Genomic DNA, 144,179 nt, shown 5'->3' with positions numbered 1-144,179 from the left:
AGATCCAGGCTTACAATCGACGTCGGTAGCATGAGCGACTATAAATTTCAGTCAAATCATAGCGGGGTTTGTATTGTGGTTTTGTTGGTCTAATAAACTAACAAATTTAGGTTGACCAAAACCTATTTTGTCACGTGTACTTTGTTCTTGTAATTTCAGGGTCCAAGAATCATTGTAAGGAGGAAGGGAACTGAAACCTTTACATATCCTAACAGTCTACCCTCGATCATTCGCAAATGATGGAAAGGGTCATGAACAGTGCTATCAAGTGGCACTTGCTCAGCAAGAACCTTCTCACTGATGCTCAATTTGGGTTCTGCCACAGCCACTCAGCTCCAGACCTCAGTATAGCTGTGGTCCAAACATGGACAAAAGAGCTGAACTCCAGAGGTGAAGTGAGAGTGGCTGTCCTTGACATCAAGGCAGCATTTGACCGAGAATGGCATCAAGGAGCCCTAGCAAAACTGAAGTCAATGGGAATCAGGGGGAAAACTCTCCAATGGTTGGAGTCATATCCAGCACAAAGGAAGATGGCTGCGGTTGTTGGAGGTCAATCATCTCAGTCCCAGGACATCACTGCAGGAGTTCCTCAGGGTAGTGGTCCTAGGTCTAACCATCTTCAGCTGCTTCATCAATGACCTTCCCTCCGTCCTAAGGTCAGAAGTGGGGATGTTCGATGATGATTGCACAATGTTCAGCACCATTCGCAACTCCTCGCAATACTGAAGCAGTTCATGTGCAGATGCAGCAAGACCTGGACAATATTCAGGCTTGGGCTGATAAGTGGCAAGTAATATTCATGTCACACAAGTACCAGGCGATGACCATCTCAAACAAGAGAGAATCTAACCATCTCTCCTTGATGTTCAATGGCATTACCGTCACTGGATCTCCCACTATCAACATCCTGGGAGTTACCATTGACCAGACACTGAAATGGACCAGCCACATGAATACTGTGGCTGCAAGAACAGGTCAGAGGCTAGGAATTCTGTGTTAAGTCACCTCCTGTCTCCCCAGTAACTGTCCACCATCTACAAGGCACAAGTCAGGAGTCTGATGGAATATTCTCCACTTGCCTGAATGAGTGCAGCTCCAACAACAATCAAGAAGCTCGACTCCATCCAGGACAAAGCAGCCCGCTTGATTGGCACCCCATCCTTCACCTTCAATATTCACTTCCTTCACCACCGACACACAGTGACAGCAGTGTGTACCATCTACAAAATGCACTTCAGCAACTCACCAAAACTCCTTCGACAGCACCTTCCAAACCCACAACCTCTACCAGCTAGAAGGACAAGGGCAGCAGATGCATGGGAACACCACCACCTGCAAGTTCCACTCCAAGCCACACACCATCCTGACTTGGAACTATATCGCCATTCCTTCACTGTCATTGGGTCAAAATCCTGTAACTCCTTTCCGAACAGCACTGTGGGTGTAGCTACACCCCAAGGATTGTAGCAGTTCAAGAAGGCCGCTCGCCACTCCCTTCTCAAGGGCAATAAGGGATGGGCAATAATAGACAGCAACTTAACAAAAAATTGAACCTCCAACTAAATTTACAAGTGTAAACATAATGATTGGACATTCCTGATGTGGCATCTCACCTACCAGAAGTATGCATCAGTTTGATCATCAAACTATTGCTTACACTGTCAGCTACTGATACTCTACCTGGATAATTAGTAGCTAGTTCTTTTGTTTTCTGTTTTGGAGGTTTTTTAAGATGAGTTGAGTGAGGGGAGTGACAACCACTCGCTTGAGCTTCAGGCTCAGCTATATTGCACTGACAGAAAGCTAATATACTACAGCTAGATGCTGAGCTCAAACCACTGCGAGGAGCCTCACACACCCGCCACACAGATTAGGAAATCACAAGCAATCAGCTTCCATCCATCAACATGAGTGGGCAAAATGTCAATGTCCGTATACCTGCGATATCCCAATCGATGTGTCCTGTGGTCAAGATACCTGGTGAAATCTGCTCCAATAACCCTACAGCATTTTTTAAATTTTTAGTTGTTGCAGTTAACATATTTACTTATTAAATTGTGCTTGTAAGGCACTGGCAGTTCCGTACCCTCAGGATAGGTGTGCACTCAGTATTGGAGGGAATATTCCCTCACCTAGTTTTTCTTTCACCTTCCCTCATACCCTCCCTGAGATCATCTCATCACTGACACCCATCTCTCTTGACCCCCTTCCCATTAAAATACTGAACACCCAAACTTCTTTCAGGAATATGGCATCAGATGATCAGCCATGATCTAGAATGGTGGATCAGCCTCAAAGGGCTGAATGGCCTACTCCTGCTCCTATGTTCCTATGTCCTATGTGCTTTCCTGGTCCGCATGCTAGCTGGCATTGTAAATGGTTCCCCTCTTTCAAAACCACTCTCATCACTTCCTGTTTAGTATATATTAATTGTGTTTAATTGTATGCAGTTGGTGGGCATTCAATTGAGCCCCCTCTATATAGACACAGACTGAAACTGTGGTTGTTGTGGTAGGAGGTGTACGCTTGTAATGTGTAACTCTGTAAATAAATATAAAAGTGTATAAAGATTGGCTCCAGTTTTATCCAATTTTCTGGATTAGAAAACTCCCCTCCTCAAAAAAAACACCCTTGACCTCTGTGTCTTGCAAACTACCACCTCATCTGTAATCTCCCTTTCCTCTCAAGTCTTTGAATATGCTGTCACCTCCTAAATCCAAGTCCATCTTTCCCACAATTCCCTATTTGAATCTCTCAAATCAGTTTTCCACCCTTGTCATAGAACTGAAACAGCCCTAATTAAAGGCACAAATGACATTCTCTGTGACTGTATGTCTGGTGGATTATCCCTCCTTGCCCTACCTGGCCTCTAAAATCTTCCCTCAATTGTCCAGCTCAAATGGACTATCTGTACTTGCTTCCACCCTTACCTGTCCATCTGTAGTCAGAGATCTCCAGCAATAGTTTCTCTTCCTGCCCCCACACAATTACCTCCAGAGCTGTGTAAGGATCTTTCTTTGGGTCCTCCTCATCCATATCTACTTGATGCCTTTTGGCAACATCATCCATGCACATGGGGTCAGCTTCCAGATGCAAATTGCTAACAACATATGTCCCCACCACCTCACTCAAGCGCTTCATTACCTCAATATTGTCAGACTACTTAACCGATGTCCAATGTTGGATAAGCCGCAATTGCCTCCAGTTGAACATTGGTAAAACTGAAGCCATTGTCTTTGGACCTGCCACAAACCCTGTACGCTTACCATTGATTGCATCCTCTTCTCTGGCTACTGTCTCAGGTTAAATCAGACTGCAACCTCGTCATATTGTTTGGCCCCAATCTGAGTTTGCAACCCCACTTCCTCTCTATCAAAAAGACTGCCTGCTTCCACCTCCATGAAATTGTCTGACCACCCCCTGCCTCAGCCCATCTGCTGCTGAAACCCTCATCCATGCCTTTGTCACTTCCAGACTTGCCAATTTCAATGCTCTCCTGGGATCTCTAACCTTCCACCATCCATAAACTTCAGCTCATGCAAAACCTTTCAGCATGTAACCTATCACACGCCCATGTCCTGTTGCTCCATCACCCCTGTCCTTGCTAACCTACATTGGCTCCAAGTGCCAATGCCTCAGATTTGACATTTTTTATCCTTGTGTTTAAATCCCTTCATGGCCTTCCCTCTCCCTGTCTCTGTTACCTTCTCCAGAACTATATCCCACTGAGCATTCGTTTCCTCTGACTGTGCTCATTCAACTCCCTTTACCCAACCTTTGGTGGCTGTGCCTTCAGCTGACTGGGCACCATGATCCGAAATTACCTCTCTAAATCCTTCCACCTCTCCACCTCCCTCTCAGCTTTTACCCTCTATAAAACCCATCTCTTTGACCAAGCATTTGATCACCTCCTAATATTCCTCTCCTTTGCTCGACATTCATTTATTCGCGATATCTCCATGAAGAATCTTAGGACATTTTATTTCTACATTCAAGCCATTATGTAATTGTAAGCTGCTTTTGTTGAAGCATATTCCATAGACTTGCACACAAACACAAGCAAATATATTACAGGAGCAGTGACAAAGAATTCAGAGCAGGAGTTCCATGGCATGAGGAGACTCAGAAGGGGGGACATACAGAAGAATAGAACAAAACAAGGATACACAGCTATGTAATTAATATTAGGCAGTAAGGAAGTTATTCTCTTGCGCTCTAAGATAGTTTGAGACTTCCAGCTAGGTACCATTAGTACCCATTAATGGGACATTTTCAGTAACACTTAGCTTGGTCCAAAACAGCTCCAAAAGCATTTCTGGGATACTCATAAAGGAGGAGGTACGAATTGTATGAAGAGATTTGACTGTCCTGAGACTTGTCTGTAAACCCAGAGCTGAAGTTACTCTGAGTTCTTCACAGGAACACATTTCCAGAACTGAGCTAATTCAATGACAACTGAAGTATCCGTCTCTAAAAGTTAATACAAGCATTAATTACTTAACATTATCCACAGCAGTTTTAACATTGTATAAACCATTTCCTGTACTTTTGACACAGTAGTAGAACTTATCTATTGGGGAGAAAGTTTTATACAGCCTTGGAGAGGACTAAAGAGCAGTCAACAATATCTAAACGATAATTGCTCATTTCAATGGCAGTTTTTAAAAAATTGTCCTGTTGTACTGCATATAGACTTTAAAATATTTTTCATGGCATTGTCACATGTGACATTTTGAGGAGGAAAATGCAAGTTCTGCTTCATGATATTCTTTCATCTGAGATTATTATTTCCTACCAATTGCTAAATTTGTACTCAGACCTTCAGAGACCATTTTCATACAGCACCAGATCTTACTGTTCACATCCGAGTGTCTGCACACATTGTGAGAAAAGACACAGCAGCTGCATCCAGCAGAAGCATCTCTAACAAAAAGAAAATGAGACTGGACAGACTCCTAACACCTTCATTAATGACAATGGATGGCCAGTTCAGCAATCTGAAGATACAATTCCCCTTTAAGAATGAATTAGTTTAGCTACAGCCCATGAACTGCATTCACTTCAGTGAGCTCTGTCCCTTCAGAGTACATTATTCAACAATACAATAGAAGAAGCTGAACCAAACGCTTTACCTGCTTATTCCTACGCACACAACACAGCATGGTTTAATAACCTGCTGTCGACTAGGCAACTCCTCCCTGGTGTTTGATTCCGCCAAACATACATACACGCCAAGGCACTCAGTGAGTCTGCCCTCTGACGCCCCAAGCAAAATTAAACTCTGATCATTTACACTAGCCACCTCCCCCACTCTCCCAAGGAACTCTGACGGGGAAGTCTCTCATGGTGGTGGGATTTTGTTTTTATATATGTATATAAACCCCTCCTGAACTTGACAGAATAAATTCAATTTAAACTGATTTATTCCTCCTTATTGGAAACAGTTGCTCATTTCAATGCATTATTCATCATTCTTCTGTTGCACTTTTCAGATCACAAATGGATGTGTTTTTCATTTCTGTCTGTATCTAGCAATGAGCAGGGCAATAGAGCATTAAAGGAAAAGGACAAGCATTAATTGAAACCTGAACCTGTATTGTTTTAGCTTGTTTTAGTCAGTAATTTCTTGTCTTTGTTTGAGTTCAATTTTTGAAGTCTTTGTTGTGATTATTGAGCGTTTGTGAATTCAGTTCAAGTAGGGCACTAATTGGCTGTAGATAAAAGGATCAGCCTTGCTGCACTGACAGCCTGTACTGTGCTGTCACTTTACCTAATGAATACAGCAGTGATTCTATCAGACTTCCATCACTCGAGATCCCGTCACTTTAAGAGAAAGTGCCCTACGCAGCATCCAGCTGTTGTGTTTGGGTGTATTTAATTGGCAGAATGAAAGTTTGAAAACTAGAAATATCAATACAGGAGGTTTTCTAAAGCAAAATCTCCTATTAACAAGTGAGAGGTCATGATTATAAGTCAGGACACCAACAGGGCTGAAAAAGGAGAGAAGGTGAGGTAAATCATGATGTAGTGATTAGCTTTGTAAAGTTTGGATAGTAACCTGATGAGGAGCAATTTTAACGTAACTCACCGGGCAAGAAATCCATGGGTTAGCTGGAACGCTGCCTAATATTACTTTGTATTGGACTTCAGAAAAAGCAAGAGACTTGATTACTTTTAGTCCGATTATGCCTAAAGACTAAGAAGTTTTGAGCCTGTGATGGCAAAGAAAGAGGAAATAGCAACTTTTACATCTTCGTGATGTTCCAAAGCCAATGAATTATTTGTGAAATGTACAACACTGTTGTTTCGTAGGCAAACATGGCAGTCAATTTTCCGACAGCAAGATGCTACAAACCGCAAATTATATAAATGACCAGTGGTACTGCTTAAGAAATGGACATTGGGAAAATGACCCTGCTCCTCAAATTGTACCATGAGACCTTTAGCACAGCCGGAAGGCTCCTTGATTTACCCTCTCCTCCAAAAGACGAAAGGGTTGATTTTAAGTTGGGGCAGGATGCATACAGGGAGACATGTTGAGCGACAAACTCACATTCCTCAGCCCAGAGAGTTTTTGACTCCCAGGCCTTATTTAAATATTCAGGCTTGGAATCCCACCCACATCAGGCAGGAGTGTCTGCCTGGCCAGTGGGTGTAGCGGAACTTTGAGCTGCAGGAGACCGCTTCCAGAGACTTGTGGGGATAAGTCCCTGACGGTGGTGGAGAGGGGAGTCTAGAGGTGATCATGATTAGGGGAGTAAAGGTGGCCCACGTTTCCCTTGGGGCTACAATGAATGCTCCTGCACCTTCTAGCCAACAAAGGAAATGAAAACACTTTTCTAAATGGAACCTTACTGAGCCTCTCCTGGCACTCGATCCATCGCTGGCAGGTGTGGCCTGGTGCGGAAGGCCCCTGCTTGGACCTTAAATTGAAATCAATATAAAAATTATAATCAGTTAGATTAGCTCAGAAAAGGAATGGATAAAGCCCCCATTCCATTTTAACTGTTCTCACTCCCACCCAACACCTGGTTTTCGCTTGGCAGTGCGAGTTAACATTAAGGCCCCAAGGTGCTGCACAAAAAAGTGTCAGTCTAAATTGTGTGGAAGTCCTGGATTGGGACTTGAACCCACCACTTACGGAAATCAGAGGCAAAATACTTCCAAGTGAGCTTCTTCTTCTTTGGCCTCCTTATCTCGAGAGACAATGGGTAAGCGCTTGGAGGTGGTCAGTGGTTTGTGGAGCAGCGCCTGGAGTGGCTATAAAGGCCAATTCTAGAGTGATAGGCTCTTCCACAGGTGCTGCAGAAAAATTTGTTTGTCGGGGCTGTTACACAGTTGGCTCTCCCCTTGCGCTTGTCTTTTTTCCTGCCAACTGCTAAGTCTCTTCGACTTGCCACACTTTAGCCCCGCCTTTATGGCTGCCCGCCAGCTCTGGCGATCACTGGCAACTGACTCCCACGACTTGTGATCAATGTCACAGGACCTCATGTCACGTTTGCAGACATCTTTAAAGCAGAGACATGGACGGCCGGTGGGTCTGATATAGTGGCGAGCTCGCTGTACAATGTGTCTTTGGGGATCCTGCCATCTTCCATGCGGCTCACATGGCCAAGCCATCTCAAGCGCCGCTGACTCAGTAGTGTGTATAAGCTGGGAATGTTGGCCGCTTCGAGGACTTCTGTGTTGGAGATACGGTCCTGCCACCTAATGCCAAGTATTCTCCAGAGGCAGCGAAGATGGAATGAATTGAGACGTTGCTCTCGGCTGACATACGTTGTCCAGGCCTCGCTGCCATAAAGCAAGGTACTGAGGACACAGGCTTGATACACTCGGACTTTTGTGTTCCGTGTCAGTGCGCCATTTTCCCACACTCTCTTAGCCAGTCTGGACATAGCAGTGGAAGCCTTTCCCATGCACTTGTTGATTTCTGCATCTAGAGACAGGTTACTGATGATAGTTGAGCCTAGGTAGGTGAACTCTTGAACCACTTCCAGAGCATGGTCGCCAATATTGATGGATGGAGCATTTCTGACGTCCTGTCCCATGATGTTCGTTTTCTTGAGGCTGATGGTTAGGTCAAATTCGTTGCAGGCAGCCGCAAACCTGTCGATGAGACGCTGCAGACACTCTTCTGTGTGAGATATTAAAGCAGCATCGTCGGCAAAGAGGAGTTCCCTGATGAGGACTTTCCATACTTTGGACTTCACTCTTAGACGGGCAAGGTTGAACAACCTGCCCCCTGATCTTGTGTGGAGGAAAATTCCTTCTTTTGAACACTTGAAAGCATGTGAGAGCAGCAGGGCGAAAAAAATCCCAAAGAGTGTGGGTACGAGAACACAGCCCTGTTTCACGCCACTCAGGATAGGAAAGGGGTCTGATGAGGTGCCGCTATGTTGAATTGTGCCTTTCATATTGTCATGGAATGAGGTGATGATACTTAGCAGCTTTGGTGGACATCCGATCTTTTCTAGTAGTCTGAAGAGACCACGTCTGCTGAGGAGGTCAAAGGCTTTGGTGAGATCAATGAAAGCAATGTAGAGGGGCATCTGTTGTTCACGGCATTTCTCCTGTATCTGACGAAGGGAGAACAGCATGTCAATGGTCGATCTTTCTCAAGTGAGCAAGCTAGTAGAAAGCCAGCAAGTGCTGCAAAATGGGAGGTATGTCATTACAGGGAAAGAAAATGTGACTTTCTTAGTTTGCTAACCATAAATCTAACTATGTAGCAAAATATAATTTCAACCAGTTGCTGGGGAAATGTCCAGCACCTTCTCAACCTACACTCATACAACAGTAAAGCCTTTAATGTGAACTTCTTAAGTGTAAACAGTACTTTGTGTACCATCATCCAGCAGGTTCCAAGAACAGTGCAAGTTTCTCAAAATCTTCTTTATCCAAGCTCTGTACTGCAAACTAAGTAATTGGAAAGAAGCTTAGAAAATTTTAGCTTGTCAGCCTCTCATCTTATTTGAAACTATTTTGTTTTTTGATTGAAACATTTTTTCAATGATTGTTTTTGCAGAAAATTTTCCAGACATAGGAAAGTGAATTACTCTGCTTTGAAGTAATGATATGACTGATTAGTTGCCCCACATTTACTCCTGCATCTTTCTTACTTCCTCTCACACTACATATCAGTTCCCTGACTAAATGTACAGGCACATATGTTTACATATTATTTTTCTCAGCGGTGCTGCTTAATGTCAATACATTCCAAATAAGATGTGGCTGTTGTGTGGTATGGACCTGCTCCAAAGCTACTGCCAATACTGCTCTGAAGCTGGATGCTCAAAGGTACATAGCTCTCAACTCACAACACATTGAAAGGGTGGTATTCAGCTCAGGGCTTGACGTAAGCAAATGGCTTTCTATAACTGAAAAATTAAGCCGATTTCATCAGTTTGGGAGTCTTATGCATTTCTAGGTTGGATGCTTGGAGATACTTCTTTATTCTGCAATAAATTCCCAGAAAGGGCAGCGAGCACAGATTAGCTGCAAGCATTCAAAAGGCAGTGGGTAGATCACAGGGGATTGTGTCAGCCAGTCACTGGGGGAGGTTGCTTGATAACTTTCAGAAATCAGAGAGGAATTTCCCAGACTTGATGCCTAAATTGACCAAAGACTATTTTCTCTGTTGTTTTGCCTGTTTTAAGTCAATGCATGGCTGCTTGGGGGCCAATGGTCAGGGTTTGCAACCCTCTAGGATTGTCCTGGAGTCTCCTGGAATTAAAGATGAATCTTCTGGACATTGCAACCTGGAAGGAAAATCATGGCATCATTAAAACAAATGTACATTTTTACTCATTTTCTGTGAACGCTTCCATATATTACTTATTAGAGATAGGAAAAAGGACTACTTGACTAACATAACATGTTGTCATGCCCGGAAGGAGCTGTGATGAAATAAAAATGAACTTGAGGATTTATGACAATAAAAAGTCACCTGTTAAACTAAAACACAAGAAAATGGACACATTTGGACCACAGCCAAAATGGAGTAGAGGTCAAGTGACCCCTCCTGTACTGTCAATAGGCAAGCTATCAGCAAAGACAGCACTCATTAACTGTGTCTAAATTAGCTGTGGGGAAAACCCAATGAAATTGAAAGGAGTCCATTAATTATTGATGACTGCTATCTACAAGAATGAAGTAACAAATGTTCTGTAAGACAGACTGACTCCACAGCCCTAACCAAGATGAATAGGTATGAAGTAGCACCATTGTAACAGAATGCTCCCCCTTCAAACACCAATAGATAGTAATTGTTTTCATATCCTGGATCATTGTGTGGTCACACCAGGGGAGAGGGCCCTGTGTCACCTGACAGAGACTCAAATATGATGGATTTTTACCTTAAAAGGTACCCCTCTGGAGAGAGAGGGGAGATCAAGCAAAGACCACAGAAAGCCAGTTCCTGCCAAAGGTTGTGAGATCGGTCCAGCTAAGGAAGAAGCCCTGTTGATGATCCTATACTTCAGCTTGCTGCAGCAGAGAACTTAGAAGGTGACCACCGCCTCCGAAATGAAGTTTTAACCACCAGAAATTGACAACACCTCAGCAAGTTCACGACTGCAAACATCCAGGCCTGCATCTTTGAAAAGACTTTCCTCCTGAGAAGATTCAATAGGTTTCTGTGAACCACAAACTCTTAAATCACTTTGGATTTTAATTGCATCTTACTCTTTCCCTTCCAGCTATCTGTTTTTATGTGTGCATGTGTGTGTGAATGCATGAGTGGGTGAAGATTGCGGCCAATTCAAGTTTTCCTGTTTAACTAAAAATTTAACTTTCCTTTTTTTAAAACCTATGAGAAAACCTGTTGTTTGTCTGTTTATTTGACCCTAAAAAACACTCAGGGACAAACACACCGGGCTGAAATTTACCAGCCCTGACGTTGGGCGTCATGGTGGGGGAGGCCAGAAAATGCCTCTCGGAGAGTTCCACCACGGGCCTCAATGCTGGGAAGGCCCCACTCCATATTATCAGCGGTGGCAGCGAGGCCTCACGGCAGCACCCACCCCCCCCGCCACTCGGCGACAGGAGCAGGATCTAAATAGTTAAATTAATGTAAATTAATGAGTTACTAACCTACCTGCTCCAGTCGGCCATCCCACTGCAATATTCAGTTCGGTTGCCAGGACTCCCGCACCTTCGGATCTCTGGAGATTTGAGGCGATACACTGGTTGGGAGGGGGGAGCAGATAGGTTTTCAGGGTGGGGAGCAGGGAATACAATTGCGGTTGGTGGAGGGGATTGTGGGAAGGGGTCAAAGGTAAAAGTTCAGAAATTTGGGGGGTGGGGGAAGGTTGGGATCGCAAGGTAAGTTTTTGGGAGGTGGGGGAAGAGGGTAATTAATAAATTGTTTAGTCATGGAGGGCTGGAAGAGGGGCTTGAATCTTCTATTAAATTTTTTACTTTAATTTTATCACATGTTACGACCAGGTGAGAATGAGGTCTAGGTTTCCCTTTCAGCCTTCACCTGGTCTTGCTGTAACAGGGCTTAATTTTTAAACACACTGTTTTTTTAGCCCCCCCTTGGTGAATCCTTGTTCACTGCTGTCCAATTATAAGGCAAAGAAACCAGCACAAACAGGCTTTCTCAGGTTTAAAGAAAAGATAAAATTTATTAAACTTAAACTCATTCGGTTAATGCCTACGAATACACAATGCAACCATGTGAGCGTGCATACGCGATGCACGCATGCAAATAGAGACAGAAAAGAGCAGCAGAAAAATAAAATGGAAAAGTTTGAGGCAATATCTGAAGAGTTGTTGTTACGGTTCTTTGAACTCACCGTAGAGTCCTTGATTGTAGGTAGATCTTGCTTTTCGTTGGGGCTCAGTATTCTTCTTAAACCTTATTCGCTGTAGGAGACTTTTCTCTCTTGGGGTTCATGTTTATTCAGTGGATTCAGAGGCTTGTGAGAAAGAGATGGCAGCAGACAGGAGAGAGATCTTCTCAGTCCAGGAGCAAACGGTTTTCTGCCCAAAAACTGTTTGTACAAATTCAAAAATCTCAAGTTGCCCAGCAGGTTAGTCATGTGACTCGCTGGTTTGACCGTGGCCGTTTGTGTATTCAGCCATCTTAGCAGTCAACCTGGAATGCGAGCTCCCCCACCTTCAATGTCTGGTGATCAAAAGTCCATTGTGGGTTGAATGTCAGGGAATGGCTGCTTTGTCCTTCCAAACACTGTGTTAAGATGCAAATGTCATTTCCAGACACGGCTGATCTGTTTAACAAGTCTTCTTCATTCCAGTAACAGTTTAAAAATCAATGTTCATGACAAAATTAATGTGCCTCATTCTTGGCAGGTGGGTGCCTAGCATGACACATGCATATAACCTTAAAACTTCAAATGCAATGAAAGGGCTTGAAGCTTATTAAAAATGATACTGGCACCTGCGCAGTGGCGCCGGATGCCGTTGCTGCGAAAGTAGCGCCCGCCCCCTCCACCTCATCGGTGGGGGGTGGGGGGGCCGTCTGCCCCAGCCACATGAATGAGCTGCCGCGTTTAACATCACGGCAACGCCGCGTACTAAATCCCGCACGTGCGCGCCGCCATCTTTTATGGCCGCCGCCAATTACAGTGGTGGCAACATAAAATGCAGCCCACCGTTTTTAACAAAATGCTATCTGCAGTTAGTTGAAAGGTGAAAAGTGGAAGCCACCCACATCACTTACCAGATGATGTTCAGAGGTTGCCGCATGCCAGGATGGTGGGACGACACCTGCTCAGTGCGCCAGCTGGTGTTTATCTGTCCTTCTTCATATGCTCTATGTTACTTTTCTCAGCGGTGCTGCTTAATGTCGAGACATTCCAAATAAGATGGGGCAGTTATGTGGTATGTATCTGCTCCTAAGCTACTGCCAATACTGCCCTGACACTGGATACCCAAAGGGGAAGGGAGTAGTCGGGTATAATAACTACACTTTTATTTTCCTTTTTATTTCCCTGCCCTTTCAAGTTTTTTGATATGAGCTAAGGTCAAACTCGTAGATTATCGTGAGTTCGCAACAAAGTTTCTAATTATTCTGAAGTAGACATTTACCAGATGGCACCCAGATGCCTTGAAGCTGTGCTGAACAACAGAAACATGTCCAAGCAAATTTGCTGTCAAGTTTAGAAATCATGCAGCCAGAGACATTTGCAGCATAAGCAAATTTTATGACCAAAAGCTTGGTGAAAGAGATAAGTTTTAAGGTGCTCTTAAAAGAGGAGAAAGATAGAGGGGCGGAGAGGTTTAGGGAGGGAATTCCAGAGATTAGGGCCTTGGCAGCTAAAGATATAGTCACCAATGATGGACCGGTTAGAATCAGGGATGCACAAGAGACCAGAATTGGAGGAGCACAGCTATCTCGGAAGGTTTTAGAGCTGAAGGAGTTTACAGCAAATAGCGGGGTGAAGCCAAGGAGGGATTTGAAAACTAAGTTGAGAATTTTAAAATTGAGGCGTTGCTCAACCAGGAGCCAATGTAGATCAGCGAGCACAGTGATGTTTGGTGAACAGAACTTGATACGAGTTAGGATACAGCAGCAGAATTTTGAATGAGATTAAGTTTTAAGAATGTATTCACACAACTCTAGGATTTATTTGTGTCCATCGAGGTGAGAGGTGCCAGTACTAGGCAATAAAATCATCCAGTGTCAATATTGAACCATTTATACCATAGGTTAAGATTCTGCTATGTTCCCTAATTCCAATTCCAGTGTGACATTTCCATTTTTCACATTAACCTATCCTTGTCACCTCTCTGAGTGAGTCTGACAATGGAATGCAAATTGGTGGCAAATAGTGAGTAGTTTTTACCTTGTGGCTACAATGAACTGGGATGAGACTGGTTAAACTATTTCACGTAAGAACCTTAATTCTAGATCAGGTCAACATTGTTGGTAATCTGTATGAAGTTTAGTACTCTCCTTAAACTTGGGAAGTCACTCAAATGTCAATGTGTGGTTTACAGTTTGCTCTTTTAGTAAAACAATGCTAAGGATTGAATTCTGCATTAGCCATTGCTGTAACTCTAAAATGGTTCTTTTGATTCAATGATTAGTTAGATTGACTGATCCTAATGAATGCAGCAAATGAGAAACACAAGTTTCACAGCAATTCATTACTCTGTAAGGGAAAAATAGTGAACAAAATGGGTTGAATTTTTACTTAACTAAGCCACCAGGAGCAGGTGAGTCAGAAAGACATGGTGAACCCGGAAATCGGGATTCCCATGTACCCGTGATGTCACTGATTGGTTCCCCGCCCAGAAGCCAAGTTGGTTGATATAGATAAAGGGCCGGGTTGGCAGCCTATCCACCTTTCAGTTAAAGCTGGAAATGGGTGGATCGGAGGTGGGTTTGGGTCAGGAAACAGATTTTTAGACTTTAACCCCACCCCAACCTGATTTTCAGCCACAGTTCCTTCCATAGTTGAATAATGCAGCCACACTGTCCATTAATATTCACTTGGATGAGATATATCCCCGCATGTCAGCATCTTCAGGAGTAAATTCAGGTAGAGGGGATCTGTCATTACAGCTCTTGAAATGTTTTGGACAGCGACAATTACATTAACTTCCATTGAAGTGCTTAGGATAAGCACTGAAAGCTTCCAAACCACTGTTTTGGCGTATGATTGTAAGACACCACTCATGCATCACCAACAGACATTTCATGTTTCAAACTTAGTAGAATGTCAAAATAGTGAAGCACCTGCAGAAACACTGCCCATGGCATTCCTCTGTGTGCTACTTTTATAGAGGTGGGGTGGGGGGGGTGTGGGGGGGGGGGGTGGGGGGGGTAATGGTGGGGTTGATTAGATCAGTTGGCTAGAGTGAAACAGAAAGACACCAACAGTGTGGGTCCAATCCCTGTACTGGCTGTGGGAGTTCATGGAGGCCTGCCTCCTCAACTTGTCCCATGCTTGCGGAGTGGTAATCCTCAAGCTATATGTTACCAACTGTCTCTCTAATGGGGAGAGATTCCTTTGGGACCACGGCTAGAATAATAACAACTTTTATAGAGGCATCAACCCGTGTTAAGGCCTGTATAAAAATTGTACTCAGGAATGTAGGAGAAGTGTATTAATTAATCCTTAAACTGTTAACACTCAGAATTTCTACCCTACTATGTCCATACTTTGTAGTACTTGTATTGCCATGCCAATTATAACAATGTTGCTTCTACAGTAACAACTTTTTATCTTTGGCCCAGAGCCAACAATTATATTTTTGACAAAGTTAAATGGAAATGCAATAACAAAAGGGATTTTAGAAAATATATCTGTAAGAATATTTTTCAGAGATAAGATATATGCTTACAATCAAATGTTCTGTTCATCCCAGCTTGCTCTTGTCCCTACTGACCTCTGAGAACAAAGAGTAACTTGAGATTTCACTTCAGAAAGCTCTTAATTAGCCATTGGAAATAAATTAGTTACTTCTCTGTCAAATGGTTTTACAGCATTTTTAATCAAATTAGGTTTGCATAGCAGCAGTGAATGCTTTCTCCATACTGGCCTATAAGAACATCAAGGACCTCTTCCATTTTTGAAAAAGGTGTTTGACATCTGCTTGTATCAGTAGATTGTTCTAGGTTCTAGGTTCAGAGAAATTCCAGTCTGGCTGGGCTTGTCATTTATTTAAAAAAAAAGTTTTCAGCTTCCATACCATGATACCAAAATAAACCCTAATATTACAGACATAAATCTATTCAAATATCAAGGATCGACATGCTCGATCGATCTCGTTCAGTCTCCTGAGGTAAGCAAACTAACATGGAGGAAAAACATCCAAGCAGTGAGGTTATGTGAAATTCCTTCAGTCCACAGATATCATCATTTGAAAATCCAGTCCACTACTCTGATTTTATACCTACATTAATCAAACTGACAACCATGTACAATGGAAGACTCATTCATCATCCCTGGAACCACAGTATTCCAAGACCATTTTAATGTCTATCTCATTTATATAACATTCAATCCAATTCCATTTTAAAGGAATTCATCAGTGCAACATTTGGCATTTTTGTTGGAAGGCAATCACACATATCCACAACGCAATTAGGCAAAAAATAATCCTGATCTTTATGACCATAATGTAGGCTAAATAACCTGGACATTTCCATATTATTCATAATTGAATAATTTTTAAAACCTGTATCATGTCCCCTCTTAATTATCTTCTGTGTCAGCTTGACGCAGTAGTAGCACACTCAACTCTTGAGTCAGGAGATTGTGGGTTCAAGCCCTTCTCTTGACTTTAAGTACATATTTTATTTGAGACACCAGTGCATTTTTGAAAAAGTGCTACATTGTTCAGAGGTGCCATCCTTCAGGTGAAACATTGGGCTAGATTTTAAAGCCTCACTGACGCTAGGAGGCGTGGCGGTGGGGCAATGAAGGTTGCAACGGAGGAGGCCTGTCACCGACCCCGACGTCGGCAGGCCCCATACCGATCTCAGCAGCAGCAGCGAGGCTCGTGGCCGCTGCCCCACCGCTTGGCGACAGGACCCGCATTAAAATATGTAAATGAATACTTACCATGCATTAATATGCAGGCCACAGCAATCTGCCAGCAGGCTGGTATCTTCATTCGGGCAGCCGGTAATAGGGTGCCTTCAAATCCCGGTTCAGGGAAATGAAGGGAGGAGGGACTTTTCTCAGTGCGGAGGGGGGGGGGCAGTGGGGTCAAACTCCTTGGATTGGTTGGGGGGTGATGGGAAGGGGTAAAGGACAAAGGGTCTAAACTTTTGTGGGGGGAAAAGGTCATTTAATGATGGTAGGTATTCAGGCGTGGAAAGGGCTGAAATGAAGTTTACTGCTACTGGGGGTCGGGGAGGTAGAGTGCATAGGAAGGCCTTTCCATTCATTTTTTAATCTTTACAATAACTGGCCCTTTAAAAATTTAAATGCTCAGTTAGGACTCTAAGCCCTTTAAGAATGGCGCCGATGCCTCTGCAGTAAACGCCGTTGCTGTCGAATGCTCACCCGTCCTCCCTCCATGTCATCGGGGGGGCGGGGGGTGGCGGCTGCCCAGGCCATACAAATAAGCCGGCGCGTTTGGAATTGCGACGGCTCCGCGATGTGGGCCCCGTGCGTGCAGGCCACAAATCTTTGCGCCCCAGGCCTATTTTGGCGTCGGGCTCTTAAAATGCAGCCCATTAAATCAATGTGTTTGTTCAGTTGGCATTATTCAAAGAAAAACAAGGAGGTTTTCCTCATGCCCTGACTGGGCAGCACAGTGGCACAGTGGTTAGCACCACAGCCTCATAACTCCAGGGACCCAGGTTCGATTCTGGGCACTGCCTGTGTGGAGTTTGTAAGTTCTCCCTGTGATGGTGTGGGTTTTCGCCGGGTGCTCCGGTTTCCTCCCAAAGGTTGATAGGTAAATTGGCCATTGCAAAGTACCCCTAATGTAGGTAGGTGGTAGGGAATATGGGATTACTGCAGAGTTGGTATAAATGGGTGGTTGTTGGTTGGCACAGACTCAGTGGGCCAAAGGGCCTGTTTCAGTACTGTATCTCTAAATGAAAATAAATAAACACTAACTACCATTCAACCACGGCTATCAAAACAGATTAATTGGTCATTCACCACATTGTTGTGGGACCTTGCTGTATGGAAATTGGCTGCTGTATTTGCTTACATAACAGTAGTAATTCATTGGCTATGAATCACTGTGAAAATCCTGAGGACCTGAAAGGCACTATCTCAATGCAAGTAAATATAAAAATGCATTTAGATCTGAGTCCTTATATCAACCAATTCCTGGACCATTCTTGCTGCCTTAGATTTAAACACTCTTTGATGCATCAATGTACTTTTAAATTCCAAATACCACGGGCTGGATTTTGTTCCCAGCCGGACATCAGGTTTCATGGCGGGATGCGGTGGGAGTGCAGAGAATCAGAGCAGTAGCAGCCACCATGGAACTCGATCTTCCTGGTATCAGCTATTAGACAAACTTCTAAGCCTGTTTGTGAAGAAGACACTGAGACTAGGATGCTTTGGTGGAGATTGTTTATTGCTTGCCACTGAGCTCACTACTGCTCTCCTAACAACACCCACAGCTCGTGCTGGCTGGCTCTTCTTTATATATACACACTTGAATATAATTAATTAATTGACACCCAACACCTGTTCACCCTATTATCTTGAACTACAAGGTATTTATCATCCATTAACAGAACTTCAGACCCAAACATCAGCGAGGCTCCGTGGCAGCACCTCCGCCACTCTGCGATGGGACCCGATTTTACATCTTCAAAATCTGAATAAATTTAAATTTAATTTCCTGCTATCTTACTTTGAGTTCCCAATCTTGAGCATGTCGTGTGGCACTCACGTGCCTTCACTTTCCCGCCCAGGAGAAGCTGGTACCAACGAGGTGGGGAAGAGATGAACTCTGCATGAGTTAGTGCATAACTGAACTCTGCATTATGTTGTATTGTGTGCTGGGCTGACAGCCTTTTAAAAATGGTGCCAGCACCTGTTCCTGCATGAGGTGACACTGTGAACGATGTCGCCAATGCCGCCCCTGCCACGTGATTGGGGGGGGGGGGGGCAGCCGCCATCAATATGTTAAGTGGCCGCCCGCCGCATCATCGCAGTGGCACGGCAGACCTGCTCCCATGGGGGATGGCCACCATGTTCCGTTCTCACCACTGCTCCTGGTGGTAGGACTACAAAATCCAGCCCACCCCATGTATGTAATATTCTATATACCTTAAGAAATGCACATAAAAATAAAAAGGGCCCCTTAGCCTATCCTGTTTCAGCGGAAGTTCCTTCCAGGTTTACTTATGATGAATAGTTGCTGAATGGCTACAGTTTCCACGATCTATAGTATGCTGGAGTGGACACTGTGAAATGGCAGTTTTATGAACATCTATAAATGTTAATCAGAAGTTCCTTGAGCTCAACGATATTTATGAACACATACCTATGAAGCAATCAGTCCATAAACATCTGCAAACCCATGAACAGAAATGTGATGCTAGTCATGTGTGCTAATTCCTGAATGCTCAAGTGAAACAGTTTATGATTCTCTGTCATTGATTTTCTCATAATCAGTGTGGTCACACAAGAGGAATAAAAATCAAATTAATGTAATAAATCTTCATGGGAAACTGTCAATCAGTGGCCTATGCAAGGACTGTTTCTTGTCAATTTTAATAGTTGGTCGATATCCATGTTTTATATTAAATAGTGAAATTCATCTGACTCACTTCAGTCGTGAAGCCTGTTCAGTCCAGTAATTGCAGATAATTCCTGGTTGGTTGTTAAATACTAATATTGGAGTGGAATTTTTGGGAGTCAAAATTAAGCTATGTGATATTGGTGACCAACACACATGACTAGCATCACATTTCATGGTCAGCAGATCATTTGCCATGCATGTCCAAATTTACAATAAGTGCTGCTGACAAGGTTGTATAAAGTTGGAAATTTACCTCTATGGAGCGCAAATCCATAGATGCCAGTACCTCACACAAGTGTTCATTCTATATGTGTGAGCCTTGATAGTGAGGATCAGCAGGCTAGTCCAGTGTGGATGTCCATCACATCTGAACCCAATCCTGTGGTCACCAATATTCTTACTCACATGCAGACACGTGTCCGCACACTTTCCAACACAGACCTTTGGACCGGGCACTGATCAGGAATGTGTCCATAATGAAGTAATGAATTATGCCCTGCCCTCCAATTTATAATTTTCTGTTTCTCATCACTTTTATAACTCTTACATGCCACTAAATTACCAGATATTAATTCTTCCATTCCTCCACTTGGAAAATCACCTAAATTCAGCTTGGCACCTCCCTCCCTCCCAGTGCCATGGTGAAATCTAGTAACTCCCTGGTGTAGCCCGCCAAGTTGACTGCTTTATTGAACTCACCCAAACTCACCCATTAAACTGAGGTAAACAGTACAGTGCTTATCTGCAGCTCATATAAAGATAACAGTATCACTGTGTTGCCCATGGAAATAAAGAACTGGTACTTTCCACAGTGACTATTTGGTCATTTAGCACAAGGTAAGATAGACTCAGCAAGATTATATTGGCTTTGTAGTGCAGAATGAGATGATTCATTGCATTATAGAGGGAATCTTAAAGGAATACAATTGGAATAAAGATGGAGGTAAATTCACATTCCAAATGTTTAGTGTTGGCATCGGTGTTGTTGCCAATTTCTACTTGGCAGCGAAACGAAACTTGAATTTTACCAGGGCAACTGAGGTCCTGCCACCGGGGCAGAAAGTGAGAGTCAACCCCGATTTAGCTGGCTGCGGGACCCAGAGATGCATCAACCTGGAGGTGGCCAATTAAATGGCCATGCACCCTTGACAAGTCAGTGGGGTCTGGGGATGCTGGGACCAGACAGGCAGACCCTTGTGATTGGGTGGGTGGCGGTGTGGGTCGCTGTGGCCAGGTGGCGTTGTTGCCACAGGGGCAGCCATTGCCACCGGGGGTGCACTCTGTGTGCCATGGAGTGCCCAAAAAGGAGGACCCCTCCCCGGAGCCCGCTGGGAGGCCCCCAGGTTTCATTGGATGGACTCCCCATACAATGCCACCACCGCCCCCCCACCCCCCCACCAACCACTAGCAAAATGCCCACAGTGACAGGAAGAAGCCATTAATTGTCCATTTAAATGGTTGCGGGAAGACGTCGGGCACGCCCACCCAACACCTTCCCGCGCCATTTTGCCAGCCTTCCTGCCTCCCAGGCTGTTGCTAATCTGCTGGTAAAGTTCTGGCCTTGAAGTGTAAGGACCAAATTGACCCTGCATGCCTCAGATATCAGATTCGGTCCTGACACTGGCTCATGGCTGCATTTAAAGTATAACTGCATCCCTGGTGCAAAGTTTAAACCAAGTTTGCACCAGCATCACAGGCATCATGTGTAAATGCAAAATCTTGCTACAAAGGGATTACAGCAATTAAACTCATCTAGTAGCACTGAGAGCAAGGACAGTGTTGTTACTGATGAAATAAGCAATGGATTGACAATTTGAAAAAGGATAAGGCATTCTTGCTGTGATTATCTCATATGCAAAAACTAGGGGACCCATTTGGTGTGTCAAGTGAAGAAAAATACTAGGAATCTATATGGTCCAATCTATTTCAAGGGCATTTTCCACCTGCATCCAATTAAGATGTGATATAGCGAAGTAAAAAAATTTAAATCTTAATCATAATACAGTCCCATGTGAATAAGCAGGGTCCTGTTTAATAACTGCTCTTCAATATTTTACCATTCAGTTCACTGTGTATATTGGAATATTACATTAAAACATGTTTTATCACTTGATAATCATTGCAATTTTACGAGCGGTGACGGAGGTGACAAACAGCCCGCCCGCCCCAGGCCACTTGAAGCCCTTAAGTGGTCAATTAATTGCCACCTAAGATCCTCCTCCCATTGCCGTGTGTAGGCCTTGACGTGTAAGGACCAAATTGACTCTGCAAGCCTCAGATATCAGATTCGGTCCTGACACCGGATCATGGCTGTATTTAAAGTATAACCGTATCCCTTTAAAACCTTTCCATCGATTAATTCCCAAACTCACTACAAAAACTATTATCATTGGGGTATTTTCCACAGGATTATCTTCAGCAGCATTTCATGAATGTCACAAATCACACTGCTTAACTTTGGAAGCCCCATGTTCTGGCTCCGGGCTCATAGGGATGTCTCGTAGGCTAAGAGCAAATTCAGAAGCAGAGATGCTGTGTCAGCCTTGAATCTCATTATTCCTCCAAGAGGTTCATGCTGCATGCAGAATTGTGTTGGTGATAGCTGTGAGGATCAGCACAGTTAACACCAGTGATTACTCACATCTGCAGGAAAGCGCAGGCAGAATTATACGCTCATTAGAAACTAATGTACCATTAACAAATATATGTAAATTGTAAGATGAGTCTTCATGTGTTTCTAAAAGAGCTCGAGTGAGTATCTGTTACTTGAACCTAGCTTCACTTCACATCCAGACCTCAAACTATGTCTTAGATTGCAAACCATCACATTGCCTTACTATGTACTGTATGAGGGCAGGGAGGAAGGTGTGGAGCACCCTAGTAATGGGTGAGGGTAGCAGAGACCACTAGTTTTTTGACATAATGATGCCCAGACACACACACACTTTATATGTACACTGCTGGCTGTAGCATCTTTCTTTGCCTTGACACCTCTTTCTAAATGGCTCATTTTGCAGCTTACTTGGCAAAGCAATTATCAGATTTATATAATATAAACACAAGAAATGCTGGAAATACTCAGCAGGTCTGGCAGCATCTGTGGAGAGAGAAGCAGAGTTAACGTTTCAGGTCAGTGACCCTTCTTCAGAACTGGCAAATATTAGAAATGTAAAAGGTTAGAAGCAAGTAAAGCGGGGGTGGGGCAAGAGATAACAAAGGAGAAGGTGTAGATCGGACAAGGTCACAGAATAGTTGACCAGAAGGTCATGGAGCAAAGGCAAACAATATGTTAATGGTGTGTCGAAAGACTAAGCATTGGTACAGTATCAGATTTATATATTTTGAAATATTCCATTTCATAAAATATTCCCAAAGGAGTACATTTTCCTCTCATTGTAAATAAATAGTTATCTCAGTTTGGTGTCAATCTTAATGGACCCAAATCAAAATGGTGGCAATACAATTTTGCTCTAGGCATCAGCAACACAAATTCACAGAATCACAGAATTACAGAACTTTTACAGTGCAGAAGGAGGCCATTCGGACCATTGTGTCCGCACTGGCTCTCTGAAAGAACAATTCCCTCAGTTCCATTCCGCTACCTTCTCCCCATAACCCTGCACATTCTTCCTTTTCATTTTACTGTCTAATTCCCTTTTGAATGCTTCAATTGAACCTGCCTCCACCACATTCTCAGGCAGCGCATTCTCGACCTTAACCACTCGCCGTGTGAAAATGTTTTTCCTCATGTCACTTTTGCTTCTCTTACCAAATACTTTAAATCTGTGCCCCCTCGGTCTCAATCCTTTCACGAGTGGGAACAGTTTCTCTCTATCTACTCTGTCCAGACCCCTCATGATTTTGAATACCCTATTAGCATAAAACTGACAAATCCTGATACACCTGTAATAATCCTCCTTTCGCACTACTAAGGTAACTAAATTAACAGTTACAATTTATGAATGTGTTAGAAGCCAGCTGTGAAGTGTGCAAAACCTGCCACATAATGTAGAAAATATTGATTTACCCAAAAGGCACAATCTTCCCAAAAGAGGAACCCCAGTTTTAAAAGAGATGTGGGTAGATTATTACCCCTATCACCTGGGTACCTCCTGGAGAGAACACAGTGAAAGGAATCAAGAGGATAGGATTGCCCTGCCCTTGACAGAGCCCATCTGATTTTAATTTCATTAACTTAAATGGCAGGAAAATCAGAAGGTCTTCCGTTATCGGGAGGATTGCATTGCAGTAATGGGCCATTTGAACTTCATTCTATTTAAGTAAATGAAAGAAACATCAGGTGGCTGTATTAAGGACCATTCTCACTCAGTCTTCTCTGTGCTCCATCCAGGACAGAGTTAACACCTGAGAAGTGCAGACAAAAATCTATCCAATGATGTTCTTTGGATTTAAAGAAATTATGCTCCTCACACAGCAAGATACACTGCATTTATCAGTAACAGAAAACTCCACAGACCCAGTGATATACTACATAGTTGTTTAATACCTTCAGATTAACAACGCTGGAGGTCATGAGTTTACTATAATATCATTAGGGGCACTGGACTCCTTGAGTTGATGTAGAAGAGTGGTGTTCTCAGTAGAGAGATTACAGCAGGAAGATTAAGTATAAAAATTCATATTTCAATTTCAAACTAAATCAGGATCATACCTTGACCTATTTAATAAATTGTATGAATTGTAAATACTATTTTTATTGTGCTCTAAAAATATTATTTTATAGTCAATACAAGTCTACAGGTTTGGATTAGGTGTCAGACTTGGTTCAGTGGTAGCATTCTTGCCTCTAAATCTGAAGTTTTATTGGTTCAAGTCTAACTCCAGAGAATTGAGCATATAATCTGAGCTGATGTCCCACTGTGATACTGATAGAGTGCTGTACTGTCAGAGGTGCTGCTGTTTGGTTGAGACCTTAAACCTGCTCTCTTGGTTGGATATAAAAGATCCCGTGGCACTATGTTGAAGAAGAGCAAAGGAGTTCTCCCTAATATCCTGGCCAATATTTATCCCTCAACCAACATCTCTAAAAAAAAAAGATAAAATCATTATCAGTTTGCTGTTTGAGGGGCCTTGCTGCTGTGATAGTGACTACACTTCAAAACTACTTCATCGGCTGTGAAATGCTTTGGGACATCCTGAAGGCATGAAAGGTGCTATTTAAATACAAGTCTTTCTTTCTTATTAATTGATAACATTGAAACACTGAAAGTACAAACTTGAGTAACAGAATCAACAGCTTACAGCATTCAGCAACTTTGAGAAATCACCTTATCTAGCATTCTGCAAAATACCATTCTTCCAGTCCTGAGTATAAATAGAAAACCATAAATTATATTATATTTAAGAATATTTCTGATATAGAAAGAAGTTACATGAATATATCACATTCTCAGTCCATCTCAATGTACCTCACATCCAATTAATTTATTTTAAAGTGCAGTCACTGCTGTTATGTAGGAAAATACAGCAGTCAATTAGGCACAACGGATCCCAGAATCAGCAAATAAGATGTTTCTGGTGGTAGTTTTGAGAAGAGAAATGTTGGCCAAAACATTAGAAGAACTCCCTGCTCTTCTTCAGAGAGTGTCATTGGCTTTTAACGTTACTTAAGATTCAAACAGTTTAACATGTTGAGAAAACGTTGGCGTCTCAGACATTGTAGTACTCATTCACCACTGCACTGAATTGTATTTGTCGGTTAAGGGATGACTGTCAGACAGGACCCTTGGAAAATTGTTCAAAAATGTGCCATGGTGTTGAAATTTTGGACTATGGCTGCTCCTCTTTTTCAACATCTGAAGAAAATGGTTTCTGGGCAGCACTGATCTTCATTTCTGTTTGCTCTGCTTTCTCCATTTTTAAAGGGGGCAGTTTTTATTTTGATGATGGATTTTACCCACCTCAATGGGGTCAGTGGCAGGCTGGAGATGGGGCAGGAAGACAATTGGTAAAAAGATATATCTATTTCAGAATAAGAATATCATATAAGTTTGAGTTCTCCATGATCACATGATAAAAGAGGAGCAGCCATAGCCAATCCCACAATGCCTCTGAAAAGGGTGCAAGTGCAGCAGGGCAGGACCTCCTGTCATCTCTTTGACCAGCCAGAAATACCAGCAATTGTATGGTTGGAACACTAGCTGAGGCTTTTATAAAACTTGGTATTTATTGATCGTCTGCTAACTTTTTTTTTCAACTAATGTCAACCGTTTGTTCTGGAGGTCTCACTCAGTGGGCTGAATCTTCTGTGCCCGCGGCGAGCGAAAAAAAACGGTGGCCCGCCCGGAGCCACCGCAATCTTCCGTGCAGCAGCTCATTTGAACGGCCGGGGTGGGCCGCCCTCCCGATCACGGGGAGGGGGCAACCTGTCTGTCCCCGGCAATGGCATCAGCTGTCTGTGCGCAGGTGCTGACGCCATTTTTAAAGGGCTTTGAGCCCTTCTGTTCAGTTTAAAAATTTAAAGGTAAGGTTATTTTAAAAAAATCAATTTTGCTCCTCCTCCACCCCCCCAATAACCCTCAAATTAATTACTTGCCCTCTCCCCGCCAAAACCTTGTCCATCTGACCATCCCCCCCACAAAGTGCATAAACTTTAACCTAAAACCCTTCCCACCATCCCCTGCATCAATGATGTAACTTTGACCCCATTCCCCTCCAACCCCAACACTGAAAACCTTACCTCCTCCCCCTCCCCATCAGTGTGACACCTCGTTCCCCGGACAGGAATTCGAAGGTGCGGGAGTGCCGGCCAGCAGCATAAAGATGGCACCGGCAGAGATTGAGGGAACGTAAGCATAATTAATTCAATAATTTTAATTTATTTAATTATTTAAATAGTGGTCCTGTCACCGAACGGCTGGGGGGGTGGGGGGGGTGGTGCCACCACGAGGCCTCGACACCGCCGGCAATTACGGGCCAAGCCTTCCCAGCGTCGGGGTGCATGGCGGCCCTCCCCCGGAGGCATTTTCAGGTCGCCCCCCCTCCCACCACGGACCCCGATGTCTGGGGGAGATTCCAGCCCTCCATCTTTGTTCTGTGTGTAAAAGAAATTAAAGCACTCTGTTCAAAAAGTACATGCAAGGCACTGTGTGTTTTTGTAAAAGTTAGAATAATAACTTACTACTATCGGATGCTCCACCATGTTAATTGTCTGTGAAGGGCTTTGGGGTGTCTGCAAAAGAAAGGCATGGAGACAGGTCCAGTGGCCATCACCACTCAGCTCCAGACCTCATTACAGCCTTTGTTCAAACATGGACAAAATAGCTGAACTCAAGAGGTGAGGTGAGAGTGACTGCCCTTGACATCAAGGCAGCATTTGGCCGAGTATGGCATCAAGGAGCCCCAGCAAAACTGACGTCAATAGGAATCAGGGGGAAAACACTCCGCTGGTTGGAGTCATACCTAGTGCAAAGGAAGATGGTTGTGGTTGTTGGAGGTCAATCATCTCAGCTCCAGGACATCACTGCAGGAGTTCCTCAGGGTACTGTACTAGGCCCAACCACCTTCAGCTGCTTCATCAATGACCTTCCTTCAATCATAAGGTCAGAAGTGGGGATGTTCGCTGATGTTTGCACCATGTTCAACACCATTTGCGACTTCTAAGATACTGAAGCCTTCAGTGTAGAAATGCAGCAAGACCTGGACAATATCCAGGCTTGGGCTGATAAGTGGCAAGTAACATTCGCGCCACACAAGTGCCAGGCAATGACTATCTCCAACGAGAGAGAATCTAACCATCTCCCCTTGGGCATTATGATCGCTGAATCCTCCACTATCAACATTCTAGGGGTTACCATTGACCGGAAACTGAACTGGAGTAGCCATATAAATACCGTGGCTACAAGAGCAGATCAGAGGCTAGGAATGCTGTGGCGAGTAACTCACCTCCTGATCCCCCAAGGCCTGTCCACCATCTACAAGGCACAAGTCAGGAGTGTGATGGAATACTCTCCGCTTGCCTGGATGGGTGCAGCTCCAACAACACTCAAGAAGCTCGACACCATCCAGGACAAATCATCCCACTTGATTGGCACCCCATCCTTCACAAACATTCACTCCCTCCACCACTGACGCACAGTGGCGGCAGTGTGTACCATCTACAAGATGCACTGCAGCAACGCACCAAGGCTCCTTAAACAGTACCTTCCAAACCCAAACCCTCTACCAACCATCTGCAAGTTCCCCTCCAAGTCACACACCATCCTGTCTTGGAACTATAACGCCATTCCATCACTGTCACCAGGTCAAAATCCTGGAACTCCCTTCCTAACAGCACGGTGGGTGTACCTATCTCACAAGGACTGCAGCAGTTCAAGAAGGCAGCTCACCACCACCCTCTCAAGGGCAATTAGGGATGGGCAATAAATGCTGGTCTAACCAGCGATGCCCACATCCCATGAATGAGTTAAAAAAAGGTCAATCCCAGGGGGAGACAAGGCACCAGTCGCTGTTGGAGGTGGCCTCGTGAAGAAATCAACCCAAACCGCTGTCAGAGAGCAGCTGGTGGCACAGCCAGTGAAAGACCCCACTTTTGTAGTGTTCCCCCCCACCACTACACCAAACCCAGCAAATCCATCTGCATGGAGAAGTCTCAAATATCTTATCCTTGACTGCTGACAGGCAAGATCATGAAAGGCAAATAGATTTTTTAAAAATTTTATAAAGAACAAAATGTCATTTACAGTCAGCAATCATCAATACATGATTCACTTATTCAGCACAAACTATTCCCAATCATCTCCAGCAATGCATTTCTCTTTCAAAAGCAGTTTCAGCAGTCGATCAAGACTCTCTTTGGTTTGACATATTTTAAGTTTTTTTAAAAATGGGGAACAAACAAAAAGTTCCAAATTAAGACAAAATTAACATAAAAACGTTTTAAATTATAACTTTGTTCCGTCTATCCACCATAGCCTCCAGTTCCCACTGGTTATGGAAATGCTCAAGAGTAGGAGCAGAAACCAGAATATTATGCCCCCCACAGGAGCGGCCTGCTGGTGGGGGGAGGGGTTGGTCGTAACATTGAGTGGGAGGCGGGGGATGCTGTCACAACGCCTTCCCGCCCCCGCTTCAATTTTACCAGGGGCGGTGGCAAGAAACTGCCCACCCGCCCCTGGCCAATCAACGCCCTTCAGTGGGCAATTAACTGCCACTTAAGGGCCTCCTCCTGCCTCCGCTGGTATTTTACCAGTGGCTGGTGGGCACCTTAGGCCCATCAGAAGCCTGGTGGCCACCTTGCAAATTGGGGGGCCCACCAAATCGGGCACCCTGTGCCCTACAGAGGGCCCCCTCCCCTGAAGCCCCCACTGAAATAAAGTCTTCCTACCCTCCCAACTGACAACCCTTTACTCGCTGGGGCCCAGCCAATTGTCCCTGGCGAGGACCCAAAACTTACCTCTCCTCTGGGGCCGATGTCCACGATCCTGCTGTTGGCTGGGTGCAGTCCCAGCAGTGGCCACTGCTCCTGGTGGCGCTGCTGGGACTGAGAGCTGTCTGCCCACTGATTGGCCGGCAGCTCTTGGAGGTGGGACTTTCTGCCTCAAAGAGGTGGAAGACCCGCCCAAGTCCAATTGAGGGCCTGGGGTATGTAAAATCCTGGTCTGGCAGAGGCGGGCTTGCCCCTGACTTTTTGGGCAGTGAGTGGAGCATCCTGCCCAACATAAAATTCCAGCCCATGTGCTTCCTCTCCAGGGACACCATATTCAGTTTCTACAGTTTCTCCAATCCCCGGCAAATGCTGGTTTGTGCAGCCACTCACTCCAGCTCTCAAGGCTGTTAATTACACTCGATTCTTCCATCACATCTGATCTGCCATGAACAGATGGTACAATAACATTATGAATTATTATGACGTGTTGGTTAACGGAAGGTGAGGGACTGAGTGGATCCACTTTCTCCCAATCCTCATATCATACACATTCCAGTGGTATATATCAAACAAGAGATCTGGAATTTCTTAATCACAAGACATTCCCCACCTAACAGTACTGTGGGAGCACCATCAGGTGGCCAATAAATGGGGCTCTGCCGGCCTCAACCACACTGTGAACAACTAAATAAATTAATCATAAAATACCTGATCTTCCCGCTCATCGATAAGGGGGAAGCAGTGGAATTAATATATTTGGATTTTCAGAAGGCATTCACATGCCTCACATAGGATTGGGGGTAATATATTAGCATGGATTGAGGATTCGTTAACGGACAGAAAACAGAAAGTAGGAATAAAAGGGTCATATTCAAGATGACAGGGTGTATCTAGTAGAATGCTGATATCGCTAAGACATTGTGGAAGTTACCATCGCTCATGGATGGGTTACACAGCTAAAGGGTAGTTGGTCCTGAATGTTCCTGAGGCTGGGATTAACACAGCCTTTAAAAGTAATCCCGAGAGAATAAACATAAGGATATATGGAATAGGAGAAGGACCATGCTGCCCTTTGAGCCTGCTCCACTATGCAAAAAGATAATGGCTGATCTACCTCAACTCTACTTTCCCACCCTATCTCCATATCCCTCAATTCCCTTTGCCTCCAAAAATCTAGCGATCATAGTCTTGAACATACTGAATGACTGAGATCCACAGCCCTCTGTGGTCTCACCAAAGCCCTGTACAATTGCAGCAAGACTTCCTTAGCCTTATATTCCAATCTCCTTGCAATAAATGTCAACATGCCATTTGCTTTTCTAATTGCATGCTATACCTGCATGTTAACTTTCTGTGTTTCATGTACAAGGACACCCAAAACCCTCTGAATGCCAACATTTAATAGTTTTGCACAATTTAAAAAATAATGTTTTTCTATTCCTACTAAAGTGAATAACCTCACATTTCCCCATATTCTACTCCATTTGCCACCTTCTTTCCCACTCATTTAACCTATCTATATCCCTTTGCAAGCTCGGTGTCCTCCTCAACGTTTACTATCCAACATAGCTTTGTATGATCAGCAAAGCTGTATACATTACACTTGGTCCATTCATCTAAGTCACTAATATAGATTCTAAATAGCAAGTCCCCAGTACCGATGCCATTAGTAATGGCCTGGCACACTGAAACTGACCCTTTTATTCCTATAATAAAAGGAAAATACTGCAGATGCTGGAAATCTTGAATAAAAACAAGAAATGCTGGAAATACTCAGCAGGTCTGGCAGTATCTATGCAGAGAGAAGCAGAGTTAACATTTCAGGTCAGAGACCCTTATTCCTACTTGATTTTCTGTCCAATCCTCTATCCATGCTATATTATCCTCAGCTCCACGAGCCCTTATCTTGTGCCAACAATGTTGGGGTGGCACCTTAGCAAATGCATTTTGAAGATCCAAATATACTACATCCACTGGTTCCCCTTTATCTACCCTATTAGTTACATTCTCAAATAACTCTAATAGATTTGTAAAACATGATTTCCCTTTCATAAAGCCATGTTGACTCTAACTAATCATAACAATAAAATAGCAATAGGACAGTTCTTCTAGTAAAGGAATGACACTTTCATTAGGAGCTTATCACTTCTGAGATTTTGCTGGTTAGAAGGGTTTGTGCAGAGTGGGAATTGACTGCTGAGTCCAATCTTGAGCTCATATTTCCACCGGGAATCACATGATAACCAAAATACTGGCCTGATTTTCCCCTCCCTGACCCAGGCACAGGTGCAGTGTGCGGCTCAGTTAGTTCTGGACAGCCATGTCCCCAAGAAGGTTTCTGTTCTCCAGGCACTCCATTGTCATGCTCAGGTGCTGTTGCACAAGGCCCTGTGCTTCAGTGAACAAGGCGCCTCTGTCATTAGATGCTTCATTTACATTGCTGGTGTGACCATTTTGAACGTTATTCTGAGGAGAGAAATATCAGCAGAGGGCATGTTACATTAAAAGAGTTCAACACTTTGGACAAGTGTGCAAAGGAGCTGTTCAAGAGAACAGACCGATTAAATTACACCCAACCTCCTGGGCACCATTGGCAGCTGGAAAAGGTGTCACAGGAGCTGCAGGATGTTGCAGTGCAGAGTATAGATAGGAGGCTTATAGGTGAGGCAATTGGCAAGAGCTGTACAGTCCACAGGACCTGTACAGTTTCAGGCACCAGACAAATAGAAAAATGACAACTCGTCCCAATATTAAAAGGTAAGAATTGGTGAGGACTGTGGTTAACACTGAGCTGAAGATAATGGGAATCAGATCAGACAGGAGGAGGTTGGAAATGTCCATATTCTTCAAGATCATTCTGAAAAAGAGAGGAGCCACAGATGGAGATAATATTCCTTGACGTGATCAAGCTAGATCCAGCAGTGGCAAAACTGGATAATGGAAGCAGAAATATTGTGATGGGGGAAGGCCAGAGGACATAGTTAGAAAGCCCGACAATAATTCCCTCCTCCCCGCTTGGTGGATAGGAGGGTAGAAAGATGTGTATGTTGAGGGAGCCAAGGAAATCCAAGATACACTCTCCACGATGGAATCGACTTACGGCCAGGTCAAGAGGTGGTTTGAAAAGTTTAAACACTCATGGAGATTGAGCATTTATGTAGTGCCTTTATCATCCCAAGATTCTTCTCAGGAACATTTTTCAACAAAAATGTGTGCACCAAGTCACATAAGGAGATATTGAGTCAGGTGACCAAAAGCTTGGTCAAAAAATAAAATTTTAAGGAATGTCTTGAAAAGAGGAAGGGTAGAGAAGTTTCAGGAGGGAATTCTAGAGTTTACGGTGGCTGAAGGCATGGTCATCAATGATGGAACGATTAAAATCATGGATTTACAAGAGACGAGAATTGGACGAACCCAGAGGTCTCAGGGTTGTAAGGCTGGAGACGGTTACACAGTTAGGGAGGGTTGTGGCCATGGAGGGATTTGAACATGAGGATGAATGAGGATGAATGCATGAGTGTCAGTGAGTACAGAGGTGATGGCTGAACGAGACTTGGCAAGAATTAGGATACTGGCAGCAGAGTTTTAGATGAGCTGAAGTTTACGGAAGATGCAAGGTGGGAGGTTGGCCAGGAGAGTGTTGGAATAGTCGAGTCTAGAGATAACAAAGATACGGATGACAGTTTCAGCAGCTGATAGGCTGAGGTAGGGAGGGTGGGGGGAAATTTCACAGAAGTGGAAGTAGGCAGTCTTAGTGATGGAAAAGATTTGTGATCGGCAGCTCAGCTGAGGCTCAAATCAGGCATCAAGGTTGTGAACAGTCTGGTTAAGCCTCAGATAGTGGCCAGAGTGTGGGATGGAGTCAGTGGCTGGGAACAGAGCAAGGATCAGTGGGTGGAGAAAAGTCATAGAGGACATAAGGGGATTTTAGGTGCAGGCTGGTAAGTTGTTTGATGCAGAGATTAGCTGAATGTGATAGAATAAGTGGCACATACCTGTTGCTCAGCAGCTAGAGGATGACAACAATCTGCAAGTGACTGGATAATGCTGCAGAAGCATCCCCCATAGCACAAAGTGTAGCTCTGCACACAACATTATCACAACACAAAATATAATAAAACTAGAGTCAACAATGGGAATTGGGCACATTCTAGAATTCACCATCTTTATCGCTATTAGATTACGAAAATCCCAATTACCGTAAGAAAAAGAAAAAGAATTGTGATTACCAATCCAACTACTGCTCCAGTTGGGTATCCAGGATCTAGAGAATGAATGAACAGACCAGGACACACGAACAAAATAACAGCAGAGACATTCAGTACCTAGTGTTTCAGAACCACCACGGCACAAAAAGATCCCTGGTCAATTCTAGTCCTGGAGGGATGGGGGAGGTTAGATATCAATACTCACACATACACCCAGCTATCCCACAGCTACACACACAGACACAGACACAGACACAGACACACACACACAGACACACACACAGACACACACGATTTCTAATAGGTAACTGGACACTGACCAGCAACAGCCTCTCTGCAATTAAATTACACCAAGAGTTTCCACACAGATTTCTAGAAACACTAGTGCTAGTGAGAAGTGAGAATCCTCAGTGTTCTGCCTCTGAGAGAAAGGAAGGTGAGTCTTAGAAGCCAAAATAACAGAAATAACAGTTCCAGCTAGTTTAAGGGGCAGCTCCAGGTAACATGCCATTTTCAACAATTTGTGCACATAGAACGCCAGATCCCTCTGCTCCTGCACCTCCTTTAGAATTGCACTCCTTTTTTTATATTGTATCTCTTCGTTCTTCCGAACAAAATTTACAATTTCACACTTCTCTGCATTAAATTTCATCTGCCATTTGTCTGCCCATTCCACCAGCCTGTCTGTCTTCTTGAAGTCTATTACTATCCTTAGAGTTCACAATACTTCCAAATTTTTTGTCATCTGCAACTTGTAAAATTGTGTCCTACACACCCAAGTCTAGGTAATTAATATATATCAAGAAAAGCAGTGGTCCTAGTACCAACCCCTGGGGAACCCCATCGTTATCTTCCATTAGTCCAAGAAACAACCATTCCACAACTACTCTCTGTTTCCTCTCACTCAGAATCTTCGTATCCATGCTGCCACTGTCCCTTTTATTCTATGGGCTTCAACATTGCTCACAAGTTTATTATGTGGCACTTTACCAAATGCCTTTTGAAAGTCCATATACAACACATCAATCATGTTACCCTAATCAACCATCTCTGTTAAATCATCAAAAAACTCAATCAAGTTAATTAAACACAATTTGCCTTTAAAAAATCTGAGCTTAATCCGCATTTGCACAAGTGAGTGTTAATTTTGTCCCAGATTATTGTTTCGAAAAGCTTTCCCATCACAGAGGTTAAACTGACTGGCCTGTAATTGCTGGGTTTATCCTTACACCCTTCTTGAACAAATGTGTAACATTTGCAATTATCCAGTCCTCTGGCACCACTCTGATATCAAAGGAGGATTGGAAGATTATGACCAGTGTTTCAACAATTTCCACCTTAACTTGCCTCAATATCCTCAGATGTAACCCATCTGGTCCTGGTGACTTATGAACTTTAAGTACAAGTAGCTTTTCTAATACCTCCTTTTTATCAATTTTTATCAAAATCTCAACTACCTCCATACAAGGCATACTGCACCTCGAGCCTGCACCACCATTCAATAAGATCATGGCTGATCTGCATCAACTCCACTTTCCCACCCTATCCCCTTATCCCTTGATTCACTTAATGTCCAAACATCTATCGATCTCAGTATTGAATTTATTCAATGACTGAGCACCCACAGGTTGAGCATCACAAATGTAATTGTTATGACCCGGTGAGAAATCGATCTAGGGTGAACCATGTTCATTCTGACAATTGGAATTTGTTTCTGCTTATTTAGATTAGAGATACAGCACTGAAACAGGCCCTTCGGCCCACCGAGTCTGTGCCGACCATCAACCACCCACTTATACTAATCCTACACTATTCCCATATTCCTACCAAACATCCCCACCTGTCCCTATATTTCCCTACCACCTACCTATACTAGTGACAATTTATAATGGCCAATTTACCTACCAACCTGCAAGTCTTTTGGCTTGTGGGAGGAAACCGGAGCACCCGGAGGAAACCCACGCAGACACAGGGAGAACTTGCAAACTCCACACAGGCAGTACCCGGAATCGAACCCGGGTCCCTGGAGCTGTGAGGCTGCGGTGCTAACCACTGCGCCACTGTGCCGCCCATTATTATGTTAATAACCTCAACTGGAATTTAATATTCTGGATAAATGTCAAATAAATCAGCTTTGTTTTAAACATATATTGTTGTACACATGCAAATAGAGACAGAAAAGAGCAGAAGAAATAAAAGTGGAAAAGTTTGAGGCAATATCTGAAGATGGTTTTTGTTACTGTTCTTTGAGCTCGCTGTAGAGTCCTTGATTGAAGGTAGATCTTGCTTCTCATTGGGGCCCAGTATTCTTCTTAAACCTTGTTCAATGTAGGAGACTTTTCTCTCTTGAGGTTCATGTCCTCAGTGGATTTGGAGCTCCATGAGAAAGAGATGGGTGCAGAATGGAGAGGTCTTCTCAGTCCAGGAGCAAACAGTCTCTCTGAGTTCAAAAACTGTCTGTGCACAATTCAAAAACTCCCAAGTTGGCCAGCAGGTTATTCACATGATCAACTGGTTTAACCACTTCTTTGTTTGTGGATTCTCGTGTCCTAGCAGATCCTGGAATGTCTCTTCTTACACACAATACCTGGTGATCATAGTCCATTTTAGGTTAAGTAGATAAGGGAAGTAACCTGTCTTGTCTCCATTGCTATACAAATGTCCTCCATCTAAGTGTCTGGCAGCCCTTGTAACAGCCCTTCTCTTCTTCCCAGCAACAATTTGAAATTTAATGTCCATATGGCAAAATTAATATGCCTCATTCTTGGCAGGTGGGAGCCCAGCATGAACACATTCACAAAATTACAGGTGAGTTCTTCACAATATTGCTGATGTACATGTGTTCAGAACATTGCATGTTTGAGAATAAAGTTAAGGGGATTTTATACAGTCATTTGGATCTGCTTATGAGACACATTAAATACTTTAGCTGTTATTGGGATGGCCCAGCCTAATGCTGTGGAGACATGATTTCAAATCCCACCACGGCAGCTGGGGGAATTTAAATTCAATTAATTTATAAAAATCTGGAATAAAATGTGAGTCTCATTAATAAAGATTATTGAACTACCAGATTGTCGTGAAAACCTACCTGGTTCACTCATATATCCTTTTGGGAAGGAAAGCTGTCATCCTTACCCAGTATGGCCTCAGTATGACTCCAGTTCCAGAGCAGTGTGGTTGACTCTTAATTGCCCTCTGAGTGTAACCTCATGGTCCAACATATCCCTCACTCTACCATTATTATCAAGCCAGGGGAGCAACCCAGTTCAATGAGGAGTGTAGGAGAGCATGCCAGGAGCAGCACCAGGCATACCTAAAAGTCAGATGTCAACCATTGAAGCTACAACACAGAATTACATGCATAGAAACTTGCCAAAGCTCCTTCGGCAGCACCTTCTGAACCTGTGACCTCTACCACCTAGAAGGTCACAGCAGCAGACGCATGGAAACGCCACCACCTGCAAGTTCCTCGCCAAATCACACACCATCCTGACTTGGAACAATATCGCCGTTCCTTCACTGTCGCTTAGTCAAAATCCTAGAACTCCCTTCCTGCCAGCATTGTAGGTGTAACTACATCATATGGACTGCAGCTCACCACCACATTCTCAAAGGCAATTAGGGATGGGCGATAAATGCTGTCTTGCCAGTGACACTCACGTCCCAAGAGCAAATTTTAAAAAGTGGAAGCAGCATGCGATAGGCAAAGTTAAACAATTCGACAACCAACGGATCAGATCAAAGCTCTGCAGTCCTGCTACATCCAGTGGTGAATAATTAAACAACTAAGTGGAGGAGAAGGCTCCACAAACATCCCCAACGTCAATGACGGGGGAGCCCAGCGCGCCAGTGCAAAAGACAAGTCTGAATCATTTGCAACCACCTTCAGCCAGAAATTTCGAGTAGATGGTCCATCTCAGCCTCATCCTGAGGTCCCCACTATTATAGATGCCAGTCTTCACTCAATTCGATTCATTCCACGTGATATAATGAAATGGCTAAAGACACTGGATACCGCAAAAGCTATGGGCTTTGACAACATACCAGCTGTAATACTGAAGACTTGTATACAAAATTATCAGGGGCATAGATAGGGTAGATAGGAAGAAACTTTTTCCCTTAGCAGAGGTGTCAATAACCAGGGGGCACAGATTTAATGTAAGGGGCAGGAGGTTTAGAGGGGATTTGAGAAAAAAAAAATTCACCCAGAGGGTTGTTGGAGTCTGGAACACACTACCTGAAGGGGTGGTAGAGGCAGGAACCCTCACAACATTTAAGAAGTGTTCAGATGAGCACTTGAAACGTCATAGCATACAAGGCTACGGGCCAAGTGGTGGAAAATGGGATTCGAATAGATAGGTGCTTGATGGCCAGCATGGACACGATGGGCCGAAGGGCCTGTTTCTGTGCTGTATAATTCTATGACTCTATGAGAACTAGCCGCAGCATTAGCCAAGCTGTTCTAGTACAGCTACAAAACTGGCATCTATCCAACAATGTGGAAAATGCCCAGCTATATCCTGTCCACAAAAAGCAGGACAAATCCAATCCAGTTAATTACCACCCCAACAGTCTACTGTCAATCATTAGCAAGGTGATGGAAGGTGTCATTGACGGTGCTATAAAGCGGCACCTACCTATCAATAACCTGCTCATCAATGCTCAGTTTGGGTTCCACCACAGCCACTCAGCTCCAGACCTTTTTACGACCTTGGTCCAAACATGGATAAAAGAGCTGAATTCCAGACGTGAGGTGAGAGTGACTTCCCTTGACATTAAGACAACATTTCATTGAGTGGCACCAAGGAGCCCTAGCAAAATTGAAATCGATGGGAATCAGAGGGAAAACTCTCCCCGGTTGGAGTCATACCTAGCACAAAGAGGTGGTTATGGTTATTGGAAGTCAATCATCTCAGACCCAGAATATTGTTGCAGGGTAGTGTTTTAGGCCCAACCATCTGCAGCTGCTTCATCAATGTCTTACCCTCCGTCATCAGGTCAGAAATGGGATGTTTGCTCATGACTGCACAATGTTCAGTACTACTGGCAACTCCTCAGATACTGAAGCAGTCCTTGCCTGCATGCAGCAAGACCTAGTCAACATTCAGGCTTGGGCTGATAATTGGCAAGTAACATTTGCACTACACAAATGCCAGGCAATAAGCATCTCCAGCAAGAAAGCATCTTCCTCTGACATTCAACAGCATTACAATCTCTGAATCTCCCACCATCAACACGTCGGGATTACATTGCCCAGAAACTTAACTGGTCCAGCCATATAAAGATTGTAGCTAGAACAGCAGATCAGAGGCTGGGAATTCTGCGGAGAGTAACTCACCTCCTGACTCTCCAAAGCCTGTCCATCATCTACAAGGCACAAACCAGGAGTGTGATAGAATACTCTCCACTTGCCTGGATGGGTGCAACTCCAGCAACGCGCTAAAAGCTCAACACCATTCAGGACAAAGCAGCCCACGTGATCGGCACCTCATCCACCGCCTTGAACAGTCACTCCCTCCACCCCAGGCACACAGTGGCAGCAGTGTGTACCATCTACAAGATGCACTGGAGCAAGAGCAACACACCAATGGCTCCTTTGACAGCAACTTCCAAACCCGCGACCTCTACAACCTAGAAGGAGAAGGGCAGCAGAACACCACTACCTGCAAGTTCGTCTCCAAGCCACACACCATCCTGACTTGGAACTATATCGTCGTTCCTTCACTGTTGCCGAATCAAACCCTGGATCTTCCTCCCGAACAGCACTGTGGGAGTACCGACACCACATGGACTCCAGTGGTTCAAGAAGGCAGCTCACCACCACAGTAATTAGGGATGGACAACAAATGCTGGTCTTGCCAGCGACGCCCATGTCCCATGTACAAATAATTGGAAAAATTTGCTCGTGTTGAACTTTCTTTTGGGGTCTTTCCTGACAGTAACAGAATATTGCTTTCCCAATCTTCTGGAAAATAGGTGATGGAGTGAGTCTGAAGAGTCCTGGACAAACCAAAATGGTGGTGGTTATTTGGCTGGTGGTGGTGATGGTGGTGATGATTAAGCTGGTGGTGGTGATGATGAAGTCACATTTACCATGTACACATGAGGAAACCCAGAACACCAACAGGTGAGTAAAAAGTAGAAATGTGTCTTGGATTTGGGGGTGATCTTGAAGAGGGGCAGGCTGAACAAGGTCTGTTATCTGACAGAGACTAACAATGGCTGACACATTTCTTGGTTACTGTCTGGGAACCATATTTTGAATGCATTCTCTACCTTTGTCACACTCCCATTTCTGGGGAAGCTCCTCTAAGCAGTCTCACACACTCCTGTACCTGCGGAGGTCCCTCTAATCCCTCACACATTCTCCTGTTTCTGGGGAGGCTCCTCTAACCCCTCTCGCAATCCTGCATCCAAGGAAACCCCTCTGGCCCCATCACACACACTGTCACACTGGTATCTGGGAAGGTCCCACTAACCCCTCTCTCACATTCCTGTATCTGGGACTCTTTTCTCTAGAAAAGAAAAGGATGAAGGGTGACCTGATAGAGATCTTAAAAATTATGAATCAGTTCAATATGGCCGACATAGAGAAGATGTTTTCACACTTTGACACCTTGCACATAACTGATATTAATTTTCTACCACTGACGGCTGTGTCTTCAGCTGCCCAGGCCCTAAGCTCTGGAATTGCTTCCCTAATTCTCACTGCCTCCCTCTCCTGTGTTAATACGCTCCTTGAAATCAACCTCTTTGACCAAGCATTTGGTCACTTGTCTTAACTTCTCCTTATGTGGCTCAGAGTCAAATTATGTCTGTTAACATTCCTATGACATGCCTTGGGGTCTCAGAAGGATTCTGTTCAATCTACCTGACACTACTGCAGCCCAAATAAAAGAAGAATATTAACAAGGCCTTCAAAGAAACTATCTGTGTTGATGTTAACCCAGCTCCTGCACACTGACTCAGTAACACCTCCCCTGAAGCATCCTGTATTACTGACTGCGTCTCTACTGATGTTAATCCAGTTCCCTCACACTGTCATTCATTAACCTTCCCCCAGTACCCTGTGTTACTGACTTTATTTCTACTGATGTTAATCCAGCTCCCTCACACTGTCATTCAGTTGCCTTTCCCCCACAATTCTTGTCACCAGGTATAAGAGCAGTTCAGGAGGAGGAGGTGGAAAATGAGGAGGAGGGGGCCTTCTGGCCTGGCTGACCTTGATTGCCTCATCTGACTGCAGTACTAGTGTAAAACCTCGCTCCTGGAGTTTACAGGTTTATGATTCTTCTACTTGTGATTTATGAGAAATTACAAGAACAAATTCCTTCGTAAGATTTTATTGTGTCTTCAAGACAGATTCAAAACCACCACTATCACACAATCTAAAATTAATTATAAAAACTGCAATGTGAGCAGTCCACCAGTAATGTTAGAAGAGATAACCATACATATAACCACCAATGGTTGTTCATTGCAGGTCCTCCTGGTGAGATGACTGGCAAAGTCACCACTTTATGGCTGCAGCAATGAGGGTCCTTTATCAACCATTTTTTTCTACATTTTTCCAATAGCAGACAGGATGTTACACTGACAGGGCCTCACTGTCCAATAAAAGTCTTTCGTAATATAAATTATCTAATGGAATGTCAAGTTCTTTTTTTGAACCATGGATTTAGAGCCCGCCCTGACATTATCCATGCTCCACAAGCTTCAAGAGCTTTCACACATGCCTGTTGTTTTAGCCCTATTTTATGACCGTGGGCCTCTCAGCCAACTATACCATGGCCTCCAAAGTCTGCCATAGTCCAATTATTCTTGTTTATCTGTGAAAAATCAGCTGCAGCTCTTAGCAGGTTTTGTTTTACTTCAAAACGTCGTTAGGGCTTGCAAAGCAGGCTGGCATAAAATGTGTTAAGTTTTTAAATTCAGTTACGTTATATCAAACCTGCATTCTTACACCACTACCACACAATCTAAAATTAGTTCTAAAAACACTACAATGTAAGCAGTACACCAACAGTACTTCTTTAAATACAGGATTTCGAGTTATTCTTTCACCAAAGACTTTAACAGAATCAAAACTTCACACTCTGGAAAAGCTGTCCACATGTAAAAACGAGCCAAGGTATATAAATACAAATTTTGTCACGAGTCTGGCCTTGTGACTTGTTTATAATTACAGAATATGAAAATCTAATTGGGAATTATTTTCTCCTGAGTTAAAAGGCAGGTTTACATCTGATGGACTCAATATTACTCGAGTAATAAACACTCTAATTCCTTGAAATCTGCCTGTTATAATTTTAGCATCCGTCATCAAAGAAAACAGCTTCCTAACTACCAATCTTATTTCATGACAAAATCCTTGTTTAGGATTGAAGTTTCATAGCAACATTCTAAGTGCTCCTTCCTTGAGTCTAAGTTTGTGCAGTGGCATGCCCATTGGAGTTAGACCATGTCGAAACTCTGGAGTGCATAGATTGTTATCATCTTTTTTATCTATGGAATCAACGCTGATATATTCTTTTAACTCACATGACAGCTTTTCTAAAACTTTTTCATTCAAATCTGGTGAATTTTCATTTTTAGCACAAAGAATATCTTTCGAATAATAAGTTGTATCAAATAATTGTCCCCACCATTTTGCTGCACTTAACCAATTCCATCATCTCATCCACCCCTCCCATGCCATCTTCATTCCATGCCATTCTATTGTTCCCATGCCATCCCTCTCATTCCATCCCCATCCCATTTCTTCTATCGTTCCCGTGGCATCCCCATCCCACTTTTGCCATCCCTATCCCTCCCATCAATCCCATCCCTCATGGAAACAATCTCTCCAGCAGGGTAACTTTGTAGTTGGGGTCCCCTTACTTTCTGCTATTTTTGTTCCCCACCAACCCCCCAGCCCTGCTGTCACCACCGCCACCAACCATTGGCAGCTGCATGTGTGTCAGGTGCTCCAGTCCTCTGTGCACCCCACGTGTTTCGTGTGTGCCAGGCACCACCCACCAAATAATCCCACCAGCAAACGTGCCCCTTAAGCTGACCAATCAAAACAGTTCGGATAGACAAAAAACGAGTATTATTACAGATTCCAGGTGGTTGTCTGCGCATAATTGAGGACACATGCTGAATAGGCTGAGTGCAGAGGGGCTCTCTACCAGTCAAAAAGGAATGATTACCTTAAATTCTCTTAATTCTTGGGGCCTTCAGGAGGCCCTGAATGGAGCCACCCTCCTGTTCTCAGCAGGCACAGAATTCGCTGGTCTATCGGGGTGTGAGCTGGGTGGAATTCCCAACGTAGCCAGAAAAGTACCCAAACCACACCCACAAAGTTCAATTTTGATGCAATGGAGGTGGACCCAAGAAGCTGAGAAAGTTGGCAGGTCTCGGTTCAGTCCTAAATTGCGCTTTTCCCAACACCCCCCCCCCCCCACCCACCCACCACCTACTAGAATTGAACCATGGTTCTGTCTCCCTCACCCCACAAACTGGGATCTGTAATATCTGCCAAATCCGGTAGGAAGTAGTGCAGACAGATGTCAAAGTAGTGCTCATAGGAAAAACTAAAACCGTATCATTTAATTTTTGGCTAAGGGAATTAAAAGCCAGGGAGAATTAACCATGCTTTTATACAGAGATATCATTTTAATTTCTCAGCTCTCAGTGCAATACTTCACTACAATTAATTGAAAGTTCAATGAAGGATTGCCAGAGGTAAAGTAACGATGGAGGTGGTGTCTAGTTGGGTTGGAGCCAATATGCAATCCCAAATCATCCAGGGAGATCCGACAAAGTCCTTTGATTATCTGTTACTCAATAAAACCTCTCTGTTGCCCAGCGATCTTCCCGGAGGCGGGATAGGCCGATGACAGCTTTCCCGCCCAGAGGCCAATTGAGTCTCTTAAGTGGCCAATTAAGGACCGATTAGGGCCTCTTCCCGCCGTCACTGGGATCTTACCACGGTGGGGGGGGGCCTCCATCGTGCAGGGAGGACACCTTGTAAAACGAGGCACCCTCCTTGTGGGTTTGGGGGTACCCCCCAGTGTGCACAATTTGTGGCCCACGGAGGAAACCCACCGGGAACAACTTTACCCCCCGGAACTCCCCCTCCCTCTGGACTGAACGACCACACCCCCCCCCAACCCTATCGCCAGGGCCTTCGGACTGGCCCCAGCAACTCTGTCTCACCTACTTCTGTTCCAGGGTTCCAGCCACTGGGCCTACGTCCGAGGCCTCTGCAGTACCGACAGTGGCCACCGCTCCCGGTGGTGCTGCCGATACTGTTGAGCTTCTGGCCCTGTGATTGGCCGGCAGCTCATGGAGGCAGGATCCCCATCTTTAGAGGGACAGGGATCCTGTCTCCAGATTTTTGATTTAAAAAGACTAGAGGATCGCTCCAGGGGCATGAAAAGTCAGAGGTGGGTATCCCTCCACCTTTTCGGCCTGGCACTAGGAGCCCCGTCTTCAGCACAAAATCCAGCCTGTCATCTTCTATATTTGGAAGATTTTTTTTTCCTTCTTGAAGGGGAGAAATTTGCAGGGCTATGAGGAAAGGGCACATGAATGGAACTAATTGGCTATCTCTTTTAAAGAGCTAGCATAATGTATGAATCATCTTTTTTGGGTTGTATCATTTAATGTTCTATTCATGTCAAATGGATGATGCTGTGTTGTAGAGGCTGAGTTGATAAGCACTCTGTTTATGATGGTGAATTAAAAAAAAATAAAGAAATGCAATGGCACAAAAGCTGACTAGAAAATAATTTGCATATTCTTGCATCCGAATGTACAGATATAGATTACATGGATATAAACTTTTATGAGAAAATGGTTTAGATTCTTCATTCAACAATCATATCAACCTGCATTCACAAAGTGAATTTAATGTAAGAAAACTTCCCAAAGTGTTTTATAGGAGCCCAACTAGAAAAAAAATTGACGCCAAATCCCAAAGAAGTAGATATGAGGATGATTGACTAAAAACTTGATCACAAAATATTAAGGGGAATCTTAAAGAAGAAAAAGGTGGAAAGGTTTAGCGAAGAGCCTGTAGCCACAGCTGCCAATGCTGGGGCAAAAACAGTGGGGGATGCACAAGAGACCAGCTTTGGAAGAACACAGAGTTCTTGGAGGGCTATAGGCCTAGGGGAGGTTACAGAGATGGGGAGGGGCTAAGCCATGGAGGGATTTGAACATGAGAAAAATAATTTTAAAATTGAGGCAGTTTGGATCAGGAGCCAGTGTAGGTCAGTGAACACAGGAATGGATGGATGATCGGGACTTGGTATGAGTTAGGATATGGGTAACAGAAGTTGAAGTTTATGGAGTGTGGATGATGGAAGATCGGCCAGGGGAGCATTGGGATACCTGACTGTTGAAGTGAGAAAAAAACATGGATAAGTATTTCAGCAGCAGATGGTCTTGGGCATGGGTGAGGACAGGTGATGTTGCAGAGCTGGAAGCAGGCAGTCATTGCAATGGGGAGGATATGGAGTCAGAAGCTCAGCTCAGGGTCAGATAGGACACCAGGGTTGCACATAGTCTAGTTCAACCTAAGACAGTGGCAAGGGAGGGGGATGGAATTGGTGGCTGGGGAAGAGCTTGGGGTGGGGGATATAGACAATAGCTGCAGTCTTTCCCATGTTTAATTATTAGAATTTGTGGCTTATCCAGGACTGGATCGTGAACAAGTGATCAGACATCGCAGGGTCATAGTGGTTCCTCGAATTCAAGCAGACTGGCTTGAGAAATGCAACAGAAGTCATTTTGACAGCCCTTTACCCTCCAGGCCTGTTGTTACTTCCAAGATTTCCTGCTGAAAGTGCTGGGTCAGCAAATTACCCGTATATGGGCAGGCATATTGTAATAATATGCAAATAATGAAAAGACATCTTCCAACATAGGTGTTTCATAGCAACATAGGCACAAAGGACACCTATTAAATGGCTCAGATGCCTGTGGAATTGTTTACTGAGCAATCAATTTCATAGACTTTGGCACCAAATTTTTTTTTTAAGTTATCCAAATTTACACTGGCAATTCTTTGACGGTCTGCAGCACAAAGGCCTCTGAGGCCCGCTTGGCCTAGGTAGGCTTATTAGCAGAGGCTGGGGAGTGAAACGTGATACAGGAATAAGCTCAGTGCACACAGAACAGTACCTGAGCAAGATAAATTGCCATAGAACAGTGGCCAAACGAGAATCAATGCCATATAGAAGGGCAGGACGTGGGGGAAAAGAGAAAAAAGTATGATGACAGAATTGATAAGGTTGCTGTGGTAGTGATGATGTATCATAAGGTTCTTGAAGTGTGAAAAAGCTCCAATAGGATTTACAGTAGACCTTTTTAAATTTAACAGTTGTACATCATGGGTTGTTATGGGGAAAATTCAAATCCACCAGTGGCTGGATGCAGTTGAAGTTCTCAATGAGCTGCGCAGGGAACTGAATGAGCAGAGCTGTAACCTTCCATGACGCACACAAGGTCCCAGAGTGGTAGACAGAGGCGTAAAGGAACAAATGCTTACCTTTCTGTAAGACGAGTTGCAGTACAAGAAACCTCACTCAGTCAAGCACAAAATAAATCATTATTTTTTTATTTTATTTTTTATTTCCAAAATATACTTTATTCATAAAAATCTGTAAAAATTACATTCCCAAACAGTTTAAAACAGCATCAAGTCAAAGAATACAGACTGTGTAAAGGTGATCAGTTACCTTCTATACAATCATGAGTTGCCTCACAACCCTTCCATTTCATTGTCATGCCATATACATTTTTACATTTACAGCACACAAAATTGCTCTGATGCAGTTCGAGGGGTTTCCCATGGATCCAGCCCCTCAGTTCAGCTTGGTGGGGGGACCTTACACTGTGGTCTTTCCCCATTGAGCCTTTGCTGCGGCTGCCCCAAGCTTTAGTGCGTCCCTCAGCACGGAGACCTGGACCTTGGAATGTGCCAGTCTGCAACATTCGGTCGTGGACAACTCTTTGCGCTGGAAGACCAGCAAGTTTCGGGCAGACCAAAGGGCGTCTTTCACCGAATTGATAGTCCTCCAGCAGCAGTTGATGTTTGTTTCGGTGTGCGTCCCTGGGAACAGCCCGTAGAGCACAGACTCCTGTGTTACAGAGCTGCTTGGGATGAACCTCGACAAAAACCACTGCATCTCTTTCCACACCTGCTTTGCAAAGACACATTCCAGGAGGAGGTGGGCGACCGTCTCTTCCCCACCACAGCCAAAGCGGAGGCACTGTGCGGAGGGGGCGAGACTTCGAGTGTGCATGAAGGATCTGACGGGAAGGGCTCTTACCACCAGCCAAGCTACGTCTTGGTGCTTGTTTGAAAGTTCTGGTGATGAGGCATTCCGCCAAATGACTTTGACGGTCTGCTCGGGGAACCATCCGACAGGATCCACCGTCTCCTTTTCCCGTAGGGCCTTGAGGACATTCCGTGCAGACCACTGCCTGATGGACCGGTGGTCAAAGGTGTTTTCCCGCAGAAACTGCTCCACGAAGGATAGGTGGTACGGCACGGCCCAACTGCATGGAGCGTTCCGCGGCAATGTGCCCAGGCCCATCCTTCGCAACACCGGGGACAGATAGAACCTCAGCACGCAGTGACACTTGGAGTTTGCGTACTGGAGATCTACACACAGCTTGATGCAGCCGCACACGAAGGTGGTCATCAGGATGAGGGCCACGTTGGGTACATTTTTCCCGCCCTTGTCCAGAGCTATCGGTCACAGTAAATTGGTGAATTTGAAGGCCAGGTAGCCTCCTTGAGTGAATTTGCTTTAGAAGGTTATGTGCACCATATCAAGGTGATGCTAATTATTGAAAGATCACACAGAATTTACAGAATAGAAATAGGACATTCAGCTCAACATCAATCAACACAGCTGTGGAGTCAGGGTTGGGGAGCACTCCCACTCCTCCTGGCTCCACAGAAAGGGATTCCTTTGAAAAACTTAACCTGTCCCGGCCGTCATTAACTCATTTTCCAAGGGATCCTTTCAACAAGCGTTAGGCCCCTCATTAACTTACCTAAGGAGCCTAATGCCTCTTTTAGAACAACAGCCCAGGAGATCTAAAAGCTGGTCCCCATGAATTAACTGTTGGACCAACACTTGCACAAATTTGGTGCAGGGGTCCCACTGTTAAATCAGTATGCTTTGCACACATTTTATACCTGAAAAACAGGCACAATACATACCAAATTCTACTTGGTTGTGGCTTGAGCAATATGACTGTAATCTGCTCAGGTACCTGATAAGCCTGCATAGCATAAAGATTTATAACCGTAGTGACTTTCACAGACACACACAGATCAGTGTAAACATCTGCTAGTTATTTTTCATAATCTGGAGCTAGCCTTGCCAAGCCTGTGTTATTACTATTATTGGTTAACCTAAACCTTCTTGCATGCTATTCCTAAGATAGCTGAGATAACTTATTCTTATTCTCCTAGTCTTTTCCTCTGCAGTCAAACCTCCTCATACATTAAATGCAACTACAACAAGGAAAGACAACGAACTAATAATTTAGTGCTCTCTGTTCAAACTGGACTTAGTGTTCAACAACAATACCATGCATTTATGTAGTGTCTTTAAAGTAATACATCCCAAGATGTTGAGTTCATGCAGTAAATGATTTCAAAAACAGGAACATGGCAGTCTAACTAATATTAGCTCATCACATCCACGCTCCTGAGGATTCTGTGTATTTGGTCTGATGAGGAGTCAGCAGGAGTAAAGGCCTGCTCAGGTCAGGAAATAAAAACCCGACCCGAACCCAAAAGAACCACATTGGATCCGAGCCTGGCCCAAGCCTGGGTCCCTCCACTTTTTCCCGCGCCCGACTCGACCACCAGAATGGTTACCTACCTTGATCCATAGTGCACTCACTCACTGTACCACTTTTGGATTAAGGAAGCTGCAGCATGAGCATGATGACGTCATTGAGACGCTCACTTGCTCACTGCGCAAACTCAGAGTTCCCCTCCTTGACGTCCCGGACTACAGCTCAGGTACTTTTCCCAACTTCTACACTCTCCACTCCAGCACAGCAAAATGCAAGAATTCCTGTGTGCGTCCGTCCTGGGCCCGACACGAACCGGCCCGACCCAGACCCAGCCAGACCCGACCCGAACCTGAAAGCCGCACCCGGAGGAGCGACCTGACCCGGACCCGACATGGGCAGCATGCCTTTAAGCAGGAGGGATCAATTCACAGAGAAGCGATAATCTAAAAGACAATTTAAATTCCAGGGAAAGATTTTTCATTCTATCAGCGATTGTCACATTAGGGGCTCCTACCCCCAGTGGTACATATCTTGATTAGTTCCTTCCTGCAAGTCATCCACTAATAAACTTTGTAACAATAAATACAGAGTTTGTGCAACAGCATTCGACTGAATTTCCTCTGAACATGGACTTGCTCATTCACTGACCCAATTTCCATAAGTTATCCAAATACACAGTGTCTCACTGTTTATCAGACTGTGTGAAAGTCAAAACCACGAACCGGGTGCCCATTCAATCACAGCTATGCTGTCAAACAGAATATTGCATTACATATAAGGCTGAATGCTTTCCAGGAAAGTGCAAAGCTGATTTTTAAAACAAAGACCATCAGAGGCTGTCTTGGGTCTTGCCCCTAAAATTACACAATATTGTCACTTTTTCCTTTTTATAACTTCTGCACTTTGCACCATACCTCAAGCACATAAATAGGTAAATGCAACTTCTGAACTAGCTACTGGGAACAGCACGAGGGAGTATCCGAATTAATCATTAGTTGTGGTTGTTGGAGGCCAATTATCTCACCCTCAGGGCATCGCTTCAGGAGGTGCCGGAAGCATCCAGAGTGGGTAGATCATGACATCAAATAGCGTGTGACAACATGCATTCAGCTGCACAAGGGATCTCCCCCCACTCCCCCCACCACAAGCCCTACCCACGACCCCCACCATCCCCCTCCACGAGCATTATTTAAAGGGATAACAGGGGACTTCCAGGTGAGGTGCTTTTGACTTTCTATTGCTGCTGCAGAGTGAGTGCAAGTACTGTGAGTGTTGTTGAAGGAGTTTGACAAAATTTTTGGATTTAGAAGGAAATGGTACTGGACTTTGACAAGGAGGTCAGAGGAGTTTGAAGGCTTGTCAGTAGAAAGCCTGTTACCACTAATGGAGGCTATTGTTGCAGCATAACAGGGAACTGAAGCCCAGACCGCAGAGAGGCAAAGCTATGAGTAGAGGGAGGAGGAGGAGGAAAAGGGCTCTCAGTAGATGGCCATACTTACCAAGGGTCATCAGAGACTTCCCCTACCTCCACCTCAGCCACAAGCAGTGTCTGAGGTGGCTACATTTCACCAAAGAGGTAGTCACTGAACTGTGCCATTTCCTACAACCACACAGCAGGGTGAGGAGGGCACTGCCATTGGCCATGCATATCACTATGGCCCTAAATTTCTATGCCAGCAGATCCTTCCAGGTCTAAAGAGGCGGCATCGTCAACGTATCATAGTTTTCCATGCATCGTTGCATCAGGGAGGTAACAGAGGCCCTGTATGCCAGGGAGAGGGGACTTCATAGTTTTCTCTCTTACCAAACAAATCACCTATCAGACACTGCATCACAGCTCTGTCTGCAGGTGCTGTCATGGAGTCGGCTACTTTCCGTGCTGGAAAGAATGGGCTCCAAGCTCCGTGTGAAGCCATGTTCCAAGTTGGAGCCGGATTCTTCCATGCTCATTGACAGTGAAAGCATGCTCTATGGCAGGCATGCCAATGCACCCTGAGATGGGTTCAAAGGCAGGGAGGGGGGGGGGGGGGGGGGGGGAGGGCCATAGAATTGTGACACGAGATGGGGGAAGGAGAACCTGTCGCCTGCCTGTCGAAACGCAATTTTATCATGGGCGGGATAGGCCGATGTCAGCCATCCTGCCCAGAGGCCAATTGAGGCCCCTTTTAAGAGCCTCTTCCTGCCACCATTGGGATTTACCAGCGTCAGTGGTGGGCCTCCGCCATGCCAAGAGGTCACCCAGTGAAACAAGATGACCTCACCTGTGGGATTGACAGGGGAGACCCTTCTCGGTGCGCTATCTATGGCCTACGGAGGGCCCCTGCTGGGAAAACCTTCAACTCTTGAACCCTCCCCCCCCCTCTTGCCCGCACTTAAAGCCCACCATCATTCCAACCCCCTCCCCTGGGCCTTCCGCACTGACCACAGTGACCCTGCCTTTACATAACTATGGTCTAGGTCTCCAGCACTGGGCCTGGGCCCAAGGCCACCCACAGTGGCCACTGCTCCTGGTGGCACTGTCAATAATGCGGATCTGCCAGCCCTGTGATTGGCCCAGCAGATCTTGGAGGCGAGATCCCCATCTTTAAAGGGATGTGGATCCTGGTATCAGGCTGTTAATTGGCCTGGCGCTGCAGAATTGCTCTAGGGTTGGCTCCAGCTGGCAGAGGCAGGATTCCCCTTGCCTTTTCAGCCAGGCACCAGGTACCCCATTGTGGGCACAAAATCCAGTCCAGCAACTCTGTGTACATGTCCATTAGCAATCTCCATCAAAGTCCTCATCTGAGTCCTCTGTAACTTGTCTGTTGCCTTGCCCTCCAGTGAGTTGGCACATGCGCGACCTTCTCCCCCATCCTTGCTGCAGCCCACTCATGCCTGAAGACTCAGCCTGTGCTAATCTTGAGTCTAGACTACCCTCTAAAGTACTCGCCATGCCAGTATCTGAGCTGGTGGCTGTGAAGCCAGATCAAGTGACTGTGCTTCTTCACAAGACGTCTGCTGCTGTTCACGCCCTTCATGGTGAGGCTACACTAGTTGGTAAGTGGCAGATCTTGGGTAACTGAAAGCAAAAATTTAGAAGTGGAGGGTTGGGGTAAGGGACATAGGATGGGGTAGGGTGGAAAGTAAGAGGTCCATGGTCACACCATCTGTAGCTTGCACTTCATGCCAGATAATAGGATGAGGGTGAAGTGGGATTTGAGAAGGAGAATAAGGCAGGAACATACCACCATTCTAAATGTTCTTGGTGCTGAATACAATGACCTCAGTCACTGCCGGCCCTGTAACATGGAGTGCTATCACCTCCAGAGGGCTCCGGAGATGCAGGCATGCCTGTCCTCTGTGGTTCTCTACTCGTCCCTCCTGTTATGTGAGACCTTCTCCTATAAGAGAAAGGGAAAGATGTCAGTGAGTGTGTTGCAAATTGTGTTTGGGTGCTGTGCATGCTATCGCTGAATTGCTGGAAGTATGTGGAAGCTACAAGTGCTGGATGTGAGTCTGGCAGCACTCATAATTCTGTGAGGGTGAGGTGGAGCATCTGAATGTTAGGCATGAGTTCTAATTGCTGATGAGTGAATGATGGGGCTCGGAGCATTGAGCTGCATGAGAGATTCATGGTGCAGGAGGTAAATATCATTTGAAGATGCATTCACTGAGCTTGACATTCATATGAGGTCATTGTATTTTGTCCAGCACTGTAGCCAGGTCCACGGGGCCAGGCTCCAGGAATTGACCTCCCTGGAATTTTTCCCATTCTTTTCTCAAGGTATGCAGTGAGGGCCCTGTGACCCCGTGTGGAAACATGACCTTTATCTTCCCCTCGACCTCCTGGACTTTAACCTCCAGCACTGCATCAGAGAATCTAGGAGCCCTCACTCTGGCTTGTTACTCCATTGGCAGTCTCCTTCCTTCCCTCAAATACTTTCTAGCACAGTTCCATCAGCTGCTGAAGCACGAGTGCACCTCTCCTTTAAGAATGCAAGGTTTCCTTTAAGAAGTGCATGGTGTGCTAGCCACACACGTCCAGTCAGCAACGTGTTTCACATTGGTGTCAGGCAAGTCTGCACAAATACCTGCGGGTAGGAGTGTCCCAGAGAACAAAGGGGAGATTAACAAAGACTCCTCCCCCACAGTCAGAGAAAAAGGGAACCACCCATCCCCTGAAATCAAAAGTCTTTGCATGTCTCAGAGAGTTCAGGACAGACCGCCCACTACTAACTCTGAGGGAAAAAAAGGAGAAATTAAAACAGCTATGGCACCCAGAAAAGACCATAGGCTTTAAGACTGGTGAATGAATGGAAATGAATGAGAGAAATGCATGTTTTTTCTTTCTGTGTCTTATATTTCTCTCAAACCCTGTAATGAAATGTGCCGTTTTTCTTCAAATCGCATTTCATTCCCCTGGGTATGGAGGTATCGGGCAAGCCCCCACCTGCCAAGAATGAGGAAAATTAATTTTGCCACATGAACATTGATTTTAAACTGCTGATGGTGAAGAAAGAACTTGCTTTAAAAAACAATTGGAGACTTTGGCTGGAGAGAGACATTAGCATATCATCAGACAAGTACTTCAAAGGACAAAGGAGCTATTCCTGCTCCAATTTAATCCACAATGGACTTTTGATTGAAGCATTCCAGGTTAACTACTAAGATGGCCGAATACACAAACAGATGTGGTTGGGCCAGTTTGGTCACATGACTGACTGACTGTTGGTGTGCTTTGAATTTGAACTTCCAACAAGGAATTTGAAATCAGAAAGCTGTTTTCTCCTGGACTGAGAACAATTCTCTCCTGTCTGTTCTCATTTCGCTCACACCAGCATCATAAACCATTGAAGACATATGAACACTAAGAGAGAAAAGTCTCCTACAGTGAACAAGGTTTAAGAAGAATACTGGGCCCCAACGAAAAGTAACAGCTGTCTACAATCAAAGATTCACAAAGGAGGAGCTCAAAACACAGTGTGTTTAAAAATAATACCCTGTTACAATAAGACCAGGTGAAGATAGTAACAGACCCCTAGACACCTTTCGCACCTGGTCATAATATTGGGTTGTACAATCATGTTGATGACCAGGCAGCACAAAGTTTGCATGCTGCCTGCCGCAACTCAAGCAGGCGCGGGGTAATTCTGCATCATGATCACTACATCCTGATCAAACTTTAGCCCTATGCCTCCTAACCGTTTAATTTACAAACTTGGAGATACAATTCTTATTCTTTCATCCATGTCATTATTATATATGGCGAAAAGCTGGGGAACATCCTCATTCCAATCAGAGTACAATCAGCCTTACCAGACGTCCGGGGCAGTGGCAGTCAATGGCGGACCTGCGAGGAATTGGGACCGAGTGGAGCTATATAAATAAAGAGCGGGGCTCGAGGCCCTCACTTACCAGACGTCTGGGGCAGTGGCAGACTCCCTGATTGTGTCGGCACGTGCTCTGTTTTATAAGTGGGGTAAAAAAAAAACTAACAGTGACATCACTTGAATTCAGTGGGCTGATTGGTCAGTGGGTGTCAGCTGTTGTTGCCTGTGGATAGCTGAGATAGACCAGAGTTTAAAAAAAAGGTTCTTTTTAAAATAAAGTCCTATGATAGCAACCTGTAATTTATTAGTGATTACTAGCTGAAATAGTGTGCTGTGCTGCTTGCACAGTATGAAGCTGTGAGTTGAGTGTGGGGGATTTTGCTGGCTGGGGGGGGTTGATGCTCTTTGGCCGCTTTCTTTTCTGCCTTTTCAGCCTCAACGGTACAGGGGATAAAGCTGATTGCAAATAACTGGTAAGTTATTACACTACCTAAATTTAATTGTAAAGCTAAGTAATGGCAGAGCAGCTCGGCCAAGTGGAAAGTGCCTCCTGTGGTGTGTGGGAAGTCGTGGACGTACCAACATGACCTTGACCAACATGTCGGCAGGAAGTGTCTCCAGCTGCAGAAGCTTGAGCTATGGGTTTCGGAGCTCGAGCAGTAGCTGGAGTCACAGTGGTGCATCCGCGAGGTGGAGGACTTTGTGGATAGCACGTTTCAGGAGGGAGTAAACCCAGTGCCTAAGCAAGCACAGTCAGAGAGGGACTGGATAGCTGCCAGACAGACAAGAAGGTCAGGGCAGGGAGTGCAGGATTCCCCGGAGGGCATCCACTTTCTAACCAGTATTCCGTTCTGAGTACCGATGGGAAGAAGGGATCCTCTGTAGATTGCAGTGAGAATCATGACCGAAACTTCATGGGTGACTCAGCTGTGCTGGGAGGGAGGAAAAAGGACAAGAGAGCAATAGTGGTAGGGGATTCTATGGTTAGAGGAACAGACTGGCATTTTTGTGGTCGCAGACATGATTCCAGGATGGTATGTTGCCTCCTTGGTCCAATGGTCATGGATATTACCGAGCGTCTACAGAACATTCTGGAGGGCGAGGGTGTATAGCTGGAGGCCGTGGTCCACTTTGGTACTGACGATTTGGCAAGAAAGAGGGATAGGGTCCAGCAAGCTGAGTTTAGGGAGTTGGGAAAAAGATTAGCAAGCAGGATAACAAGGGTAATAATCTCCGGATTACTCCCAAGGCCACGTGCTAGTGAGTTTAGTAATAGGAAAAGACACAAGACGAATGCGTGGCTGAAGAGATGGTGCAGGAGGGAGTGCTTCAAATTTCTGGGGCATTGGGACTTGTATAAGCTGGATGGTCTGCACCTGAACAGGACTGGGACAAATATCCTTGCAGGAAGGTTTGCTAGTGCTGTTGGGGATGGTTTAAATTAGATTGGCAGGGGAATGGGAACCTGAGCATAGGTTTAGGACAATTTCAGGGCAGGGAACGGGACGTGGAAAATTAGCAAAATTGGTGAGTGACTCTGAAAGACAGAAGAAGAAAGGGTTAAAAAGTGTGCAACACAGGAATTTGGCAGTGTTAAAGGGTATTTATTTAAATGCAAGGAGTATAGTAAATAAAGCAGATCAGTTGAGATCACAGATAGACACATGGCAACACAATATATTTGCTGTAATGAAAACTTGGCTTAAAGAGGGGCAAGAATGGCAGCTCCACATCCCTGGATTTAGAATATTCAGGCGTGATAGAGAGGGAGATAAAAAGGGTGGGGGGGTGTTGCATTATTAGTCAAGGAATCAATAACAGCTTTGAGGAGGGATGATATGCTAAATGAATTATCAAACGAGGCCATATGGGTGGAGCTCAGAAATAAAAAGGGGGCAGCCACATTACTGGGAGTGTACTATAGATCACCAAATAGTGAGAGGGAGATAAAGGAACAAATATGTAGGCAAATTTCTGAGTGCAATAACTTTAGGGTGGTGATGGTTGGAGATTTCAACTACCCCAATATCGATTGGGATACAAACAGTGTGAAGGGCACAGAGGGGTCACAATTCTTGAACTGCATTCAAGAGAACATTTTTAGCCAGCACATAACAAGCCCAACAAGAGGGGGTGCAATTCTAGATTTTGTTTCTCGTAATGAAGCTGGGCAAGTGAATGAAGTAACAGTGGGTGACCATTTTGGAGCTAGTGACCATAATACAGTTAGTTTTAGCATAATCATGGAAAAGAACAAAGATAAAAAATGAGCAAAGGTTCTAAATTGGGAGAAGGCAAATTTTACAAAACTGAGATGTGACCTGGCGAAGGTGGACTAGATACAGCTACTTGAAGGAAAATCAGTGGCAAACGAGTGGGAAGCATTCAAGAGCAAGATACTACAGGCACAGTGTAGACATATCCCCACAAAGATAAATGGTGGTACTGCCAAATCTAGAGCTCCCTGGTTAACTTGAAACTTACAGGGTAAGTTAAAGCAAAAAAGAAAGTTTATGATGATCACAAATACCTTAATACTTTCGAAAACCTATAGGAGTTTAGAAAGTGCAGGGGTGAAGTAAAAAAAGGAAATTAGAAAAACAAAGAGAGGACATGAAAAATTATTGGCAGGTAAAATCAAGGAAAACCTGAAGATGTTTTATCTGTACATTAAGAGTAAGAGGATAACTAAGGAAAGGGTAGGGCATATCAGAGATGTACAGGGGAACTTATGCGTGGATGCAGAAGATGTGGGCAGGGTTCTTAATGAGTTTTTATCTCTGTCTTCACAAAGGAGAGGGTTGATGCAGACATTGTAGTTAAAGAGGAGGAGTGCGAAATATTAGTTAAGATAAGCATAATGTGTGAGGAAGTGCTTAAGGGTCTGACATCCCTAAAAGTGGATAAATCATCAGGACCGGATGTTTTGCATCCCAGGCTGCTAAAGGAAGCCAGAGAGGAAATAGTGGATGCGCTGAAGATCATCTTCAAATCCTTACTGGATATAGACGAGGTACCAAATGATTGGAGGCCTGCGAGCATTGTACCATTGTTTAAAAAGGATGCGAGGGATAAGCCAGGTAATTATAGGCCAGTCAGTCTGACCTTGGTGGTGGGTAAATTGTTAGTTTATCCAGTCCCTCAGAATAGATTCTGTCACTTAGAAGGGCACAGATTAATCAGGGATAGTCAGCATGGATTTGTTAAGGGAAAGTCATGTCTTACTAACTTGATTGAGTTTTTTGAGGAAGTAACAAGGAGGATTGATGAAGATAGTGCAGTGGATGTGGTTTATATGGCATTTAGTAAGGCATTTGACAAGGTCCCGCATGGCAGACTGGTCAATAAAATGAAAGCCCATGGGATACAGGGAAACGTGGCAGGTTGGATCCAGAATTGGCTCAGAGACAGGAAACAAAGGGTAGTAGTCGATGTATGTTTTTGTGAATGGAAAGCTGTTTCCAGTGGCATTCCACAGGGCTCAGTGTTGGGTCCCTTGCTGTTTGTGGTATATATTGATGATTTGGACTTAAATGTGGGTGGCATGATTAGAAAATTTGCTGATGACACAAAAGTTGGCCGTGTAGTTACTAGTGAGGAGGAGAGTTGTGGACTCCAGAATGATATCAATGGTTTGGTTGAGTGGGCGGAAAAGTGGCAAATGGAAGTCAATCTTGAGAAGTGTGAAGTGATGCATTTGGGGAGGGCAAATAAAGCGAAGGAATATACCATAAACGGGAGGATATTAAGAGGGGGAGAAAAAGTGAGAGACCTTGGCGTGCATGTCCACAGGTCCCTAAAGGTGGCAGGACAGGTAGATAGAGTGGTGAAGAAGGCATATGGATTGCTTTCCTTTATTGGCCGAGGTATAGAGTACAAAAGCAAGGACGTGATGCTGGAGCTGTATAGAGCGTTAGTTAGGCTGCAGATGGAGTATTGCGTGCAGTTCTGGTCACCACATTACAGAAAGGACATAATTGCTCCGGAGAGAGGAGGTTTACAAGAATGTTGCCAGGGCTTGAGGGTTGCAGCTATGAGGAAATATTGGATAGGTTGTGATTGTTTTCCCTGGAATTGAGGAGGCTGAGGGGTGACTTGATTGAGGTGTACAAAATGATGAGGGGCCTAGATAGAGTGGACAGGAAGGGCCTGTTTCCCCTGGCGGGGTAGTCGGTTACCAGGGGTCACAGATTTAAGGTGATTGGTAGAAGGATTAGAGGGGACCTGAGGAGAAACTTTTTCACCCAGAGGGTGGTGGGTGACTGGAATTCACTGCCAGAATCAGTGGCGGAGGCAGAGACCCTCAATTCTTTTAAAAGGTACTTGGACATGCACCTAAGGTGCTGTAACCTGCGGGGCTATGGACTAGTTGCTGGAAGATGGGATTAGTTTGGGTGGATAGCTTATTTGATGGGCGTGGACACGATGGGCTGAATGGCCTCCTTCTGCGCTGCATTGTTTCTATGTTCTACATTCCTTTATCCCTACTTTCTGTCTCCTACCTCCCAAATAATTACCAGCCTGTGTCACAAGGTTACCTCCAATTCTGTCTGCTTTCATTACAAATTTCTTTACACAGAGGTTTGTTTGCCACAGGAGTGAGTCAGAGGTTGTTGCAACATTTAAGGGAAAATGATATAAATATTTGAAATAGAACGAGGGCTATGGGGAAGAGAACAATACAGTGGGGGTTAATTTTGAATTGCTATACCAAAGAGCAAGCAAAGACACAATGGACTGTATGACCTTCCTTGTGTTGTAAACTTCTTTCTTTGACAGTGCTATCAAGATTAATATTTCATCACACTGATAGCTGTGGCCGCAATCTGTGCCCCACCATTTCATACCACAGCAAACTGGAGCATTTATATATTGCAAAATAACCTTTAAAATTATAATTATGCTTGTTTATACTGATTAAATTTTCCAGCCCTCCTCCTCCTTCAGCCCTACCCATTCCAGTGCACTTTCATTACTGGTAATGGAAACATTATAGATGTGCATTGAAAATTTGTTCTGTAACTAGGCTAGAGACACAGTGGGAGAAAATTAGAGGATGTCTTTCCACCTGCTGCCCCGTTAGACTCTACACTAATTTCAGCTGCATTATACCATAGAGACTTATTAGAGTTTCTCTGCTACATGCTGCTATTAACTCTGTGGAAGTATCTGCCTCTGCCTTGTGTGATTCGGGTTGTGAGTTCATTAATGTGCTATTTTTAGCTGCTTCCTTCAAAAAGCACCTAAGGCAGGTCGAGAGATACTGAGCTGTTGCCTGTGTATGTCAGTAAACAAATACATCAAGTTTATGCATTCATTGATAAGCATAAACCATACTAGAAATATTTGCCAGCAACGGTGCAACACATTTTTAAAATGAAGTATTCTGTTTACTCTGCACTTTGGTACAATTTAAGTCTTCAAAACCTATTATATGCGAGTGTCCCAGATATCTCTTTGGAAAGTGGAGCATTTAGCCTGCTCTACTTTCAAGGTGACATAGCAAGTAGAAGAGAGGTATATGCAACATAGAGTATGTAATAAACACTGCACATTACTGCACCTTGGTTCATTTGATAAAAGGTTAAGACTTCAAGGCCCACATAAGAACACACGAACTTGAGCATGTAATCCAGGCTGACACACTCGTGCAGTACTGAGGTAGTGCTGCATTGTTGCAAGTGTCAATTGAAAGATCCCACAGTAAGATTCTAACAACAGTAGGAAACTGGCTGGTGCCCTGGCCAGTGTTCACCCTCAATTAATAACATAACAAAATAAGAGATAGGAAGAGCAGGCCACACGGCCCCTTGAGCCATTCAATAAAGTCATGACTGAACTTCTACATCAACTTCACTCTCCCATTTTATTCTCAACTCCCTCAATTTGCTTAGTGCCGTTAAAATCTATGGATGTCAGTCTTGAATATACTCATCAACTGAGTATCCACAGCCCTCTGGTGTAGAGAATTCCAAAGATTGGCTATTGTACGAGTGACGATATTTCTGCTCATCTCAGTCCTAAATGGCTGACCCTTTATTCTGAGACTATGACCCCTAATTCTAGACTTTCCACCCCAGGGAAACAGAATCTTAGCATCTACTAAGTCAAGCCCTCTAAGAATTTTACAATTTCATTGAGAACATCTCTTAGTCTCCTAAACTCTGGAGAATAAAGCCCCATTCTACTCAATCTCTCCTCATAGGACAGCCCTCTCATCCCAGGAATCAATCTAATAAACCTTTGTTGCAACCCCCCTCTAAGGCAAGTGTTGCCCTTCTTTCCGTAAGGAGAGCAAAACTGTACACAGCACTCCGGGTGGGCTCTCAGCAAAGCCATATATAATTGCAGCAAGCCTTCGTCACTCTTAAACTCCAACCCCCTCACAATAAAGACCATTTTCCTTCCTGATTTCTTGTTGTACCTACATGTTAACTTATGTTCTCTTTCTCTTTTGGGCCTCCTTATCTCGAGAGACAATGGATACGCGCCTGGAGGCTTGCAGTTAACTGTCAGTCACTGTAAATTGGTGCATTCGCCATGGCAACACCTCTACCAATCAGAGTTCACTTGCCAACCAATTAGCACTCACTTCTCATGCAGTGTAAGTTGTTGTTTTCCCTTACATTGATTATTCTTGTGATTGCCCTGATGAGTGCAAGATGAAAAGCTTTGACAACATGTCTCTATTTTCAGCAATAGTCAAGTTCTGTACTACCAAAACACTATTTACTAGTCTTTCACCTTTTAACAAACATTCAGCTTTTCCATTCTTCCTACCAAAGTGGATAATTTCACACTTTTCCTCATTATACTCTATCTGCCACCTTCTTGCCCAATCACCCGACTAGTCTATATCCCTCTGCAGCCTCTTTGCATCTTTTTCACAGCTTACTTTCACATCTAGCTTTGTTTTGTCAGCAAACTTGGATATTTTATACTCAATCCTCCAATTTAAGTCATTGATTTAGATTGTAAATAGCTGAGATCCAAGTACTGATCCTTGTAGCACTCCACTAGTTACAGCCTGCCAAACCAAAATGACCCATTTATTCCTACTCTGTTTTCTGTCCATTAACCAATCCTCAATCCTTGCTATTACATTACCCCTAATCCCATGAGCACTAATCTTGTGTAGCACACTCTTGTATGGCACTTTATCGAATGCCTTCTGAAAATCCAAATATATTACATCCACTAGTTTCTCCTATCGATTCTGCTAGTTAAACCCTCAAAATAGATTTATCAAACACAATTTCTCTTTCATAAAACTGTGTTGACTCTATCTAATCATATTGTGATTTTCTAAGTGTTCTATTACCATGTCCTTAATAATAGATTCTTGTATTTTTCCTACTACTGATGACAGGCTAACTGTCCTTTAGTTCCCTGCTAACTTTCTCCCTCTCTTCTTGAACAGCAAGGTTAAATTTGCGACCTTCCAATCCAAGGGAACCATTCTAGAATCTAGAGAGTTCTGGAAGATCAAAACCAATGGAACCACTATATCTGCAACTACTTCTGTTGAAACCCTAGAGTGTAGGCCATCAGCTTTTAGTCCCATTAATTTCTATAGTACTTTAAAAAAAATTAATATTGCTTTTTAAGTTCCTCACTCTCATTAAACCTTTGGTTCCCACCTATTTCAGGTATGTCCTTTGTGTCTTCTACTGTGAAGATAGACACAAAATATTTGTCTAACATCTCTGCCATTTCCTTATTGCCTATTACAATTTCTCCTATCTCTACCTCTAATACACCTATGTTTACTTTTGCTAATCTCTCTTCCTTTTTACATACTTGTAAAAGCTCTTATAATCTATTTTTATATTTCTTGCTAGTTTGCACTCATATTCTGTTTTCTCTCACTTTATCAATTGCTTGGTCATCTTTTGCTAATTTTTAAAATGCTCCCAATCCTTAGGCTTACTACTGTTTTTGGCAACATTGTAAACCTTTTTCAGAACTTCTCTAGTTGGGCATGCTGTACCATTTTTCCAGTGGAGTTTTGAATCCTCTAGGGAATGCTTAGTCATTGAAATTTATTAATTTTTTAATTTAAGCGTTTGCCATTGCTTATCTACCGGCATATCTTTTAATCTAATTTCCCAACATAGCTTCAACAACTTGCCCCTCATATCTCTGTAATTAGTTGTGCTTAAGTAAGACCCTGGTTTTGGATATAACCACATCACTCTCAAATTTAACATGAAATTCTATCACATTATGATCACTTTCCCATAAGATTACCAATTAACCCTGTCTCATTATGCAGTGCTATACCTAAAATAACCTGCCCCCTGGTTGGTTCCTAAAAAAGAAAAAAGCGGGTGAAGTGGTCACCGATTGCATTGCTGTCTATGGAATGTTGCTGCTGTGTTTGTCTGCATTATAACAGTTAGTGCACACACTGCAATTCATTGTACAGTCACTACCACATGTAGAGCATTTATGCTAACACAATTTGTCCGCTATACACGATGGATGGTAAAATCAATGCAATTAAGCACTTTCTGACAGCTATGAAACTGACAAATAGGGGCATATGGAACTTGGTGTATTTTCTTACACATAATTGCTAAAAGTGCCAGCAGCTGATGGACATTTCAGGCAGTTCAATCAGCTGATTGATGTTGCTTGAGCTCTCCACTTTTTAACTGCTTCCTGTAAAAGTTTACAGCAGCCAGAAGGCCATTGGTACCTGTAAAGGAAACTTATCATTATGGTGTTCTTCAGTTTGGTATTGGGCTCCCTCAAAATCTTGTTTGAAGGTTGTTGTGGGGGCAGGGGATGTGGTGGGTTGGGGGGGGTCTCGGTGCAAGGCATACTGCCAGCTTCCTGGCACACTGCTGATTAGGATTCTGTGAACTGCTTTGACATATTTTTCTACATTAAAGGTGTTGTAAAAATGCAAGTTGTCGTTGAAGTCGAAGGGCTAAGTACATCTTCTCCTGCCTCATTTCCATTACAACACTGGGTTAATGCTGGTTCATCCAGTTCAAAAACCCACAAATCCAGGAGTAGGGTAAAGAGGGCAGAGACTCAACATAACATGTCTCCACCTTTTTTCCTCTTTGCAGTGCTTTGGAAATGACTGTAACCTAGGTGCTGCAGAAAGAATATCAGGGTCAAGAATTCATGGGCATCACTGGCTACTGATGAGAGCATGATTAAATCATGTCACTGATTTGTCTTATTCAGCAGTTAAATCAGTCATAAGAACATAAAAAATGGGAGCAGGTGTAGGCCATATGGCCCCTTGAACCTGCTCTGCCATTCAATAAGACCACGGATAAACTTCTACATCAGCTCCACTTTCCTGCCTTATCTCCATAGCTTTTAATTAATCTCAGTTTTGAATATACTCATCGACTGAGCATCCACAGCTCCCTGGGATAGAGAATGCGAAAGATTGACAATCATTTAAGTGAAGAAATTTCTCCTCATCTCAGTCCTAAATGGCTGACCCATTATCCTGAGATTATGACCTCTAGTTCTAGATTATCCAAATGGGGAAACAGCCTTTCAGCATCTACCCTGTCAAGTCCTATAGAATTTTATATGTTTCAATGAGATCATCTCTCATTCTTCTAAAACCCAGAGAATATAGGCCCATTCAATTCAATCTCTCCTCATAGGATAGCCCTTGTATTCTAGGAATCAATCTATTGAACCTTCATTCCACCCTTTCTAAGGCAAGTATCTCCATTCTTAGGTAAGAAGACCAAGGACAGAGTTTTATCTGAGTGATGGGGATCTTGATGTCCAGAAAAAGTGGCACCGAGAACCCCGCGTCACCAGTTCTGTGGGAGGCCTGCCAGATCAAGGGCCAATTAGGCATTTAAGTGGCCAGTGGCAGGCCATCCATGAGATCAAGGACCCCACAATGGAAGTCCTGCCCTCTGAGAGCTGCCAGCCAATCAGACGCCAGTAGCTCATTAACTGAGCAGCGCCACCACAGAGGCAGTGGCTGCTACCGGTAGAGCACCTACCTGAGGCCCAGGAGTGGCGCTGGACCCCAGCCACAGGTAGGTCAGGGCAGGAGAGGTCCCATGGGGGAGAGGTAGTAGGGAGATCAGTAGCAAGGGCAGGAGGGTGACTTTCAGCAGCCGCCACCCACCCCCCCTTCAAGATGTTCACAGGCCTTCCTGCCCTGGACTTAATTTTGGCGGAGGTGAGAAGGTGGTAGGATCCTCCCCCCACCACCATTCTACCTGATTATATGCTCCCCCCTGCCTCCAACCCCACCATGGGGGTGAGCATAAAATTTCCTCCCCCCCCCCCCCACAAAACTCTGCACAGTATTCCAGGTGTGTAGTCATGTGGTGGCATCAGTGGTTGTTTAGCAATATGATCCAGGAAGGATGCTAAATTCTTTTCATCCTCAGTGGGAGTCCATGGATATCTTGGAAGTAAGAGTCTCTTTTCTCTAACCCAATTTCAGCTTAGTTATTGCTTGTAATGAGCTACAACAAAGAAAACAGATAAAGGATGAAGTTCCAGGGTGATTGTAAGGTAAAACAGGTTATTTAATTCTGAATAACTCAATAGTGAGGCCATAGGTCAAATATGGTGTGTAATTTTGAACACCTATTTTGAACACATTGATCTGTTGGAGAGAGTTCAGAGAAGAGTGGTAAGAGAAAATCCAAGACTATGGGTTGAACCTGTTTCTGTTTGAAGCAGCACAACAGTGAAATTTAAAATAACTTTAGCACTATTCTACTCATTTACATCACAGTTGCAGTTACTGAGGTTTTAAAAATTCTTCTTTTTTTCTAGGTGGAACAAAATTTTCTTCAACTTATTTTCTCCTACTCATCTCCTCTCTAGCATCCCAGAGCATGTATAGTGCTGAATGATAAAGAAAGAATGATTAATCTACTTTAATCTTTTAATCTATTTTACTCACCTTTTCTCATGAATCCATTGACTTTGTACAGTTCAAAAGGCATGAGCTACCCCTCAGGTACCTTACCTAAGCCAGTCTCTGTGTATTTGGCTAGATCATGGTTATCTGCAGGCTATTCAACTTGATGGCCATCACATTCAAGTGGGTATTGTCCTCACCAAGATTTTGTCAAGATGAGTTGAGGTAAACTTTTTATTGTAGTGAGTTGTAGGGAGGATTGGAAGCTAGTAATACACAAAAGTAAAATTAAATGCAAATCCCTATTAACTGTTAATGATCAATAAAACAATTATAAAATCAACTTGTTTAAGGGCATACATGATGTTGCAGTGTAGCATTAAAATATCAAAAACCCATGAGCAGCCATGTTTGTTGTTGGCAGGGCAAACATGTTTGCCTCAGTAAAAATTTGATCAGCCTGCAATATCCACACCCAGCATTTTCCAACATAATATCACACAGAGTATGACAAGCGAGAAACAGGCCATTCAGCCGAACAATCTAGGCTGAATTTTTCTCCACAAGTCAGTCGTCTGCTTGGTCCCCATAATCTTTAATATTCCTTTTTTTCAAGCAACTATGTAACTGCCCTTTGAAAAATAGGTTAGATGTATATAATTTTTTTTACAAAATATTATAAGGATCATAAGCTGGTGGGCAACCATAAAGGCGGGGCTAAAGCGTGGCGAGTCGAAGAGACTTAGCAGTTGGCAGGAAAAAAGACAGAAGCGCAAGGAGAGAGCTAACTGTGTAACAGCCCCGACAACCAATTTTATCTGCAGCACCTGTGGAATGAGTCTGTCAGTCTAGAATTGGCCTTTATAGCAACTCCAGGCGCTGCTGCACAAACCACTGACCACCTCCAGGCGCTTACCCATTGTCTCTCAAGACAAGGAGGCCAAAGACAATAAGGATCATGCTGCTGCATACTAACTGGTGATGCTCACTTAATAGCGATCAGCTATTAAATAAGACCATGTCTTATTTTCTCTCCTCAGCCCATGGCACTGAAGCAAAAGTAGAGCCCTTACTGCTTGTCCCACTGAAATAATCAACCTCAGCACATACTTCAAATCAACCTGACAGCTGCCTCATCCATATGGCTCTGTTCTATAATGGACTGTACACTCCCAAATTGAACCATCTGGGAGACCACAGTGCAATGCTTTCTACAAGATGCATTTGAATTTTACATATACTTGCATTGCATGAACAGAGTGTTTAGATGGCTCGTCGCTCCACATGGCTTCCTGTCTCAGTTATGTTAAGTTTTGTTTATAGTGTCAGGTTGCACAATTGATCCAACTCAAATGTATCTCATGAAGTTTTGAATTTGCTTTTTTTCCCCACAGCTGGCCTTATGACGCTCCTCGCAAACAAAAGTAGGGTTCAATTGATTTTATGCTTGCAGCAAACAGTTGCGTCTAATAGAGGAGACACACACGCAAAGGAAAGAGACTTGGAGGGAAATTAAAATCACTGAAAGCCACCATCATCATTATTCAATTTTTAATCAATATATAAACTGCTTTATTCCACATTCAGCACCAAACCCTAGTAAAATAATTACATTTCAAAAACACAGCAAATAATTTAAAACAAAAATTAAATCAGCAAAATATAGTATCAGTTTTACATAAATTATGTTAAATAATTCTTTTTTTTGAGTTCAGCAAAATATTCTGCATCCATACTTATGAATCATAGGTCATGATAAGTAAAAGCTATGGGCATTCCAAACCAAGCTATTCTGGTTCATGAAATATTCAATCACCTACTACGGTATCAGTCCTCTTCATTCTTTGTCTATAGTTTGAACTCCACAACTGGGTGCTTTATTACCAAATGAGGGAGAAACATCTGTGACAGAGTAACTTTAAAAGTCCAGCATCGTGCAACAGCCATTTTTATCAGGCAGTTATATTTAAAGGCCCCTTTGTGAACAAACTTCTTGATTGGAGGAAGCAGGGAGGAGACCAAAAAAATAAGAGACAGCATGAATATTTCCATTAACTAGTCTGAAAGGCTCCTGTCTAAAAGGCTTCTGTCTAAAAGGCTCTTAAACACAATGGGGTGACCTGATCAAGATAGTTATTGTAGAGCACCTAAAGTGTAAAAGGAATCTGTCCTTATTATTTCTTTCCCTGTTTAATGATTGGAAGATTGAATGAATGAATGAGGAAGAATTGCTGCAATTAAGGTAAATTGTATTATTATATCTCAACACGCCACCTCAGATTTATCTGAAGAAACACATATAAGGAGGTCAAAATAATGATTTGAAGCATAGACATTACTTTTAATGTAAATTTGAGATATTGACTGCACTCAACTTTGGATTTAAAAAAAATGATGGTATTTTCTTACTAAACTGATTGTTCAAAGAATCTGTCTCAAAACGAAGGTCAACAATTTCACAAAAACTAGAAAGATTACCTACCTAGTTGAATGCTCTTCATTCTTCAACTAAACCTTCCACAGACTTAGCCCAGCCTACTCAATTGGTATGTAGAGGGTGCATACAATGAAGCAATTAAAGTAATTATATGAAAACAACATATTTCTCATGCTGCAGCATTAAGGAACAAATTTAAAGCTCTCACTACTATGGAGTATGTTTAGTACAAAATGAATTGCTGGAGTCCAAAGAACAAATAGTTCACCTTGGGTTTCCAACTTGTGCAACATGTTACAAGGCAGAGCTAAGAAATACCTTTGTTTCCCTTTATTTCCTATAAATATTGGATTCAATACACAGAGGCATGTTATAATTGTGTACATTGCAACTAGTTAGGATTGGATCAGTTACCAAACCATAGGGTACATTTTTATCTTCATTGGTCCTGGCACAAAGCTTGGTCTGGGCAGTTGTGTAAGGAGTTAGGTCACAGATCAGCCATGATCTCATTGAATGGCAGAACAGGCTTGAGGGGCTAAATGGTTTACTCATGTTATTTTGTTCCTACTCAAGATTCTAGTTTGCACTCCCAGCACACAGAGCTCTGTACCTTTATAAAACAAGTAGGGAGCCTGTCTACAGTTCATCCTACAACATCCATTATTTTGAATAGCATATCGAAGTTTTATTTTTCTACTTTCATTCACAACATAAAACCAACATAGAGTGACTGCACAAGGCAGGATACATCCGTGATAAACAATGGAACAATGGCCATTGATGACATGGGGATCAAAGGTATGAAGCAGAACTATAGAAGCAACATTGGAGAACACTGTAAACTCTGTAATATAACACAAGGATGTGTAGCATCTTAATATCCTAGCAAACTGTGTCAGAATGAGCAAGATTAATTTCCTGTAATTTGAGCCCTCTGCTCTCACAGGTCAAACAACACATGCTCAGCTGATAATGTATCAATTGCCCTATCACCTGTGCAGTCATTTCACATGATTACAACAACAAGTAGTTTATACAAAAGGATAAACAAGAAACTAATAGGCATGTATATATAAGGAACAGGTTTGAATTGTAGAAGTTTAGGAGATCCATTCCCAGTTTTCAGTTTACGTATTTACTTACAACCTGCTCCAATTCAATGTGGGACTATATTTATGCAAATAACTCACCACAACCATTCATTATCACCTACCATGTAATCCAGTATCTCATTACACATGTGCAAGGGAAACAGATTAGGCTTGTTTGGAACACAAGTTAATTTTTTGCAACGCTTATTTGATTAGTGAGTGGGAGGGTAGAAAAAAGACATTTTGCTAGGTTTTCAAACTCACTAGAAGCTAACATTAAAGGGAATCTAAAAGTCTTGTTTAGGAGTGGGAAAAGGAGGAGTGGAGCAGATTTGGGACCTAAAAGGGCATGGATTTACGCATAGAGGCAGGGGCATGACTGAGGAACTAAATGAGTACTTTGCATCTGTCTTTACCAAGGAAGAAGATGCTGCCAAAGACATGGTGAAAGGAAGTAGCTGAGACATTGGATGGGCTAAAAATTTATAAAGAGGAAGTATTAGATAGGCTGGCTGTACTTAAAGTTGATAAGTCACCAGGACCAGATGAGATGCATCCAAGGATGCTGAGAGAAATAAGGGTGAAAATTGCAGAGGCACTGGCCATGATCTTCCACTCTTCCTTAGATACAGGAGTGATGGTGCCAGAGGACTGGAGAATTGCAAATGTTACATTCTTGTTCAAAAAAAGGGTGTAAGGACAAGCCCAGCAACTACAAGCCAGTCAGTTTAACCTCAGTGGTGGGAAAGCTTTTAGAAATGATAATTCAGGACAAAATTAATAGTCACTTGGACAAATGTGAATTAATTAAATAAAGCCAGCATGGATGTGTTAAGGGCAAATCATGTTTAACAAACTTGCCTGAGTTTTTTGATGAGGTAACAGAGAGGGTTGATGAAAATAAAACGGTTGATGTGGTGTTCATGGGCTTCCAAAAGGCAGTTGATAAATTGCCACATAACAGGCTTGTCAGCAAAGTTAGAGACCATGGAATAAAAGGGACAGTAGCATCATTGGTATGAAATTGGCTGAGTGACAAGCAACAGTGAGTAGTTGTGAACAGTTGTTTTTGGACTGAAGGAAGGTATATAGTGGGGTTCCCCAGTGGTCGGTGTTCAATCCCCTGCTTTTCTTGATATTTATTAATGACATAGACTTGGGTGTACAGGGCACAATTTCAAAACTTATGGATGATGCAAAACTCGCAAGTATTGTAAATGGTGCGGAGGATAGTGTATACTTCAAGAGGACATAGACAAGCTGGTGGAACGGGCAGACAATGGCTGGCAGATTAAATTTAGTGCAGAAAAATGTGATGTGATTCCTTTTGGTAGGAAGAACGAGGAGAAGCAATATAAATAAAAGGGTACAATTCTAAAAGGAATGCAGGAGTAGAGGGACCTAGGGGTATATGTGCACAAATCCTCAAGGTAGTGTCCTAGGCCCAACCATCTTCAGCTGCTTCATCAATGACCTTCCTTCAATCATAAGGTCAGAAGTGGGGACGTTCGCTGATGATTGCACAATGTTCAGCACCATTCATGACTCCTCAGATACTTAAGCAGTCCGTGTAGAAATGCAGCAAGACCTGGACAATATCCAGGCTTGGGCTGATAAGTGGCAAGTAACATTCGCGCCACACAAGTGCCAGGCAATGACCATCTCCAACAAGAGAGAATCTAACCATCTCCCCTTGACATTCAATGGCATTACCATCGCTGAATCCTCCACTATCAACATCCTAGGGGCTACCATTGACCAGAAACTGAACTGGAGTAGCCATATAAACACCGTGGCTACAAGAGCAGGTCAGAGGCTAGGAATCCTGAGGCGAGTAACTCACCTCCTGACTCCCCAAAGCCTGTCCACCATCAACAAGGCACAAGTCAGGAGTGTGATGGAATACTCTCCACTTGTCTGGATGGGTGCAGCTCCAACAACACTCAAGAAGCTCGACACCATCCAGGACAAAGCAGCCCGCTTGATTGGCACCCCATCTACAAACATTCACTCCCTCCACCACCGACGCACAGTAGCAGCAGTGTGTACCATCTACAAGATGCACTGCAGCAATGCACCAAGGCTCCTTAGACAGCACCTTCCAAACCCACGACCTCTACCAACTAGAAGGACAAGGGCAGCAAATACATGGGAACACCACCACCTGCAAATTCCCCTCCAAGTCACACACCATCCTGACTTGGAACTATATCGCCATTCCTTCACTGTCGCTGGGTCAAAATCCTGGAACTCCCTTCCTAACAGCACTGTGGGTCTACCTACCCCAAATGGACTGCAGCAGTTCAAGAAGGCAGCTCACCACCACCTTCTCAAGGGCAATTAGGGATGGGCAATAAATGCTGGCATAGCCAGTGACGCCCACATCCCATGAATGAATTTTAAAAAAATCATTGAAGGTTGCAGGCTGGTTGAAAAAGTGGTTAGTATAGCATATGGGATCGTTGGCTTTATAATTAGGGACATAGAGTATAAGAACAAGGAAGCTCTGATAAACCTGTACAAAACACTGGTTCGGCCTCAACTGGAGTATTGTGTCCAGTTCTGGGCACCACACTTTAGGAAGGATGTGAAGGCATTAGAGAGGGTGCAGAAAAGATTCACAAGAATGGTTCCAGGGATGAGGAACTTCAGTAATGTGGATGGGTTGGAGGATTTGGGGTTGTTCTCCTTGGAGAAGAGAAGATTAAGAGGAGATTTGATAGAGGTGTTCAAATTCATGAGGGGTCTGGACAAAGGGGACAGGGAGAAACTATTCCCATTGGTGAAAAGATCCAGAACTAGAGGACACCAATTTAAGGTGATTGGCAAAAGAAGCAACAGCGACATGAGGAAAAACCTTTTTACGCAGTAAGTGCTTAGGATCTGCAATGTACTGCCTGAGAGTGTGGTGGAGGCAGATTCAATCGAGGCCTTTAAAAGAATAATTATCAGGAGAAAAAATTTGCAGGGCTACGGGGAAAAGGCGGGGAGCGTGACTAGGTGAATTGCTCTTGCAGAGAGCTGGCACAGACATGACTGCCTGAATGGCCGCCTTCTGTGCTATAACCAATCTATGATTCTGTGACTTGAGATAAAAGTTGCTGGTGAACTCTAACATTGATCTTTCAAAGTGCAATGTTTTCTACCCAGTAATCAACATTTCATCACATTATAGTCATCAAAAAGCCCCATGGCTTGGCCTAAGTGCATTCTGGTTGTATATATAGGGAATTATTTTGACAGTTTATATCATTATAGCTATTGAATTTGATTTGGTTAATTCTCAAGAAACCATGATCATTTCAGACCCAGATTTGCTGTTTCCCTTCATTCCACCTGTCAGCACCTATGTTCCACTCCTCCCCGTCTCTTATAAATGTAACCACCAACAATGATTTGAACAATAAATTGACAATGAGTTACTCTACTACTTAAAAATAGCCATGAGCCGATAGGAATGAATGAAAGCTTGATGAATAGTTACACATTCTGTATTACATAGAATTAGATAGAATGTACCTCACAGAAACACGCTATTCAGCCCAATCAGTCATCCACTTGAGCCTTAACCCATTCTTCCTCATCTAACTTTAGCAGTATAACCCTCTGTTCCTTTCTCTTTCATATGTCCCCTCAAATGCATCCACACGATTCGCCTCAATCGCTCCCTGTGGCAACGTGTTCCACACTCCCACCACTCTCTTGGCCTCCAAATGCCCCATTTATTTTATGGTGATTATCCTATATTGATAGCCTCTAGTTTTACTCTTCCTCCAAAGTGGAAACACACTCTCTGTGTCTACTCTCACAAAACCCTTCATACCAGATCACTGCTCAGCCTTCTCACTTCAAGAGAAAAGACATCCAGGCTATTCATCCTTTACTTATAGGTGTAACCTCGCAGTTCTGGTATCATCCTTTGTAAATCCTTTTTGCAGTGCCTGTGTATATATAGTTAAATTCTAAAAAATAAAATATATTTTAATTTTATATTTAGGAAAATTTTCAGTCTATCCATTAACCTCAGAAAACTGTCTTTGTGCAAAACAGAGTAAAGTCTCAAAGTATTCATTTGCTCGTTAAATTGTTCATAACTGCTCAGGGCAAACAGCTTGTGAGTCATATGGCCTCTGGACTTTGCCCAGATGTGAGCCTAAAGAGCTAGTCAGCTATTCAATCGAGGGAAGGGTGATAATAATACAGCCAAACCCATTCCTTTCCCCACCTGACCTCCATACATGTGGGTAGCGATCGGGAGCAGGAAACTTGGCTGCTTTTTCCATCTCTAGCTGAGAGGTGCTGACTCCAATTGTAATACTCCCACCTTTGCCCCATGTGAGTGCACCTAAAGACAGACTGTGAATCAAATCAGAGACCATGCAATATAATAAAAGCAAAATACTGCTGATGCTGAAAATCTGAAATAAAAACAGTAAGTGCTGGAAATACTCAGCAGGTCTGGCAGCATCTGTGGAGAGAGAAGCAGAGCTAATGTTTCAGGTCTGAGACCTTTCATCAGAACTGGCAAAGGTTAGAAACGTAATAGGTTTTAAACAAGTATAGCAGGGGTGGGGGGAAAGAGAACAAAAGGGAAGGTGTGTGATAGGACAGAGGGTTGGAGAGAATAACTGACCGTATTTCCAGCACTTTCTGTTTTTATTTCAGAGACCATGCAATTTGTAAGGTTTAGTTAACAGTTACCTATACCCAGCTACTAGAAGAACAGCCAGTGTAGTTTTGCAACTAACTGCTTCCCCTTTCTCCTTATTCAAGATTTTTAGAATTTGTAGGGGTTAATTCACAAAATCCTTTGTATGATCAAATTCCACCAGGACTAATAACATCCTAATTATATTTATCAATGTTACAAAATAATATTTTTCTCTGCTATTAATTATCAAGATTTGAGTGTTTACTCTATCATACTGCTGTCTCCTTCAGCATCCTGATTTTCTGCTGTTGGCGGATTGTCATTATCTTTTGTATCAGCCATTAATTTAGGTTCCTCTTTAATATCCTTTGTGCTCTTCTGACTTTCATTTACCTGATCTTGAGTGTTTTCCTCTGTTCCACTAACTCCAACTTCATAATGATGCACAGCTTCTTCTGTGACTTCATCACCAAGTTCACCATGGGCTTCAATATCAATCTCAGTGCCTTCGTTGGTTTCATCGCCAGTATCCTTTCCTGTTGCGAAACTTTCCAATTCAGTGCTACAGATGTCAACATTCGCTACATAATGAGATGTAGCCTCAAAGAAATCTTTCTGATCTAACTCAGTCCCACAGATATTCTGTCCAGCTGTCTCAGTGGTCATGTCTGGTTCCGATTTGTTGTCTTCTTTTGTGTCTGGTTGTAGTTCTGAGCCACAGATATCTACATCCATATTAAAGTTTACTTTTTCCATCAGGGAGCCCAGCTCTGCAGCACAGATGTTAACCTGTGCAGTGTCAACCTTAGCTGCACTTACATTGCCTTCCAGCCTGCTTTTAGGTTCTTCATGGCTTATCCCAGTAGCCTCTCCAAAACTGACATTTTTGTCTTCAGCAAATGTCAACTCTTCACCTGAGTTGTACTCACTTCCATCTGTACCTGGGTACTGCTCTGTAAATAAGTCGTTGTCAGCTCTGAAAAATAAATGAATCTCAATTAGACTAAGTCTAACATTCTAAATTATTTTATACTTTTATTCTCATCAGGAAATGGCATTGCTTCAACATCAAATGTGATTCCATTGACCTAATGGAATTGGGATTCAAAATCAGCCCAGATGAATGGCATTAAAAATTACATCCTGCTGTTGTTTTTAAGGGTCCTTTGTGAAATAGGTTTACACAGTCTGTCTAATTCTTAATGGAGATGGGCTGCGAAAGTGCCCCTAATTTGCAATCACACTCAAAGAGGCTGCAGGATGGCTACAGGGTGAAATTAAAACTGTTCATTTGAGGAGCATTGCTAGGACAAAAGTGGAAGCAGTTTTAACTCTCTTAAGTCATGCAGCACCTGATCTCAGAGTGCTTGATACTGGATGTCCAAAAAGCAAATGTGTTCCAGTACGAACATTCCTTACCTTGGTGAACACAAAATTCACAAAAGAAAAGGTAAACTATAATAACCCAATAAAGCTTTTCAAATTATTTAAAAATACAGCATAACAAAAATCAACAATAAAGTGAGGCTGGTGACGATTCATACTACTCCACATAGCAAGGTACTGATCAGGAAGAGAAGGGAGGGAAGTAAAATCTAGCAAGTGGCTCAAGAGCAATATGACTGGAGGCTCTTTGTGTTGTGTAATGCAAGGAAGGGGATCAAAAAGACTAAGCAGGGAAATGCCATTTTTCTCAACTAAAAATATTTTGCTGTTGAACGTCAAAATTTAAGTGGCCAATTTGACTGCTTAAATTAAGTAACCTTATTTTTAATATTAAGAACTGTGAAACTTGAACAATTTATCATTAACTATTAGATATTGAAAAGCACAGAAGTGACTGGAAGACAGTTGTTTATGAATTGTAATTGTCATGCAGGCCCCCACCTGCCAAGAATGACGCACATTAATTTCACCACATGGTCATTAAATTTCAAATTGTTGCTGGGAAGAAGAGAAGGCCTGTGACAAGGGGTTGCCAGGCCCCTGACTGGAAATACATTTTTACATATTAACAGATAGTACGTGGAACAAAGGAGCTATCCCCTGCTCCAATACAATCCACAAACAGGAGTGGTCAAACCAGTTAGTCACATGACTAACCTGCTTGGCAGTCTGGGAATTTTTTTCTGAATTGTACAGTTTTGAACTGAAAGTCTTCAGAAAGCTGATTGCTCCTGGATTGAAAAGACCTCTCCTGGCTGGCTTACCACAGCCTCTCCTGTCTGCTCCCATCTCTTTCTCATGGAACTTCAAAACCCACTGAAGACACATGAACACCAAGAGAGAAAAGTCTCTTACAGTGAACAAGATTTAAGAAGAATACTGGGCCCCAACAAAAAGCAAGATCTACCTACAATCAAGCACTCTACAGTGAGCTCGAAGACCTGTAACAAAAACTCTTCAGATATTGCCTCAAACGTTTCCACATTATTTCTTCTCATCTTTTCTGTCCCTATCTGCATGTGCGTATCGCGTATGCATGCTAGTGTGGGCGGGTCGTGTATCCGTAGGCATCAACCAAATTAGATTTTAAGTTTAATAAACTTTCACTGTTCTTCTTTAAATCTGGAAAACCTGTTGTGCTGGTTTCTTTGCCTTATAATTGGAAGGTGGTGAACAAGGATTCACCAAGGGGGGCTAAAACACAGTGTGTTTAAAAACTAAAACCTGTTACAGTAAGACCAGGTGAAGGCTGAGAGGGACCCCTAGACACCTTTCCCATCTGGTCATAACAGAAATTTGAGTGCTAGCGTCCGGAATTGACCAACAGACAAATGAGAGAAATTGGAAGTGGGGAGCCAAATTGTTCCCAAGCAAAAAAGAGCAAGTTTTCAATACACCCAGGTTTTCTTGTGGTTGTGTATGCTTGAATACTAACATATCTGCAACTGAAGCTGGTAGCTCCCCAAGCCAGGGTGAAGTAACTTGGGATAAGTTAAAAGCACTGTCTATGGAGGAGTTGAGGAAAATGGCTGTGCAGTATGGGATCACTGTACATAGCAAGGCTAGGAAGTCTGCACTCCTAAGACTAGTGGCCAACCATTTTTCCGTTGAATCTGAAGAAGCAGGAACAGGGTTAGAAGCAGACTCCAAGACAGTATTGTTAGCAAAGCTACAATTGGAACAGAGGAAACTTGAATTTGAGGAAAGGGAAAGGGAGAGAGCCTTCCAGGAGGAACATAGGAAAAAGAAAGAGAGAAGAGAGAAAGAAAATTCCAGAAGGAATGCGAAGAAAGAGAGCTGAAGTGGCTTGAATTAACTAGGGGGGGATGGAGTAACCCCAGTGAAAGCATGGCCAATATGGAGGAGCGTAATTCAGGGCTGGGTACAAAATTGTTAAAACTATTCATTTAATCCAAAAATTCAATGAGGAAGATGTGGGAGTGTTTTTTATGTCTTTTGAGAAACTGGCAAGTCAGCTAAAATGACCAGCTGATACCGGGTCTCTTTTACGACAAAGCAAGCTCACTGGAAAAGCTTATGATGTTTAATCATTTTATTTAGAGATACAGCACTGAAACAGGCCCTTCGGCCCACCGAGTCTGTGCCGACCAAGAACCACCCATTTATACTAACTCTACAATAATCCCATATTCCCTACCACCTACCTACACTAGGGGCAATTTACAATGGCCAATTTACCTATCACCTGCAAGTCTTTGGCGGTGGGAGGAAACTGGAGCACCCGGTGAAAACCCACGTGGTCACAGGGAGAACTTGCAAACTCCGCACAGGCAGTACCCAGAATTGAACCCGGGTCCCTGGAGCTGTGAGGCTGCGGTGCTAACCACTGCGCCACTGTGCTGCCCACAGATGAGAGTTCATCAAATTATGAACTGACCAAAAATGCTATCCCCGGGGCACATGAATTAGTACCCGAAGCCTATTGCCAAAAGTTTAGAACCCTCAAGAAGCAAGCTAATCAAACTTAGCTGGAGTTTGAAAGTAGTAAGCAGCTGGCTTTTGACCAGTGGCTGAGGGCTCTTAAAGTACAGCTCAGCTATGAGAATCTCAGGGAAGTAGTTCTGTTAGAGGAATTTAAAAACTCTCTCCCACTCTCAATAAAGACCCATGTCGAGGAGCAGCGGACTCAGAGAGCCCAGCAAGCGGCCGTTCTAGCTGACAAGTTTGCTTTAATTTATAAGTCGGTTTCCCAGGGGAGAACCTTTCCTAATCACCACCACAAATCCGAAAAGGACAAAGGGTGGGAAGGTGATATCTGCCCAGGCAGCCCTGGAAGAGAAAGGAAAACAGAAGACACAGGGGGTCCTCCTCCAGCCAAAAAGGAAGGTGCTGTGAGCAAGAGTGAGACCCAGAGACTTGTCTGCTTCCATTGTAATAAAGCAGGGCATTTAAAAGCTGACTGCTGGAAACTAAAGAGAAAACCGGTAGGGTTAATCAGGGCACACCCACTCAGTGAAGAAGTGAACCTGATGCAAAGCAAAACAGAACAAGCTGTGGCTTTAACTGCAGCAAGAGTGAAACCCAGGAAGCTTACGGCTGCAGGTGCAGGAAAATTTAATAGGATTCCTGAGGGTTATCAAGGTTTTGTGCCTGAAGGGAAAGTAACCCCATACCCAAGCAAGCTCATAGTAATTCTCAGGGACACAGGGGCCACTAGATCCCTTTTACTGGGAAAAGGCCTGACCTTTCCCCCACAGAGTGCAGCGAACACCAGAATGGTGGTGAATGGTATTGGAGGGCAGTGTATGCCTGTACCTGTACACCGGGTGCACCTAGAGTGTGACCTAGTTTCGGGACCGGTGACCATAGGGATTGTCCCTAGTTTGCCTATGGATGGGGTTGACCTGCTCCTAGGTAATGATCTGACGGGGGTGAAGGTGGTAGCCCCCCCAATAGTGAAAGAAAGACCACAGCAAGTCAGAAAGACAGGGCCGAGGCAGGAGACAGACCCCTGGAGTTTCCCTGAATGTGTAGTGGATCAGGCCATGATCAAACAGCTCCCCCAGAGGAGACTGCATTGGCACTGCAGGCAGATGACCATGAGGTCTGCCTGTCTGAGACTTTCTTTGGAAAGATAGGAGACCCAGGGAATGAATTAAATGGATTTTCCCTAGCTGTGGCTCAGCGAGCCGACACAGTATTGCAGAGTTAGCACAGGCTGTCCAGTCTGAAAGTGAAGCAGAGAAAGTCCCTGATTGCGAGTATTGAAAAAATGAGGTACTGATGAGGAAATGGAGTTCTCCTCACAGACCTAAGAGCAAGGGGTGGGCAGTAGTCCACCAGGTAGTGGTGTCGCAAAGGTACTGGAGGGAAATATTAAGAAGGGCCCACAAGACTACAGTGGCTGTTGACGCCAGTACACGAAAGACCAAAGCCCTCTTAAGACACAGTGCGGCACAGTGGCGCAGTGGTTAGCACCGCAGCCTCACAGCTCCAGGGACCCGGGTTCGATTCCGGGTACTGCCTGTGTGGAGTTTGCAAGTTCTCCCTGTGTCTGCGTGGGTTTTCTCCGGGTGCTCCGGTTTCCTCCCACAAGCCAAAAGACTTGCAGGTTGATAGGTAAATTGGCCATTATAAATTGTCACTAGTATAGGTAGGTGGTAGGGAAATATAGAGACAGGTGGGGATGTTTGGTAGGAATATGGGATTAGTGTAGGATTAGTATAAATGGGTGGTTGATGTTCGGCACAGACTCGGTGGGCCGAAGGGCCTGTTTCAGTGCTGTATCTCTAATCTAATCAAGACAGCAGCTTAACTGGCCAAAACTCCACAAAGAGGTGATGGAGTACTGCAGGAGTTGCCATATGTGCCAGGTTGAGGGGAAACCCCAACCTACAGTGAAACCTGCACCCCTAAGTCCTATACCAGTGTTAGGAGAACCCTCCAGAAGAGGGCTGGTGAACTGTAAGGGACCCCCGCCGAGAACAAAAGGGGACAGGCAGGCACAAGGCTAGCATAAGTTCAGAAAGGGAAGGGGAAAAAGCAACCAACAGGGCAAGTTAAAGGAAGTCCTGAAGTAGGGATGAAAACCCCTACTGTCCAGTCAACAAACCCTGAAGAATTTGAAAAGTTAGACCCCCACATCCTCCTACATAAATGCAGACACTAGAAGCACCCCACTAGAATTGCTAACAGCATTTACAGGAACCTGCAGAAACAAAGAAAGACATCTAGGGGGCAGAGAAACCATGAGGTTGATGCCTCACCTAGTTGAAGTGCCACGGGGGAGTGCAGTAGAGTCTGCACAAATACCTGCAGGCAGGAGTGTCCCAAAGAACAAAGGGGAGATTAACAAAGAATCCTCCCCCACAGAGAAAAAGGGAACACTGGGCCTCAATGAAAAGCAAGATCTACCTACAATCAAGGACTCTACTTTGAGCTCCAAGACCCGGAACAAAAGCTCTTCAGATATTGCCTCAAATTTTTCCACTTTATTTCTTCTGCTTTTTTCTGTCCCTATCTGCATGTATGTATCGCGTATGCATGCTAGCATGGGTGCGTCGTGTATCCGTAGACATTAACCAAATTAGAGTTGACGTTTAACTTTAATATAATTTCACTTTTCTTCTTTAAACCTGGGAAAACCTGTTGTGCTGGTTTCTTTGTCTTATAATTGGAAACCGGTGAACAAGGATTCACCAAGGGGGAGCTAAAAAAAGTGTTTAAAATTAAACCCTGTTCCAGAAAGACCAGGAGAAGGCTGAAAGAGAACCCTAGACCTCTTTCTCACCTGGTAGTAACATAATGCATTTACAACAATCATGGTGTGACACCCGACTGGGAACCTTATACTTAGGTGCAATGTCACTAATCAGAAACATGTTATCATTATAAAAATAATCAGGTAACTGCAATCTTTTAAAATTTTTGCAAATGATAATTGTCTCACCATTAAAGCAGAGTACCTTCATATATTAAAATAATAATCATGAAGTGTAATAGCACTAGCCTGGGTAAAGGGGGGGGGGAGCTTCACTCACACTGAATAAAAGCAGAATTTGATGGGTACTATATAATGTCAAATGCAGAGCTGTGAATTGGGTGCCGAAGCCCAACATGAGGCTGAAGAGAAGCAGAGTGAGATTATTTCCTCCAGGGGATCTAGATCTGTCTGCTTGGCTCCAAATTCAGGTCAGGCCATAACTCATGATCAAGCTGCAATTCAGTGCAGCCCCAACACTACACTTGGAATAAAGTGGGCACTGCCAGTTACATACATTTACCTATTTTTCCAGATCTTTATATAAAGCACTGATTTTATTTTTAAACTCTGATATGTTCTTTAAATAAACTCAAACTGTAAAAATAAACACTCATACAGACAAGTCCCACGCACTGACGAGTAAGATGTAATAATCATCTAATGTGTTTGGATGACTTGACAACTCAATAATAAATTATTTTACCTATTAAAAATTAGTCCTAGTTCATCAGCGTGTGCGATCTGGAGCTAAAAATAAATATACGGATATAAAAAAAAATGCAAATCTCCAATTTGGACAGTGCGACAAATTTACAGAAAGCTGATATTTACTTAGGAAACAGACACCAGATAAGAACCAAAGGTCAGGGCTGAAAGTGGACATGGCAAAGACACAAAACAGGAGGTAGCACATCAGTTGCCTGTTAAAGGCCCTGTCCAATATTCAGTTCCATTGACTTCAGTAAAACTGAATATTGCACATCTGGTATAACGGGACAAATGCTATTCCATCTGTTTTGTGTCCCTGCTGTGCCCAATTTCAGTCCTGTTCTTTTTAATTACAGTATAAATTCTAAGCTTTAAAATGATTCTGGCACAAAGTAACCTCTATTGTAGTTTTCATGCTTCCACCAATTCAGTGTCAGAATGGTGTCAGCTATTAAGGGTTTGCATACCTGCATCTGCATTTCTCCTTCCGCACATCTCACTACTAAGAGGTAAATATTTGTCTTATCCAATTCATTGATGGCTGCAACATTTGGACATGTATTAGAGTTGCACTATGTTGTATTACTGATATGGGACCAGCAATGTAGGTCCCACTACAGAAAGAGGCTATCAGAACTCAGGAAAAAGAATTCTGAGTTTTATAGTTGCCTCTCCCATTTAGGTAGTTTTATGTCAGGCACCATTCCACATTTGAAAGAGCAGACAGGCAACCTTCTTCCAGACTTCTACCAGCACTGTCTTGACCAAAGCTCTACCAAAGGTAGGCTATGGTCCAATTCTCCATCTCTATGAGGAAACACATATAATATCCCTCTGGCAACTTTTCCAATGTTATGGCAGAAAACAGGAAGTAGAAATGTGGCTTCAAACACATTTCAGTGACATGCCAGATAAAAAACACTTAATCTAAAAAATATTTCACTATTCTTCACATAATATTATCTGTAGCATAGCCTTACCTATTCTGATTTTAAGCTTCAAGTAATAGTGGAATCGAGAGAATTTCTGGTTTCTGTCTCTGATGCTAGGGCCTGACTATAAGACAGTCCCTTGTTTGCTGCTTTTTTTAATGCCTTGAATGGACGGACCAAATGCACTCGCTTCTCGATCCATGTCCTGAAATAGTTCTCTGTATCGAACAGCTGTTCCATTCTCTATCCCTTTCCTAGAAAGGCCAGGCGAGAGGTGTTTAGCTCACACTGCTTTGAACAAGATGACGCCACTGCATTCCACAATTCCTTGTTGGCCTGATGAAGGACCTAGGTGAGCAGTCTAACCATGTCATCTCGGCTCCAGCATCATGTAATAAACACAAGTCAGTGGAGTTACCATTCGAAGATTTTAGCAAAAGAGAATTCTATTCACTGGCAAATATTTTCCAAGTTTTTACCAACTTATTTCCAAATTACAATTTTGTATATATTTTTGCCTTAATAAGGATCGCACAAAGGTTATGTTTGGGACTGAGGATCAGAGAATTAGCCCTATAGAGTTATAGCCCAACTCCAAACTGCACTAGTGAGGGGTTCTGTGTTATAAGCGGGAGAAAAAACATGATTGGCATTGTGCTTTAAAATAACTGCCAAAAATAGGTTTCTGTAATATGTTTATCTGTCACAGTGCCTGGAGCACTATGATATGCATAAAGCTGCTGATACAGCCCATCAAAACAATTAAAGTTAATATTAACACAGCTGTTGCTAATATGTTTTTTTTACCTTATTTAAGACTTCACAAAATAAGGGTTCTAATAATATAGTATAATAATAATATGTGGGGACTTGTGTTTTAAATTTCTTGACTGAAAAGGGTTAATAACACTGTTTATCATCCCTAAATACTACTCAAAACTGCAATATTCCTAACAATAATGTTAAATAATGAAGACAATATAATGCTATAGGGATCATATAAATTCCTGAAGCATCAACTATCGAGTCCACAAGTATCTATGGGGTGATTGATTGTTCTGGATTAGCACAAATGTAAGGTTTCCTTATGCAGAGAGAAACAAATAACAGCAAAGCTGAAAAGGGTTACCTCTTTTAGAGGGTTACTGTCATGGTTAAGTGCTCTATAAATATATAATGCTATGGTGTGTGATGAAATCAGATTATGTTCCAGTCTGAAGGCTTAAACTTTCAAATATTTTGAATAAGAAGTATGGAAGTTTGAAGAAGTAATTGAAAAAGATTGGATTGCCGCAGCAGCTTTACTCAACAATTGGCATGGGGGTTGGGAGGGAAGGGGGCTGTTGGTAAGGAGAGAGGTAAGTAGCCCGAAATTCATCATCTGAAATGAGCGAGCTGCCTGTGGAGGTGTGTCAGCAGCTCACCTAAATGACTGAAGTGAGGCCTGAGCCCCAATTTCCAGCTGGCCTTGCACCTCCCAATTGTGGGCACACGCTGCCTGTGCAGCCCAAAAAATGACTTAGATGCATTTCTGTCCCCATCTGGTCCATCAAGCCTATCCTGCAGAGTCATGCTCCTCAAATTATTGTGATTAGTCACCCCCTACCCTTCAGCAGCCATGTAATTTCCTGGAAGAGGAAAGAAAAAGACAAACAAGACCATTCAAAGGGAAAAAATCTAGAAAATCTCTCCTCCACCCCCTAATCAAAAACTAGTCCAAGCAATCACATTGACCAGGCTTATATTACCAGGTATTTCACCTACCTTTTATAATATGTGATCTCTGCCCCAGCCAAGAAATGGTCCAACTCCACTTTGAACGTTAGTGGGACATCAGCACTCACTGCACGAGCTGGCAACTTGTTTCAAAGGTCTACCATTTTCTGAGAAAAGAACTGCCTAACATCTTACCTAATCCCATCACTATGTAACTTAATTGTGTGACTCCTGGTATTCCACAATCTATCAAATTTTAATAATCTGTCAATTAGAACACAACCTTGTACTTTAACTATTTTATGTACCTCTATCAAATCATCTGAAAGTTTACACATCTCTAAAGTGAATAGACCCAGCCTTTTAAGCCTTACTGAGTAACTAAGGCTGTTTAAGCTTGAGTCATTCTTCTGGTTTTCCATTGAACGATTTCCATAACTTCTATATCACCTTCCAAGTGAGGGGACCAAAACTGAATGCACTATTCTAAATGTGGTCTCATCAAGGTCTTGTAGAAGGACAAAATTGTGCACTATGTTTAATACTGCATAGTTTTATTAATACAAACTAATACCTTATTTGCTTTGGCTACAGCTTAACTAAGCTATTAACTCACTTAAAACGAATACTAAAATAGCACCAACAGAAATTTGTGAGTACTTACTGACCGACAAGTTAAAAAGTACCCAGACAGGGAATCAAACTCCTAAATTAAAAAGTTCAATTTTTTTTGATTAAAACATAAATACCCACTGGTAGCAAACTGTATTTTTGGACAGCAATAAATGTTACTCTGTCCAAATATTTGGGGTCCAAGATAGTGGCTTACATCTTATGGATCTGGCTTTCTATTAGGGAATTTATCATACGATTGGATGTTCATCTTCCCAGTTTTTCATATTTTGGGAAAAATGAAGTGCAACCCTCAGGAAGTTTAGAAGTTTGCCAATGTGAGTCTCTAGAGAAAGAAATAGAATTGACAAAGTGTCTTATCAAATTGATGATGGGCAAGACTGCACTTCAAAAATAGTTCATTAGCTGTAAAGTGCTCTGTGACATCCTGGGCTTGCAAAAGGCTTTATATGAAGACAAGTCTTTCCATTGCCCTGAAAGCACTATGGGAAAATGTGTGTTCTCTAATCTACGTCAGATGCATTTGTAATCATAAAGTTGATTGTTACACAAATAAAGCTGTATTAACATTCGGTTTCAATTCCTAGTTGACCAGTTTGGGGGTCTGATGAAACTTAAGATCCGTCAGGACATAAATTTGTGATTAGCATGCCAGCAAATACTGCAGCAGCAAACTATAGCCCTTATCATACATATTTTTTGTTTTACAAATAATTACATTTTCTTCATACAACACAGCTAAGCCAAACAGATTTTGTCCCTTTGCCATGCTCTTCTTTCCCACTTTTCTCCCTAAGTTACTTTAAAAATAATAAGTTCAGTGAAATGCTTTGAGACCTTTTAACATGATAAAGTGCTATGAATGCAGGGACCATTGCTGCCTTTTGAGCTTTCGTGGCATGCATGCAGGAAGTCTTGATTGAGTTCTTTAATGAAGTGACAGAGAGGGTGGATGAGGATAGTACAATTGATGTTGTGCATATGGACTTTCAAAAAGCATTTGACGAAGTACAGTGCAATACAAGTGTTAGCAAGATTAAAGCCCATGGCATTAAAGGAGTTGTGGTTGCGTGGATATGAAATTGGCTAAGGGACAGAAACCAGTGGCATAGGGTTGTTTTTCAGACTGTAGGAAAGCTTGCAGTGGTGCCCCCAGTGGTCTGTGTTGGGACTGTCAATCATTTTGATATGTATTAATGTCCATGGACTTTTGTATATATGACATAAATTCAAAGTCTGCAGATGACCCAAAACTCAGAAATGTAATAATCAATGAGAAGGACAGTAACAGACTTCAGGAGGACACAGATAGACTAGTGAAATAGGCAGACATATGGTAGATGAAATTTAACATTGAAATGTGGCATGATTCATTTTGGTACGATGAATGTGGAGAGGCAATCTAAACTAAATTTTTGCAATTATAAAGGGGGTGCGGGAATATGGAGCCAGGAATGGAGGTGTACATAAACAAGGCTTTGAAGTTAGCAGAACAGAGGGTGGCACAGTGGCACAGTGGTTAGCACTGCAGCCTCACAGTTCTAAGGACCCGGGTTCGATTCTGGGTACTGCCTGTGCAGAGTTTGCAAGTTCTCCCTGTGTCTGCGTGGGTTTTCGGCGGGTGCTCCGGTTTCCTGCCAAAAGACTTGCAGGTTGGTAGGTAAATTGGCCATAATAAATTGCCCCTAGTATAGGTAGGTGGTAGGGAAATATAGGGACAGGTGGGGATGTGGTAGGAATATGGGATTAGTGTAGGATTAGTATAAATGGGTGGTTGATGGTCGGCACAGACTCGGTGGGCTGAAGGGCCTGTTTCAGTGCTGTATCTCTAAACTAAACTAAACAAGTTGAGAAGGTTGTTAGAAAGGCATAGGGACTCTTTGGGTTTATAAATAGAGGCTCATACAGATTATAAAAACAAAAATAGTTGTGCTAATCTTTTACAAAAGAATAGTTAGGCCCCAGCTGAAGTATTATGGCTAATTCTAGGCAACACACATTAGGAAGCCTTAGAAAGGTGCAGAGCAGATTTACTAGAATAGTATGAGGGATGAAAGACTACAATTACGTGGAGAGACTCGAGAAACTGGGGTTGTTCTCCTTAAAGCAGAAAAGGTTAAGGGAGGATTTGATGATGATCAAAATCTTGAAGGATTTTGATAGAGTAAATTAGAAGAAACTTTTCCTGGTGGCAGAAGGGTCGATAACCAGTGGACACAGATTTAAGTACTGCTGAAAATAGAGACATGTTGTCGAAGCTTTTCGTCTTGCACTCGTCAGGGCAATCACAAGAATAACCAATGTAAGAGAAAACAACAACTATATTGTATGAGAAGAGAGTATTGGCAAGTGAACTATGATTGGTAGAGGCGTTGCCATGGTGAATGCACCAGCTTACGGGGACTGACAGTTAACTGTCAAGCTGTGTTTAAAATTTAAATTGGTCAAGGCATTGCCCTGAGGATGAACCAGCGAATGGATGTCACTTATTTTCTTCAGCTGAAACAGGCGCAATGTTTGTACGTATTCTTTCTCTCTGCAAAGAACAGGGCCTTGTGTATTAATATATGTAGCTTCCAGTACGCACAAATGCACCACACTGTGAGCCCTACTGACAATCTTAAATTGGTTGTCAGCATAATTCTTAGCACGCTGTGGATTATTTAGCACAGATTTAAAGTGATTGGTAAAAGAACCAGAGGTGACATGGCAAAAATTGCAGCAAATAGTTGTGATCTAGAATGCATTATCCGAATGATATGGGGCAGGATTTTCCCTGTGGGCTTCTGGACCCTGCTATCATGGTCAAATGGGGGGCAGAAGCCTCTACTGTATGGGAAACAGTAATTGGGCTGTGATTTTCCCTGAACTGGCCAATTAGTGGCCAAAGGGCAGGCTCGCTGTTCAATTAAGGATGACAGGCAGACTCTTGAAGCTGGAGGGCCAATGGGAGGCCCAGCACTCAAGAAGTAGCAAGTTGCCTTTTCAGCTAAGTGAGAGGGATGACACCTGAAAATTGAGGTGCCCTGTCTCCAATCTTTCCAACTTTGAAGCAAAATATCCCCTCAGCAGCCAGGCCACCATGGTGGAGGGGAACCCCTCCACAGGATGGTCTGTGGCTGCAGTTGTGGTCAGTCAGACAGACAGGGAAGGCCTCTAGCCTGTCTGGAGCAGTGGTCCCCCAGTCTGCCACCAGAAGGTCACCTCCAGGGACAAGTTGGCTGTCGTAGATTGAGAAACTACATTAAAAGATATGATGGTAGACAGGCAATGGCTAACATTTAAAGAATTAATTAATGGTTTACAACAAATTTAAATTCCTTTGAGGCACAAAAACCCAGCTGGAAAGGTGATCCAACCATGGCTAATGAGAGAAGTTAAATATTGTATTAGATCAAAGGAAGGGGCTTATAAAGCTACCAAAAAAGTAGTAAGCCTGAGGAATAGGAGCATTTTAGAATTCAGCAAAGGAAGTCCAAGAAACTGATAAAGAAAGAGAAAATAGAATATGAAAGTAAAATAGCGAGAAACATAAAAACAGACTGTAAATCCCAGAGTGTTGAAAGAGGTGACTGTAGAGATAGCGGATGCATTGGTGGTCATTTTCCAAAATTCTATAGATTCTGGAATGATTCATGCAGATTGGAAGGTAGAAAATTTAACCACACTATTTAAGAAAGGAGGGAGAGAGAAAACGGGGAACTACAGACCTGTTAGCCTGACATCAGTAGTAGGGAAATTGCTAGAATCTATTATAAAGGATATGATAACTGGACACTTAAAAAATAATGGTAGGATTGAGCAGAGTCAACATGGAGTTATGAAAGGGAAGTAATGGTTGACAAACCTGTTAGAATTTTTGGGGGGATGTAACTAGCAGAATAGATAAGGGGAGAAACCAGTGGATGTGGTGTATTTGGATTTTCAGAAGGCTATCAATAAGTTCCTACACAGGAGGTTAGTAAGCAAAATTAGAGCACATGGAATTGGGGGTAATATACTGGCATGGATTGAGAATTGGTTAATGAACAGAAAACAGAGAGTTGGAATAAACGGGTCATTCTCAGGTTGGCAGGCTGTGACTAGTAGGGTACCACAAGGATCAGTGCATAGGCCCCAGCTCTTCACAATCTATATCAATGATTCGGATGTGAGGATCAAATATAAAATTTCCAAGTTTGCTGATGACACAAAACTAGGTGGGAATGTGAGTTGTGAGGAGGATTTAAAGAGGCTTCAAGGGAATTTCGACAGGCTAAGTGAGTGGGCAAGAAAAAGGCAGATGGAATATAATGAGGAAAAACGTGAAGTTACCCACTTTGGTAGGAAAAACAGAAATGCAGAGTATTTCTTAAATGGTGAAAGATTGGGGAATGTTGATATCCAAACGGACCTGGTTGTAAAAGCAAAATACTACGGATGCTGGAAATCTGAAATAAAAACAGGAAGTGCTGGAAATACTCAGCGGGTCTGGCAGCATCTGTGAAGAGAGAAACGGAGTTAACATTTCAGGTCAGGGACCTGGATGTTCTTGTTCATAAGTCACTGAAAGCTAACATGCAGGGGCAGCAAGCAATTGATGACCTTTATTGCAAGAGGATTGCAAGAGGATCTGAGTACAGGAGTAAAAGAGTCCTGCTGCAATTATATAGAGACTTGGTGAGACGACACCTGGAGTATTGCATACAGTTTTGGTCCCCTCACCCAAGGAAGGATATACTTGCCATAGAGGGAGTGCAACGAAGATTCACAGACTGATCCCTGGGATAGCAGATTGTCCTATGAGGAGAGATTGAGGAGACTGGGCCTATATTCTCGAGAGTTTAGAAGAATGAGAGATAATCTCATTGAAGCATAAAAAATTCCTACAGAGCTCAACAGGATAGATGCAGGAAGGGGACACAGTCTTAGCATAAGAGGTAAGTCATTTAGGGCTGAGATGAGGAGGAATTTCTTCATTCAGAGGGTGGTGAATCTTTGGAATTCTCTACCCCAGAATGCTGTGGAGGCTCAGTCATTGAGTATATACAAGAGAGAGATTGATAGATTTCTAGATATTAAAGATATCAAGGGATATGGGGATAGTGCGGGTAAATGGCATTGAGGTACAAGATCAGCCATGATCTAGTTGAATAGCAGAGCATGCTCGAGGGGCCAAATGGCCTGCTCCTATTTTCTATGTTCCAGGCAGTTGCCCTGTTCCCCGATGTCTCTGAGGATCTGGAGGCCAAATGGGAAATTCCAGTCAGCCTCCAACAAGGCCTTAATAGGTCTTCAACAAGGTCAATGGCTACAAGCCACTTGCAGTTGAGACACCCTGCCACCACCCACATCCCGTCTCTGGGAAAATAGACCGGGGCCGGGATGGAGCTGGGGGACAGACACACTGGCGCATTGAGCCTGAAATGCAGCCTATGGTGTAAGCAGATTCAATAATAACTTTCAAAAGGGATTGGATAAATACTTGAAAAGGAAATATTTGCTGGACTATGAGGAAAGAGCAGGGAAGTGTGACTAATTGGATAGCTCTTGCAAAGAGCTAGCACAGGCACAATGGGCTGGATGGCCTCCTTCTGTGCTGTGTCATTCCATGATTCTATGAAATCAAGATAAAGCACACTCTTTAGGCTAAGTGAGGTTAAAAGGCAAGGGATAATTGGAAACTAATGTATATGGCTTCACTCAGTATGCTATATCCAAATCTGGGCATGCTTCACCCACTGTCCGTAATGAAGATTTGGGTTGAAATCTATATGGCAGTGTGGGTTTATCAAAATGCAGGCCATAAATTATTTAAAATCGGGTTAGACACAAAGACAATTTCCTCTTAAGACTTCACGATATATTCAATGAAAATTTCTTCTGTGTAATATGATTTCACACCACATAATAAACAGAGGAAGTCTTCCAAATAATTCTTTTTCACGAAGTACAAATGGCAGAAGCCCATCCAACCCATTCTTCTGTAGGATCCACTGATATCCTCCATCACAGCATCTATCTTGATAATGACTTCAGAGTTTTTCACTCCACTATTTTACCACTATTTTCTCCATTACTTTATATTTTTTGAATATCAGGGAAAGGTCACTTCTCAAAATGATGCTCTCTGTTGTTCACAACTTAATATAATGGTGACCATGAGGCACAAGAATCCCCAAAGCCTATTAGCATAAAATTTAAATTTACCTTTTGGGAATAGTTTTACTGGAGGATTTCAGATACAAACATGAATTTCTGGAATTTTAATGTGCCTGTAGCATGAAAATGGAAATTACTAAGTTCACCTTTGCAATTGTAGAAATGCTATTCTTTAAGGAAAACCTGAAGAAATCATTACCACAACACTCTTGTGCATCTGTAATTAACTGTAATTGAGTGGAAAACACAGAATCATAGAGAGTTCAGCAAAGGAGACCACCTTTTGTCCCATCATACTTACTCTTCAACAAGAATTACTTGCCCTTATCCCTTTTCCATACCCTTGGATCATTTCGATTCCTCCATATTCCTTTCAAACATTGATATAGTCTCATGCTTGAATAGATATATGTGGTAAAACATTCCATGGTGCAATAAACCTAATATCATAAAAAATATCTTAACTTGCTGCTTCTTCCTTCACCCTGAATCTATGGCTCCCTTGTGGTTAAAATGGCAATCAGTGAATCAATCTTTCATGATTTATCCTCTTAAAGCCTTTCATAATCTTGAAAACCTCTTTTAGATCTCCCTTTAACCTCTGTTCTAGTTAAAAATAACATTTCTGAATTTTTTCCCTTTACCATAACCTATATTCTTCTTGCCCCAATGTCTAAGTTATTTGCAAAATAGAAAATTAGAAAGGGCCCAAGAATCTCTTGTGTGGTACCTTGTCAAAGGCTTTTGTAAAGTCCATGCATATCGCATCCAAACAACAACCATAGCATACAAGGCCATGGACCAAGTGCAGGAAAATGGGATTAGTTTGGACGGGTGCTTGATGGTTGGTGCAGGCATGTTGGGCCAAAGGGCCTGTTTCTGTGCTGTAAAACTCTATGACTCTAATATGCCCACCCAGCAAAGCTATGCTTTTATCACTATTGATTTTCCACGTTTCAGCACCTCCCAATTGGTAACCTGCCATTTGATGTGAACAATGGATGTGAGGTAGGACTGGTGAAGTTGGTCAAATTCTTTGATGTGATAGTACTGCAGCAGAGCTTCACAATCATTGAGCAGAGTCAGGATCACAACTCTGCGCCTGATGTTAGGGATATTTGGGTAATATTTTACAGGTAGAAAATGGGTGCAACGAAGGCTAATTTTCGAAAACAATGCCCGGTACGCCACCCACACTAGGTGCCTATGGACCCATGTTACCAGCCTAAAAGAGGCATTAAACTCCTTATATATGTAAATAAGGATCCCAATGCCCACACTAAATTGGTGAACTATGAGCATCGAAGACTTCAACCCACCCTCCTGCTGCCAGTGAGATACCTTTATAATGTTGTTACCTTTGATTTTTTTTTAATTTTCTTCTTTTCTTATACTCCCTGTTAGCTTTCATTATCCTACTCTTAACCTTTTTTTCTTATTTTCCCCTACTCTGTTTTAGTTTTCTCATTACTATTTTTCACATTGCCCTTATGAACCATCTTCTTCAACATTAATTGATGCCTAACCTTAATTTATCCATGGCATCCTAAAACTATAGTAGTTACCTTCTTTTTCCATGGAATATACTTATTCTGTAACTTTGCACTCTCTATTTTAAAATCATCCTTCCATTCTGCTACAGTCCTGTGTATCAATTTCTCCTTGCATCTTACTTCAGCTAGTTCACTCCTTATCTTTCTAAAACCTTCCCTAATTCAGTCTGGTGTTCCAGTTTTTCTACTAATTTTCACCCTTTCCAGATGAATCTCATCATATAGTGGTCACAACTCCCAAGCTGTTCATCACATTTCGCTCATCTACCTGATCCATTTAATTACTCATAACCAGGTCTAGCACCTTATATGTCTACTAACACATTGTTTGTGGAAGGAGTCCTGTACACATATTAGGAATTCTATTCCCTTTTCTCCATTTATTCCCTATCTGATAAAATCAGTAAGTACATAATTCAAATCTCCATGAAAACAAGGATGTCATTCCTACTCATCTCATTGATCTGATTGCAGATTTCCTCTTCCATATCCTCCCCACAATTTAAAGGTACATAATACATTACTAGTAGTGTAATAAGGGCTAGAACTTTACATTGGGCCGGAGGCCCCACCCACCTGCAGAAAAAGTCGATGGCGAGCCTGCCTTTGGCAGGCCTGGAAGCCACACCATAATTTTACATGGCCCAGACTCTTAATTGGCCTCAGGCAGGGCTTCTGCCCCCTCTGAGGCAGGAAGTCCTGCCTACAAGAGCTGCTGGCCAATCAGCAGGCCAGCAGCTATTCAGTCCCAACAGCGCTACCAGGAGTGGTGGCCACTGCTGGGACTGCACTTAGCCAGGACTGGCAACATGGACGAGGCCTCAGAATACAGGTAATTGTGGGGCCTCCTCAGTGACAATCAGCTGGGCCCTGGTGATGGCGGGTCACTTGGGGAGGGGGGGAAAACTCTGTTGGGTGCCTGACCAGGAAGACTCCCCACATCCCACAAGGTGGTCACCAGTTTTACTAGGCGGCCTATTGAGCTACTGAACCGCCCGCCCACCACTGGTAATATACCAGCAGTGGCGGGAGGAGGTCCCGAAGTTGCAATTAATTATTCACTTAAGGGTCTCAATTGGCCTGGGGCGGGCGGGTCATTTGTCACCTCCCCTGCTGCTCGTAAAATTGCAGTGGGGTGGGAAGACAACAGGAACAGCACCCCCCCACCTCCCACTCAATTTTACGCCTACCAGCCCGCTCCATGTAGGAGCATAAAATTATGGCCAAGTTTTTTATTTTAGCTTTGACTCCAACCATATTGGCCCTTTATCTTGGCTATTTCAACCCACCCTACAGTGTATGTACAGCCCTCTTTTTACAAATATTATGGGGACTAAATTGGATGGCTACTGAAAACAGGCCATGAATTGACTTCCCTAATCGTCCTGCCCCTCCCTATTCTAGAACATGGCCAGAAAGGTAGTTCTGAGATTGTCACTTGCGAAGTCCTGCTCTTAAATTTGTTTCCTAATCTGCTCAATTCATCTTTCAGGACTTCCAGCCTGCTTTACCTGCATCATGGGGTCAAATATGGAATACATTGACAGGTTATTCTCTCTCTTCTGACAAATCTTTTCCTGTCTACTCAACATGTCCCATACCCTAACTCCCGGAAGACATTAAATTATTTGGAATAGTCAGTCTGGACAGCAAATTATTGTATCAGCCCCTCTGAATATTGAATACTCTGGCACTACTACATTTCTAGTGGTGTTGTTAATCTCCCTGTCTTGAGCCATCCCTCATATATTGGTGCCACTGATATTTATGTGATGACCTTCCCCAGTGTCCTCATTTTCGCCACAGGCAGCTACAGCTTCAAATTTGTTTGAAAGCACAAGTTGCTCCAGGTGTTCCTGTTCTACCTTTCCTTTCTGCCATTCCCCAACCCACTCAGATCATCAGGCCATCTTTCCTTCTCCACTTCCTGCTTCCTGTTTGTCATCATTGAGACTACCTTCTCAAAGTATCGCTCCAGAAACTGGTCTTCCTCCCTGTTGTGTAGGATTGGCTCCAGCTCTTTCTCAAGTTCAGAGATTTTGAGCTTGAACAATTTGACTTGTTGACACTTCCCATAGAGGTGTTTGCCAAGTCAACACTGGTGCCTGAATAGCACACCTTGCAAGAATGACACATCACTCTCTCTTCTTGTTCAGCTATTTTTAGGTTTAGTTCTTTACACTACTTTAAAATTAATATCACTTATGCACAATAGTTAATCTAGTTAGAACCTCTTGCCCCTCTGCCCTGAATTTCCACTCTCTCCAAATTCCCATTTTGGAAGACCATCCTCTCATTCTGTGAAAAAAAATTTAAACAGCTCAGACAGTGATGATTGTTAAAATTCTGGGACAAGGGCCAAAAGAAAGTGTTATATTTTGGGTGTTTCTTTCCTTATTTTTGCTCTATTTTTGGCTGCCATGTTTCACACTATTTTGCAGGTGAGCCCTAGCTTACTGTGTTCCAGTGAGAGCTTTCACTTGTCCAAATGTCGATGTAAATTTCAAGCACACAAAGGGGAAGAGCAACTGTAACCCATTTACTGTATTTTAAATGGGTTACCACCAATGTTAAAATAACATGGATAGAAAAGTCCAGGCAGAGAACCCTCATTATTTATTTCAGCCACAGAATAAACTACAATAAAGTGTGTCTGCCAAATTTATTAAACACTGAATAAAAAAGTGAATAGTGGCTGTAACACAACTTATACATTTAGAGTAATTAGTAAGCCTTGCTAACTCTTCAACTATTAGAAAATAGTATTCTTATGTAGCACCTCCTTTCTGTTTCTCGCCACCTTCTGGCTCATATGTTTTTAAAGGGTTCAGACAGATGCCCCACTTTGAAAGAGACAGGCTGCTAAAGACATTAAAATGCCTCAGACCCAGTAAATTTAAATAATTGTATAAGATTAAAAACAGATGTCAATTAAAATATGTATTTAAATAAATTGCACTTGAATTGAATAGCTTGGCTTCTCCATTGGACATCTGGTCAACAATGACCAATACAGCAACAATTATATTGAAATGAATTGGAATATTACTTTGTCAATTAAAATGACTTTAACCCCTTATAAACTAGGTGACAGAATTAATGAAGTTCATGCCAAGCTGAATCGGAGACAAAAATGCTTTCTGTTGCCATTAGAATAAGGTCACAAGGAAGATTGGCTAGTCATCTTGCAAATTTCATGTTAGCCGTAGGATGAGTTCAAGATAGATCTATATATGCGGTGACTCATGCAAGGCTTTAAGCTGCCAACAATAAAAGATGGGGGTGAAGGAACAAGGCCCACTAAAAAAGGAAAGAGCAGGTTTGCTTCATTTACACAGCATACAAACTCAGAATTTAAAGTTAGTGCTCCTTCATCGGCCATGTCACTATTTCCAACATTCTATAAAATTTGGTTATGAATCTTAAAAGCATAGCTATTTCCTTTTAGATATTTATTGCTGCTTCCCAACTCCTACTTTTGTCAAACATAATAAGGATATATTCTGAATATATCTAGTTAGATCTTGCCGATTAGGACAAGAAGAGAGGAGTGGAACAGGAAAGAATCAGCTCAATTGGCAGGGAAATCTGTCATCCAATTAGGTTTATTATTGACAGCAAGTGACAAAAAAAAAGTAGAGATGTGGTTTTATGCGGATGTCTATGCAAATTGCTGCATCTAGCATAAGTCCACTACACTTGGTTATAGCAATCTTGAAAATGATAGAAAGAAACCCAGTCATTTTATGCTGGCTTCTTCTGATCTGGAGCCAGAAATTTAGGAGTAGCCACAAATGCCTTCCAAATAACCTTAGGAGGTTACAAGATTCAGCTGAACATGAAAATCACCTGGATTTGACTATTTAGACCACCTCCCCAGAGGGAGTATTTGAGTAATGTCATGCAGGGGACAAGTCAAGTGTAGCTCAATTTTAGCAAATACCACAACTACTCAATTTTAGACTATTGATCAGCAATGCCACAGGAGACCTACTGAACTTAGTAATAAATAAACTATGAATCAATATGCAGAGTAGCAAAAATTATTCCACCTTCATATAGTGAAGTGAAATATCACACAAATAACCATTTGCTGTGATCATTTATCTGCCTCTGGTCTAACTTCACTACACATACAGAGTCTGAATCATGAAGGCAATTTTTTAACACAAATGTGTAAACGTGCATATAATTCTATCCTTAAAAATCTGATTCAATGATAATAGTGTACAACAACTGCTTTAAAGTTTGTCTACACAATAATAGTGAATGCATTTCAATTTAATTCATCCAATGTGGAGATTTTTGTCATATTTCTGAGTGACATAAGGCCCTACACAAATGTAAGGTTTTGCTTCCTTAAACAGAAGCTGCTTTACTGCTATGACATTGCAAATCAGAATTTATTACTGATCATTTCCACCAGAAGTCATGAGTTCACCTCCCACTATTTGTATTGGGGTCATATAGAAACTGTTCCACCCTATGAATATTTTCTAAGCAGAAAACCATAGCTTAAAAGGCTTCAGAAATGGCAAACAGGATCTACAGCATGTTTTCAAAGTAAATCTGTTATTTTTCTAAGGGTTTTTTTAGTGCACCTTGTTGAGTAAAGTATGAAAATACTACAACCAAGGTAATGCTCAATTTTAAGATGATTTAGTGTTGTTGGATAGCACATTATCTGTTGATTGCTAGACTGAGCCCAGTCTTCAATGAAAAGAGTTTGTGTAGATTGACTCAATTCTTCGAGGCAAAGATCCACAGGACAAAACTGCCAACAAATCACTGATATTAAAATAATCTCTCAGAGACAATATTAGGATGGGAAATGAGTCACTTCTATAAACAGTGCTCTTTTGAAGTAGGGATTAAGAATGTTGGTGGAGAAAGCTTTATTCTGTCTCATACCATGCTATACCTGAATTGCTATGCTATCCTCATGCTAGCAGCATGTTATTCTACAGAATCAGCATCTCTCATATTAATGATTGCAAAGACTGCATTTCCCAGTCACAGCATTTTAAATTCACACGTATTCAGAAGTGGTCTTCAATAATGCAACCTCTTTTCAGGAAACGTGAATCTTCAATTTTAAAGCGTATTTATGTTGTGCAGGCAAAAGTGATAGAAGGAGTTAACTCAGCAGTATCTATTCCAAATTCAACATTTGAAAATAAAGCATTCCAGCTGGAATCCATAGCTTAAAACTTTAAGGAAGCAGGTTAGAAAAAAACTTTGGAACAAGCTCAAACCGGGTGTCAGCAGTAACAGACACAATTAAGTCCAAGCAGCACATTTTTTGAAATTATGCTGCATTACAGGATGGAGGATAGAAAGCTGATTCAAAGAGTCAACCCTTCAAATTGGCCTGCCTGTTTCTCCATGTTCATGCCAGTAAAGACAACTGATTTGCTAACATTTTGCACAACAGCAGTTCCCTACAGGATAAGAGTGCCAACATGGCTTTAGATTTAATTACTCTTATTCTACAGTGTTATGATGATGTGATAGATTCTTTATTTACTAACTTTTGTGCTGCAACCTCATATCTGTATGAATTGGAAATAAAAATCCCAAAACATCTATTGGTTTTCAAACTCGTTATAGAATCACCACAGTACACTTTTTATTTAGGACAGACACTAATATCTGTGTGCAGTAATGGGCAATCTATAAACAGTGGTGTTGCTAGTGCTGGCCATATACAGATCCAGCCTTGCTCCCTTGGTTGAGGATATATTGTGACACTCTTTATTGGATACGCTCAGAATCTATGTTTGGCAAGATAAGATGTTTTCGTAAACAGATATCTAGTATCTATCAATTTAGCACCTATCTGCACAGTGGCAAAGTTTCAATTAAGAAGCCTTCCATATTTCTTGAATAAAATTAATTTCTCTAACCTATTTAAAACCATATTTGGGATGACTGTTCTCACCAATTCCTTAGTTACATATGGAGATTATCTTTTCCGTGGTTTAGGTTGATATTTAATGAACATTTTAGTCAAATTTATTTTAGCATAGTTAGACTGACTACAACAAAAAAATCATGACCTGTGGTTCTAATTGTACAGTATTTTCATACCTTTTTTAATGATTACAGTATAGGGTAGAAATTACTATTGTCAACATTATTGTATGCATATTTTAACAGACATGTACCAAATTCCTCTCTGCACTACTTTAATGGAGGTATCAACCCATGCAAAGCAAAATCGAGGTATTAATCTGTTTATTTCAAAAGAATGAATGCCTCTGCTAAAACAGCAGAGAGAGAGTGACTTGGTATAAGCACAATTAATATTGATATAGGAATAATGGAACATCGGAGCAGGATTATGCCATTCAGCCCATCGAGCCTGCTCCGCCATTCAATATGATCATGGATGATCATCCACTTCAATGCCTTTTCCCACACTATCTCTATATCCCTTTATGCAATTGGTATATAGAAATCTGTCAATCTCTGCTTTAAACATACTCAATGGCTGAGCTTCCACAGCCCTCTGGGGGAGAAAATTCCAAAGATTCACAACCCTCTGAGTCAAGACATTTCTCCTCATCTCAGTCCTAAGTGGCTTCCCCCTTATTTTGAAATTGTGTCCCCTGGTTCTAGACTCCCCAACCAAGGGACATGAGTGAACCAGATAGTTTTTTTTTTACGACAGTCTGGTAGTTACATGGTCATCATTATGGATACAAGCATTTTATTCCAGATTTATTGATCAACTGAATTTAAACTTCCCTGCTGCCATGGTGGGATTTGAATTCAGTCTCTGGATCATTAATCTAGGCTTCTGGATTACTAATTCAGTAACATAACCACTATGCTACCGTTCCCATGATAATATCAATTAATGATAATATCACTGATAGTAATTCCTATTCTTATCCATTTTCTAATTAAAAATCTTGCATGGGGTGCACTCCCTGATCACAAACCTTACTAACCCATTGACCTGAAGGTTCCTCCCAACTCCATTGTTGTCTTGTGTTTGATGTACATATGTAACATCCGCACACACACACATATCCCCCTGGCCAGCAATTGGGAATGCTAAGCTTATGTGCAGTCCGGGATATCCAGTTATCATCCACCCCAAACTCTGGTGAGGAGAGTGCTTATTTTGAATGGCACAGCTCGCTTCTACTTGTAAATGTGGAGGTCTCAGTCTGTCCTGCTAACTCTAAAGGAGTTGGTATAAAATAGCACAGAACAAAATGGATAAAGCAGAACATGCTGAATGCACAGACAAATCTGGCAGGAAGCCATGTCACACAGAATGATGAACACCAATCACAAGGTGCTTAAAATTTGCTGTCGCATGCATCTTAATCAAAACTTGTTCTACTGCATAAATATCAGTGTTGCAATGGAAGAGATACAGTCTTCAGGATAATATTGATGTCAAGGCATCATAGTAGACATTTTCCTTTTCAGTTAATCAGAATTACCCACAGCTCCTAATTTTCCATCCAATAAAACTGATGGATGAAAAGTCACAGTCCAGGGGAATGCAATTTCCCAATGTGTGCTAAAGCAGAAAATTATACATTGCAAAACATCTTAAAAGGGGTATCATACCTTGTATTTAACCCAACAGTCTGAATTGCTCCACCAGTATGTAGATGATTTAGAGAATGAAGAAAGTCCTCAATTTTGTAAGACAGATAATTATTACATCCAACTGTCCTGGTATTTCGATTCATACATGTTTCAACTCACTCAAATTCCAAAGCTCTTATTCCATGTCTGGTTCATTAAATGTAAACTGGACACTGTGTCAGAAGTATACTCGTTGAAGAAATATACTGAACTCTTTTTTTTATTTTTTACATTTAAGTGGATGTACATTAAAAATCAAAATACTTAGAATGTTAAAATGATTCAATTACACTCTCTATTTAAAAAAACCCTTACTGGAGTAGAATTCTTTTGTATGGTTCCTGAGTCCAGTATTTGAAACATTCATATTTGGGATAATTGGCACAAAACAAAGTTAGCAGTGCATTTTAGTGGTGAACTAAAAGTACTTTAAGATGCAGCAATAGAAAACATACAAAGTAATGACCTCTCGTGTATGTCTGCTGAACCAGTGGATTACAGAACTCACTCAGTTGGGCTTGGTGACTCTTCTTTCAATTTCTTCCTTGTACTGTAACCTCTGTATGTTGACTGTATGATCACAGCAGCTTGCTGTTCAGCTGGATTTCTTGTTTCCTCCTCATTATCCTTCAAATAAAAAAAAACTTTAAAATAAGAAAACTGCTTATAAGACAATAAAATCCTTCTTTGAATGATAAGCACAACCCTTAATTACCATCACAGGCAATTCCTCTGGGGATTGAACTTGTTCTATTGCTTCTTCTGTTGGTGCTGTTTCCATTGTGAGATCTTCTTCTGGTGCTGCTTCAATCATCAGAGAGGCTGTGTCTTCCGATGGACCTTGTTCTGGTGCTGCTTCAATCATCAGAGAGGCTGTGTCTTCCGATGGACCTTGTTCTGGTGCTGCTTCAATCATCAGAGAGGCTGTGTCTTCCGATGGACCTTGTTCTGGTGCTGCTTCAATCATCAAAGGGGCTGTATCTTCACTAGGGCCTTCTTCTGGTGTTGCTTCAATCATCACCGAGGCTGTGTCTTCCCATGGACCTTCTTCCGGTGCTGCTTCAATCATCAGAGGGGCTGTATCTTCACTAGGGCCTTCCTCTGGTGCTGCTTCAATCATCAGAGGGGCCATGGCTTCCCATGAACCTTCTTCTGGCGCTGCTTCAATTATTTGAGGGGATTTGTCTTCCCGTGGACCTATTGCTGGTTCTTGAGTTGTCGGAGAGGCTGTATCATCCAACTTGGGTGCCAACTTTAGGCTCCAGCCTTCTTTTTCCCTTTCCTATGAAAAACAAGTGAATTATTATTTTAATTTTAGCACAATTTTAAGACATTGTGAAAGCTGCTTTACGAGCAGAACAATCAACTCTTGCTCATTTAAGCAAGGAGTCAATCATGTAGGCTTACAAATATTACCTAGTTTAGTGTTAGCTCACTCCTATAAATAAATGTAGCTCCATGGGGGAACGATTCTAGATTGTTTGCAAGGTGGAATAAAAGTATAAATCAGTTCTTTATAAATAGATTTATAATTTGTCTCACTCCTTTTCATCAAAAATCTCATCCCTAATATATTGTCTATGTTAGCATAGGAACAGGAACAGGCATTTCAGCCCCTCATGCCAGCTCCACCATTCAGTTGGATCATTTTGGTCTGTACCTCAACTTCATTTGTTAGCCTTATTCCAAATCCCTTGCTACCCTTGCCTAACAAGCATCTATCAATCTCAGTCTTGAAAGCTCCAATTGTCCCAAATCTGCCTTTTTGGGGGACATAATTCCATATTTCTACCACCTGTTGAATGAAAAGGTGCTTCCTGATTTCCTTTCTAAATGGCTGAACTTGAAATTTAAGATTATGTCCTCTCATTCTTGATTCCCCATCAGAGGATGCATCTACCCTATCAAATTGTTTTAAAATTTTAAACACCTCGATCAGATCACTCCCCTCAACTTCTTACGCTCAAGGAAATTCAAGCTAAGTTTACGCATCCTGTCCTCATAATTTAACTCTCTGAACTCCAATCTCATTCTGATGAATATGTGCTGCACCCCCTCCAAGGCCAATATATCTTCCTGAAGTGAAGTGCACAAAACTAAACGCAATATTCCAGCTTGGGTCTGAAGAAGGCACTATACAACTGAAGCATAAATTCCTCCCGTTGTAATCCAGCTCCCTTGAGATAAAAGTCAACATTCCATGAGCCTTTTGATTGCTTTTAGTACCTGTCTACTAGCTCTATATAATTTGTGTACTTGGACTGTCAAATCCCTTTACTCCTTGATAGTTCCTAGTCTCTCACTATTTAGAAAATAAACCCCTTGGGTCCAAAGTTGATGACCTCATCCTTGCCCATATTGAACTCCATCTGCCATAGTTTTGCCCACTCACGTAATTTATGGCCTTTTGCTCCCATCTGCACTGCTTACTGTCCCTCCAAATTTCGTATCATCTACAAACTTGGATATTCCTTCATCTAAGTCATTCATAAATATGATGAAAAGTTGAGACCTGAGAACAGATCCCAGAGGAATAGCACTTGTCACACTTGAAAGTCTGACTACAGCTCTGAGAACTCATAACACAAAAGGTTCCTGGGTTAGATACAAAATCTCGTTAATCACCTTTCATCAACCATGACTGTGTCTGCAAAAGAGCATGTTATTTTATGAATATTACTTTAGAAAAATACATGTCCAGCGCACCTTTTAGTTCACTTTTGTTTATTTTCATCTAATAACAATGCAATTACTACCTCTGCTTCCAAGAATTGTTGAAAAGCCTCTCCCTGATGAATGAGTAGCCAGAATTTTCAAACCAGTGATATTTCAATGTTGATGTTAATGGGCCACTGCAGATGTTAAAGTAATATCATTCACAAAATTTAGACAAGTGAGTTGATTCAATTAACTACTGAGAATGGCCTCAGGTACCATCGCAGAAGTGTGCTGAGTTAGCTGGTCTCAGATGGGATCATAGAAAGGTTCCTATCATTAGCCTGAACTCTATTGGTTTGGAAAGCAAAAAAAACAGCAGGTTTTAATTCTTTTCTGGAAGTATGGATGTGTGAAGGTCAGAAAAGGGCAGGACTGGGCTGTGATGTTCCTGTAGTTGAATGGACTGCTGACATTCATTTTCAATACACACAAAAGTAACTCAGCAATGGAACTGCACCCAAGAAAGAAGAAAGGAGAATCAGGAAACTGGTAGAGAAATATTCTCTTATAGAAACACAAGGAAAATACATATAGAGAGTAGGTTCCAATGTGAGGCAAGTTACAAGTGCCGATGTACGCCTGGAATTTCCACTGGGGTTTTCCCCATTTCTGCTCGGCTTTTCCCCATTTCTACAGGGGTTCTGCCAATCTTCCACTGAAACTATAGCAGGAGATTGAGAAAAGGTCAGAGAAATTCTACCAGATACAGTTCACTTGGTTTGTGGCTTATGTAAGAGATGTCCCTTAATATGCCGGTGCCAAACATCAAACCCAGAAATATTTGACGATTGTTAAAGGTCAGCTCTACCATTCTTTTCATTATTGCTGGAGGAAAAAGTTATTTTACTACTACAGTTGTTCTTCCTTTCCTGCTCTGTAACCTTTGTATTTTACCTTCAATATCATAGATATAGTCTGTTTGGAGATGAATGAGAGATCCTTCGGAACATTTATACACTTCATTGATGTATCCTCAGGGCTTTCTGGCTTGGTCTGCAAAAAAAAGTGAATAATTATTCGAGTAATACTATATGATTGTAGCAACCATGGCAATCTTATACTCTTTAGAGTAGCGATCAAAAATATTCCAACTGCAAAGTCAGTTGTGACTTATCACACTTACGAACTATAAAAATGAACTGATGAATTAACCTTCCAAAAAATGGATATATTTTTGCTACCAGACAAAATGGAGTAAGAGATCAGGTGACCGCTCCTGTACTGCGAATATATATAATGACTGCTGGAGACTGAAACCATCATGTCTGGACCAGCCTTGAAGAAAGCAATAGAAATGCTAATGGCCCCATTCCATGTTAATGGCTACCTTTTAACCAGTTGGACAACAAAGAACAAGAACAAAGAACAGTACAGCACAGGAACAGGCCATTCGGCCCTCCAAGCCTGCGCCGATCTTGATGCCTGCCTAAACTAAAACCTTCTGCACTTCCGGGGACCGTATCCCTCTATTCCCATCCTATTCATGTATTTGTCAAGATGCCTCTTAAACATCGCTATCGTACCTGCTTCCACCACCTCCCCCGGCAGCAAGTTCCAGGCACTCACCACCCTCTGTGTAAAGAACTTGCCTCGCACATCCCCTCTAAACTTTGCCCCGCTCACCTTAAACCTATGTCCCCTAGTAACTGACTCGTCCGCCCTGGGAAAAAGCTTCTGACTATCCACTCTGTCCATGCCGCTCATAACTTTGTAAACCTCTATCATGTCGCCCCTCCACCTCCGTCATTCCAGTGCAAATAATCCGAGTTTATCCAACCTCTCCTCATAGCTAATGCCCTCCAGACCATCCTGGTAAACCTCTTCTGTACCCTCTCCAAAGCCTCCACGTCCTTCTGGTACTGTGGCGACCAGAATTGCACGCAATATGGCCTAACTAAAGTTCTGTACAGCTGCAGCATGACTTGCCAGTTTTTATACTCTATGCCCCGACCGATGAAGGCAAGCATGCCGTATGCCTTCTTGACTACCTTATCCACCTGCGTTGCCACTTTCAGTGACCTGTGGACCTGTACGCCCAGATCTCTCTGCCTGTCAATACTCCTTAGGGTTCTGCCATTTACTGTATACTTCCCACCTGCATTAGACCTTTCAAAATGCATTACTTCACATTTGTCCGGATTAAACTCCATCTGCCATTTCTCCGCCCAAGTCTCCAACCGAGCTGTATCCTGCTGTATCCTCTGACAATCCTCATTACTATCCGCAACTCCACCAACCTTTGTGTCGTCCGCAAACTTACTAATCAGACCAGCTACAATTTCCTCCAAATCATTTATATATACTACAAAGAGCAAAGGTCCCAGCACAGATCCCTGCGGAACACCATTAGTCACATCCCTCCATTCAGAAAAGCACCCTTCCACGGCTACCCTCTGTCTTCTATGACTGAGCCAGTTCTGTATCCATCTTGCCAGCTCACCTCTGATCCCGTGTGACTTCACCTTTTGTACCAGTCTGCCATGAGGGACCTTGTAAAAGTATTTACTGAAGTCCATATCGATAACATCCACTGGCCTTCCTTCATCAATCATCTTTGTCACTTCCTCAAAAAACTCAGTCACGACCTCCCCTTCACAAAACCATGCTGCCTCTCGCTAATAAGTTCTTGTTTCCAAATGGGAGTAAATCCTGTCCCGAAGAATCCTCTCTAATAATTTCCCTCCCAATGACGTAAGGCTCACTGGCCTATAATTTCCTGGATTATCCTTGCTACCCTTCTTAAACAAAGGAACAACACTGGCTATTCTACAGTCCTCTGGGACCTCACCTGTAGCCAATGAGGATGCAAAGATTTCTGTCAAGGCCCCAGCAATTTCTTCCCTTGCCTCCCTCGGTATTCTGGGGTAGATCCCATCAGGCCCTGGGAACTTATCTACCTTAATGCTTTGCAAGACACCCAACACCTCCTCCTTTTTGATAATGAGATGACTGAGACTATCTGCACTCCCTTCCCTAGGCTCATCATCCGCCAAGTCCTTCTCTTTGGTGAATACTGATGCAAAGTACTCATTTAGTACCTCGCCCATTTCCTCTGGCTCCACACATAAATTCCCTTCTCTGTCCTTGAGTGGGCCAACCCATTCCCTGGTTACCCTCTTGCTCTTTAACAATGACCTTTGCAGACATAAGGCTAGATTTTACATTGGGTGGACGAGAGCTGGCCACCGACGAAAAAGTCAGTGGCGAACCCTCTTCCACCTCGCCTGGGGATCCGTCCCGTATTTTACGGGTCCCCAGGCTTTAACTGTTCTTAGGCAGGACTTCCACCTGCTTGAGGGAGGAATTCCCACCTCATTGAGCTGCCGGCCAATCAGTGGTGGCCACTGCTGGGACTGCAGCCCAGCCGACCAAAAAGGATGCCTGGGAGCCGGGATCCAAGGTGAGTTTTGGTTGCCTCGCCGGGGGTAATCGGTTGGGCCCCGGAGAGGCAAGGGTGGTTGTTTGGGGGGAAGGGGGCATCTTGGTTCCTGGAGGTGGTTGGGGAAGTGGGGGGCGGCGCTCAATCGGGCACCCTTTGCCTGATTGTCAGGACCCATCCCCGGGGCGCTGAGAGGCCGCCAGCTATTACTGGGCAGCCTTTCCCGGCTCCAGGACGCCCGCTTGCCACACGTAAAATCCATGTGTAGGTGGGCAAAGGCCCTTAAGTGGTCGGTAATTGGCAACTTTAGGGCCTTGATTGGGCTGGGGTGGGCAGCCCGTTTCTTGCCCCCCACCCCCCCACCCTACGCAAAGTGGGGCAGAGGCAGGAGCAGGTCGGGAACATAGAACATAGAACATTACAGCGCAGTAATTCAGCCCTCGTTGTTGCGCCGACCTGTGAAACCATCTGACCTACATTATTCCATTTTCATCCATATGTCTATCCAATGACCACTTAAATGCCCTGAAAGTTGGCGAGTCTACTACTGTTGCAGGCAGGGTGTTCCACGCCCCTACTACTCTCTGTGTAAAGAAACTACCTCTGACATCTGTCCAATATCTATCACCCCTCAACTTAAAGCTATGTCCCCTCGTGTTTGCCATCACCATCCGAGGAAAAAGGCTCTCACTATCCACCCTGTCCAACCCTCTGATTATCTTATATGTCTCTATTAAGTCACCTCTTCTCCTCCTTCTCTCTAACGAAAACAACCTCAAGTCCCTCAGCCTTTCCTCGTAAGACCTTCCCTCCATACCAGGCAACATCCTAGTAAATCTCCTCTGCACCTTTTCCAAAGCTTCCACATCCTTCCTATAATGCGGTGACCAGAACTGCACGCAATACTCCAGGTGCGGCCGCACCAGAGTTCTGTACAGCTGCAGCATGACCTCGTGGCTCCTAAACTCGATCCCCCTACTAATAAAAGCTAACATACCATATGCCTTCTTAACAGCTCTATTAACCTGGGTGGCAACTTTCAGGGATTTATGTACCTGGAAACCAAGATCTCTCTGCTCATCTACACTACCAAGAATCTTCCCATTAGCCCAGTATTCTGCAATCCTGTTACTCCTTCCGAAGTGAATCACCTCACACTTTTCCGCATTAAACTCCATTTGCCATCTCTCAGCCCAGCTCTGCAGCCTATCTATGTCCCTCTGTAACCTACAACATCCTTCGGCACTATCCACAACTCCACCGACCTTCGTGTCATCCGCAAATTTACTAACCCACCCTTCTACACCCTCATCCAGGTCATTTATAAAAATGACAAACAGCAGTGGCCCCAAAACAGATCCTTGCGGTACACCACTAGAAACTATACTCCAGGATGAACATTTGCCATCAACCACCACCCTCTGTCTTCTTTCAGCTAGCCAATTTCTGATCCAAAGCACTAATTCACCTTCAATCCCATACTTCTGTATTTTCTGCAATAGCCTACCGTGGGGAACTTTATCAAACGCCTTACTGAAATCCATATAGACCACATCCACGGCTTTACCCTCATCCACCTGTTTGGTCACCTTGTCAAAAAACTCAATAAGGTTTGTGAGGCACGACCTACCCTTCACAAAACCGTGCTGACTATCACTAATGAACTTATTCTTTTCAAGATGATTATAAATCCTATCTCTTATAACCTTTTCCAACATTTTACCCACAACCGAAGTAAGGCTCACAGGTCTATAATTACCAGGGCTGTCTCTACTCCCCTTCTTGAACAAGGGGACAACATTTGCTATCCTCCAGTCTTCCGGCACTATTCCTGTCGACAATGACGACATAAAAATCAAGGACAAAGGCTCTGCAATCTCCTCCCTGGCTTCCCAGAGAATCCTAGGATAAATCCCATCTGGCCCAGGGGACTTATCTATTTTCACACTTTCCAAAATTGCTAACACCTCCTCCTTGTGAACCTCAATCCCATCTAGCCTAGTAGTCTGTATCTCAGTATTCTCCTCGACAACATTTTCTTTCTCCACTGTAAATACTGAAGAAAAATATTCATTTAACACTTCCCCTATCTCCTCCGATTCCACACACAACTTCCCACTACTATCCTTGATTGGCCCTAACCTATCTCTAGTCATTCTTTTATTCCTGATATACCTATAGAAAGCCTTAGGGTTTTCTTTGATCCTATCCGCCAATGACTTCTCGTGTCCTCTCCTTGCTCTTCTTATCTCTCCCTTTAGATCCTTCCTGGATAGCTTGTAACTCTCAAGCGCCCTAACTGAGCCTTCACGTCTCATCCCAACATAAGCCTTCTTCTTCCTCTTGACAAGCTCTTCAACTTCTTTAGTAAACCACGGCTCCCTCACTCGACAACTTCCTCCCTGCCTGACAGGTACATACTTATCAAGGACATGCAGTAGCTGCTCCTTGAATAAGCTCCACATTTCAATTGTGCCCATCCCCTGCAGTTTCCTTCCCCATCCTACGCATCCTAAATCTTGCCTAATCGCATCATAATGTCCTTTCCCCCAGCTATAATTCTTGCCCTGCTGTATATGCCTGTCCCTGCCCATCGCTAAGGTAAACCTAACCGAATTGTGATCACTATCACTAAAGTGCTCACCAACTTCTAAATCTAACACCTGGCCGGGTTCATTATCCAGTACCAAATCCAATGTGGCATCGCCCCTGGTTAGCCTGTCTACATACTGTGTCAGAAAACCCTCCTGCACACACTGGACAAAAACAGACCCATCTAAAGTACTCGAACTACAGTATTTCCAGTCGATATTTGGAAAGTTAAAGTCCCCCATAACCACTACCCTATTACTCTCGCTCCTGTCAAGAATCATCTTTGCTATCCTTTCCTCTATATCTCTGGAACTATTTGGAGGTCTATAGAAAACTCCCAACAGGGTGACCTCTCCTCTCCTGTTTCTAACCTCGGCCCAGACTACCTCAGTAGACGAGTCCTCAAACGTCCTTTCTGCCGCTGTAATACTTTCCTTGATTAACAATGCCACACCCCCCCCTCTTTTACCATCTTCTCTGTTCTTAGTGAAACATCTAAAGCCCGGAACCCGCAACATCCATTCCTGTCCCTGCTCTACCCATGTCTCTGAAATGGCCACAACATCGAGATCCCAGGTACCAACCCATGCTGCAAGCTCACCCACCTTATTCCGGATGCTCCTGGCGTTGAAGTAGACACATTTTAAACCAAGCTCTTGCTTGCCAGTGCCCTCTTGTGTCCTTATAACCTTATCCCTGACCTCACTACTCTCAACATCCTGCACACTGGAACTACAATTTAGGTTCCCATCCCCCTGCTGAATTAGTTTAAACCCCCCCGAAGAACACTAGCAAATCTCCCCCCCAGGATATTGGTACCCCTCTGGTTCAGGTGAAGACCATCCTGTTTGTAGAGGTCCCACCTACCCCAGAAAGAGCCCCAATTATCCAGGAAACCAAAACCCTCCCTCCTACACCATCCCTGCAGCCACGTGTTCAACTCCTCTCTCTCCCTATTCCTCACTTTGCTAGCACGTGGCACGGGCAACAACCCAGAGATAACAACTCTGTTTGTTCTCGCTCTAAGCTTCCACCCTAGCTCCCTGAATTTCTGCCTTAAATCCCTATCTGTCTTCCTACCTATGTCGTTGGTGTCTATGTATACCACGACTTGGGGCTGCTCCCCCTCCCCCTTGAGGATCCCAAAAACACAATCCGAGACATCATGTACCCTGGCACCTGGGAGGCAACACACCAACCGTGAGTCTCTCTCGTTCCCACAAAACCTCCTATCTGTTCCCCTAACTATGGAGTCCCCAGTGACTAATGCTCTGCTCCTCTTACCCCTTGGTAAGAAGGCCTCCCGGAGCCTCCTGCTCAATTTTACGCCACCACCACCACCCCCCCAACACCACCATCCGTCTTGTTGGGGTGGTGTAAAATTCCGGCGATAGTGTCTCCAGACGCAAAGTCTGGAAACAGGTGTGACCGAACACCACTTTATCAAAATGAGTAACATTCAAACATCATTGTCTAACAATGGCCACATATTCAGAGACATTATATGAAAATACCAGGGAAGAGCAACTTTGGTCATCTGACAGAAGCCAAGCCTGATAAGGTTTCTTTGAAAAGAGACTTTTCTATGCAGAAAGCCAGCCAGCCAGAGGCTGAGAGAGAACTATTCCAGACAAAAAAAAGACCCACCTGAATACCCTCTTAAAAACTACCAAGAGGAAGAGACAAAAAGGTGACCATGGAAAAACTACCCATCTGAGAAACTAAAACAGGATCTTCATCATCAGACTGTAACTGAGATTTAATCACAGAAGTCTGGAGCCAAGCATCCATCCACCTGAAACTCTCCAAAGCTTGACTTCAGTGAACCAGAAGAAAAGGAAGAACAGGCTGTACCGTGTAAATTTTCCTCCCAGGAAAATGAACGAGGTTTCATAATGAACACTTTTTTTAAAACACCTCCCTAAATACATGCTACCTTTTATTCTCTATCTTTTCTTGTGTGTGTGCATGTGTGTGTATGTGGGGTAAAGTTGCGAATCTTCTAGGTTTTTTTGTTTAATAAACATTTATCTTTCTTTAAAACTATGAGGAAACCTGTAATTTGTCTGTTTATTGACCACTAAAATGTTCAAGGGTTAAAACACTCTTCTAATAATAAAACATTGTCTGTGATCAGTTGAGAGGTGAAAAGAGAAACCACTATTATCATTTCCCACCTGTCCATAACAGATTTGAGAGTTCTGGTTGTGACTGCCAAGTTATTGGTCCAGAAGCTTAAAAGAAGGAAATGACAGCACAAAATATCAAATACATTATGTTGGGAGAATAACAGTAAATAGAGCAATTATCACAGAGGCATGTATAGTGGCATACAGGCATAAGCTATGCAAAAACAGCATGATATTCCCTCCTTGCCAAGGAAGTAGAAAGTTTTCTTTGAATGTGGTTCAAAGGTCACATGCCGTATGATGGAAATTCTGAAAGAAGTCAAGTCTCTCTGATAGATTTGATGATCCAATGTCCGAAGAAGATTGATCTGCAGTACTTCACAGCACTGTTAATGATCAAATAGGCAGCCCGTGCATTAGTGTAACCAACAGAAATAGACCCATGACTGAGGGCTGAGATTCTGCCTGCTTAGACTCCAGGCAACCCTGCAGGCCAAAGCTGTAATCATTGATTCTGTCCTGTTGGAGAAATATCTGGAAACTTGATATTGCTCTGGTTTTAGTTGGTTAAACTCCCTGCAACTAAGCTTTCTGGAATTAAGTAACTAGGATGCGTCCCTACATGGCAAGAAAAAGTGCAGGCAAACTGAAACCATACACATTTCTTAGTGGCTTTGAAAGAAGACTGCTAAACACAGCAATGGATTTCTACAAAAGTCAGAGAGAGTGCAGGTTTCTATGTATGTCAGGCAGGCGAATGGGTTTCTGTGTGCCTCAAATAAAGTGGTGGAGTTTGCTTTGTGTCAGCCAGAGCAATGGACTTCTGTGTGCACTGGACAGTAATGCCCTACTGTATGCGCTAGACAGTGACGGGTTTCTGTGTGAGTTAGATAACAATGGGCTTCTGTATGTGTGTTAGACAGTGATGGGCTTCTATGTGTGTGTTCAATAATGATGGGTTTCTGTGTGTGTGTCACACAAAGCAATTAGTTTCCAAAAGCGAAATACTGCAGAATCTGGAAATCTGAAATAAAAATAGAAAATGCTGGAAATGCTTAGCAGGTCAGGCAGCATCAGTGGAGAAAGAAACAGAGTTAACGTTTCAGATTGACGACCTTTCATCAGAACAGTAATGTTTCCAATACTTGGCAGACCAAAAAAGTTGCTAACTTAGGTGCGTACAGTAATAAACCCAATGGGCTGGCTTTGACAGATCCCCCCTGATATCAGGGGTTGTGGTGGGGGGGGGGCCTGAAAATTCCTCTGGGAGAGGTCAGTCATGGGCCTCGATGCCGTGAAGGCATGGCCTAATATTGCCTGTGGCGATGAGGCCTTGTGGAGGCCCCCCCGCCGCTCAGCGACAGGAGCACCATTAACATACGTAAATAAATTTAATGAAGAAATTAATTAAACTTCCGCTCCCACCATCCGTCCTGGAATGATATTGGTGCCGGTGGCCAGCACTCCCGCGCCTTCAGATCCCCGTCCAGAGATCCGAGACGGCACATTGGTGGGGAGTGGGGAGCAGGTAACTTTCTCTGTGCGGGAGGGGGGAGCAGGGTCAAACTCATCTCATCGGTGTAGGGGATAGTGGGAAGGGGTAAAGTGTAAAGTTGATGCACTTTGGGGGGAGTGGGGGGAAAGGTCAGGTGGACAGGGGAAGTGTTTTGGAAGGGAGAGGGCAAGTAATTAATTTTATGGTTTTTGGGGGGTGGGAGAGGGGCAATTACATGGATTTAATTTTCTTTTAAATTTACCTTTAAATAATTAAATTGAATGTTCGGGCTCGAGACCCTTTGAAAATGGTGTCAGTGCCTATGCAAAGGCAGCTGAGGCCATTGCCAGGGCGGACAGCAAGCCCCTTCCACATCATCGGGTGGGAGGTCCACCCTGGCAATTTAAATGAGCCACCACACTTAATATTGCGCGGCTCCGTGATGTGCGGCCCGCCTGGGCGGACCGCCATTGTTTACATCCGGCGCCGACGTATAAATTACAGCCCAATGTGTCAGTAAATTTTCTCATCAATATCATTTAACAAAACAGTACATTAATTTAACAAAATTGATCTTTTTCAATTTCTTTAAAAAATATATTCAACCTGTACACGATAGAAGGCACAACAGTAGAAAGACTTCAGTACAGGATGTCTATCTGTATTATGTTGTTTATATTGCAAGCCTACATAGAAACTAACCACTTAAAATAAGTACAGTGGAACCATGTTTAATTGCTATAATGAAAGGGATTACCTGGTGAATAATGAAAACTGATGGATAATGAAAAGACCCAAATTCCGCTGATAACTGATTACAGCTTTAAACTTGGAATTTTCTGCCTCTCCCCACTCATCCAAATGGGTACACCCAGCAGCTCTCCTTTGATATTATCAGTAAAATCAGTTGACACTGATCCATTGTTTGTCCAGTAGTCGAAGTCATAGATGTGTATGGAAGGTGAAGCTGTGACCTGTTAAATCAGCTGATGGTATAACTATTGCAGCACAAGCTCATAGAACCGATGCTGCTGATTAGCACTCACTTCTTCTGCTCTTAACTAATTAAAAGGGGGATAATCCAGGTATTGTTCTCATTTTTGAATATAGAGGAGTCAGACACAGAGCACTGATCTAACGAGATGGCATCCAAAATGGCCCAAAATTAGGAGTGTGTGTTATACATATATTGTGAATACACTTGATGAAGATGCACCATAATCCTCTCTGATTTCTAACCTCCAACCTCTCTTAGGAGTGAGGTGGGGGGGGGGGGTGGGGGGGGGGGGAGTGATTCTGACTTTTGATAATAGTGTAAAATGAGCAATACTGAACGAGAAAATTGAAGGAAAAAAATCAGGTGAGGTGTGTAACAGGCTTTCAATTCAATATCAGCCATTTTACACCATTGCTCAATGTTAAAATCACCCCCACTGTCCAGGTTTTTATCTGTCTATTTTATCATTACTATTACAGTCTGCTCTTCTGAATACTCCTCTTTTGGTCCTCCAGTCCTGTAAATACATTATTCCCACACACTTCTTCCTCCCTGCATACTCCTTGTGTTGAAATCAAGGCTCATTACATAGTCTCTCCTACATAGAAATATAGAAAATAGCAGCAGGAGTAGGCCATTCGGCCCTTCAATCCTGCTCCGCCCTTCATTATGATCATGGCTGATCATCCAACTCAGTAACCTGTTCCCGCTTTTTCCCCATACCCTTTGATCCCTTTGGACCCAAGAGCTATATCTAACTCTTTCTTGAAATCATACAATGTTTTGGCCTCAACTGCTTTCTGTGGTCGCGAATTTCACAGGCTCACCACTCTCTGGGTGAAGAAATTTCTCCTCAAGGTTCACCCCGTATCCTTAGACTATGACCCCTGGTTCTGGACTCCCCCACCATCGGGAACATCCTTCCTGCATCTACCCTGTCAAGTCCTGTTAGAATGTTAAAGGCTTCTATGAGATGCCCCCTCACTCTTCTGAACTCCAGCGAATATGATCCTAAACGATTCAATCTCTCCTCATATGTCAGTCCCGCCATCCCAGGAATCAGTCTGGTAAACCTTCACTGCACTCTCTCTATAGCAAGAACATCTTTCCTCAGATAAGGAGACCAAAACTGCACACAATATTCCAGGTGTGGCCTCACCAAGGCCCTGTATAATTGCAGCAAGCCATCTCTGCTCCTGCCGTTAATTATTTTCCAGGACCTCAAACCATAGCACCCTTTATATTCCTCAGCCTTTCATTCCTTCTACTGTCTTTATTTCTTGTAAAATTCAAATTTGGTGTTACCTAATCTCTCTCTCTTCATTGCTCTATTCAACTCTGCTAGTGTCCTGCTCTATGGGACGGAGCCCTTCAGCAATGTTTCTCAACCACCATGAACTGAAATGTTACAATTTGGACTTAGTCCTAAGGTCACAGCACTTAGTGGTGGTTTTTGCTTCCTTTGTCCCTAAAATCTAAAAGTGAAAGAAAATACTGTTGCATTCTCTTATGATTACAGATAAGTTGAAATTAGGGGTGCTTACTGTTACACTAATGTCTTTCTCTTTGTACGCTGTATCAATCGTCACAGGGGGAACTTTTGCTTCACCTTCAGGTATTTTTGTTCGTATTGTCTGCAAAAAGTGAATAATTATTCTGATCATTCAGTGCAAAACAGAGATCAAAGCAATTGTGTTGCTAGAACGACAATTCATTATAGTTTTTCTTTCAGTTTAAATGAACTAGTTGGCAGTTATTCAAAACTTACTTCAAGAAAATCAAGAATAATCGATGAATGATTTCAAGAGGAAATTGGATGGGCACTTCAGGGAAATAAAATTACAGGCTACAGGGATAGAGCCAGGGAATGGGACTGATTGGACTGCTTTGCAGAAAGCCAGCATGGACCTGATGGGCTGAATGGCCTCTTTTTGTGCCGTTATCATTCTATGCTAACTTGAGTTTACATAGTGCCTTATTGCGTCTCTCAGAAACATCTCAAAGCACTTCATGTGGAATAAATTGCTGACTTATGGTGTTAGTTAAGGGAAGTTTGTTGGCCACAGCACTCGATAAACCCCTTGCCTTCTCCAAATCGTGCCATAAGAATTTCAATGTGCACCTGAAAAGGCAGGCAGCACCTCAGTCTAGCATCTCATCTACAGGATCATACCTCCAACAATGCGAATTCTCCCAGCATTGCAGTGTCTAGTTTATGTGTTCAAGTCCTGGAGCAGGGCTTGAAATTAATCTGCTCAATAACAAGTGAGAGTGCGGACTACTTAGCCAAGTTGATGTTTAATACTTTAACTACTACAGTGGGGCGGTACAGTGGCGCAGTGGTTAGCACTGCAGCCTCACAGCTCCAGCGACCCGGGTTCAATTCTGGGTACTGCCTGTGTGGAGTTTGCAAGTTCTCCCTGTGTCTGCGTGGGTTTCCTCCGGGTGCTCCGGTTTCCTCCCACATGCCAAAGACTTGCGGGTTGATAGGTAAATTGGCCATTATAAATTGCCCCTAGTATAGGTAGGTGATAGGGATAGGTGGGGATGCGGTAGGAATATGGAATTAGTGTAGGATTAGTATATAAATGGGTGGTTGATGGTCGGCACAGACTCGGTGGGCCGAAGGGCCTGTTTCAGTGCTGTATCTCTAAACTAAAAAGTTCTGCTATTTGTTCTGGTGCAACAGTGAGAATAGCCATTGTGGTTTCAGGATGTTCGCAGATCACTTTTCCTTCACATTACACTTTTAGTCCTGTGTTTTCCCCTGTACGTTATGGGTGCTTAATTCTTTTCCCGCATAACTAAAATATGCACACATCTTTTCTTTGCCACTCCTTGACCAAATCTTTTAGTGGCCTAGCTGAAAATTCTAAAATATAAATTGGGCACCGACAGCCCAAATAAAAATCCATTATTGCCACTTTGCTTCTGTTTCTCATGATGTGGAGGCACTAACTACTGCTGAAGATTTCAATAAGCAGTAAAAGAACTATCAGAACTCAAAGTACCAGGCCTTCCTCCTATTATGTCCTTAGCTCCAGGGAAAGGCGGCACACCCAAACATACCAAGAAAAAGTACAGAAACAATTTCACTATTTTTGATGTTTTACTGGTGCCCATAGGTTAAAGTAAGATTCAGTACAATGTATATATGATCAGTGTTTTACATTACAGCCATGATTTTCCTGTTTCTCTCTCTCTTCATAGAGTAGAATCATAAATTCTTACATCATATAAGGAGGCCAATCAATTGTGCTTATGCTGGCTCTTTAAAAGAACTGTCTAATTTAGTCCTACACCCAAACTTTCTCCCCATAACTTTACAAATTAGTTCTCTTCAAGTACATGTCCAATTACCTTTTTTAAGTTCCTAAGGAATCTGATTCCACCACCTATTGAGGTGATATATTCCACAGCTTAATAAACCTCTGTGTAAAGAAATTTCTTCTCATTTTCCCCTCTAATTTTTTTTGCCATTATCTCTGGTTACCAATCCACTTGTCAACGGAAAAGGTTTCTTACTACTTGCTCCATCAAAATCCCTTATAATTTTGAATACCTCTATCAAATTTCCCTTAAACTTTCTCTGCTCTAAGGAGAACAAACCCAATTACTTTAGTCTTATACAGCACTGAAACAGGCCCTTTGGCCCACAGGGTCTGTGCCGACCATCAACCACCCATTTACACTAATCCTACATTAATCCCATATTCCCTACCACATCCCCACCACCTACCTACACTAGGGGCAATTTACAATGGCCAATTTCCCTATCAACTTGCAAGTCTTTGGCTGTGGGTGGAAACTGGAGCACCTGGTGGAAACCCACGCGGTCACAGGGAGAACTTACAAACTCCGCACAGGCAGTACCCAGAATCAAACCCGGGTCGCTGGAGCTGTGAGGCTGCAGTGCTAACCACTGCGCCACTGTGCCACCCCGTTTTGCCACATAACTGAGGTCTTTCATCCCTAGTATCATTCTAGTAAATTTCCTCTGCACCCTTTCTAAGGCCTTGGGATCCTTCCTGAAGTGTGATGGCCAGAATTGTACACAATACCCAACCAGAGATTTGTAAAGTTTTAGCATTACTTCCTGTTCTTTGTAATCAATGCCCCAATTTACAAAGCCAGGTATTTTTTCCAAAAATATACTTCATTCATAAAAAAATGCAAAAATACATTAGAAACAGTTCTAAACAGTTCAAATTTCACATTTTGGGAAGTACAATAGAGATCAGATTTCTTTGATACAGAAAACATGAAGTGCCTCACAATTCTTGCCATTCCATTTTAAATGCAATGTACATTGGCATTACCTGGTAAAAAACATTTTGGTGTATACAGCCCAAGGGGTTTTACACAGGTTCCAGACCCTCAGTATACGATGGCGGGAGGACCTTACACAGTGACCTTTCCCCATTGAACCTTTGCTGCAGCTGTCCAAGCTTTAGTGCGTCCCTCAGCACGTTGTCCTGGATCTTGGAATGTGCCAGTCTGCAACACTCAGTTGTGGACATCTGTTTGCTCTGGAAGGCCAGCAAGTTTCGGGCAGACCAAAGTGCATCTTTCACCAAGCTGATGGTCCTCCAGCAGCAGTTGATGTTTATCTCAGTGTCCCTGGGAACAGCCTGTAGAGCATAAAGTCCTGTGATACAGAGCTATTTGGGATGAACCTCAACAAAAACCGCTGCATCTCTTTCAAGACCTGCTTTGCAAAGGCACATTCCAGAAGGAGGTGGGCAACAGTCTCTTCCCCACCACAGCCACCTCGAGGGCAGCGTGCCGAGGCAGTGAGATTCTGGGCGTGCAGGAAGGATCTGATGGGGAGGGCCCTCCTCACCACCAGTCAAGCTACATTTTGGTGCTTGCATGAAAGTTCTGGTGATGAGGCATTCTGCCAAATGACTTTGACAGTCTGCTGGGGAACCACCCGACAGGATCCACCATCTCATTTTTCCCGTAGGGCCTTGAGGAGATTCCTTTCAGACTGATGGATTGGTGATTGGCCAGGTATAGCATATGCTTTCTCAACCACCTTAGCTACTTTCAAAGATCTGTGAATGTGCACCTCCAGGTCCCTCTGCTCTTGCAATCCTCTTCAAATAGTATCATTTCGATTATACTACTTTTCTATGTAGTTTCTCCCAAAAGTTGCATCTGCCATGTGTATTACTTGTTCATTGGATTACTCTATTATTTTGCTGTAAAATGCATAAATTCTCATTATTGATGGGTCTTGCTTTTCTGAGTTAGATAATGTGTAAATCCATCACTGTACAGGATCTGCTAATATGCAAATCATGTTTCCTTATTTTGTCCAACTGCAGTTGTTTTTCCCTTTTACCCACCCAAATGAGCTGAGAATGACGGAGATTAATTCCACATATTAAAAATAATGAGTTAGATTAATACACAAACCAAGCTCATTGTCATCAAATGATAATTCATTTTTGCATGTTCAATATTCTTTAGTGCTGCATCAGGTATGCACAGAGCAGTCTAGTGACGCTACCCGAAACATCATATGTTGGCACGCAGAGTATTAGCATGTAGTTTATGCCAATGATTTCCCACATGGTGAAGTCCTGATCGCAGACTGAAGTCTAAACAATCCTTTGATTTCAATCTCAGAGACTCTTAGTAGATTGTAACACTTCTGTCTTAGCACAAGTGTCCGATTAGTGCAACACAGTGTCCTGTCTTGGTGAAAGGGGGAACTGAGATGAGAAAAAGGAGTGAGGAGTCAAATCTTACAATTCCCAGAGTCTGATTTAAAACAAACAGCTTCACAGCTCATTTCAAAAGGGATATTCAGAGGCCAAACCTTCTAATCAAACTGAAATCATAATAAGGAAATTCATGTAATTTGTGGTGAATGGACTGTAATTAAAAATGATTGCAGTCGAAACAAATGTGTATTTGAAGTTATAATGCAAATGGAGCTTTAGAAATAGAAGTAATGCCAAAAGACTCACAGTACTGGGTTTGATCTGCATTTTAACACTGCATTTCATGGTGTAGAAGATACAGTGTGAAATAGGTACTACTATAAACAACATTACTGCTTACTGAGCAGTAAGAGACCTCAGACTTTGTACAGTTGAAATTCTTGCCGATGAAGATGCTTTCCATGCAAATTCAATACAAATAAAGACATAATGAGCTCTTTGAACTGCCTGTTTTTGCACCTCATTCTTGCTAAATGCAAAGTGCACTCATGAAATGATAGCACTGAAGGCCATCAAGGTTTTCAGATATCTGGATGGGATCTCTTAAAGGTACATTGTCCTTTATCTTCCCTATTACAAAATGTGGGAATAGCTTTCAATGCAGCTGTATCGCAAAGTTTTATACCACAGAACAAAGCAAATCAAAGAAGGTACGCCAGGAAGATCAGATGGCACCAGAGCTAGGTAGCCTGTATTTATGCTGCCACTGGCATAAATAATTATTTTGCCACTAACTATATCTATAGGCCCTGATAAAAGTACCAGGGATGATGGAGGAGCACTTCCTCCACAGGCTTGGGTTCATTCAGCAGGGAGGCTGTAGCCAAGCTGTGTCATTTGGTGCAAGGAGATTTGGTTAATTTTCACAATAGGGAGGGCTTTGCTAATGGCAAAGTCACTACTGCCCTCAACTTGTACACATCAACCTACTTCCAAAGCAAGATAGGGATCATCTATAATATCGGCCAATTTGCAATCCAATGCCGATTGACTAATTCAATGGAGCAGTAGATGAAAATGTGCAACAGGGGCAGATCAGAGCTGTCCAATTTCACCACACTATTGGATTTCTCCAAATAGTCATTGATGGTACTCAATTGGCCATTCAGACAGCAGGTTTCTGTGCCTCCTCTGGCACTGCCACTTGTTTCTCCTGACCTGTGGACTGTGACTCAGTCTGTGCTCCTCCTCAAGACTGCAAGCTTCATTCAACATGGAGTGCATAGTTATGGGTGTTCATGAACATTGATGAGACTAGCATAGGGTTCTACAAGCTGCTCTTCTAAGGCTTACAACAACAGAAGAGGAAGTGAAGTATGTTACAACATTGTATCCAAGAAACACCTTCAAGTAGAGGCTGCATGGCAATATGTGTGATGTTGTTGTGGGTGTACACCTGTGTATCCTTGCGTGAGTAGTGTGACAAAATATAACAGGAACATGATATACTAACTCCATGGTTAAGGAGGCCTCTGGCTTTGTCTTCCCCTAATTCCTTGATGTTCTCATAAGCAAGGATATCTAAGATGGACTCCTCAAAAGGAGTCAGTGGATATTATTTTGGGGCCCTGCTCCAGTTTGTGTTAGTTTCCTTTTTATTATGTCAACTTGTCATGCACGGAAATGTCATTTTTGACTTCTGTAAGCTTAAGGAGGACATGATAATGAATATGTACCAACATGCACATCCTTTGTGTCAGTAACTGAACATGCATCATTGCAGTTAGCGTGTGTTAAAAGGATATTCCTAGTGAAGTCCCATTAATTTTTTTTTATTCGTTCATGGGTTGTGGGTGTTGCTGGCTAGGTCAGCATTTATTGCTCATTCCTAATTGCCAATGAGAAGGTAGTGGTGAGCTGGCTTCCTGAATCACTGCAGTCCATGTGGGGAAGGTACACCAACAGTGCTGTAAGGCAGGGAGTTCAGGATTTTGACCCAGTGACAATGAAGGAATGGCGATATGGTTCCAAGTCAGGATGGTGTGTGGCTTGGAGGGGAACTTGCAGGTGGTGGTGTTCCCATACATCTGCTGCCCTTGTCCTTCTAGGCGGTAGAGGTCATGGGTTTGGAAGGTGCTTTCTAAGGAGCCTTGGTGCATTGCTGCAGTGCATCTTATAGATGGTACACACTGCTGCCACTGTGCGTCGGTGGTGAAGGGAGTGGCTGTTGGTGGATGTGGTGCCAATCAGGTGGGCTGCTTTGTCCTGGATGGTGTTACGACCAGGTGAGGAAGGGGTCTCAGGCTCCCCTCTCGCCCCTTTCCTGGTTTGGCTGTAACAGGGTTTAATTTTTAAAACACAGTGATTTTAGCTTCCCCTCAGTGAGTCCTTGCTCACTGCTCTCTAACTGTGATTATAAAGGAATCAATCAGACAGGCTTTCTCAGGTTTAAACAAGAAAAGTGTAAGTTTATTAACCTTAACACTCTACCTCAGTTAAAACTACTAAAAGTACGCAACACAACCACGCTGGCATGCATATGCGATAAACACACACACAAATAGATACAGAGGAGGAAAAAGAGTTAAAGGGGGAAGGTTTGAAGTAGTAGATGGAATTCAGTTACTGTTTTTTTGTTTTGCTGTGAAGTCTTTGATTGAAGTTAAGTCTTGCAGTTCTTGTTGGGGCCCAGTGCACACTTTCAAACATGTTTTGTTGGCACTTGAAGGCTGCAGGGGTCTTCTGTCTTGAGGCTTAAGTTGCTTCTGTGGGTCCCTGGTACTATGCATGAGAGAGAGAGACAGAGAGAGAGAAAGAGACCTTGCTTCTCTTTGGCCTTCAAAATTGCAGTCTGTCCCCAAAACTTTTCTGCGATGCACAATTCAATCAATTCCTAGGTTGGCCAGCAGGTTAGTCATGTGACTAGCTCTTTGACTGAAACAGCATCGCCTGTGAGGATTGTTGATTCTTCAAAGCTTACTTGACACACTCAGTGGCGGGGGCAGGGGGCAGGGGGAAGGTGGTGGAGTGCTGGCTCTTACACAAAGACTCTCAATATCTTTTGATCATCACTATTGACAAAACCCATCTGGCTAATTGAATCAGGGAGCACTCCCATTGCCTCTCTAGGCAACTGTCTCTCAGAATACAAATGTGCAGCCATTTTTTCAGTCACTGCTCTGTGGTCTTTCTAAACAAGCTATGTTCAATGTCCAGTACAAGTTCAAATAATGTTCCATATGCCAAAATTAATATGTTTCCATTTGGCAGGTTTCCGTCACAATGGTGTCGAGCTTCTCGAGTGGTGTTGGAGCTGCAGCCATCCGGGCAAGTGGACAGTATTCCATCACACTCTTGACTTGTGCCTTGTAGATGGCGGGCAGGCTTTGGGAAGTCAGAAGGTGAGGTACTCGCCGCAGGATTCCTAGCCTCTGGACCAGTTCTTGCAGCCATGATATTTATATGGCTACTCCAGTTCAGTTTCTGGTCAATGATAACCCCTAGGATGTTGATAGTGGGGGATTCAGTGGTCGTAATGCCATTGAATGTCAAGAGGAGATCCAATGTAAGTTGCAGCTTGTATGTGTGCCATGCTGCTATATGGCTATGCACACTGAGCATTCAAAAGACTTTGAATGTACTTTGTGGCATACACAATTGGAGTAGATGGTTGTACTTTAATATAGGAAAATGTGAATATCATTGGTTGGCATCCTATCTACAAAAAATGATGGACACGCAGCAAACAATCCATTTAGGTGGGGTGTCTTCTCTTGGTGCACCTTTGCTGATGGGTGTGAAGGTCAATCCTTGAGATGCAGTGTCTGCCACAAGTGTTGCACATGAAGCTGCCAAGTGACGCTGTGAGTTGTTGTTTTTGATGTTGGCACCTGTGGCCAAGCTGCTGCAGCAAATTGTCATTGTGATAGTGCACACCTGTCCACAGGATGTGTTGCCATTTCCCTTTTCACCAGCTAATGACTCCCAAGTGCGATAGTCGACACTTAGAGCCTTCATGACACGTTTGCAAGCATCCTTGAAATGGAGCTTTGAGTGCCCCACTGGTCGTCTGACCCTGTCTACCTCACCATACAGAATGTCCTTGGCTACGTGACCGTTTTCTATCTTGAAGACATGTCCAATCCACCTCAGCCACCTCTGCTTGATTAGTGCCAACACACTTGGGAGCTCTGCCTTTGAGAGGACTGCCGCATTTGTGATTTTGTCCTTCCAGGATACACCCATAATGTGCCATTTCCTCAGATCTCCTATCTCTAAACGGCGGCACAGTGGCGCAGTGGTTAGTACTGCAGCCTCACAGCTCCAGCGACCCGGGTTCAATTCTGGCTACTGCCTGTGTGGAGTTTGCAAGTTCTCCCTGTGTCTGCGTGGGTTTCCTCCGGGTGCTCCGGTTTCCTCCCACATGCCAAAAGACTTGCAGGTTGACAAGTAAATTGGCCATTATAAATTGCCCCTAGTATAGGTAGGTGGTAGGGAAATATAGGGACTCGTGGGGATGTGGTAGGAATATGGAATTAGTGTAGGATTAGTATAAATGGGTGGTTGATGTTCGGCACAGACTCAGTGGGTTGAAGGGCCTGTTTCAGTGCTGTATCTCTAAAACTAAAACTAAAAAAACTAAAACTAAACATATTTGGAGCTAGGTCCCCTTGTCATGCAAAGAGCAGTCACTGTGTCATCTCCTGACAGGCATTTTGGATAGCTCTTCTCTGCCCCTGAGTGACTCCTTTGCCTCACTGCATGCATTAGTACCTAAAGGATACTATTCATAAAAGTTCTCATGTGCTAGCTGGAACCTTTCCATTGGACAGAAGGAGTAAGAATCTTCAATCTCCTTCACTTCTGTTTATGTCACATGGCAGCCTCTTAAATGGGTGCAGCAGCGTTTGAAATTTTCTGTTCTTTGTGCTCGACTGGCTCTGGTTGAACCTAGGCAAATCGGGCAGGAACAGCCGTGCACTACAAATCGATGTCAACACGCAAAAATATGAGAATTTTTATCATCATATTTTGGCATCTTATGAAAGCAAGGATTGGGACACACAAAGAGGGGGGTAGGAGTAGAGGTAAAATAGCAGAAAAGCAGGAACAAAACAAATTAAATATAGTTCTGGATTTTAAAAAAAATAAGCAAATAGGAATTATGTGACATAAAGTCGAGGCAAATGAAACAGGGGGAAAGATAACTGAAATAAGAGTTTGCTGACTAAGGACAATGGAAAAATAAGATTTTAAGAACATTCTCAAATACAAAATATGTTTTCATAGTCATATGCTTTCTGAACTTGAAAGCCTGCAGCAGCTGGCAAATGCTTAACATTATGACATTGTTCTGCCTGCTGTTTTAACATATTTCTTTCAAATTGGATTTGTCTCAACTAAAATAGCAGGCAGAGCAATGTCATACGTACACATAGCATGCATCCATTCATTTCTAGGTTAAAATGTTCATTCTAATCTACTTACAACAAAATATGAGCAAACCAGTTACAGTATTTACACACAAATAGAGTGGAGCCCTCTTGAGGCCAACTGCAAAGGGACAGCTACAGTTGTGTGCTAAGGTCTGGTTATGATAAGCTTTCTAAATAACATCAGCATCATAGTCCACAAACTGATTGACAGGCTTGGCACCCTGTCAGGTAGAGAATGCTACAGTAGATTCCACAGCTCAGGAGCATGTAAGTTTTGAACTGCTTGGGTTAGAGATCACGAGTGAGATGGTGGGTACAGTATAGATGGTCAAGGCATGATCATGAGGGGTCAGAGGGACAGACTGGTGGGGGGAAGAGATAGGGGAGGTTCAGGGAGAGATCAGAAGGAGGTCGAAAGGAGTTGGCCAGAAAACAAAGAGAGCAATGGAGGGGGTTGTGGGAGAGTCAATCATCGCATGAGGGGCCGGCGATCATGGGGGAGTCGATGATCACAGGGAGAGTCAGTGAATGTTGGTGAATGCGGAGGGGTTTGGTTATCGCGAAGGGTTTGGTGATCATGGAGGGTTTGGTGATCATGGGAGGTGTTTGGTGATCATGGGAGGTGTTTGGTGATCAGGAGGGAGATCATCGATCATGGGGAGGTGGGGGTTGGTGATCAGGAGTAGTGTTCAGGGAGATTGTGGACATGAAGGCTGTTACAAGGTAAGGTTTTTGGGCCAGGATGAAGTAGCACAGCACCAACCTCATACTCGAACTCTCAAACCTTCCTTTCTGTCATGGTCGGCCCCCACCTGCCAAGAATGAGGCACATCAATTTTGTCATAAACATTGATTTTAAACTGTTGCTGGAGCGAGAAAATGACTTGTTAAACAGATCAGCTGTGGCTGGAAAAGACATTTGCATATTAACAGACAGGGCTTGGAAGGACAAAGGACCCTTCCCTTACACATTCAACCAACACTGGACCTTGATCATCAGAGATTGTGTGTAAGAGGAGAATTCCAGAGACTGCTAAGGTGATACAATCCAGGACTGGTTAGACCAGCTGGTCACATGACTAACTGGCTGCTTCAGGGTTTTTTGAACTGGCCACAGAGAGTTTGGAAGAAAGACTGTTTGCTCCTGGACTGAGAAGATCTCTCCTGTCTGCTCCCATCTCTTTCTCACAAGCCTCTGAATCCACTGAAGACACATGAACCCCAAGAGAGGAAAGTCTCCTACAGCGAACAAGGTTTACGAAGAATAATGGGCCCCAATGAAAAGCAAGATCTACCTACAATCAAGGACTCTACAGTGAGCTCAAAGAACCGTAACAAAAACTCTTCAGATATTGCCTCAAACATTTTCTACTTTATTTCTTCTGCTCTTTTCTGTCTCTATTTGCATGCTAGCATGGGCACGTTGTCTAACCAAAGGCGTCAACCGAATTAGTGTTTAAGTCGAATAAATTTCAACCTTCTTTTCTTTAAACCTAAGATAACCTGTTTGTGCTGGTTTCTTTGCCTTATAATTGGAAAGCGGTGAACAAGGATTCACCAAGGGGAGCTAAAAACACGATGTGTTTAAAATTAAACCCTGTTACGGTGAGACCAGGTGAAGGCTGAGAGGGACCCCTAGACCCCTTCCTCACCGGGTCGTAATGCTTTCATATTCCTTTAGAAGATTCCCTGGGTTATTGGTGGTTTCATCCCTGGGTTATTGGGAGATTTATCCCTGGATACTGGGGGTTTCATCCCTGGGCTATTGGGGATTTTATTCCCTGGGCTATGGGAGATTTTATTCCCTGGGTTATGGGGGGGGTTATTCTCTGGGCTATTGAGGGTTTTATCCCCTGGGCTATTGGGAGTTTTGGTTCTATCCCCTGGGCAAGGAGGGGGTTTTATTCCCTGCGCTATTGCGGGTTTTATCACCTGGGCTACTGGGGGTTTTATCCCCTGGGTTATTGGGGTTTTATCTCTGGGTTGTTGGAGTTTTTTGTCCCCGGTTATTGGAGGTTACTGGGAGGCCTGCCCCCAGACATGTGGCATGGAGCCCCACCAGCGTGTGGTTCCGCCCTGGTGCCAAAAAACAGATCTCCAGCTATGGGTAAATCGCCTCACTGCCTTGTTGGTGTCTTTGGAGAGAAGAAGACAGAAAATCCAGAGTGGAGTCCTGTAGGCAGTCACCTGTCACTTATCAAGCAGTTTTCCAGCAGCACCTGCAGCAGAGCTGGTACCAAGCAGTACTTTTTTTTTCCCTTTCCTTTGGACAATAGTAGCAATGCCAAGAAGGGGGTCCTGATGCTCAGGCAAGTCAGAGTCTCCATACTATTTGCCCAGGTCTGCGCTGTGGTTAAACGCTGGCACAACATGGGAAGAAACAGTTACCAGTTATAAGCTCTCGGCTCAATTGGTATAAAGTAAGAGCACCAGGGATTACTTCCGATTATGGGGGAGAGATCATCGCATCTCTTAGGATAGCTACCGCCCGCCCCAAGCTGGGCAGTGCCCAGTCAATTAGGTGCTGTCCCGTCATGACCTGCTTACTTCAATGGATGCTTGGAACTTAGAGAGTCATCTCTCGACAGACGGGTCAATAATCTATGCAGCCGGCAAGACAAACTTAACAAATAAGACACCAGTCCTTCGCATCACTCACTGGAACGTAAGGACCATATGTCCTGGCCTTACCAACAACCTTCTGCAGGTTGATGACGCACGCAAGACAGCTGCGATCGACAAAGAATTTACAAGGCTCAATGTGGACATTGCTGCACTGCAAGAACCAAGGCTCACTCAAAGTGGTTCTCTTAAAGAGAAACACTACGCATTCATCTGGCAAAGGAAAGCCTGGATGAGTTTCACAGTAAAAAACACACTACTTGCAATGATTGAACCAACCTTTCCCCCTCGCTCCCAAGAAGGCTGAATAACTTCTTACTCTTCGCTTATCAACAAGCGCTGGCCCAGTTAATCTCATGTGCATCTAGGCCCCAACACTCACCTCCACCTCAGATGTCAAGGAGCAGTTCTATGAGATACATGACGCTGCCATCAGTAGAATTCCCAACACCGAGGGAATGTACCTTCTAGGGGATTTCAATGCAAGGGTGGGTACCAACTATACAGCTTGGCCAACGTGCATTGAGCACCAGGGGATTGGCAAGATGAGCGGAAATGGACAGAGGATGGTGAGCTATGCTGTCACCATGGACTCTGTGTGATGAACAGCTACTTCCAAGTCAAGCCATGCCACAAGGTGACCTGATGACATCCAAGATTACGCTACTGGCACCAGCTAGATCTTTTCACTAGTTGTACCACCATCAACCAGTGTCCTCATCACTCGCAGCTATCACATCCCTGACTGTGACACTGGCCACTCCCCGGTGTGTAGCAAAGGCAGACTTCAGCCAAGGAAGCTACATCACTCCAAGAAGAAAGGTCGTCCTCCGATCAATATTTGATGTACCACTGACCCAAAAAGGACCCAGGAGTTCCTCAACATCCTCGATCAGGTTCTTTTGGATAACAATGCCCAAGGCCAGAGTGCGGTGTCAAAATGGGATCATCTGCACGTCACCATGTATAACTTTCCTCTCACTGCATATGGGAAAAGAGATCGGAAGAATGCTGAGGCTTATTGGACTGAAATGGAGCCAGTTACTGCAACTAACAGGAGAGCCTTCTTGAACTACAAGCAAATCCCCAGCAAACAAAACCTGGGCTGCCAGAAACAAGTCTCAGCAGACTGCTCGGCACTGTGCCAATAAATACTGGTTAAAACTTTCAACAGCATACAATCTGCTGCTGAATCCGGGGATTTTAGAGGGATGTAAGAAGGAATTAAGTAAGCAATGAGCCCAGCAGTAACCACATGAACTCCCTTGAAGACAAAGACATGTGTGATCATCACTGAACCTAACAAGCAGATGGAAAGGTGGGTCGAGCATTACCTCGACCTCTATGCAATGGAGAACATTGTCACTGAAGTAGCTCTCAGTGCCAGTCCAGATTTCCCTGTTATGGAGGAACTGGACAGCCAGACCAGCACAGCAGAGCTCAACAAGGCCACTGACTGTCTTGCTAGTGTTAAAGCCCTGGAAAATGATAGTATTCCACCTGAAATCATCAAAAGTAGAAAACTGGCACTGCTGCAGCATCTCCATGAACTTCTGTGTCTCTGTTCGATGGAAAGCTCTGTGCCTCAAGACATGTGTGATGCAAACATCGTCACCTTGTACAAAAACAAGGGGGATCTCAGCAACTGCGACAATTACCGAGGCATCACCTTGCCAAGTATTGTGGGGAAGGTCTTTGCTCGCGTTGCTCTGACCAGATTGCAGACCCTGGCGTCATGCATTTATCCTGAGTCTCAGTTTAGAGCTGGCAGATCGACAAGCGACATGATTTTCTCACTTCGGCAGTTCCAAGAGAAGTGTCGCGAACAGCCCAGACCACTCTACGTTGCCTTCATAAACCTCACCAAGGCCGTAGATCTCATCAGCAGAGACGGACTCTTCAAACTGCTACGGAAAATAGGATGCCCTCCTGCACTCTTAGGCATCATCTCTTCTTTCCACAATAACATTTTCAGTTCTGTCGGTTACAATGGAGCAACATCAGACATTTTCAAGATCAGTAGCGGGATAAGGCAGGCTGCGTCCTGGCGCCAACTCTCTTTGGCATATTCTTCTCCATGCTCCTATTGTACGCTTTTGGATTCAAATAGGGGTGTCCACCTACATACTAGAGCTGACGGCAAGCTGTTCAACTTGGCAAGAATGCACGCCAAGACCAAAGTGCATAAAGTCCTAGTCTGTCAGTTGCTGTTTGCTGATGACACTGCGTTGACATCCCATAATGAAGTTCACTCGCAGCAGCTTGTAGATCAGTTCTCCCGGGCCTGCAAGGAGTTTGTACTAACAATCAGTGGCAATCAGTGTCATGAAGACCAAAGTTATGGGCCAGGACACAGCGACTACACCTTCGATCAGCATCAACAACCTCACTTTGGAGGTCATCGAAAGCTTCAATCACTAGCAATCTGTCCCTTGATGCCAAAATCCAGGATTACCAAGGCTGCAGCTGTCATGTCAAAGTTGAGAAGATGAGTGTGGACCAATAGGAAACTAACCAAAAATACAAAGCTCCGCATGTACCAAGCTTGTGTTCTCAGCACTCGCCTTTATAGTAGCGAAGCATGGACAACTTATGCAAACCAAGAAAAGCGGCTGAACAGCTTCCACCTCCGGTGCTTCAGATGGATATTGGGCATCTCCTGGCAGGAGAAAGTACCAAGTATGGAAGTACACCAGCATGTATGGATCCCCAGCATGTTTGCCCTCTTGTGTCAGTGGTGACTCTGTTGGCTGGGTCACGTGTGCTGAACGGATGATAGCTACATTCCCAATGACATGTTCTATGGCAAGCTTGCTATTGGCACAAGACCAACTGATCGCCCAGATCTGTGACACAAGGATGTCTGCAAGCAAGACCTCAAGTTGACCGGGATCAGAGATAATGCATGGGAAGTTCTTGCTGCCAACCAGAGTTTCTGGAGAATGACAGTCAGGAAGGGCGTGGAAAAAACAGAGGACAAAAGAAATGACCAGTTGGCGGAAAAGAGAGCCCGGCAGAAAGAAGAAACATCAGTCAACTTCGGGTCAACGATATTCATCTGTGCCAGCTGCGGAAGGGATTGCAACTCACAAGTCGGCCTCTATAGCCACAGACAATATCCAACCCAGAAATGACATACACCCGGGCGAAGTCCATCGTCTTCTGAGACGGACACTCGCCTACTACTATAATTAGAAGATTTTAATGTGAGTAGCTCTGTCCACTTCCCTACAGTGTAAAAATTAGAAGTGAAGCATCCTCAAGTTTCAACCTGATTAGATCTAAAAACTGGTATAAACTCTAACAAACCCACTTCTTATTAAGATCTGAGGAAATAGTAAGTTAGGAGTACAGTAAGTGTAGAATGCTGTTATGTTTATGTTTTTTAACGCTACATATTCTCCTTGGGTTTAACATCATCAACTGCTCCCATTCATGAACCTCACCTCCCTTTCAAGTCAGAGTGTAACCTGCCCAATATCTAGGTAAACGTAGAAGGTCCGAGAGGTTAAACAGAGTCAAATAGTCTAGTTTACTAGACTATTTCATGTGATCGCAACTTCAAAAGAAAAAATAAACACTTAATCAGAACGTGGCTCCGGCTATAAACCAATGGACATATTATTTGAACGTTTAAATAACAATTCTCAGTGCAAACAGCATATTTACAACCATTGCATTCTCCTTAAGATGTCAAAACAACTAATATCATTCTCCTTTTTTTTTAGAATTAGAACATTACAGCGCAGTACAGGCCCTTCGACCCTCAATGTTGCGCTGACCTGTGAAACCATCTGACCTACACTATTCCATTTTCATCCATATATCTATCCAATGACCACTTAAATGCCCTTAAAGTTGGCAAGTCTACTACTGTTGCAGGCAGGGCGTTCCACGCCCCTACTACTCTCTGAGTAAAGAAACTACCTCTAACATCTGTCCTATATCTTTCACCCCTCAACTTAAAGCTATGTCCCCTCGTGTTTGCCATCACCATCCGAGGAAAAAGACTCCCACTATCCACCCTATCTAACCCTCTGATTATCTTATATGTCTCTATTAAGTCACCTCTCCTCCTCCTTCTCTCCAACGAAAACAACCTCAAGTCCCTCAGCCTTTCCTCGTAAGACCTTCCCTCCATACCAGGCAACATCCTAGTAAATCTCCTCTGCACCCTTTCCAAAGCTTCCACATCCTTCCTATAATGCGGTGACCAGAACTGCACGCAATACTCCAGGTGCGGCCTCACCAGAGTTTTGTACAGCTGCAGCATGACCTCGTGGCTCCGAAACTCGAACCCCCTACTAATAAAAGCTAACACACCATATGCCTTCTTAACAGCCCTATTAACCTGGGTAGCAACTTTCAGGGATTTATGTACCTGGACACCAAGATCTCTCTGTTCAGCTACACTACGAAGAATCTTCCCATTAGCCCAGTACTCTGCATTCCTGTTACTCCTTCCAAAGTGAATCACCTCACACTTTTCCGCATTAAACTCCATTTGCCATCTCTCAGCCCAGCTCTGCAGCCTATCTATGTCCCTCTGTACCCTACAACATCCTTCGGCACTATCCACAACGCAACTCCTGCTTTAACCCTCAATATAAAACTTATCCTTGAAACAGAATTGCTCAATTCTTACATGGTGAAACATTAGGTCTCATTACGTTTACCTAAATATTAGGCAGACAAAGAACTTTTAAATGGCACTGAATAGACATTATAATATGAAACGCCCTGTTGTTTGACAGGAACAAACCACATACAAATGTTAATGGAGTCAGCATATAAGGCCATAATAAAATATGCCATACAGATTGCTGAATCAACAAACTGTAACCAAATTTAACCTGTGAGCTCCTAGACTAGCAAGAAAGAATGCAATTAATAATCCACCATAAACAAAAATGCTTAATTTTTGTCACAGCTGATCTGAAAATTTCAATGTTGGTGTCTCTACATAACACTGAAAATGAGAAATCTGAGAAGGGAAGGAGGCAGGGATGCCCTTGTTTGTTTTGTGCTAAAGTGGGAAAGGTCCAGTATCAAAACATCAAACCAATATCAAGGCACTGATCACTCCTAATGTGTGCAGAGGATTGTACAATGAATAAGCAAAAGATCTGATGTACCTATATCATGCACGCAGTCTAACACCTGATGATTCTGCAAGTGCACACAAAACACAGGACTTTTAAAACCCATGTTTCAACTTTTTGCCCCAGTTCCTTGGGCTCTTGCAGCCATCTCTACCTTGAGGCTTCCTACTGTCGCCAGAAGATAGGTTGGTCCTGCTCTGACTTCCAAGCTGGCGCATTTTATTACCATACAATCCTACACCTAGTAATCTGGCCCAATTAATCTTACTCTACTGGCACATTCCAAGGTCCAGGACTACGTGCTGAGGGACCAGTAAAGCTTGGGGCAGCCACAAAGGCTCAATGGGGAAAGGCCACTGTGTAAAGTGGTCCCGCATAGTATGCCGAGGGGCTGGAACTCGGGTCAAACCCTTCGGGCAGTACGCACCAGAGAATGTTTTTTGGTATGTAATGTAAATGCACATTGTTAATATAACCTGAAATGGCAAGGGTAGTGAGGCAGCTCATGTACTGTATTGAAAGAAACAGATCTGTATTGCACTTTATGTAATACTCATTTTGAATTGTTTTGTAATGTATTTTTACAAATTTTATGAATAAAGTATATTTTTGGAAAAAGAAATCACTCTGAATGTGCACATCAAATAGAATTACATAAAATTTACATCACAGAAGCAGGCTATTCAGTCAAACCAGTCTCTGTGGGTGTTTATGCTCTGTACAAGACTTCTCCCACAATACATCATTTCACTGTATCAAAATATCCTTCTATTCCTTTCTCCATCATGTACATATGTAGCTTCATCTTAAATATATCTACGCTTTATGTCTCAGCTACTCCATGTGGTAGCAGGTTCCACATTCTAAACACTCTCTAAGCAAAGAAATTTCTCCTGAATTTCTTATTGGATTTATTAGAGACTAACTTGTGTTTATGACTCATAGTTTTGGATTCCCAACAAGTGGAAACATTTTATCTACATCTACCCTATTAAAACTAATCATCATTTTAAAGACATTAATTAGGCTGGGTTTCAAAACAATGATTTTCCAATTGGTCAAACCCAACAACTACCAGCCAGTTGAAGATGTAAAAGAGGGGTATACAGCAGTATAAGTGATGAACTGAAGACATTAGAAATTAGTAAGCACGTCACTTATGGTTTTCTGCTACGCCCGCCAATTGAGTTTCACATAATTGGGAACCTAAAGGTTAACACCATCTTCCAATGGACATTGCCTACAATCAGTCACTGATTACAAAGCACCTACCTTGAAAATGTGGTTGTTATAGAATCGATCCTCTAACTGTGCTGCCCAGTCTGCAGGGTCTATACCAGAGGCTGAAGTGAATAGGGTGGGGTGGGGGGAGGAGGGAGGGTGAAAAAAGAGAAGTTTGTTGGAATGAAAAATGTGGAAATAGTTACAGTGCATTCATTTCGAAATAGTGAAGCAAATTTAACCCTTTAAGAATTAACTAAGCATCTATAGTGCTTAAAAATGCTTTGACTTTTTATTCGCTTAGATATGTCTTTTCATGTTGCAACATGCAGCACAAGCTGAATAATTGCAAGTGCTTGTTGTGAGATTAATGTGTTATTTAATTCTCACAACTGTGTACATGAATAATACATTTACATTGTGGCTGTTAAAACATCCTATGAGTAAGGTACATAATGGTTATGCTACTGGACTAATAATTTGGAGACATGAGTTCACATCCCACCATGGCAGTTGGGGAGTTTAAATTTAGTTAATTAAATAAATCTGAAATAAAAAGCTAGTAACAGTGATGGTGACCATGAAACTATTGGATTGTTGGGAAAACTCAAATGGTTCACTAATGTCCGTTAGGGAAGGAAACATGACATCCTTACCCAGTCTGGCCTATATGTTACTCCAGACCCACAGGAATGTGGTTGACTTTTAACTGCCCTCTGAAATGACCCAGCAAGCCAATAAGTTGTCACCAACTTCTCAATGACAATCAGGGATGGGCAATAAATGCTGACCTTGCCAGCAACGCCCACATTCCATGACTGGATTAAAAGAAATCCCACAATTGTTGTCGCTTGCACATTCTGCAAGTTTCATATTGTGGCTGATCACTGAAGTGCTCATAAAAACTGCAAGCTATTTAACTCTTCCAAGTTCATTTTTAAGTCACACATTTTTACAGCATATCTAGCTTTATAACTGTCACACAAAGAAATAGAACCATAGAAAAATTACGGCACAGATCGAGGTCATTCAGCCCATCGTGTCCGTGCCGGACGGAAAAAAACTAGCCACCCAATCTAATCCCACCTTTCAGCACCTGGTCCATAGCCTTGCAGGTTACAGCTCTTCAGGTGCATGTCCAGGTACCTTTTGAATGAGTTGAGCGTTTCTGCCTCCACCACCGTAAATGCATTTACTGATAAAGTTTCACTAACAATAGATAATGTCAATCTGTTGCCTCATTTTTGATCTAAATCACAAATATGAAAATTCTCTCAAATTCATATTATTGTTAGATGCATTGATTCCATGTGTTGTAATGCTGTCAGTTCGATGGCTGACACACATATTCAGAGACAGTCTATGAGCATTAGTTTGGAAAACAGGCAAAAGGTATCGGATGTTTTAAACAATAACAAACACATTGCCCTTTTTCCACTAGCTATATGGGCAACTGGTGTGGGCTGGATTTTACATCAGGCCGACAGCAACTGGCCACCGACGTAAAAGTCAATGGCAAACCTGCTTCCACCCGGCCCGGGGATCTGACCCACATTTTACGGGTCCCCGGGCTTTAATTGTACCGAGGCAGAACTTCCACCGACTTGAGGGAGGACGTTCCACCTCATTGAGCTGCCGGCCAATCATCGGGCCGGCAGCTCTTAGTCCTAGCGGCGCCACCAGGAGCGGTGGCCACTGCTGGGACTGCAGCCCCGCCGAGGACATGTAGCCAGGAGTCCAAGTAGGTTGGGTTTGCCTCGCCGGGCTAATCGGTGGCGCCCCGTCGAGGCAATGATGGTCATTTGGGGGGAAGGGAGGGGGCGTCTCGGATCCTGGGGGTGGTTGGGGAAGCAGGGGCAGCCCTCAATCAGACACCCTGTGCCCCATTGGCCTGGGCCCCCCCCCCCTCCCCGCTGCACTGAGAGGCCGCCAGGATTCACCGGGCGGCCTTTCGCGTCTCCCGGACGACCGCTTGCCACGGGTAAAATCCCCGTGGAAGTGGGCAAAGGCCCTTAAGTGGACATTAAGTGGCCACTTAAGGGCCTTGACTGGCCTGGGCGGGCGGCCCATTTCGCGTCCCCTCCGGCCCACAAAAAGTGGGGCGGAGTTGGGAGCGGGTCGGGAAGGCCTCCCAGAGCCTCCCGCTCAATTTTATGCCATCCCTCCCCCTGCCACCATCCGGCTCACTGGGGTGGTGTACAATTCCGGCCATGGTCGATATTTCCATTCATTATTTCGATCGTTGCACACTTGATGTTTGTTGCAATACGACTCACTTGGTCAACTTCATTGGCCAGCACACAGAATGATGCATGATTGAGCGGTGTGAGATACAATTCATTTCTTGCTCTATTACATTAGTATGGAATTTAAGACATTTATTAAAAAGAAAAACAGGAAACCACAGCCATTTTAAAGGTAACATCATTGCTTGTATACACTGGCTGCTACAATTAGCTCCACTAGTTATTCTCATAAATATTCCAACAGATAGCTTATAGTTAACTGTTACCTAGTAAAATGGCTACATACTTTCATGCAGTCATATAGCACAGAAGGAGGCCATTCAGCCTGTCATGCCTACACCAGCTCTTTGAAAGTGCTATTCAATTTAGTCCCACACCCCTGCTCTTCCCCTATGGTCTTCAAATATTTCCAGTTCAAATATGTATATACACAGATCCCTTCTGGAAATTACTGTTGCATCTACACCCACCACCCTTTCAGGCAGTGCATTCCAGATTATAATAACACAAAAAACTCCCCATCTCCACCCTGGTTCTTTTGACAATTATCTTAAATCTTTTTATCAATCCTCATAGAATTATAGAAATTTACAATATGGCAGGAGGCCATTCAGCCCATCATGTCCACAGCAGCTGACAAGGAGCCATCCAGCCTAATCCCACATCAAAGCTCTTATTACGTTTTAGGTTGCGGCACTTCAAGTGCATATCCAAGTTCTTTTTAAATGGTATGAGGGTTTCTACCTCTACCACACTTTCAGGCAGTGAGTTCCAGATTCCCACAACACTCTGAGTGAAAACAATTTCCTTTCAAATCGCCTCTAAACCTCCTATCTCTGACCCTAAATCTATGCCTCCAGGTTATTGACCCCTCAACCAAGAGGAATAGGGCCTTCCTATCCATGCTATCTGGACCCCTCATAATTTAGTATACCAATTAGAATCTCCTCAGCCTCCTCTGTTCCAAAGCAAACAACCCTAGCCTATGCTATCTTTCCTCAAAACTAAAATTCTCCAATCCAGCCAACATCCTTGTAAATCACCTCTGTACCCTTTCTAGTACGATCACGTCTTTCCTATAGTGCAGTGACCAGAACTGCACGCAGTACTCCAGCTGTGGCCTAAATAGTGTTTTATCCAATTCTAGGCTAACCTCCCACTCTTACAATCTATGCCTCAGCCAATAAAGGCAAATATCCCATAAGCCTTCTTGACCACCTAATCTACCTGTCCAGCCACCTTCAGGGATCTGTGAATATGCACTCCAAGACCCCTTACTTCCTCTACACTTTTCAGTATCCTACCATTTATTGTGTATTCCCTTGCCTTGCTAATCTTTCCCAAATACATTACCTCAAACTTCTCCGGATTGAACTCCATTTGCCACTGTTCCACCCACTTGACTACGCCATTGGTTTCTTCCGGCAGCCTACAGCTGTCTTCTTCATCAACCACACAGCCAATTTTTCTATCATCTGCAAACTTTTTGATCATACCCGCTATATTCAAGTCCAAATCATTGCTATATACCACAATAAGTAAGGGACCTTGTAGTGAGCCCTGCATAACTCCACTGGAAGCCTTCCAGTCACAAAAAAACCCATAGACCATGACTCTTTGCTTCCTGCCTCAGAGCCAATTTTGGATCCAACTTACCACTTGGCCTTGGATCCCATGGGCTTTTGCTTTCGTGACCAGATCTTATCAAAAGCCTTGCTAAAATCCATATAGGCTATATTAAATGCATGACCTCATCGACCCTCCTTGTTAACTCCTCAAAAATTCAATCATGTTAGTCAGACACGACCTTCCCATAACAAATCTGTGCTGACTGTCTTTGATTAATCCATGTCTTTCCAAATGAAGATTTATCCTGTCCCTCAGAACTTTTTCCAATAATTTTCCCATCACCAAGGTTAGGCTGATAAGTCTGTAATTACTCGCTCTATCCCTTTCTCCCTTTTTAAACAATGGTACAATGTTAGCTGTCCTCCAGTCCTCTTGCACTACACCTGTAGCCAGTGAGGATTGGAAAATTGGAAAATGATGGTCAGAGCCTGCCCTATTGTTGCTTCCCTTAACAGCCTAGGTTAAATATCATCCAGGCTTGGGGATTTATCCACTTTCAAAGATGTTAAACCCCTTAATACTTCCTCTCTCACTATGTTAATTTCATCGACTATTTCACCTCCTCCTCCCTGATTGCAATGTCTGTATCATTCCTCTCTTTTGTGAAAACAGACAAAAAGTTTTCATTAAGAACCATACCAACGTCCTCCGCCTCCACACACAGGTTACCCTTATGGTCCCTAATAGGCCCTACTCTTCCTTCAGTTATTCACTTTCTCTTTATGTATTTATTTTTTAAAAATTGGGGCTTTCCTTAATTTTACTTTCCAATATTTTTTTCATGCCCTCTCTTTGCTTTCCTAATTTCCTTTTTAATTTTGCCCTAACACTTTTTATACTCCTCTAGGTTCTCTGCAGTATTGAGCCCACAGTATCTGGCATAAGCTTCCCTCTTTTTCTTTATCCTCTCCTTTAAGCCCCTTGATATCCAGGGGACGCTGGATTTATTAATCCCACCCTTTTTCTTTAAGGGAACATACTTGCCCTGAGCTTTCACTATCTCTTCCTGTCAATGGAAACAGTTTTTCTCTGTCTACTCTAACAAAACCCTTCATAATTTTGAATACCTCTATTAAATCTCCCTGTAACCTTCTCTGCCCAAAGGAGAACAATCCCAGCTTCTCTAGTCTCGCCACATAACTGAAATTCCTCATCCCTGGTGTCATTCTAGTAAATCCTCTCTGCATCCTCTTCAAGGCCTTGACATCCTTCCTGTTTGAAATTTTCCCCTCCTTTCATGAAGATGGCCACCCTTGCTAATGTAAAGTTTCTTAGGCATCAGCTGCACATGAACCTTGATTCATTAATGACCCCAGACTCTGAGATGTGGGTATGGTTCTCAAGACTTTGTGTCTGTCTTCACAAAAGAAGGCGATGATGCAGACATTGTAGTTAAAGGGGAGGAGTGTGAAGTATTGGATGTGATAGACATAGGGAGGGAGGGAATATTAAGGATTAGCATCCTTGAAAGTGGATAAATCACCAGGGCCAGAAAAAATGTACTCCAGGCTGTTAAAAGAAGCCAGGGAGGAAATAGTGGAAGGTATGACCATCATTTTCCAATCCTCACTGGATACAAGTGTGGTGCCGGAGGATTGGAGGTCTGCTCACGTTGTACCTTTGTTTAAAAAGGGAGTGAGGGATAAACCAAATAATTACAGGCCTGTTAGACTAACCTCGGTAGTGGGCAAATTATTGGAATTAATTCTGGGAGACAGGATAAACTGTCGCGTAGAAAGGCAGGGATTAATCAAGGATAGTCAGGAAGGATTTGTTAAGGGAAGGTCATGTTTCACTGACTTGAATGAATTTTTTGAGGAAGTAACAAGGAAGAATAATGAGGGTAGTGCAGTTGAAGTGGTCTCCATGGATCTAAGTAAAACTTTTGACAAGGTCCCAAGGTAGACTCGTTAAAAAAAACCCCATGGGATCCAAGGGAATGTAGCAAGCTGCTAAGTGATCCCACAACCAACGGATCAGATCTAAGCTCTGCAGTCCTGCCACATCCAGTCCTGAATGGTGGTGGACAATTAAACAACTAACTGGAGGAAGTGGCTCCACAAATATCTCCATTCTCAATGATGGGGGAGCCCAGCACATCAGCGGATAAGGTAAGACTGAAGCATTTGCAAAAATCTTCAGCCAGAAGTGCCGAGTGGATGATCCATCTCGGCCTCCTCCAGAGGTCCCCAGAACCACAAATGCCAGTCTTCAGTCAATTCAATTCATTCTGCTTGATATCAAGAAACAACTGAAGGCACTGGATACTGCAAAGACTATGGGCCCTGACAATATTCCAGCAATAGTACTGAAGACCTGTGCTCCAGAACTTGCTGTGCCCCTAGCCAAGCTGTTTCAGTACAGCTGCAACACTGGCATCTACCCGGCAAGGCGGAAAATTGCCCAGGTATGTCCTGTACACAAAAAGCAGGACAGGTCCAATCCGGCCAATTACTGCTCCATCAGTCTATTCTCAATCATCAGTAAAGTGATGGAAGATGTCGTCAACAATGCTATCAAGCAGCACTTGCTTAGCAATAGTCTGCTCAGTGACGCTCAGTTTGTGTTCCGTTCAGGCCACTCAGCTCCTGACCTCATTACAGCCTTGGTTCAAACATGGTCAAGAGCTGAACTCAAGAGGTGAGGTGCGAGTGACTGCCCTTGACATCAAGGCAGCATTTGACCGAGTATGGCATCAAGGAGCTCTAGCAAAACTGGAGTCCATGGGAATCGGGAAAAACTCTTCGCTGGTTGGAGTCATACCTAGCACAAAGGAAGATGGTTGTGGTTGTTGGAAGTCAATCATCTCAGCGCCAGGAGATCACTGCAGGAGGTCCTCAGGGTAGTGTCCTAGACCTAACCATCTTCAGCTGCTTCATCAATGACTGTCCTTCTATCATAAGGTCAGAAATGGGGATGTTCATTGATGATTGCACAATGTTCAGCACCATTTGCAACTCCTCAGATGCTGAAGCAATCTGTGTAGAAATGCAGTAAGACCTGGACAACATCCAGCTTGGGCTGATAAGTGGCAAGTAACATTCGTGCCACATAAGTGCCAGGCAATAACCATCTCCAACAAGAGAGAATCTAACCATCTCCATGACATTACAATCACTAAATCCCCCACTATCAACATCCTAGGGGTTACCACTGACCTGAAACTGAACTGGAGTAGCCATATAAATACTGTGGCTACAAGAGCAGGTCAGAGGCTAGGAATCCTGCAGCGAGTAACTCACCTCCTGACTCCCCAAATCCCATCCACCAACTACAAGGCACATGTCAGGAGTGTGATGGAATACTCTCCACTTGCCTGGATGGGTGCAGCTCCAACACCATCCAGGACAAAGCAGCCTGCTTGATTGGCACTCCATCTACAAACATTCACTCCCTCCACCACCAACGCACAGTGCCAGCAGTGTGTACCATCTACAAGATGCACTGCAGCAACCCACCAAGGCTCCTTAGACAGCACCTTCCAAACCCGTGACCTCTACCACCAAGAAGGACAAGGGCAGCAGATGGATGGGAACACCACCACCTGCAAGTTCCCCTCCAAGCCACCCACCATTCTGACTTGGAACTATATCGCCGTTCCTCCACTGTCGCTGGGTCAAAATCCTGGAACTCCCTTCCTAACAGCATTGTTGGTGTACTTACCCCACATCGATTACAGTGGTTCAAGAAGGCAGCTCGCCACCACCTTCTCAAGGGCACTTAGGGATGGGCAATAAATGCTGGCCTAGTCAGCGAAGCCTACATCCCAAGAACAAATTCAAAAAAGGATTCAAAATTGGCTGTGGCAGGAAAAAAAGGGTAAATGTTGACAGGTGTTTTTTGCGACTGGAAGGCTGTTTCTAGTGGCGTTTTGCAGTGCTCAGTACTAGGTCCCCTGCTTTTTATGGTACATATTAATGATTTCGATGTGAATGTAGGGGGAATGATCACGAAATTTGCAGACGACACAAAAATTGGCTGTGTGGTTGATAGCGAGGAGGATAGCTATAGACTGCAGGAAGATATCAATTAACTTGTCAGGTGGACAGAAAGGTGGCAAATGGAATTCAATCTGTAGAACTGAGGTGATGCATTTGGAGAGGTTAAACAAGGCAAAGGAATGCACAATAAATGGGAGGATATTGAGAGGTGTAGAGGAAGTAAGGGACCTTGGAGTGAATATGCACAGATCCCTGAAGGTAACAGGATAGGTCAATAAAATGGTTAAGAAAGCATATGGAATCCTTTCCTTTATTAGCCAAGGCATAGAATATAACAGTAGGGAGCTTATGCTAGAACTGTATAACTCATTGGTTAGGCTGCAACTTGAGTACTATGTGCAGTTCTGGTCACCTCATTACAGAAAGGTTGTAATTGCACGAGGGAAGGTACAGAGGAGATTTACGACAACGTTGCCAGGACTGGAAAATTGCAGCTCTGAGGAAAGATTGGATAGGCTGGGGTTGTTCTCCTTGGCACAGAGGAGGCTGAGGGGAGATTTGATTGAGATGTACAAAATTATGAGGGGCTTGGATAGAGTGGATTTGAAGGGCCTATTTACCTTCGTAGAGAGGTCAGTGACTGGGAGGCATAGATTTAAAGTGATTGATAGAGGGATTAGAGAGCCAATGAACAAAAACATTTTCATCCACAGGGTGGTGGGGGTCTGGAACTCATTGCCTGAAAGGATGATAGAGGCAGAACACTGGCTAATCCTACATACTACAACAACATCTTGCATTTATATAGCACCTTTTATATTGGAAAACCTCCGAAGGGAATGCACAGAAGTATAATCAGCCAAAAAATGACATTGAGATAAGAAGGAGATATTAGAACGAGTGGTTAAAAGCTTGATTGTAGAGGCAGGCTTTAGGAGGGTCTTAAAGGATGAGAGCTGGAGAGGTGGAGAGGGAGTGCATTCCAGAGCTTAGCACCTAGACAGCTAAGGCCCTGGCCAGTAATGGTGTAGGGAAGGAAGTGGGGGATGCACAAAAGGTTAGAGTTGGAGGATGCATAGATCTCAGAGAGTTGTAGGACTGGAGGAAGTTACAGAGATAGGGAGGAACAAGGTCATGAAGGGATTTGAACACAAAGATAACTTTAAATTGGAGATATTGGGAGATTAAAAGCCATTGTAGGTCAGCGAGCACAGAGGACAAGATATGAAAATGATTGGCGTTACCGGTCCTCTTTTCCAGCAGATCCTCAAAATAAAAGGCAGCGAATGCTATGATATCATGTGGCTGTTGCCTCAGCACCTCTCTGGACAGCCCCTCCAACAAATTCCCGAAGCCACGGGGAATCCGTAGCGTCGTGTTGGAAAATGGCACTGACATACTGACACTACCTATTACAAATCAAAAGCAATATCCCACCCTCTGCAAATGTGGACTTTTGTCTCTCCCTGTCCTGAATAGAATTTGTCTCTGCTCCTTGTCCCACACACAAACACTGGTTTTTGGACCTAGATCTCCAGCCCTATTACTCAGCTTGATCCTCCCTCTCCCTGTCCCAGTCCCTCTCCCAGTGCCAGGTCCCACTCCCAGTGCTAGGTCCCTCTCCCAGGTTCCAGTCCCTCTCCCAGGTTCCAGTCCCTCTCCCAGTGCCAGGTCCCTCTCCAGGTTCCAGTCCCTCTCCCTGTCCCAGTCCCTCTCCCAGTCCCAGGTTCCAGTCCCTCTCTCTGTCCCAGTCCCTCTCTCTGTCCCAGTCCCTCTCCCAGTGCCAGGTCCCTCTCCCTGTCCCAGTCCCTCTCCCTGTCCCAGTCCCTCTCCCAGTCTCAGGTTCCAGTCCCTCTCCCAGGTTCCAGTCCCTCTCCCTGTCCCAGTCCCTCTCCCAGGTTCCAGTCCCTCTCCCAGTCCCAGGTTCCAGTCCCTCTCCCAGGTTCCAGTCCCTTTCCCTGTCCCAGTCCCTCTCCCAGGCTCCAGTCCCTCTCCCAGGTTCCAGTCCCTCTCCCTGTCCCAGTCCCTCTCCCTGTCCCAGTCCCTCTCCCAGGCTCCAGTCCCTCTCCCAGGTTCCAGTCCCTCTCCCAGGTCCCAGTCCCTCTCCCAGTCCCAGGTTCCAGTCCCTCTCCCAAGTTCCAGTCCCTCTCCCAAGTTCCAGTTCCAATTCCAGTTCCAGTTCCAGTCCCAGTCCCAGTCCCAGTCCCTCTCCCAAGTTCCAGTCCCAGGTCCCTCTCCCAGTCCCGATGTGATCCGGTGCTGGTTCCCCGCTGTTTATTTACCGGTCGCTAAGCGATTTGTTGAATCGTTGCCTAGAAACTACTGGGTTCGATCACGCTACGGAGCGAGGGACGGGTCGAAACAGGAAAAACGCGAAACTCAAAACGCAGCTGTCACATGGCATCTCAATTTCTATTTTATTGATGCCACTCATAATTAAATAAAGATTGTTAACGCTCCTTGACTTTTTGGTCAATATTGTATATAAAGTTTCACAAAATAAGCAGATATCAGTTAAACAGTGGAGCTAGAGTGGGTACTTGCCGAACTAGAAAGGTAACCAGAGTGAAAGCCTCAGAAATAAGCCTGTGACATGAAGAAGTAATTGCACTGAATGTGCTGCAGGACATGGGATTGTAATTTACACTGTAAATATTTCCATCATTTCTTCAATCACATTGGAGGAAAGAAGCAAAAAGTGTGTGGTGGATTGAAGGAGAATGCCAGCACTGAAGGAAAGATTGTATTTTTGGAGTGGTCTGGGAAATTTACATTTCACTGCATGAAAGAATGTATTGCATAGAATGTAAAAACAGAAACAGGACATTCAACCAAACTGGTTATTGCTGGTGGTTATGTTCCCCACAAGCCTCCTCCCACTCATTTTCATCTCCTATCAACATATCCTTCTATTCCTTCATGTGTTTATCTAGCTACCTTTAAATGCAAATGTGCCAACATGTTACAATTTTGGGCTCGTTTGCACCCTGTTTATTCAAGATCATTCAAATTCTTTTTTATCTTAGGTAACACTTGTGGGAATGTCCCAACCTTCCCTGCCTTCAACGATGTCTATCTTAGTCTCAGGTAAGCTTCCAAAATGCATTTGGGGTAACAAAACTGAAAATGCTCTCTATTAATTGCATTTAGCTACTGGAGTTATCTAATATTTCCTCTTGATCCATGAACAAAATAATATACTTTCAGACCTTGTTTCAATTTCAACACCCTTAACCAAATTTATTTAACAAAACATGAACACAATTAGTAACAAAATAATGCATTTAGATTTTTACAGCAGAAAGTTACTTTATATCACTCCTTCAAAATAGCAACTCTAAGAACTAAGCTAGTCCTTTATCAATAACTTACATATGCACAACTTTTTCAATCTATTTTTTGAATTCCTGTCATCGTGGCAGTCTACAATAATCTAAACCACTGCGGAAATTTTAAACTGAGTTTCCTTCTTTCAGAAGTTTTGAACTAACTGCTTCCTTCTTTTAAAGATTCTTCAGATTCTCAATTCAACCCCTGTTTTGATATCCTGGGAAAGATTTACCAGCCCTTTCTGGATTTTGAGTATCTAACCATTCAAATTTAAAAGGAAACATTTCTTCAATTTTATACAAACTGAACACATCACACAGAATTGTTTTAGTTTTAATTATTCATTACTCCAGCTGACAGTATGTTCTATCATGAAAGACCTGATCCAGGAATCTGTACTGCAGTTGTTTCTTTAAACTGATTATGTACCGTGATTGGACTTAAAGGAACAGACACTAAATCAAAACTAGATAAAAATGCATAATTTGCCACAGAAGAGAATCAGCCAGTCAAGCCTTCATGGTAACATTCATCATATTTGGAGGTATGGTTGCACCTACCAGGCAATGACTGTGGGGAAAGTGTCTTCAGAGGGTCCTGGTCAGCAACAGGCCACATGCAAAGCCTTTCAATCTGCTGTAAGGTTACCTGCAGCTAACATATGACATCAGGATTTCCCAAAGTGCTTTACAGCCAATGAAGTACTTTGAAGTGTAGTCACTGTTATAATGTAGAAAACACGGCAAGTCCCATGAACAGCAATGTGATCATGACCATGTAATCTGTTTTAGTAACAGTGGTTGTGGGGTAAATATTGGTCAGAAAACCAGGGAGAACTCCCCCACTCTTCTTGAAAATAGTCCCGTGGATTCTTTCACATCCACCCAAGAGAGCAGACAAGGACTGAGTTTAACATCTCATTTGAAAGACAGTGCAGAACTCTCTCAATACTATACTAGAGCATGAACTTAGATTTTTGTACTCAAGTTTCTGGCCTTGAACTCTTAACTTTCTGAATCAGAGGTGGGACTGCAAACCACTCGGCTCCAAATGTCAATACAGCCTGGATCCAAACATGGACAAAAGAGCTGGAATCCAGAGATGAGGTGAGAGTGACTGCCCTTGACATCGAGGCAGCATTTGACCAAGTGTGGCATCAAGCAGCCCTAGCAAAATTAAAGTCAATGGAAATCAAGAGAAAAACTCTTCACTGGTTGGAGGCATACCTAACACAAAGGAAGAGGTTATGGTTTATGATTGTTGGAGGCAAATCATTTCAGTCCCAGGACATCACTGCAGGAGGTCCTCAGGGTAGTGTCCTAGGCCCAAACATCTTCAGCTGCTTCATTAATGACCTTTCCTCCATCCTTAGGTCAGAAGTGGGGATGTTCGCTGATGATTGCAGTATTCAGTACCATTCACAACTCCTCAGATACTGAAGCAGGCTATGCCTGCATGCAGCAGGACCTGGACAACATTCAGGCATGGGCTTATAAGTGACAAGTAACATTCACACCACACAAGTGCCAGGCAATGATCATTTCCAACAAGAATATAACCATCTGCCATTGACATTCAATAGCACTACTGTAACTGAATCTCCCACCATCAACATTGTGGGAGCCACCATTGACTAGAAACTTAACTGGACCAGCCATATACGTACTGTGACAAGAGCAGGTCAGAGGCTTGAGATTCTACAGCAAGTAACTCATTTCCAAACTCCCCAAAGCCTGTCC

At 43.3% G+C, this 144,179-nt stretch overlaps 1 protein-coding gene across 3 annotated transcripts; it reads right to left on the bottom strand.

The window, feature by feature from the left end:
- Positions 1 to 69,015: 69,015 nt before the first annotated feature.
- LOC137381373 (fibrous sheath CABYR-binding protein-like) lies at positions 69,016 to 140,844 on the bottom strand. 3 transcript variants are annotated; one of them, XM_068053857.1, is made up of 7 exons: positions 140,355 to 140,844; positions 131,346 to 131,416; positions 112,787 to 112,876; positions 101,545 to 101,643; positions 98,648 to 99,214; positions 98,441 to 98,559; positions 69,016 to 72,944 (listed from the first exon to the last, which is right to left on the bottom strand). In XM_068053857.1, exons 1-7 carry the CDS (start codon positions 140,506 to 140,508, stop codon positions 72,230 to 72,232), a joined length of 1,815 nt encoding a protein of 604 aa, XP_067909958.1. In that variant the 5' UTR covers positions 140,509 to 140,844; the 3' UTR covers positions 69,016 to 72,229. The 3 variants fall into 3 exon arrangements, with proteins under 3 accessions (XP_067909958.1, XP_067909960.1, XP_067909959.1); XM_068053859.1 differs by lacking the exons at positions 131,346 to 131,416; positions 140,355 to 140,844 and adding an exon at positions 123,113 to 123,158; XM_068053858.1 differs by lacking the exons at positions 131,346 to 131,416; positions 140,355 to 140,844 and adding an exon at positions 115,562 to 115,759.
- Between the last annotated feature and the right edge of the window lie 3,335 nt (positions 140,845 to 144,179).

Source organism: Heterodontus francisci, chromosome 22 (assembly GCF_036365525.1).
Source record: "Heterodontus francisci isolate sHetFra1 chromosome 22, sHetFra1.hap1, whole genome shotgun sequence".
Lineage (NCBI taxonomy): Eukaryota > Metazoa > Chordata > Chondrichthyes > Heterodontiformes > Heterodontidae > Heterodontus > Heterodontus francisci.
Note: the sequence above shows the minus strand (reverse complement) of the source record. Positions and strands in the feature narration are given on the sequence as shown.

What these genes read in the sequence shown, in the direction of transcription:
- LOC137381373 (XM_068053857.1), bottom strand. Translation starts at nt 140,508, where the DNA reads ATGTCAGTGCCATTTTCCAACACGACGCTACGGATTCCCCGTGGCTTC. An exon ending in ATAACAACCACATTTTCAAG is followed by an intron (nt 112,877 to 131,345) that starts GTAGGTGCTTTG and finishes CACTTTTTGCAG; the next exon opens with ACAATACGAACAAAAATACC. An exon ending in AGAAAGACATTAGTGTAACA is followed by an intron (nt 101,644 to 112,786) that starts GTAAGCACCCCT and finishes TTTTTTTTGCAG; the next exon opens with ACCAAGCCAGAAAGCCCTGA.